Source organism: Symphodus melops (assembly GCF_947650265.1).
Source record: "Symphodus melops genome assembly, chromosome: 18".
NCBI classification, from domain to species: domain Eukaryota; kingdom Metazoa; phylum Chordata; class Actinopteri; order Labriformes; family Labridae; genus Symphodus; species Symphodus melops.
This window is the reverse complement of record NC_136708.1, coordinates 14,285,100-14,426,602: the sequence shown is the minus strand read 5'-3', so window position 1 is coordinate 14,426,602 and position 141,503 is coordinate 14,285,100. Positions and strand designations below refer to the sequence as shown.

Genomic DNA, 141,503 nt, shown 5'->3' with positions numbered 1-141,503 from the left:
AATTCAGGTTAATAATACTTACAAGGAGAGTGGTTTAGAGACAGCAGAGTTTACAATCTCCAAACTCACTCTGCTGTCCTCCTGCTCGTCCTTTCTTTTTATTGAAGAAGCACACACCCTCATTTACACAATGTATGATTACTACATGATGCACATGATGATAGATGACACAATTAACCGTCTAGCACGGGTATGGCCACCCCTGACCCACACACACAACCCCCTTGTTGTGCAATGTAATGTCTTCCCCAAAACGAGGCACCATATCTGTAATCAAAAAGACAGTGAGTGCAAGAGAGAAGTGAGAGTGCAAAGTGTTCTTCCCCTTTGCACTGTCAAGTATCCTGTCCAGAGACATTTCGTGATAAACATAGCCCCTTCATAGTTTTTTTAAAGCCTTAGCACTTTATGATAACTTTATATACAATTTTATTCTAACAGATGTTAAGCCAAACTTTTCTTTAAGAACACTAATTGCTTTCCTGAAATCTCACATTTTAACAGCACAGCTATAGGTCACATTGTTTATACCACACTGTTGCACTCTGACATCTTAACATTGCCAATCCATACTGACCATCTGCAGTCTACAGTCTATTTTGCAATAAAGGTAAGAATAAAACTCATACAAACTTCCATCCTCCTAAAATGATTGTTGCTTTGTATTTTTACCGTGCAGAAAGAGTGGCACCCCTCAACTTTGCTGTCGAAGGAGAGCTACACTGACGACACCGCTTTAGCCATCATGATCCTCGACCTAGCAAAGCAAACGCTGGAGACTCATGCTAAGACAAACACAGATATGAAGGTAAATGAGTTTAAAAGTCACGAGCATTGAAGTGCTCAAATGCATGCTTTCGTTGGCATTAATATAAAGCTGTTTGACTCTCTGTTGCAGCAAGTGAGACTGGAGCCTGATGAATTCAAATCAGTCAATTTCACTTGGTACAGTGATGGTGGGTTTTTATATTTCATGCCTCAGATTATTCCAATTTTCTCTGAATGAAATGAACTTTTACTCAATGGGTATTTTTGTTGGTTTCAGCTTTGGATAAACTGGAATCCATCACACAGAAAAAGAAGGAGGGCAGCTTGACTACTGTCCCTATACCAGGGAAGAAGCTGGGTATGTATTGGTCTGCAATGGTAACAAATATGTTTGAGGATTTGTGAGCCTGTTTTGTGTGATTTATTTTTTAAATTGCTCTCATTCCCAAAGTTTGACCACACGCCACAGCCACACCCTTTGATGAACTAAGGTTTTTAATTTAATATGTTGAACATGTGTAGAACATAGTAAAACTGACTTTGCATCAAATGCATGAACACTTTGGGACAAGTTCCTTCAAATAGGTGTCCTGGAAACATTTTTTTTTTTTGACATACAAAAAATCCTAGTGGACTTCCTGTTGACATTACAGCCAAGCACTCACTGACTTTTTTGTTGGTCTTGGCATGATTAACATGTAAAAAAAAAACTAAAAAACAATTGCATGCAGTCAAAAGGGGGCGCCCTTAAGCCATTTTGCGACCTTTTTTTATGAAAATACAAACATGTAAAACATTTTGCTAGGCCCGATAATCTTGACAATTTAAAAATATATAAATCTAAGAAAGGCACCCCAATACTTACAATGAATACTTGCATGCTTACATTTGGGCCCAGTGTGAGGGAGATGTATGAGAGAGTACAGTCCGAACTCTACAATAGGAAACAGATGTCTTGTAGCTCTGCTTAAATACTGTGCTCCTTCTGTGTTCGACAGAGATTGGTTTTTTCTCTCCCAGGCTGGTTGATGCTGCTCTTCTTTGTTTATTTACAAACCACAAGTTTATTTATTTATTATTATACAAGCAAGTCAGTGTCATCAGAGAATTCTTTATCATCTGCACATCCTCTATGACTGAGAAACAATATAACACAATGTGGCTAATTTATCCATTTTTCTTTTCCTCCTCAGAGTGTTGTTCTAGAGGTGCCTTGTTACCTGTCAAAATTTACTGCCAGGTAATTATTTACACAAAAGGCTTCATTCTTTGACTTGATCAAATACAGTTTCTGTTTTGGAGAACACCAAGAACATGATATAATTTAGTTTCCTTGCGTCTCCCTTGTGCCAGGACTGTTGTTACACCTTTGATCATGTTCATTCATATTCAAAGCATTTGAAGTCTTGGCATCATAAACAGGTATGTCAACATTTTCTACACAAGCTTACAAAAAAAAAGAACGAGTTGTCACGTTTGCACACACACAAAAGGATGACTTAACATAGATTGTGACTTGTTATCCTAACAGACGGTGAACAATGTTTTTGGTAAAGGTAACAATCACTTTTGATCCATTTATCATATTATTGTGAACTGTTAAACACATTTAAATTACATATGATGTATGTCCTCTTTCTTTACAGATAGCAGTTCTGACGGTTATGAACCTATAGGTATGCCTTTCCTCTTCTGTTGGAGCATGATATGGTATTTTATATGTAATACCATTTTATTGGACCAATACATTAATTTGGTCTCATTTAAGTCTTAATTTATTTTTTATATTATGTCACAACAAAACAAAAACAGGCCTGGGCTACCCCTTGACATTCTTTTGTTCTCTAATTCAAGAAAAAGTGCAACTTAAATGTATTTCTCTTAAATGTATCACATTTAAACCCTCTTCTTTTTCACACCTTAGAAAGAATACCTTTCCTGAAGTTATACTCCCACCTCAGAGACAAGAGGAAGCAGACTCAACCAGCTGTTGGTGAGCTGACCCACTTGTTGTCTCCTTTTGTTTTTTTGTTTGTTCACATCATCGGGGAATTTACTCGTTTCATTGCCTCGTGCGTTCTTCCAGGTGTTTCTCTGGTGGTGACGTTCATCAGCTCAGAAGTTCATGTGGAACCTATTTGTGTGTGCTTTGCTTGTTCGGACTCCTTCCTGGACTCCTCGGTGACACAACACTTAAACTCTGAAAAACACGTCACTCAAACATTGGTAAGCTTCTTCTCTCTCTTTTTGTTTAATGATACTGTGACACCATATGTTGTAATTGTGCAACTGTGAATGGTTGCAAACATACAGTATCACTAATGTGAGGGACAATGTTGTTGAATTGTCCGGTTTAATATATGTTCACATGATGATATCAGTGTTAAGCTTCCATAATCGTACCCATTTGTCTTTAAATCTTCCACATATTGTTTGAGAGTGAGACACTTTCCTATGCATTTGGAACATGTGCTCTCATTCAGGAGTATTAAGGTAAACTCTAGGGTTTTTTTAAAACATTTTTATTTCTGATGTAAGCTGAGTAGAACAGATATTAGGGTATAGTTTCAGGGACCTTCACACTGCATATTTATTGAGGAGATTCAGACTGGTAAATTAACTTACAACCTCTAAGATTTCCCATCATTATGAGAAGCTCAGATGAGAACTGATCTTACTGTGACCTTAAAGCTTGATATTCTCAAGGCATATGTGAGACAAGTACAATGAAATCAAAGTTGAGTTGAAGACTCTAAATGTCTTTCTGATGCTAAATGTTTTAATAAAAGAAAATGTTAAGTCTAGACAACTTAGATCTGTGCTTGTGAAAATCCAAAACAATTCAGATGTAAATAATCATTGCTCGTTTGTCACATGTCATGTTATAAATTCTGTGTGTGTGTGTGTGTGTGTGTGTGTGTGTGTGTGTGTGTGTGTGTGTGTGTGTGTGTGTGTGTGTGTGTGTGTGTGTGTGTGTGTGTGTGTGTGTGTGTGTGTGTGTGTGTGTGTGTGTGTGTGTGTGTGTGTGTGTGTGTGTGTGTGTGTGTGTGTGACTGTATAAAAAAATGTTCATGAATAAAAATCACACAACAATATAACCAGCTTTGCGTTAAAACATTTAGCTCTACCTGAATCCTTGGCGGCTCCCTCTTGCATGGAAGGATGTTGAGGAAGTGAGTGACTTGTGGTCAGCAGCATGGAAAGAAGAGAGAGAGAGAGAACCAGATAAGGTGATAATGAAGGTAAGATGCTGATACAAAGGACTTATCTTTCTGTATTTATTCGATAGTCTTTCCAACTTTCTGTATTATCTTTAAAGTGACCAGTCACCTTACTGAGCACTGGTCACTTTAAAGATAATCACCCTAGTCATGTCTGGTTTCATCCTACTGTTGTGTTATGCTACATCTGTAAGGGTTGACATGATCACCCTAATTAGGTCAAGTTTCACTCTATTGTCTCCAACACTTAATGCTAATCTGCCCATCAATAGTTGGGTACTTAACGATAATTACCCTAAGCACTCCTGGTTTCACCATATTGTCTAGGTCACTTAATGCAAATCACTGCTCCTTTAAGTTGGTGAGCCAATTTACATTCCTGCATTGACTGTTTAACGACTGTACTCACACCTCTGGCATAAGCTCAAACACCTCTGTACATACACATGTAACTAGTTTCTAGAAGGTCAGCACTTTGTTTCTAAGGCTCTTTAACTGTTTACAGGTCTCTTTTAACCAACACATATTTTTCTCTCCTCACAGGTTATGTACATTATGCTATATTAGTTTTAAGTCTAACTGCTAATGCTAACTGCACAGGTTTAACATATAATTATGTTTATTCTTAGTCACATAGGGGCTGCTAAATCTGTTTGGGGGATTTGTATACAGAGGGGAGGGGGGACAGCGGGTGTGTATTGTAACTAATGTCTTGTGTCCTGCCTGTCTGTATACTGCTACTGGATGCCTTGAATTTCCCTCGGGATCAATAAAGTATCTATCTATCCATCTATCTATCTATCTATCTAGTCGTTACTGATTAGCTGTTCTCTTACATGCAGATACTCGACCTTCCTTACTGGAAGTTTCAGGAACTTTTCCCACCAAGCTACACAATAGGTAAGAATTGGTCCAACATTGTATTTGTGTCTTTCCTCCAATAACTTCAAACGTTTGTTTCAGATGCATCAATTGCCTAATTTGTGTTGTTCTTCTAATTAATGCACATTGTCACGTTTCTCTCTATAAACTCATATATTCTTTTATATAGCAGTGTTTGCTATTCTTAAACAAGAAGTGCTTTATCATACATTAATGGGATACTTCATCCATTTGCATGAAGCTTTGCATCATTAGAAACATGGTAGTAGTGTTGAATGGTCATGAATCCAACCCTCATTTTGCCCTGAGATGAGAAAAATGTGTTTTTCTTTGCCTGGAAGTTTTCTTCATGTGATGCAATATGACGCTTTTTGCATCACATGAATAAAACTTTCACGCAAAGAAAAGCACATTTTAACACTTTCTAATGATACAAAGCTTCATGCAAATGGGTGAAGTATCCCTTTAAGCCCTTTTAATGGTTCAGTCTTATTCTTGCTTTTGTCTGCAGTGAGCATGACCCTTAAAAAATACCACCCTTACCTGAAGATTGAAGGTTAGTAATATTCGTAATTATAAGAACCTTAATAAAGATGAAAAAATACCGTCTTTTTAACTTGCATCTCATGTGTACATTTTTGTCTATTTCTAATGTACAGTACCAAAGTGCCAAACATTTAGCAAACTCAAAGAAAACGAGAGGTTTCCTCTGCTGGGTAAGTATCCCAAGAAAAGGGGGAAAAAGTCTTTCCAGGAATCTTTTATTGTGGCTAATTATTTTATTCCTATCTTTTCAATGTAGGGAGACACTTCATTGCCATGCACTATCTGGGTGACCGATTGTGTCAGCCCATAGAAGTGGGATTTTTGTGCATGCTTTGCCGGAGGAGGCTTTCAGACCAGGAATGTTACGCTCATGTCTTCGGTCGAGAACATATAACTAAATTTATAGTGAGTATTTTTTATTAGATATATTTTCTGTATCGCCCATTTGGGAACATTGTTATGAGCCTAACCAATTTTTGACTGATACGTTTATGTTAATCATGATGGTGATTATTGCTCAGTACCCTATCTGTCCCAAGATACCGTACATACATGCGTCAAAAGGGTTTGTTCTGTAAAAACAACCATTTCAAGGAACTTTGTCCATATTGTACAAAAGTTCTAGGAAATACATGATGCCAGATCGCCCCAACCTGGTTGATGACAAAACAGATCCTTGATTCTCAAGCCATGCGTCTCATTTTGACTGTTTGAGAGCTTTCGCTCCACAACATTCATCAGACTGATTTAATAACAGTAATTTATACTTTATTAATTCCACGAGGGGAAACCCGGTTTATACTGTTTAATGGACATGAACACACACACACAGGCCGAAATAATAGTTATATGCAGTCGGCCTATAGAAAATAAGAATTTTGTAGTAAAAATATAGACGTATATTATACATGACATCCTTTTGTTTTTGTTTAAAAGGCGGTGTTATGAGTCCCTGTATCATTCTTTCATGAAAAAGCCAAAACAATTATGATTTGATTTCCTCTGGAATTGCAGTCTGCAATTGAAAGAAAAATGTTATGTTTTGAATCTCTTTACTTCTCAAGTTACTTATCTTAAAGTGTTCGTCAGCTTGATTTTGCTTTAGACAGACATCTTTTCAACAGATTGTTGAACAGACGGTTCTATCGCAATGAAAAAATATCAAAAGTAAAACTATTTACACAAAGGTGACATCTACAGAAAAGCTTAGGTAAGTGAAAAGTCAGCATTTATTTCATAAATAGTCCGTTGCGTTCTATACTATTTACAGTCTATGGTTGTATTGGCAATAAGTGGACTACGTCGACTGTGTACACTTTGGCAAACGATAGTTAGGAAAAACTGATGTTAACAATACTGAAAATGTGTGGGGTTTTTGTTTTTTAGAATGATTTCCACCCAGGATCAATGAATTTAAAGACTGATGTAGAGACTATAATGGATTTGGCAAAGCAGGCAGACAATCATCACTCCACAATGAATGTACAGGTATAAAATGTTTCAAAAAGTATAATTTCTGTCATCTCAATGAAGCATCCCCTCTAGCAATGTGCTCATGTTATATTTTCTGCAATGAAAGGAAATACAGTTGGACAGGTCCATCAGGGAGCCATGTTCATACAACATAGGTGAGTATGTGTATGCTGCAACTGAATGTATTCCATCAGCATGATCTTTTACTGGGGATTTAATTTTGACTTAAGTTCTTCAATTGATATGTTCCAGCATATCATATCCTTGTAAATGCAAAACTAAGGAAAGGACAAGGAAAACTGCTACCCAACATCGTTCCTAAACAGAAGCTGGGTATGTTATGGCAAGTTTATTTACTTCCTGTTAAATTATGTTAAGGGTTTTTTATGGACAGAGGACACCGGAAAGTTATGCTAACGACTGGTCCGATCATCATAAGATATTATTATACGATAATGCTGCCGTGTGTGGTGTGTTAAGACAGCTCTCGTCTGCTCGGAAGGACGTCAGGACTTTTTTGCGTTATCAAAACTATGTTATGAGTATTAAACGCGTTTAATTTAGCTGCAGCTACCTGCTACTCCCTCCGCTGCGCGCGCGCATACACGCGAGCGCTGCGCGTCCTTTTTAACTCACTGTCTCCGTGTTTGCAGCTAACATAGCGATAGCATCGTCCTCTCACAGTCTCTGTAGTCTCAGTCTGTGAGCGCCATGAATGCACGCGCGGGGGGGTGGGGGGAATCAAAAAGTTTATTTGGGACCCTGTCAGTAATATGGTGAATGTCAGAAGCTGTAGAGGGGAGGTGGTTAGTTGTAACAAACAGGCGTTTCCATGGTAGCTGCAAAGACTACAAGCAGGTTTGTAGGGACGACCCGAGACGAGTTAAATCTTAATTAAGCAAAAGTACATGTATTTATTCGATTAATCGATCGGGATATTCGTTAGAATACTTGATTTCTAAAATATTCGAGAGCTGCAGCTCTATTCCTGTCTGATTGGGGGATGCTCGCGAGTGAAATCGGCTTGTGTGTTGATGTTGCTGTGTGGCCGCACACCACACACTGTACGACCAAAACTGTAAAACCTCAGATTTATTGCTGTGTGGAAGGTTTGGGAAATCGGCCGACAATTTTAAAATCCTGCCGTGTGAACCAGCCTTAAGGTTTTTGATCTACTGCCGCCAGATTCTCTTTAACTTAAGGACGATTTGTTTACATTTGAAAACACTGTTGTTGTTTTGCTTATAAAAATGCATTGGGTCATATTGTTATTGTCTTTGTATTTTCATGTATGTTTCTCAGTCCCTAGAGCAACTGGAACGGACAAAGACGGTGTGAGAGACAACAGCATCTCAAACAGTGGCAAGTTGCCGGGCTCTGAGGAAAAGTCCTGCCAAAAGTCTCCAGACAATAAGAAGACATGGGTTGGGGCTGAAATCCCAGATGGGAAATGTGCAGAAAGGGAAGAAAATGCAGAAGAGGAAGTGGACATGAAGAGTGTAACAAAGAGTGAACACAAACAACCTGTTAAAACGTGTGCAGAAGAAATAAAGAGTCCCGCAAGTGAGACACTCCAGGCAATAAAGGAGGAGAAAGAAGAGCTCATAGTGAGGAAACCACGTGAGGAGAAAACAGAAAGCTGCAAGTACAATGACATGGATTTCAAAATTGAGATTGGAGAACAAAGCAACAAAAGTGTCCAGATGCACTTGGTGAATAACGCATGCAAAGAAGTAAAACAAATCAGCATATGCAAAGAATTCCAGGGTGCATTCTGCAATGATAATATGGAGAAAAACACGAGCTGTAAAAAAGAACTACCAGCCTTACAACAAGGCACATCTTGTGAAGTTGAACAACGACTGCCAGGTAGCATACAGAGAAGGGAAACTGTAGCAGAAGTGAAAGGAAGAGAAGCCAAACGAAGTCAGCAGAGTGTTGAGCATGAAGGTATGTACATACTGTAGTTAAAGCTGTTTTCATAAATGCATCACCAGCGGTGACAATTTGGCTGCTTTTGTTCGAGCTTATGCACATTGACTTAATTCATGCTGCAGGTGAAAGGGAAACTAAGTCTATCCTTTTTTTCATCTGACTTGAAGCTCTTTTTTTAAATCAGCTAACCCAAACCCTAGACCTTGTCTAGTGACTCTCAGGGAATCAATATATTTCTGTGATTTCTTTATATTTCTAAGTCTGTGGTGTTTGCATCTTGGTTGTTTTACAGCATCAACGCATCAACAAATTGATAAACTGTGGCAATATCTCAAGAAGACAAGCAGAGATCCTGTGATTGGTCCGTTTTTTTTTTTTGTTTTAAACTTATTTTTAAACCTTCACATTTGTAAAAAGGACATTTCCCTCAACATAATCTTTGTTTGAAATTTCCCTCAACATAATCTTTGTTTGAAATGTTTTAGGGCTTTGCAGACTTTGTACTCAAATACAACTGCGAGTAAAGATTATGCAATCTTTAATAGTGACCATTATGTCTTCCAGGCTTAAGTGCACTTTTTGAATGCCATTGTGATCAGTGTGACCCCATCTACCTCTGTGAGTGCTGCTCTATGAAGATCCCAGAGAAGGACATCGTCAGCCATGTCACTGGAGTTCAGCACCAGAGGATGTTTTTGTTGGTGGGTGAATTTGAAACAAAAAGGCTGTATTTTTTCTTTTTGGACACATCTTGATCAAATTCATCATGTCCTCTTCCCATATTGTCTTGCTTGTTTGAAGTATTTAGAATTTGTACAATTCATGTATGTTTTAAGGCCCACTTCCATGTGTTTCAGGGGAATGTGAAATACAAAAACCCCTGATAAAAATACTGGTGACTACTGATTATTTTGATGTAGGTCTGTCAGTTAGATTATACATTTAGTAAAATACAATGTGTGAGAGGCAGCTCTATGCCTTTTGGCTTCAATTTACTGCCTCACCAATTGCGTCCCCAATATCTCCAGCCTCCATAAGGAGTGTGCACATGGTTCAGCGTTTGCTTTCAGGTGCTCACATTTATGGTCGAGTTTGTTTGAATGGAACAAGTGTCGGGGCCCATTTTTTGCAAGTGCAAGGTTTAGAAATAATCTCATTTAGATTTAGCTAGTTTTTAGAGCCTAGAAATAGTGTAAGATTCTGTCCTACTACACACACATGCTGTTAGTGACCAATGCTTAAAATTATATTCTTATGGATCAGACTGCCATTGAACAAAGCACCAAACCCCACCCCCACCAGCTCTGGAGCGACTGCCGGGGGCAGCTCTGATTAGATCGATTAAGTCTAACGGTCGTGACGTCAAAATCAACCGACCGCGGTTTAGTTCGCTCTAGCGTAAGGTTAACTTTTTACTTCTCTCGGCTGCATTAACTCTTCAAACTTCATATAAGTGTTGTTAATTGGTAGAGATTATGCAGCTGAACAAAACAGCTACGCATCCGAGACGTGTGTTTGCCACAGCTTATTTTCTGCAGTGATCCAAAATTCAATGCAAAAAGAGGTGAATTGTAGTTACAGTCCATGGTTCGAATCCATGGCGAAGCTACTTCCTGGTTGTCCTACAAAAATAGGTCATCACTTTTCCAGCATTAATTTATTTTATACTTGTAGAAGCTTTGTGGATTCGTCTTAGCTTTGTTTTATTAATGGTGTCATATGTCATCCCTTGTAAAGAAAACATTTGATACTGGACTCAAAATCCCCCTTCTCTCAGTCATCCACTGATTCTTAACTTCAGATAGATTACCGCTGTGAACCACAGGGGCGTCTCCTGTGACTCTCTCTCTCGTGGGGGCACTAAACTGAGAGTTACAATTGAGGTCTTTGACACTTCACCTCCAAATAAACAACCCACAGATTGTTTTAGTTAACTGTGTACAACCTTTTGAGATGAACGCGTTAAGTGATTGGGACCAGGTCAGAAGAGCTCCTTTCTGTGAATCAATCAACATTGACAAAATCGTAAAATCTCTGGGAAGGAACCTCAAGAAGCCATAAAACTGACAAGAGACTTTTAGGTTCATCAAACTAAACTACTTGTGCATCAAACAAATGTCCTTTTAATTTCTGGTTTTAATATCTGTGTTTGTCAGGTTGAAAGTGACAGTTTGATACGATTTACGTTTTCATATGATCTATATTACTCAAGTAAGAATTGTTTAAAAGTTATTTCTTGGATTTAAGTTGAACATCTTCCTCCCACCTTGTGCTCTGTATTTTCTAAGGCACATACAACTTTAAACATATATTTCGACTCTGTATTATCATATTGCACATGATCACACATAGAGGGTAACATTCTTTTCTATGTTTTCATACTATTGATCTATGATGCATTTCCTCTGATTAATTGATTAACAGTGTACTTTGAATTACAGATTTCAAGAATATCTTCCTGAATGTTCAGAGATGACTCTCAATGTCTAAACTCAGAATGCTCATATTTAATTAAATATGGTGACGTCATAAAGCGTTTAGTTAGTAATTCACCTCTTGAGTTGTTGGATCCTTGTCTCACTATGAGTGGAGCAAAGCCTCCCCCCCTTTCCTGCCTGCTACAAAGGATGAGACAAGAGGAGTTAGAGTTCTGTCTAAGTTTTTGTTGAGGTGCGTTGCGTCTTGTTTGAGTCTTCTTTGTTTCTCGTCTTTCGGACTCATGAAAATGATCATGAAAATGATCTGCTGGTCTGATCACTTCTCGAGATATCAGTCTTTTTGTGTTTTTATTTTTAAGCCACACAACTTCACATCGTTTTTATGTTTAAAGTATTTTCATCATCTTTTCTGACTAAATCTAATTTGATTTGGCCAACAAGTTTGATTTTTTTTTTTAGCTAATTTTTGTTAGAGCGTAATCCATTTTTAATCCACTCCGAGCCGCTCAGTACCTTTTTTAAATGCTGGACCACGCGGGGAAGTTTGACTGAACACCACGAATGTAAGATTCTGTCACAGCTTCGACTTCGAGAGAGAAAACTCGAGGAGGGGTCGTTGTCAACACAGCCACTCCGAGTAGATTCTCTAATCACATTTATTTTTCTAACCACATTTTTCTTGAAATCATTACCAACCTCTCGTTGTTTCTTTTGTTACTTTTGTACCTTTTATAACGCCTCCAAAAGATTAGAATCAAAACTCTACAGTTAAGATCAAAATCATAGTCAGTATAATCTTTTATATTTTTCTGTATTATTGGTCACTATTTTTGTAATAAATTCACACTGAATCATTTTGAACCTTATGTGTTGTTTACTGACTGAAATGCTCTTGGAGAATTCAACCTTTTTATTATGAAAGTGATTAACTAATAATTTTCTTCCGTTAAACTGGAAGATGGTGCCCCGAGGAAATATGAATATCTTAATCAATTAAATATGCTACACCCTTCACATTGGACATTGTTCCAGCTACTCTGTTTCACTTTGCAAATCAATTGTTGTTCACTAATTCAATGATTATTGGTTGCTGCTAAAACTTCTTATGTACCTTTTTAAAGTTCACCAAAGTGATTTTTATAAGAAGTGTATGGCAACTTCACTCAAGAAAGAATGAAAGTAGTGTTGTTCACATTGAATTAATATACAACAAATTGTCTTTTGTGCTTACTTAATGACTTGTCCTGTCTTTGTTTCTGACATCAGGGGTTCAAGCCGTTTCCAAGTCCACCAGGGATGTATCAGGGGATGAAGTTTTGTCATTATGCAGCTTTGCTTGAGAAACACAGCGGCTATGGAGAGGCTCAGGTTTGGTCTTTGAATTCTCAATATCCTTGTAATAGGAATAGTAAGAATGACAGTTAACTATTGTTGAAGTATTTCATGACAACTGTTACCAAAGTCTACTCTTCTATAACAAGCTACGTCAGACTGTTGTGTGTGAGATGCCAAAAAAAGAAAAAAAAAATGTCATCAACTATATAACGTGTGAAAAAGCAAACATATTCTATATTGATTTACATCAGAAGTGTGTGATGACAACGTATACCATAGAACTTGTACTATGTTAAATGTGTGCATGCTCATTCAAACACTGACAAGTTTGTTTAGTTCAACATAAGAAAGGCTTGAAATGTATATATTTTTAAAGTGTAGTTTGAAAGAAACCAGATGTAATTGTTTCATAACAGCTACTAGGATCCCTCACATAGCGTATTTAATCTGCTCAAATAATCATTTACAATACCATTTAATGATCAGTGTGGAGCCATTATATACAGTACCACAGGTGTCATAAATGCCTTCCCACTTTAGATATTTCTATACGTGGTCTGGAGAATCACACTACCTTTACTCTTTAAATGTCAAACCTCTATTTGAAGAACACTTCATCATTCTACTGTCAACTGAGGCCATACATTATACTTTTGGAATACCTCATATTACATGTTTCTCTTCAAATATGGTCATAGCGTCTCCGAATAGATCGTAGTCTGCTAACAGCAAAGTCACCTCTACAAAGTGTAACCAAACTGAACGTATTCACAGAAATTCGTATTATCAATTTTATTAGTTTATTAATTGTCAACTTCATATCAGTATTGTGAACTCCAAAGCAGTTTAAATTAGGAATGACACAGACAATAGTTCTGAATTTTATTTCAAAATGTAATATAGAAATGTTTAACAATAATGTATATCAATGAAATGGATATAAGAAAATATGATTCTTATGGCTGTGATGATGCAATTATTTATATGACAATGAAATGTTATAGATGGACTCCATAACAGTCAGTCGTATGGTGAAATTGTTTGTTTGAGATAAAACGCGGTATTGTTTGAATGATTTCACCAGCAAACAAATAAAGGTGATTTACAAATCTTGGGATTAAATTTGGACTTGGATTCTGAAGGAGACACCACCAATCTTGATATCAATGCCCTCTCAGAACAGATATATTTTTACTTTTTCCTTGAGTTACAAATATATAGACTCAGAAAGGCATAAATGTTCATTTGATAAATAATGAAATGTTGCGGGTTAAACCAGAGTTATTGAGCAGTGATTTAAAGGATTGTCTTTCTGAGAAGCTGCAGAGTTGTAAAAGGTTCTGCCCCCTGGTTATTTTTATGACTTCCTTTTAACACAAGGCTATCAAGCTGGTCACAGGTCACAGCTTTGAGGTTAGTTTGTAGGTAACAGAGCGCATCGTTTCATGCTCTGTAAAGCTTGTCTGAGAGAGAGTGGCTTTCAAATCATGAATAAGTTCATTTGATCTTGTTAGAAAGTAAACAAGATGTTAATCAACAGCCTGTAGGTCCGCCGGGAGAGGTTGTAAAAGAAGGGTGCTGTGAATATCACTTCACTCATTAAGACCACACGTTGATTCAGCTAATGTCATGGGGCTTAATGTCTGTTCCAAAGCATAGTCTGCAAAGTGATACCAAGTGCATTATAGATGTATGTTCTATCGATTCAAATAGTGATATTGATTATATACTTCAGTACAGAAATAATGGAGCCAGGGCAAGGTGGATAGTTTTTTTTTTTTTTTATTTAAAAAAAAAATGTTTTAAGCCTTTTAGAATTAACAGAAATGGTGTTAGTAAGGTTTTTCATGAATTAATTCATCTTGGTAACTTTGTGAATGTATCCTATACATCTGTCCACTATCTAAAAGTGAAGTAACTACGTGAGTAGCTGTAACCATATATCAGTAAAATATCTCACAGCAGCAGAGTTGTATTTGGATTGGAGCCAGCTGTCTGTTTTAATAAAAGGTATTCTAAGAATGAAATGTGTGTCTGGCATTTACGAGTCCAGGTGATGTCTTCTTTCTAGCCTGATAGAGATTTACCCAAACAGTAAAAATGTGTAGGCTGGACCTTCTAGTTTGTTAACAGAGAAACTTTGTCAGATAGCAATTGCCAATGATTGTGTTCTATTGCATTGTCTGACCGTGGCCGAAATAAATTCTAAAATAATCAATAGTCCGTTCTGCAATTTTATCGTTAGACAGCGGAAACAAGCCCCATGGGAATTTGTAGACCGTCCCTGCTAACAGAATGTAAGCAGCTCTGTTAACATAAAGTCTGTCGACCATTTGTGCTCTTTTGCTGTTCTGTCTGACCTCAGCGGAATATATCCTAAAATAATGCATGTTCATGCATTTTCATGAATTAACTGGACAATTATGATTTGCCCAATGAAGCAGCCCTTCCCAAACAGGATCAAGTCCTCCATTGAAACTTAAAGCCACATGACATTATCAAGTTTCGACCAACTGTCGGTTGAATTGTAAAAAGTGGGCAGTGCTACAGCTCAGTAGGAGGTGTTTAAAAAAAAAAAGCAGAAGACCCTCGGGTAGTTCTTGAGTCCCGGTCCTTGAAAGACTGATGAGCACCTTCTTTGTTTAATGATTGATTAACTGTGTTTTGTCGGACTCAGTTGGACTCACTAATGGCTTTAAGACTTCAACTGCAAATCAAAGTAGGTTTTGAACAAAGAGTGATCAAGACGTCTGAGACCTTACTGGGATTTTTTAAATTCCTTTTGGAATGGACTTGTTGCATTCACAGCCCTCATCTTAAATGGACTTTACATGGGCGTACTTTTCTTTTTGAAATGTCGTGCACTTCAGTTATGTCATCATGGGATCTGAGTTCTTTAGTGTCTCTTGTTTGGGCTTTTTTGATAATACAATTATATATATTCTGGGAGTACTTGAAAGGGAGTTTGGGCATGCTTCCTGTGACCTACACTTCAAAAAATGTTTTTAAAAATATGTTCCTTGTAAATGCCTTGTCTCCTTAGATTTGTCCTGGATGAACTGATATGTATGACTGTGATTACTTAACTTTTAAATGTAGAATAGAAGTTGACCAGTGATATAAAATTGTTCGACAGGGATCTTCAATTTTATATAAATATGTATATAAATTCAGAGTGTCAGATGGTACATCATTAAATTTATGTGCAGATTTTCTCTTGGAGCTAACCATTTGTTCAAAGTTTCTTGTTGATAGTACGAATTTCTGTGAATACGGTCAGTTTGGGTACACTTTGTAGAGGTGACTTTGCTGTTAGCAGACTACGATCTATTCGGAGAAGCTATGACCATATTTGAAGAGAAACATGTAATATGAGGTATTCCAAAAGCATAATGTATGGCCTCAGTTGACAGTAGAATGAGGAATTGTTCTTCAAATAGAGGTTTGACATTGAAAGAGTAAAGGTGATGTGATTCTTCAGACCATGTATAGAAATATCCAAAGTGGGAAGGAATTTATGACACCTGTTGAACTGTATATAATGGCTCCACACTGATCATTAAATTGTCTATCTTTCAGCCTGCACGGAGTCTCAGTGTTGTCTGTTAGATTAGAACCACGGCCGTGATATGCTGCGTTAATATTATCCAGTCTGTTGATAGATTCAGCTTTAGAGACATTTATATTATTCAACCCATCACTGGTCTATCCAGGTTATAAAATATTGAGTGTGCTAAGTGTTCTACCTTTTTGTAAGTTTTTATTTACACAACATGACAGACAAATTTTTGTTTACATCTTGACTTCAGGTTTTGGATCTGGAAAAAGAGATGTATAATAACATCTTGAAGCAAAATTTTAAATCAGGTAAGTGTAAATCTCTCCATAGCTATTGGAAATTGACTTGATTAATTTAAACATCAAAATAAAAGTTTTTCTGTTGAATTTCCATCAAATCTTCAAAGCCATACAAACCGTCAAGGAACTACAGGCTCAGCAGAGAAGTGTTTCTGAACCCTCCTCAATCTCTGCTCTGTCAAATTCTCAACCTGTGGACACCCCCTTCTCCCCTCGGGCTCATAATGAAGCCAGTAATCTCCTGGATAACTATCAGGTTAGTCAGAAGGTGTTTTCAGACCAGTTCTGTGGACTTTTTTAAGATCAACTGTATTTGCCCAAGACATGGTAACAGCTGGCGTGAGCCTTATAGTGACCCTAGCTAGCTTGTAGTGATTTATGTTTTGTATTCTTGTTTTTTTTAATCTGCTTACGTACATCACTGCTTGGTGAATATCAAGCAATGCAGCAACCTGGTGGGAAGTACTTTCAAGATTTTTATTTTCCATTTTGATGAGTCAAATGATAAACCAACTGGAACATGGTGGAGCACTCGTAAAGAACAACGTTTTAAATGCTTACATTTGGGAAAACAGTCTATCTCGAACGATAACTATATTATTGTTGGATTGTACCTCATGAAACATTTGATGTGCAGTGGCAAAGCATTTGTGTAGCTCCTACAGCTAAAAAAGAAAAAAAAAAGTGGTTCATCTATATCTTTGTTTCATTTAAAGGTGGTGGCTATGGACTGTGATTCAGAAGATTCTGAGGCAAGGCTGTCCTCAGTAATTAGCTCTGAAAGAGAAGATGCCAAAGTGACCCACAACAAAGAGTCCGCTTCAGCCTCTAATGTTTACTCCGGCCTGACTGTTTCAAAAAGTAGTGAAGAGACATCTTCTCGTATTTGTGTTTCTACAAATAAGACGAGCTCAACATGTGCACATCCTGATTCCACAGGAAAGCTTTCAAAAGCTGAACTCATCTCAAACACAAATATAAGACCGATAAAAGAAGAAACCACTTCCAATATAGTGGGGACATCTCAGTGTGCAGAAACTTCAAATCATGTTGTAACCAACTCCATTATATCTACAACAGCTATCCCTACAGGCACAGTATCCTGTTCATCTTCAGGTAGCATCAAAAAAACAGCAATCACGCCCCTCTCAAAACCTACTGCCAACATAACCAGTTCTTCTGCAGCCACCACTTCCAAATCTGGATCATCTGTCAACAAATGTGCACCATCAACATCCAGTTCTTTTCCAACAGACAAGTCAACAATAGCCAAATCCCATACCAGTCCAACAACCACCACATGTGCAGCTCAAACCACCATGAAAGCTTCCAACACATGTGCATCATCTACAACCAGTGTCAGTGCGACCACCACCAAATCCACCAGAAGGCACTCCAGTAATGGTCCAACAACTGCCACATCTGCAACTCAAACCAACATGAAAGCTTCCAACACATGTGCATCATCTACAACCAGTGTCAGTGCGACCACCACCAGAAGGCACTCCAGTAATAGTCCAACAACCGCCACACCTGCAGCTCCTGGTTACAGTTGCGCTACAACTGCTGCCAACATTGGAGAAAGTGTCAACAAATGTGCACCATCTACATCCAGTTCAAATGCAAAAACTGGATTCAACTTTAACACCATTTTCACAACCGATCCCACTGCAGCTCCAAGCAAAAGTGGGACAAAAACTGTCAGGAGAGAATGTGCAACATCTATGTCTCGTACCAATGCAATGACCGCAGCTTACTTAAACACCACTGACAAATCTGGAAATCCAGAAGTCTGTGACAAGACTGCACTTGTGAAGAAATCAGCAGGGTCAAATGCTGATGAGGCAACAAAAAATCCCAACATGACTGGACCTAAAAGCACTGTTAAAATTGGTGAGAATTATTTTAGTTCAACAGCGATTAGTCAAAAAGTAATTTTTTCCCCTCCTATTAGTTGTTTTCATTTGTGTTTTTAGTATTTATTGTTGTCTTTACTTGACAGGTGTGGAACAAATGATTGAAGTGTTGAGTGGAAATAGAAGGCAGCTTTACTGTCAGCTGTGTGCATCAAGGCTGAGTCGTTCCGGACACCCAAGCAGCCACAAACACAAGCTCAACTATATGGTACGTGCTTGATTACTATTGTTCTTTTAGTTTAGAATATTGTACGCTTGTAAAGCATGGCAGTATTAAACATGGAAACGTGCTTTTTTATAGAAAATGAAGTTACCTTATTGGAGTGCTGAGCCATCTGAGTTGAAAAGCAAACTCGCCAGCATGGTGGCCCGCTTTGTTGAACTTGAACAATTTGCTGGAGCCCCTAGAATCCAGGTGAGCCACATGAGTCTTTTATACAAAACTGAATGACTAACAGTCTTTGTGGTTTACCTTTTGTATGTATCGTATTACATCAATAAAGGGGATTACAATTATTTAAAGGTAGAGTCAGTAGAACTGTTTTTAAATTGGCCATTCCTACTGGGTTCATCCAGAAGACACGCCCACTGTAGGATTTAGCGTGTACGTTTCTGTAGCTACATTGGAAGCTATCGAAGAATAAACATTTGTGGTAAAGGAAAAGCTGATGATTTAGCAAGTCGCATGTGCGAAAGCCAACCCAAGGTTCAAACTATTATGGAAGAAGTTTTTTCTGTTTTTCTTGCCTCTTCGTTCACGTTGGTCATATTCGCCAGTTTGAATCACGTCCACTCCCACTCTCACCTACCCGCTGATAGTGGACGGGGGGAATAAATATCCAGAGTCAACAAGAACAGAACAAAATATCAAGATCCAGGCAGAAGACGGGGTATTTGCAGACTGTTAACACACCACGTATGGATTGATGATTGAGCAGCATTACTTTTATATTTTATTTTTTAGGAAAAAGCGACCGACTCTGTCTTTAAAGAAAAACTCATGAGTAACCTTTTAAATCGTTACGGTTATTAATTTTGGCCATGGCACAGACACTGAACTTGATTGTAAAACAATGGGAATGATTTTGGTTTTCACGGGTAAGATCAGTTTAAATATTTAAGTCGTGGTTAATGATGCGCTCCCTCGGATTGACTTTGTTTACTTGAGCAAGAGACATACGTGTATGGATCAAGATTTCCGAATAAATCATCAGTTGAGAATTTGAGAGTATTTAAATGCATCTTTGTGAAGCCCTGTGCCTTGGTTAGTGATATTGTTGCAAAAACAAATTTAGAAGTCATCTGTATCATAAAACATGGGCACACTTCAAAGTGTGTTCAACCAAGCACTTTTTTCTTTAATGGCCCTTGCTTTTCTTTCTTTTATCTAGACATTGGAAGTTACTACGGATGTATACGATGAGCTGAAAAAGCTTGACGAGGACAAAGGTACCTTTTAAAATGTGTATCTGAGTTACACCTCATAAATCTGGATTTTGAACTTGCATATGAAAGCGTAAACTAGAAGCAAGCTCCCAACAACTGGTTGATTTGTAAGGGTACTGTCATGAAGAAAAGTGTTGTGCTGATGTGATCAAATAAAACTGTCTTTAATATTTAAAGAACACTGTTCCAATCACGCCTGACCCACACACATCCTGTCGACCAGAGGCCTCTGCATGAACTTCTGCTTTTACAGGAAACCTTTGCATGAACCCATCAGCTCTTCTCTGATTTAACATACAGACACTGTTTAGACTGTTTTGTGCTAAAATGTGTTTCCCAACTTTTGAGCTTCTCTGCAGACTGACTGATTGATTAATTTGCAGTCTTTATTCATATTCTCATCTAAATATTTCCATAACAGTACAGAGAGAGAGCTCAATGGAAAATGTTCCTGACAAAGGCATTCCCTTTGTTCTATACATTTAAATCAGAGAACTGAATCCAAATCGTTTCAGAAGTATTACCGTTCCTCAGAATAACCCAGGAGGAGCAAAATGGTACTGGGGAGACGAACATCTTTGTTAACTTGCTTTGCCAGCTGCCAACCCAACCCAGCACAAATACAGTCATATTTAGTTTCATGACTTGGCACTAATGCATGTCTTCATATCTTATGTAATTGCTATCGTCTGAATTCCCTGAATGACTAACTTTTACTGTTAAGGGAAATGCATGGCGACGTGTCTTATTTGTATTTAAGTTAACTGTGAATGATATATGATGAACGCGACGTTCAAATCACAGAAGATGTCTCTAAATGTTTATGGCAGTAGATTGTTTCACAGTTTGAAATCTGTCTTCACTTGCAGCTTTAGCGCGAGTGACAGAAATGAAAAGAGAGAGAGACTCGGGGGTCTCGTCCTCCACGGCTGATCCTGTGCAGGTGTGGACACAGGATGCTCACTTGTCCAGTCCGCTTGACTCCAGCCCAGATGATGGTAAGTGTAATGTCTGATCACCAAGTTTGAAATGTATACATTTCATCCTCCTGCATATTCATCACAACCTTTTTACTCCTTGATGTTGTGGCTGAATTATGTTTCGGGTCTTTACTCGATAATTCGACACAGACGTATCTAAACTTTTCAGTGTGTATCATCTACTGCTGTTTTTGTTTCTCAGAGATAGACTTGTGGCAGAATGAAACAGCAGGACTTTCTTCTGAAGTCCAATCTGTGCAGGAGAACAAACATGAGCTCCAGACATCACTTGTCAAGATTGCTGGTAAGAATCAACAAACTTACAATGGCTTGTTGTCTATTAACTTACGGCTTTTATTATGTGAGATAATGAGTCAATTTCAAGTGTTAGGTTTTGGGTTGTTTCTGTTGTATACATTCAATGATGAACAGACTAGGGATTCTAGAACACCTTCAATGACATTAACTGACAAAGTTTCTCTGTTAACAAACTTTTATTTTACTTTTATATTCTGCAAGAAAGTACAGCCTTTAAATTCCTTTTCTCTACGGGTACATCTGTACTTCCATTTAAAGTATTAAATACTGCAAGATAGTGTGTGTGTGTGGACTAGACCGGCTTAGGACTAGAAAGAAGGCATTTCCTTTCCTTCTCCTTACACTAACAGTCGGCTCCAATCCAAATATAACTCTGCTGCTGTGAGATGTTCTACCTATATACGGTTACAGCTACTCGACCTCGAGTAGTCATTCTTCGATGGTAGAGAGATTTAAATGATGCTTTCACAAAGTTACCAAACTGAATGAATTTATTGAAAATCGTGCTAACAAAAAGGACAATGATCTCACTGCTGGTCAGTCAGACAGAACCAAAGGTTTGATGAGTTTAGGTCCAGAAGGTCTTTTTTGTTCTTACACTTAGACCAACTCAAACTCGAAAAAAAGTAGTCAGAATCCGAATCAGGTTTTATTGCCAAGTACATTTACACATGCAAGGAATTTGTCTTGGTGTATTGGCAAAAACATTTATCAAGGGAAGTAAAGCCAAAATAGCAGGAACTTAAATAAAAATAAAATATAAGTAGCAAGTGGTTAATAGAAAACATTTGAGTTTGATGTGTCGCCTCAGGCTGAAGTCCCACCTGAAGGTGAAAACAAAACTTTGCTTCAGCTTTTTCGCTTGTGGAAATATTGCTGTATCAACTGACTGCATTTCTACTTTTTAATGACGTGTATTGCCATTTATTGTCCTTTCTATTTTTCCTTGAAGCTGTCAAAAAAACGCCTGGTAACTCAACTCTTACCTGCAAGTCTGAATCAGCAAGTCCATTTGCTGAAGCCTCTTCATCCCCAGAGACTCGAGAGAATCGAAACCACGAGGAGAAGAGTGATACTGAGTTACCGGTCGCACAGAAGGTGCTGGAAGACTCTGAGAAAACATCAACCGTAAAAGACTCAAACCCGAACGAGCTCTCCTCTGCTCTGTCAGAGAACACAGAACAGCACGACCAGCCGACACCTCGTCACAAAGCAGAACAGTCACAAAGAGGTTCCAGACCCGATCACTACAGTGTATTGAATCCACTTCCAAAGACTTCAGGTACGTTTAATTTGACATCTTTTTAGCATGTATTTCTTTTCTTTTTCATATAATGTGTTGATATTATATTTTACCTGGCTGTCACAGGAGTGGCCTCTCTGGGCTGGAGTAATCTATCCAAATACTTGGCTGTGAAGAATTTGGACTCTGAACAAATCATAGGTGAGTGTCTCCATCCTCACATGCTTTTTCTCATCCTTTATCCTTTTTTTCTTTCCTGAAGAGGAGAAGAAGGCTTTCTAAAGATAAGGGATGACCAGTTTTGAGTTCTTCAAGGTGTGGGCCTTGGAAATGATTAGCTAACTTATCAAATCAGAGATTTTTAACTGCGTAATCACAACACTGTCTTCATTTAGTGTGCATGTTGTTTAGAGACATTTCTCAGCATCATTCTCTCTTTTCTTAGGTTTTCAGACATTCACTAGTTACTATGGTTACAGGAGATGCTCTGTCTGAAACTTTGTTGAAACCCCCTACTAAAAATCATGATCCATTTTAAACAAAATGAAGGTCACTTTGTCACTGCATGATTGAGACAGACTTAAAGCATTTATCAAAACAATGAATCACATGATTGATGATGCTTTAATATGCATGTTTATTGTCATACTTGCCAGTGAATAGAATGAAACCACTGTTATTTCAGTATGCATTTCAATCCTATGAATCAACTATACAAATGCTACTAGTACACAACAATAGCTGTAAAAATTGAGTTTCCATTAAACCATTCAAATTCAAGGGTTTGTAATTTTAAAATAATTTCGAATAACTTTTTTATTATTAGCAATGACGTGCAAAGATTTCTGCTCCAGTACGACATTTGATCCTCCTTTTATATTTATCAGGTCGCCACTCAGTTTGGGAGTGCAGAACTATGTCTCAAACAACCTTCTTCTTGTGTGAGAGCTGCAGCAAGAGGCTCTTCCTCAGTGACATCTGCCAACACATGGTCAGCATGGAGCACTGGCTCAACCACCTGGTGAGTGGTGTTTCATCGACTTGTTGGAGTTCTCTAAACTCAGCACTACTCTCCTCCATGTGTTTTAAACAGTTTTTACTCCTTTCAGCTGAACAGGCACCCTGAATTTATGACCTTCTGGTTTTTGGAGGATTTGGACCATGAGGCGAAACTCGATATTTTAAAGGCCATTGTGAAGAGGGTCTCAGACTGGGAAACCTCCAGCAAGATAGATGCCAGGGTAGGCTTTAAATATCATTTATTGTGCATATGATTTCAAATAACATTCAGCTAATTGTGAGAAGAAGTCAATTTAATCATTGTCTTGTGTAATAGGTCGATGTTTAAAGCATTAATGCACTTCTGTTTTACTGATTGTCACTGTGTTCTTTCATAGTGTAAACTGCTTCCACAAAAAGAATTTTCATACGTTAAGACTGCTCCGTTCAGTGAAGGTAGGAGAAAACACATTATAAAATGTTTATGGTTTAAAAGAAAACATTTCTATTTTTTTCTAATATTCTGTTTGATTTTCGTAGCTTTAAAATTTCTGCAAGACTCCGAGAAAGAACAGAACCCGAGCGTCATCTTTCCTCCAATAAGTGCTCCACAACAAATGGGTGAGCACAGTCATGTTTTTCCTCCAAGTCTAACCAACTGAGACTGAAACTGAGTGCAAATGGATGAGCTTTGGTTTGTGTTGAACAGACCAGCTGCCACAGACACAGATGGACCAAGTAGAATCTGAGCCCACAGAGAGGAAGCCAGCACAGGTTTCACAGACAGACAAGAGACGGGACAATGGTATAGTACCGTTTAATTTGACTGAGAATATTGAACATGAGTTTTTTTCTTTTCTCTGAGCTGTAACCATCTTAAAGTTTTTTTTCTCTCTCTCTCATTTCTTCTCCGTTAATCTCTAAGAAATGACGCAGGAAACAGAAAACAAGCATGTGGATGGTGTTAAGAAAAGAAGAGTTGAGACCAATGTCTCCTCAAGAGCTGATTCTGTTGTTGTTCCATTCTCTGAATCCGGTACATGTCAGATCCCCCAAGAGAATTCAAAGTTCAAACAAGAAATCAGACCCCTGGTCGACGGTCAGCACCAGAGGGCTATCACAGAGTTTCAAACGAAACCGACAGAGGCGAAATCAGTTTCCTTGTCCTCCTCTGTTATTAATGCAAAAACTAGTCCAGCTCTGCCAGTGTCTTCTGGAAATGAATGCTCTTTAACCAAGAAAAGACCAGCTGATGCATCTTTAGAAACCCTGGCCAGATCTTGCAACAGCCAATTAGATGAAAGAAAAAACAGCTCACCACAGCCCAAAATGAAATCGGCCTCCAAGTCCACTCCTGTTCACCCTGCTGCAAGCCACACTCCCGTCTCCTTTGAGGACAAAAAGTCAGGACCTGGACCCAAAGAACTCAAGTCATCTGAACCTGACATAAGCCTTTATGACCTCATCGCTCTGGTCAATGAGAAAAGGTCAGAGAAGACATTGTCCCCCTGTGTGGTAAAGTCTGAGACTTTGTCACCTTGCTCTTACAATCCATCAGTAGGTGTGTCAATCAAACGGGAGCTGGAGTTTGAGCATGTCACATCTGCAATGCCAGAAAAAAAGAAAAGATTGGATTCAAAGGTTGAGTTGAATAAATCTGCAGACGATGCAACGTTACCGCCCAGCACCTCCGATTGCACCGTTGAGCCACAAAGTCAGGAAAGTGTTGATGCTCAAAGCATGCTCAAAAACACGAACCCCTCTGAACCTGTTCCCAACGATGAAGCCACCAATCACAACCGAGATCCGCGAACAAACCCAGAGCCTGACTGCAGGGAGAGCTCTCAGTTGCCCATTAGCCCCATCATAACTCCAAGGCTGGACCCCTCTAAGCCACAGTTAATAGGCCACTATTTTGCAAAGGGTGACACCAAGGTAAATTGTGAGGTTGTTCACAGCATCCCAACAGTCGCAACAGCAAGCCATAGTGAGTCTCAGGCAGCTTCAGCAGGGTACGCCCTAACAAGCCAAATGCCTTACACAACAAATGGATATTCTTTTCTTCCTTCTTCTGGAGCTGTTGGTGACTTTACTAAACCAGCCTATCCCTTGGCATATAATCAGAGTTCATACCAAGGTAGTAGTTATGGTACAACAGGGCTCTACCAAAGCCATTTTAAAACAAATAACGTCTATGTGCCGGCATTTCAACCCTGTTCAGAAACTCCAACACCCCTAGGATGGACGAGTCTGCAAATGCAGCAACAGCAGCAGCTGCATCGGATGATACCGCAACAACAGCAGCAGCAGTTTATACAGCAGCAGCAGCAGCCGCATGTTATGCAGCAGCAGTTTATACAGCAACAGCAGCAGCAGCAGCAGCATTTAATGCAGCAACATCAGCTCATGCAGCAGCAGCTGATGCAGCAGCAGTACTCATGGACAAGGCCTCCTCCACCCATTCACAATCCTCCTCCAGCCAACAGTCATATCTTGACCCAGGACTCTGCAAACTCCTCCTCCTGGTTTTTCCCTGCCACTCCCACCGTTGGGAACTTTCTCTTCAACCAAGTAGAAAGCATATCAAATTTTGACAATTGAGCATCGAGAAAATTCCAGCATATATCTGTAAAGTTTACTTTATTATATATTCTACTGTACAGAAGCACCACACTAAACTAAAATGGGGTGACGAGACTTTTATGGTTGTTGGTTTTTTTTGTGTATGTGTGAATATGAATCAGTTACTCCATCACAGTCAAGTTGACAGTTTTTATTTCACGTATAGGACTGAAAGAAAAGGTTCTGCCTTCCTGGGATTAACTTCTCCGTTCCTGCCCTCAGGTTGGATAGAGACTACAGTTCTGAATCTAAATGAATTCAGTTCACTCTTGAAACACCTTTAAAAAAACAACAAAAAAAACAACAACATAAAATTACTTTTTTAATGGAGGTTATCAGATTTTGCTGGTTTGTTTTGAAGGATTAATCTTCTTGTTAAGCGACTTTTCCGTTTTAAAAATGTACAATGTAACACTTCAGCAGTTATCTACTGTGAGTTTTGTACTTTTTATAGTCATACTTTGTTAATTTTAATAAAAATCTTCTTTTAAAGCATTTCCCCTGTTTTTGGCTGGTGTTCTTTTTCTTTCCCACCTTTTTATTTTTCTTTCCTGAATGTGTTAATACGAAAGAGCAATTTTTGGATCTTGGTCAAGTATTTTTGTTTGAGTAGCTAAATAGTCCGCCGTCTTCGCTCAAAATCAACATTGTGCTGCATATTACTAATTACTTTTAGAACTGTTGTAAAACAAAAAGCAATAGTGGAGTCAATAATGCTGAAATAATACAGCTATGGAAGTGAAGGCCGTTTAAGAAGCATAAACTGTATATGAAACGGATTATTATTGAACTTTATTATGTACAAAAGTGCAGAGTTCAAGGAAAGTAAGATACAGGTGTAGTTTCAGTATTGCACACAATGAATAGATACGTTGATTGGTTAAGATTCAAAATATTATTACAGTTTAAGTATGAATAAAGCACTGAAACACTAAGTTTGTAAACGAGCAGCTAAAATGCAGAGCTTTAAGACTTCCAGAGTGCTTTTTAAATACATTTTCAAAGTTTCTCACCAACAACACTGTCTACAGAGTCTTTTCTGGTGACACTGAAAAATAGAGGCTAAGGGTTGTTGGCTGTCACTGGGGGCTTTTGACCAGACTTTTGGGACTGGGATGGTCCAACTGGGGCACTGACTTGTGTAGAGATTGCCTGTGTAAGAAAGTACTTAGTCTTCCTTGAGTGAGCAAATGTGCTGTGAAGACAGAGGTGTCAGAGAGCCACAGGTGGGTGCATCCTCCACATGGGAAAATACCATACAAATGTAGATAAGGTGACATTGTATTATCTCATCTGTTACATCAAAGAGCCACTGTCTCCAGAAGGACAGCATACACCCAACATCAAAGCATCATTGTTATGTTAAAGATAATGTTTGATTACCGTTTGTCACTGAAGGTAACTTCCTGTCTGTCCTGTATTTAAGGGTTGAAATGTAAAAGTTTGATAGAGAACGCTCTGGACTTCTCTCCACGCTGCGTGTCATTAAAGAGATCTGATTCATGCGCTGAAGTCTGAAGTTCTTCTTGAGACTTAGAAACTCTCTACCTCACAAAGGAGAATTTCCACTACACCTGACTGAAGAGCATTTATGTAGAACTTCTGTCTTCGCTAATTAAATCAACATTTACTGTAAGTAACACAAGATAAGCACAACATATTGAAGGATAAAAGTTGCTATTTAATCCTTTTCCTAAATGTTAATAGAAATCTGACTCCTCTAAATAATTACCTCAAATCTCTCTGCACATTCTTTTGATGGGATGAGAGGAATGACTGAAGACGTCTCTTTCAGGTTAACAGAGTTTATTAACCAGATGAATCAAGAATAGAAGTTACAGAGTCTCTGGGTTCAACACTACGTGTCCCTGACAACAGACAGATACCTGGCCAGTTCGCGAAGTCTGAGCCCCGACTATCTTTCCCTGAACCCTTTTATACATTAGACAGAGATTATCTAACCAAATTATGCATTTGAGAATGTGCAGTTTCCTTCCTCCAGCTGGGCAGGTTTCCAAATTATGCGCCTCCTGATGTTTGGTTTCGCTTCTCTCATTGGTGCATCATACTCCCGAATCCTTTCACCTTCTGGAGGGGAAGACACATCCTACCTGGCCTGTTTCTTATCATAGGAAGACATCTAGTCTAGTCATCATTTCCTTTTAAGCAACAAACCATTGAAGTGATTAACTATCAAGGTCCACTGAACCCAATGTGGGTGAGTGATTAACTGTTCAGGGCCTTAAACTAAACCTATGTTTGATTTGGTGGTGAGTGATTCAGTTTAAAGGGCCACATCAAACACATGTTGGAATGTGTAATTACTTCTACAAGCCCTCTTCACAGAATACCTTTAACCTCTGAACTACAATCTCAAACAATTAGATTAAAACACTTAGAGTAAAACATGATATAATAACTGATATAATATAAATGTGAACAACAACACAGTGGATATCTAATCATTCCTTTGTATTTGGTGATCAAACCTTTATTCAACAATACATTATTGCAGTAAACACTTTGATTATAAGTAGAAAGATGCCTATTATTCTAATAATATACATCTTCAATCTTAATTCTTTAAGGGAAAAACAATTGCAAACAAACATCTGTACACTGACAACTATAAACTGCCTGTTGCAGCAAAGTTTAAAAAGTGGATTTCAGCATAAGTCCCTCATCTGGCAAGGAAAATAGCCTTTAATATTGAAGGATTTTGGGATGGAACCTTGGATGGCCATAAAGACCCAAAAGGAGGACCCATGCCACCCTTTGCCATCCCTCTGGGCATGCCCCTGATTGTCGCTAAAGCTCTCTGGTTAAAACTATCTTTATGCTTTTTGTAAAATAGGATTTGATGTGATTGTTTGCTCAGACTATTTCTTTAACGCAACGTGACAGAAATATAAAAATTGATTCGAGAAGGGAAAGAAGGGAGGAGAGTATGTTTTGTTTTAAGGTCAGTTTATCATAGTCCTCCTCTGCATGTGTTGAATTTGCATAAGAGCCCCTCCTTTATTTACTTACTTATGCACTTTTTTATCAGATATATTAAGTTATTTTATTAGTGTAGGCTACCGGGTCATATTTCTGTTGGTTATAATAATAATAATACATTTTATTTGTAAGCGCTTTTACAGGAGCTCAAAGGCACTTTACATGTAAAAATCACAGTGTACAGTTAAAAACAGTAAAGAAAACAAAGAAAAGAAGGGAAAGAAGAAGTTATGTATTAAAAGCTAGTTTAAAAAGGTGAGTTTTGAGCATGGTCTTAAAAGTTGGGAGGTGTATTTGTACACAGGTGTATTTCTGTTGGTTAAGTTTAGGCAGACATTTGACGAAGTTTTTACAGGCTGCTACAGATGACGTTTTATTTTAAAAATCTTTTTCAGAGCACATTATTTATTTCTGTGAAGGAGCTAAAGTCAGCGTGAAAACTGTATCTGGAGATAAATGACGTACCCTTCCTTTAAGTGTTCCTCCGCCCTCTGTGAACCTAAACGTGAGAGCGCGAGCAGGACTGAACTTTAGCTCGTGACGCCGCGGTGTCTCTTCTGGTCATTCAGCGGTTAAAAAGCAACAACGAAGGCTCATCACGGTAAGTCTGCACTGTGCAGAAAATCATTGTCTTTAGTGTCGTGAAAGTAACTTTAAAGAAAAAAAATGTGTTTGTCTTGTTTGTCCTTTCTCTCTCTCGCTTTAACACGAGTCGAATAAAAGTGAGTTGAAACTCTGAGCTGGTTTTATCAGTGATTTCAACCACGTTGTCTGCTCGTTTATTTAACGTTTGTTACACTGACTTTAACGGCTACTAAATGTGCCAAACGTTAGTTTCGGTGTTGTGGAAATAAAGGTGAATAAATATTCTTTATTTGGTTTTTATTATAGCATTAGACAACGTTTAGGCCTAAAGGTGAAGGATGACGTTTTTGGTAGAGAAATGTGAAAGTTGGAGACATTTACAGATAAAGTTGTTTCAATTAAATTAAGTGTCCTCAGTGGAGAATGAGGTCCCTGAAACACTGTTTGTAGTCTGTAACGCTACACGAGAAGTTAACTTCTGTAGTGTTCAGAGCATAGACATGTTATATTATATCTGTGGTTCAGAGACATAATATAATTGAGATAAAATTCGATGTAAAAAATCGACTTCAAAATCCGATGGCGCAGATTTTTGGAGTTTTACTTCTCCAACGTTTAAATTTCACTACCAAATCTACATAGGGCAGCGGAACTTAAAAACCACAAGTCATGACATTGGTTTAAGATGATAAATAAATAAAGACTTAAACAGTAGACTGCTTTTAATGTGGCACTCTACTGTCGTTTAGAGCAGATTGTGGCGTGTAAGCGCCCCCTGCTGGTTACAGAAAGACCCAACCTCTGTTTCTAACATTGACGCTTGTGGTCTTTAGATTGAGATCATTAATGGACTGTGTTTTTATCTTTAGAGTTCATTTAGTATTGAAAGGGTTGAATGTGAATGTCAGTAATTTTGTGCAAAACATGACTGATAGTGGGAAATACGCTCTAAAATGATTGATGCAGTTTGGGGTCTTAATGTAGTAAGAGAAGGATCTAAGTGTATGTTGATGATGGTGGTTAGATGTCTGAGATAGATTCTTTGTCAGAGAATTACACGTTTTAGTCTTAGTTTACCATCATGTTTGATGTCAAATCTAGGTGAGAGCCGTACTCAGGCCTGGGCCAGAAGTAAATTAAAGTCTGCGATCAGATAGCTTTGTTGTTAAGTACAGAGTCACAAAGCCATGAGTTGCCCAGCTGGAGAGCTGATACAAATGTCAAAAACATCCATTTTTTATACTCTTTGATTGCTGGCTTTTTGGCTTTATCTCAGGAGTTGGCATGATTTGTTATTGGTAGTCAGAGACACTATTTCATTAGACCCTCCTGGGAGGCCTTTTTTTCCCACGGTGAATGTTTGGATTCACGTGTTTTTGTCCATCAGGGTGTTATCAGTCTCTAGTCTTTCTCACTGTCTGTCTCAAGGTCTTTTTGGTACTTTCAGCCTTCGCTGTTATCTTATGCTTACTCATTCTTACAGAACTGACACTGTACAGGCCGAGCTGCTGTCAACTTGGCCTGTGCATCTTACAGGCTGAGCTCTTTGGGCTCTCAGCTCATTACATGCACAGCAGGTGCAGATTACTTGTCTTTTATCAAAGTGGAGTATGCTTAACAATTTATAAAGTGCTGTGATCACCATTCTAACTCAGGCGAAACATTATTAAGACAGAGTTTACTGAGAAACATGATTTTCTTGTGACCACACAATACAAGTAATGATGATGACAATATAGATACGCACATCTACAGGGCGCATGTCTAAAGGAAAAGACCCTACAATAGCCTTTTTGATTCAGGTTTAAGAGGTTTTCTAAACTAGTGCCTTATGTAAAATACTACAGTAGCATACATAGGGGACACATTTCGTGAGTGATAGTATGTTCATGGATTCATTCATCTTGATAAATTTGTGGATTTATCTTTTAATTGTGTCAACCATGCCGGAGTAGTTCTTTTAGGTTTGTAAAGATGTACAACATAGGTGTGTAAGAGATCACATTACAGTAGCAGCAGAGTTATATTTGGTTTGGAGCCAAGTGTCTGTTGTTGTCTGAGAGATTTAGCTTAACATAGATGTTTGATGTTTGAGCCAAGGAGATGAGTTCTTCATGCCTTATACAGAGTGAAGTATTTGTGGGCTGTCTGTCTAGCAGAATATAAGGAACACTGTGAAGGAGAATACTTGGCCAGTGATCGTGAGATCCTGGTCAGTGTGGACAGTGACTGCGGAGTCCTGGTCCAGCACCACTAGCATGTGAGATTCTGAGCAGCAGGCCAGTAACTGCAAGGTTCTGGTCATGAAGCATGTCTGAGCTATTGTCTGTTGTGTTATTATGTTATTTGACCATGGATAAATAAATCTAAGATGATCCACAAGTCTGTTTGATAGTGTCCTCCTCGTTCATTCAACACAGATATAGAAACCCCCGCCTTACAGTGGAGTCACGAACTGATTCTACTTACAGTGAGGGAAGGGTTTCGAGGTTTTTGTTCAAGTTTATTGATAAGAGAAGAAAAAGACTCTGCTCATCTCCAGTAGGCACAGTAATAAGTTACTCCTGAAGAGGATGAGACTCTTTATCTGGCCCAGATCAGAACAACACTGATCTTACAAGAGAAAAGATAGAGTATTTTTCTTACCAGCAGCTGCTGGCTGTCTGACAGTCAAGATTCAAGGATACCGACATAAAAACCAAAGACAACATGGAGAGTTTAGAATTATTTTTTTTTCGTTATAGCTGTAGTAAAATTGTTACTATGTGCAGGCGGTGAATCTACAACGTCAGCATGCAGCCAACCGAGGCAAAAAAAGGTACGTCTTTCCCTCTTTCATGTGGGTTTCCATTGCAAAACCACTCTCCTGTGATAATGTGCGTCTGATGCTTTCCATGTTTTCAAGGATATCTTCCCCAAAGCCCGCTGTTGGATTCTCTGAGGGTGTATCTCAACAACAAGAAAAGACTACAACCCATCATTGGTCAGTGGAAAAGAAATGCTAATGTTGGGTTGATTTATTTACTTTGTATGTTGAAATAACTTTTCACTTCTGATTATTCAGGTCTAGGCAGTATCATAGAGTGTGTCAAAGCAGGCACTCAAAATAGAGAGGTATTGTACCTGTGTGAGGTGTGTGTGTGTCGGCATTGTAAAGCTGACATAAGGAACCACATAATGGGAAGTCTCCACAGATACAACTACATTGTGAGTACAACCATGAGAGGATGGCATGTTTTTTTTTCAGTCATAGATGGTAGTTTAAAAAAACAGGTGGTTCTTTGCCGTACAGAAAGTCTGGCACCCGAACTTTGTTTCTAAATGGAAGGAAAACTTGGACCTGTCTCAGCTGGCATGGCCACTGATGGAGATAGCAAAGACCCTTGAGGAAAAAGAGGGTCCTGGAGATGTGCAGGTAGGTGATTTAGTCTGTGTAAGACAGGCGTTCCCAACCTTGGGATACCAATTTTAAAAGGGAATGGAATTTCTAATTATTGAGGGGTTTTTTTGTACATTAAAATTGACTGAAAGCAGGTTACTGTGGGTCATAGTCAATGCTAAAACAACAAACTTGCAGAGTCTTTGTCATTCATTGTGCTGGCCAAAAAAAGGTTGTGAATTGTGGATTTTATTTATTTATTTTTGATATGACTACTCACTTTTTTTTTTTTTTTTTTTTTTGCATCTTCATGTGAAGTTATTAGAGGTGGAAGAGTCTGTGTATCAAACGATAGCAGCATTCAGTGACAATGACGGTCAGTGACTATTTCAAACCCCTTTAATCCTGTTTACCTGTGTCTGATGCTTTTTCATGTTTTCTTGTGCCCATGTTTCCATGTGTTACATGCCTCACCTTTAAATGAAATATAAATCTCTCTCTCTCTCTCTCTCTCTCTCTCTCTAACACCACAGCTGTAGCTCTCCTACATGTCTTAAGAAATGGCCATGTACAGGTTGAACCCAAGAGCCATTCAGAGGCTTCACCAGGGCAACCGGAGCCCATCCAACCACAGAGGAGTGTATTGCTTTCTCCTGAAAATACAGCTCCATCTGTTATGCGGTCAGCTCTTATAGACTCAGAGGGCATGTTCAACAATACTTCATCTTCACTGATGGACAACACTGAGACATACCCTAATCACTTTGTGCCATCAGAGACCGGCAGCTGCTTTCTCGATTGCTACAGAGGAACCGAGCCTCTTATTGGTGAGCAAACAACAATGGGTGCTATCACATAACAAGATTGTAAAGCTGATTTCAACATAACTGAAATGGAGACATTTACAGAAATTGGTAGAATAGGTATTTTTGACGTGATGATTTAGTAATAATATTAAATGTAAAGTCCATCAAATACATATTGGTCTGGTATATTTAAGGTCTATTCACACCTACCTTGTTAAGTTTGCTTGTGACAAACTTAAATCCTGATGTGGACCTTTTGGGCAGATGTGAATACAAACCATGCGCAGCAAACAGCCGAACTCGGTTTGCTTAAATTATAAGCCTTTCTGGACATAACATTCTCTCGTTTCCACACATTAGGGCAAATAATTGTTTGGTTAGCAGCACAGTGTTGTTGTTTGCTTCTGTAGCCTACCTCTTTGATATTAACCATAAATGATAAATTACCAAGTTCAATCTTTTGATATCCTTGGCGATATCATGTTATTTACGCCAAACTGTGCACATAAAGTATTGAATTGTAACAACATTGTCCCTTTGACCACTTGAAGTTCCCTCGGGATCAATAAAGTATCAATCTATCTATATATCTATCCTTTATCAATTTAAAACAAAACAAAATATGCAACATGATCTCCTAAAGTTTACTTCAAATTGTATTTTCAGTAACAAAAGTAATCTGACAAATGCAGTTGATCGATCACTGCTATACCAAAATAAAAACAAATAAAGAAACAGATCTCACCCGGATAGGAGGATGAATAATCCGGTCAGTTGAAGCGTTTTTGTCTCAGCCCAGACATGCATATCTGTCCCGGGTAAGAAGACGCGGGGGGAATCTTCGGACTATCTTTCTGACACTTTCACAGTGTCTAGCTTTACTTGCATATTTACTGTACAGACTTGATGAATTGTATTAATCTTCTTACCCCTCAAAGACATTCAGAAAGCCTCTCATATAAATGTTTGCAACAGGTCTTTCCCAAGTGGTTGAGTGTAGAAGTGAAGCTGGCGACACGTACTGTTTTTTATGTCACTGCTGCCGCATCAGATCCAACAACCAGGACATCATCGATCACCTTACCAGCTCATCCCATCTTATAAACTTCTTGGTCAGTTTGTCTTGGATCGATAATTCAAATGAACAGATACACCAACACTTCACCAATATTCACTCAGACAGTTGTGTAGAACATGCTAGGTTAAAATTCACTAAACATGTATGTGTGTAGATTGAAACTTGCCCTGAGCAGGTGGAGGCAATGACAGCGGAGCTTAACAATGACTATTGGCTTCTTCAATCACTGGCAAAGAGAGTAGAGCTGGAGGAGGGCGGAGGAGAGCTGAAGGTATCATATTTACTATTTTTAAAGAGTAGCCTTCAGTACTTCTGCTAGTTGTTAACTAACTTTTATGTTCTTAACCTAAAATAAAGTGCAACTATCCAAATCCACATTTTCCAGGTGGTAAGTGCACCAGAATCCCTCTGTATCCAAGTGGCAGGCAAAAGTTACCACTGGTGTAAGTACAAGTTCAAATATCCACCATTCTCCTGTTTTGAAGATTAATTCATGATGTAAGTGTCCCACTGGATTAACTCTTTTTTTTTTTTTTTCTACCTTTCTTCCAACTTTCTCTAATGCATGAAAACGTGTTTATGTATGTCCGTGTGTGTGTAAGGACATATGAGCACAAGTCTGTGTCGCTTACATAAGCACAAAAGCGCTTTGAGTAGTCAGAAGACTAGAAAAGCACTCTACCAGCTTTCCTCTGTATTTTCTGGTCTACTTGTTTTTGTTTCCAGGTATAAAGATGCTGTTTGATGGATGGACACGTACTAACATCCGAAAGAGGAAATTAGCTGTCAAAGGTGCGTCTCTATTGGAAGCAACGGCTCCCTAAAAGGGGTCCGAATCCTAACATTTTTCCTTTTTGTATCTACAAAAAAAAAACGAAAAACAAAACACCATTCAGGTCAAATTTGTAGTATTTTTCGTTTCTCTAAGGGCCCAGTGTGAACAGGAACACAACAGAGAGATGTGTCACAGTGCCACTCGAACAAAACAAAGGGAGGAAGATGAGAAAAAAAAAGATTGATACTGTGTTCAAGGTAAGCCTGCCTCTCACAGAAGGTCCGATGCTGCTGAAGAGGACGTCTTTCAGCAGCGACACCCTCCCTGTATCACAAAGCGACTCGCTTGCATCAGACTTGGATCCTGTGTCGTCGCCAGAGTCTCAGTCAGAGCTCTATGAGCTGGACATTGACACCACCCTCGGGAAAAAAAACAATATCCCAGTCTGTCTTTATCAAGGGAGAAGGAGGAGTCCCGGTGACTATGGGTACTTCAACAAATATGAACACAGAAATGGGAGAACAGAACGAAAGTTGCATGGGGGAAATACTTACAACAGACTGCACACTTCTCAAGATGAATCAAGTGAGATGAATAACAAAGGATGGCAAAATGAGGTCCCACCAACACAGAACAACTGGCTGCTAGCACCTGGTTGCCACGCTCAGGACTGGGAGTCTTGTTATGTTTCCTACGGGTGTGAAGAGTGGTACCAATCATCTTCACAGAGTAATGCCGGTGGAACATATCAAATGCAAAGAAGAAATACGCAAAGAGAGTGGAGCTCAGATTATCCTCCCTCCAGTCTTGTACCTGTGCCCTATCATGGCATGCCAGGAGGTCATTGGGTGATGTCTAACCCCGACTACAGAACTGAGGCTTCGACATATTCTTACCAAACCAGCAATCAACTCCCTCCTCACTGATACGGAAACTACACTGAATTTAGTCAGAACTACAGCTCCTGATCAAATGGTTTGATTGTTTAAGTGTTTAGAAATGGAAAAACTAATGTCATGCTTGCATATCAAAGGTGAAATTCTGAAGTTCAGCATATCTCATAACCGTATCTAATAAAATACAAGTATTTGGTTTTCGTCAGTGATGGGAATCTCAATGGAGGGTTATATTTGCTCTGATCCAATCTAAGTGTCTGAAGTAGCTCTTCTACTGTATGACTGTCAGTTTCAACATTGTTTTGTATGACAGAAAACCATTTGTCTCGGTATTGATGGGGATTAAGTATTTTTTTATTCACCTAAATCCTGAAAAACTGATGAAAAGTTGTTCTGATTAACTGAAACATGATCTTGATTGTGTCTTATTTCTTGTAGCATATAGGTGTTATGTGTGAAAGTGTACCTGTATATGTGTACCATCTGGTTACAGAAAACATAGCCAGTGTTTTATCAGGACTAGGGAATTGATGGTACTATGATTTTTGCTTTTTTTGTAAATAAGTGACTGAAGCTTTGCAAGCAATTTTGGAGATAATACGATTGTTTAAAATGAAAGTGTCAATATCATTACTTTAGATAAAATGCGAAAATCAAATGTTGATCAGCTCATCGCAGACAGGCCTATGGCCTATATATATATATATATTTTTTTTTTTATTATATGATTTTTTGTGTTTAAACTAATCGAAAGAAAATGCCAATTTGTAAACTTTTGAAATAAAATGTTGATGTCACATGAGTTGACCTGAGGTCATTTGTATCATTTCACGCAATAATATTGATCCTGTGCAAGTTTTATAATTATAATCTTGTGAAATATAGAACTAGTCGTTGGGTGCCAAATGAATAGTTTTTGTAAACATAATTTGGTTACTTCATCAAGTGTGTAAAAAAAAAAAAACTAGAACAAAAAAACTGATTACATGAGAAATCAAAATGGTCTGTATTGAGAATATGATTAAATCATTGTCAGTCTATGCAATAAACACACATACAACTTGCAAAAAAGAAAAAATAAACTACAAAGTGTGTCAGGTGAGTTGTGAGATTTAAGACGTTAATATGATGCGTTTGTGAAAGGGCTGGTTCTGTAAATTCCAGTAGACCTGAACGCATCATATCTGCCGTACGGAAGTTCATCTCTCACGCTGCTGTGTGTGAGTGTGTGTGTGTTTGCTACCCTGAGATAAACCTACCGCCCTTTACCACGGACGACACGACGCTTTGAGCAAGTTAGCGACCTTTCTCTTCAGAAGAAGGCGTGTGGCTTTTAATTTGGATGGATTGAACACACATCGTGACTGGCTAACAAGCTGTGAGGGAGCTTGGGAGGACCCATCTTGGTGGGAGATAGTTTAAAAGCTGCCTCCTCTTCTTCTTCCGGCGACCCTCCTCTCTTCACAGTCTCCTCAAAATGTCAGCTTTTTCTGAGGCTGCCTTAGAAAAGAAACTTTCAGAGCTAAGCAACTCCCAGCAGAGTGTGCAGACACTTTCCCTGTGGCTCATTCACCACAGAAAACACTCGAAGACCATCGTCAGTGTTTGGTTCAACGAACTAAAGAAAGGTAAGGTCGATAAAGCTAGCTAGTGTCCCTTAATGCATGACTGCTAACATGCAGAAACAATTCACAAACGACTTAGACATGAATGTTAGCCCTTGGATATACAAGCTGGCTAATTAATAGATCATATTTAACAGATTATGTGCTCTTCGAAAGCTCTCTGGCTTCAGATGAAGTCAGTAACTTCTGCAGCTTTTCGTTGCACAATAACTGCTAAAGGCTAACCAACTTTGGTGCTGAGCCACTTTTACAGACTCTAAAGCATGAACTCACATAAATGTTAGCATTCACTACGTAACAGGGAGCCCATTGTTATGGTGTTTACTAGGACTAAAGAAGCCACTCTGTTAATCGACACTCTTTTGGTAAATAGAAAAACGTCTTATTATGGAGCTCTTTGCACAAGGCCACAGTGGATCACCACCCCTTTAATGCAATTATTTCTAAAGCATATTTATATGTTAAGCTGGGGTTTTTTTTGTTTGAGATGTGATGAATCAGCAACTCGGTATTATCATCTTACTCTTTAGTTTCGAGCATGCACACAGTAAAGAGCTTGCTGTAGCTCCCTCAGCTGATGGTGAAGAAAAAAACCCCCCTCAGATTTATGAATGCCACTATGGCTATAAATGTGTGAAATCTGCAAATAAAAGGTGGAAGCCTGTCTTAACATATTTAATAGGTATGTGCATGAACTACTAGTAGCTGATCTGATGTTATTCAGTAACTATATCTTTTCTTTGTCACATAGTATTTATGATAGGTTTATAAAAAATGGCATATTACACCAGAAAAATAGGTTGTTCCCTTAAGGAGACAAAAAGCATCGTATTTTGAGTATTGCTGTTTAAGCAAAATAAAAAAATGTCCTACTGATGTGTAACTACTTACTGGACGCTTTTTTAAAGTGTATGAAACAGCAGCATGCTGACTCTTGCTAGAGGAGGATGCAGTTATGTACAAGAACATGAATGACATGTTGCTGTATTTGTGCTTAACGCTGCCATGATGCTCCTCAGGGTGCTGGTCAACAAGCTAATGAAATCTCAAGTGGATGATGATGTATTTTTGGAGAGTATCTGAGGACTGAAAAGAGTCTGCAGTTATAACAACAAATGAGATAAAGAGGGCGACTCACTTCTCTGGAGCTTTACACTCGGCTCAGTATTTACCGCGACCTTTCCAAACACCGAAAATAAATTCTGCATCGTTATAAGTCGTTTAGTGGAGAATAACTTCTGTGATTTCATGTTTGTTGTATGAATTGGTGAAAGAACATATCGCTTCTGCAATTCTGTATTTTTACCTTCTAGTTTTTCCTCAGATGAAATTGAAATAATACTGCAGTATTTGAACAGATATCTAAGAAGGTGTTTTCCCGTTATTGAACACATGTTGTACTGAGCACCACGGTTCTTTTAACTGTGTTTAATGTAAATGTCTAATTATGCACATTTGAATGCATCCAGCTCAGGTATCCCGCAAGCTGACCTTCCTTTATTTGGCCAATGACGTCATTCAGAACAGCAAGAAGAAAGGACCAGAATTCACCCAGGACTTTGCACCCATCATCGTTGATGCATTCAAACATGTGTACAGGTCTGTCATTAGTCTATCAACATTGTTTGAATTTCTTTAAATGATGAGTTGCCATATTTAGAACTGGGTAAAGGTGTTTATCTGTTTTTTTTTTGTTTTATTATACAATAAATCATATTGAGGGATTTTGGTAAACTTGCAGCTGAGAGAATGATTTAAATCTCCCTACCTTTGCATTTATTTATTTGTTTTCCTGTGTAGAGACGGTGAGGAGGGTTGTAAGAAACAGTTGGGTCGGGTTTTGTCCATCTGGCAGGAGAGAGCGGTGTACGAGAACAACCTGCTGGATCGACTCTCACAAGTCCTAGGTAGGTTTCCAGACCTGGAACAAGAATAATGCCACTGCACACTCAGCCCATCTGACAGGTTTAAAGTGTTGGAGCTTTGGGGTATAACACTTGGCAGCATTTTATAAAAGCACATGGAGCCTGTTTAATAAGTTACTGGTCAGGAAGACTTTTGATGAACAGTTCAGCTTGGTAAATATACATCCACTAAGTAGTCGACCAGGATTCATGAAAAGCCAGTTAGTGTGAGGACGTGGAATTTATTCAAAGAAACCTGCTCCATGTGATTGAAGCTTTAAAACGGAACTATTTTTTTTAAATGTTTTTTTTTCCTTCTTAATGCCAGATGGAGAAAAAAAGTCGAGAAAGAGGTCATACGAGGCGATCCAGCCAGATGATGAAGACTTTGCTACTCAGAGCTCCCCAGCTGAGCCACCACAGGTGCCTGCTTAGACAAATCAGTAGCCATTAATAAAGATGATAATCAAACGATGCTCTTCACCAAATAATTGTATGATGCTTCATATCATTGATTCAGCTGCCTCCTGGTGCTTTGTAGCCCTTTCTACTGCCTCCAACATTTAGATGTGACACTTATTTCTGGGAACGGCTCATTCACTATTCCCCTTCCCCTCTCGCTTCTCTTCCCCTCCCCTCCCTGAATATCTTCCTCTTTGTACGTCAGACGGCAGATTTAATCCGAGCTCTGCAGGAGCTGGAAAATGCAGCCTCTGGAGACTCAGTGCTACGTCAGCGCATCTCCTCCCTTCCTGCTGAGGTGCAAGACACGTCACTGCTTCAAAGGATTACAGGTAGAGGGAGGCACACTGTGACATACTGTACATGCGCACTGTACTGCACACATACGCACTTGATGACAAATCAAGCAAGTCCGTCTAAATAAACTGCTAATAAAAAAAATGAAAGGAACACGTAATAATCACAGGATGACACCAAGTCAGGGACAGCACGTGACTGGTAGCATGAGGGTCACCAGCAGCCAATCAGGTTACAGAGCTAGACATGCAGTTTCAAGAAGGTTTTGCCATGTCCCCAATTACAGTCTCAAGAGCCTGGAAGGACATACCAGGAGACTGGCAGCTACACAAGGAGAGCTGGACAGGGCCATAGAAGGGTACCGACTCAGCAGCAGGACTGCTATCTGTTCCTTTGTGCAAGGAGAACTGCATGAGCCCCACAAATGACCTCCAGCAGGTGTGCAAGATTCAGACCAATATGTGAAAAACAGACTCCATGAGGGCAACATGAAGGCTCTACATCCTGTAGTGGTACCTGTGCTCACAGCCCAGCACCGCATTGAGCCCAGCAGCTCGATGGCATTCACCAGAGAATACCAGAGTTGGCAGGTGGCCGTTTGAACCTCGTTCTCGTATCAAGATGAGAACAAGTTGACACTGACACGACTTGACAAAGGCCCGCGTCAGCCGAAACGTTGTCAAAGAAATGTTTTTGCTTTTGGAGTTGGAGTTTCTCTCTTCCTCCTGTTGTGTGCTCCAAATATGGTGTGCGTTCTCTCCTCATTTCAAGAAGTTCACACTGAACTCTGAAAGAGTCTAAAGGGGCCTTTGATAACCTTATGATGCTTGTAACATCATCAATTGGGGGGCAGCAGAAGCTCAGTCCGTCGTGACTTGGGTTGGGAACTGGATGGTTAAATGACCTCCCGATGACCCTCTTAACTGGTTTAAGCATTGTGCCCTGCTCTCTGTGTGCCCTCTGTGCTGTAGATAAGGAATCAGGAGAGCGGCTCACCCGGCTGGTGGAGGAGGCATGCATGCTGCTGGCAGACTACAGTGGACGCCTGGCGGCAGAGATCGATGATCGGAGGCAGCTCACGCGCACACTGACGGTGTTCCTACAGAGCCAGAAGGACGGCCTAGCCCAGAACGAGCAGAAACTAGAAGTGCGTAAATCACTTTCTTTTTTTTCATCTTTGCTCTTTGCTCGGTCGTGTGTTCTTTGTCTACCTCACATTTGTGTCTCATCATTGATTCCTGGTCTGTCTGCGTAGCTGTGCGCCTACACTTCTCATCTGTCACCCTTTTTAAAAGTAACACCTCTTTTCCTGTATTTTAGCATGTGGCATACTCCCTGCAGAATGAGAACTTTGTCACTTGATCGGACCATAGATTTCAGTTTGCATGTTAGACCTGACAATATTTGTGTTATTTGACATAATGCCAGCTCAGTGCTTATTTCCCATTGGGTAAGTATTAACCAAAATTCTTTATGAAAATCTTCCCGACAGTCTTTTCTTGTCTTATAGCTCTCCTGATTTGTGGTACCATTAACTGTCCAGCCTTTATCCACAGGATACCAAGAGGACAACGTTATTCACATTTGTATCTTCTATTGTAATAAAAAAAAAAAAAATGAAAATAAAAAATGAAACCAGTTTTGTGAGTGCTTTTATTGTACTATCATTTTAAGCTTCTGGTGAATTGTACAAAATTGTCATTTTAAATATGGTCATTATTAACAGTATTACCAAACAATTAATGCTAGTCTTCACCTGAAGTTACAGTACATCTTATTAAAGGTGTGGATTTTCGAAAGTATAGGAACACTTCTGTTATAACCTATGAAACCAAAAATATAAGGGATGCGGCATGTTTTATCAATCTTGGAAAAGAGAGATTGATTGAATATCCAAGTTTTAGTCTGCAATAAAACTTGTCTTTTAAGATTCATGCTGCCTCATGACCTTGGGAAAATGCGTTTTTACAGAACACCCTTACATGCATTTTATAGAATAAGCATGTGGAGTTATCAAAAAGCACAGGAAAAATCTGAGTAGAACTTTTTTCACGGAGTAAAAATTTGTCATTTTTATTTTTGGTGATCCTGGGAAAATTCCAAATCCTCTAGTATGCTTGTCTTATATAATATAACTTCTGGGAACTTTCTTTGGTCTGCTTTACTGTAAAACAAACACAGCACTTTAACCTTATTTGATCTGATACTTTCAAAATGGAAGTTTGACATTTTTATTTTATATGATTTTTTTTATTTGCAATGTGACAGAAGTAAGTATAAAAGGCAGGTAGCAGGTATAACCAGCAGTGCTATTTTATAGATGAGTAAGCATACAGTGGTTTAAACACCAAATCAGTTAAATAGTCACAAAATGAATGCTCTTACATGTTTCTACAAGCTTTGTCAAAAAAATCTGAACAGTTCACAATAAATGTTGGAAATTGAGAACACATCAGTTTGTGTTAACTAACACCGCTTTTTTGAATGTACAGTTCTACGTTGCTGTGCCTTTTTTGTTGTTAATTCCTGATAATCCTTCAGACTATAAGAGATTTGACCTGTTCTGCACCTTTTCTGCTTTTTTAGGAATACAAACGCAAATTGGCGAGGGTGACCCAGGTGCGAAAGGAACTGCGTTCGCGTCTAAATAATCTTCCAGGAGGACTCTACAACTCTTCAAACTGACTTTGGTTTCCCCTCCTGACCTGACTCTCCTGCTCCTAAAACATCTCTGCCTAATCAGCGATATCGCCACAGTGCTCTGTTCTTGTTTTTGTAAGGTGTCTGTGTCCCCCTGTGTGGTGACCTGTGATTCTTGTCCTGTTTTCAACAGATTATTTATTCACTTGGCTATTTTTTTTTTTTTAAACAGGACTCCCTTATTTTTCTTTCTGTGAGGTCTTCTCTTTGTTCTGTGTATCCCCTGTATAATATACAAGGATATTCAATTTTCAGACACAGGCCTCTTAAGCCTTGGCCACCACTCTTCTACCTTTCACCTCTTTAAAGTTGCGGGTGTGGTATTTTTGTATTTATTGGGACTTCAAATCATGCATTGGAATGTCTCCCCTTAGTTTGATCATTTATAACACTTTCCAGTGTTTTGGGCTGCTACCAAAACTGTATTTTACAATTTCTGCGAGTACATCTGTCTGAGTCTTGATTCTACAGTAGATCATTACAGTATTTACTTTAGTTTTATACTTTTGTGCTGTGTGGAGACATCTGAAGAGAGGTATTCTTGTGAAACCATATTCAAAAACTTGATAGTAAGCCATGACCCTGAGAGCAAATCTAAAACTTGTTTTTATGACTCTGTGAGAGGGCTCTGTAAACGATTGGTCAGTGTAAATATTTAAATTTGCATGTAAATATGATGAGAGTTTTACTTTCTAGCGCTCATGATTTGTATCCATGTCATTATGGCTTACCAGATGATCATTCAGACCGTTACAGAGGTATAGCTGTACATTAATGTCTTGATCATTGTTAAGATCTCCAACAAGCAAAAACACTGAGTAAAGGAGTCTGTTGTTTTGTTTACTGTATCACACTGCTTCATTTATCAATCTTTTGTCTACTGAATGCTGTGCATCAACTCAAACTGTTTGATATACACCTCAGCTCAGCATATAAAAGTCGAACTGTAGCTTTTGTTTAGTGTAGAGCCAGGGCTTTAAAATTAACCTTTTTGATCACCAATCTGCTCGCAAACAGGGTTAGAAGATTTTTAAAGTTACCAGCCACTCACGACCTGACAGCCATTTAGATTTTTTCTTTTTTTCTTTTTTGCCCATCCAACAGGGCCATGTATTCTTGGAAGAGATATAATTAAAAGTACACATGCAACAGTCCTCTCTGCAGTGTTACAGAATGTAAATGTAGTTTAGGTCATGGACAACAGAGGGCGTAAATGTCCGTCTCTAATCTCATAATGCCCAGTTTTCGTTATTGTAGCGCTCTTGTTTTTAACATCGCGATACCGGAGACGGGGCGGGATTATGACACCGCTCTCTCAGCAAACACAGGAAGTAGCCAACACTAGCATCTAATTTTTACCGATCGTGTAAATTCAATTTATTAGGGCTTAAAATATGCATCCGATTTAAACCAAAATACAAGCATTCCTTACACCAAGTGCATGCAAGTTAATATCTTACCGAAACGGTCGTAAAACATTTTACGTTAGCTAAAGTTGGCGCTTTCGTTAGCCCCCAGTTAGCATAAGCTAAGCTAATAGCTCCTTTCTGTAGTGAATCGACACAAACTTGCAAATACTCGCAATGGATTCATTCGAAACACCGTATGAGGAAGAGGCTGAATTTATTCAATGCACGGTAATAAAGATGGATGGAGAAATGCAGCTTTCACACACGTAGTAACTCAGGCTAATTAGCCGGATAGCATACTTGCTGTTTAGATTAAATCAGTATCCTCATATAATGTCATAACACAATCATGAGCTGTGTCGTGGGTGATTTACGTGCTGTTTTTTTCAAACCAGGTGTGTGATAAATCCATAAGAGGGGAAACGTTATTCAGGATTCACCTGACGACACCGGGACATGTGAAGGTAAACATCACTGCTTACTGCTGAAGAGATGATTGATGTTTATTTGTGATTATTACTTTCACATAGCTTGACATTATAGTATGAATGCGTTAGTTAGTATTTCAAGCTTTGCATTTTAAATACATAATATCCAATTCTTCCTATTGAAATCTTCATATTCATCTCTTGTATAACAAAGCTTACTCGTGTAATAATAATTGGGATCCATCAATGAGAACAAATAAAATTGATTCACATCAGCACTTGGTTTATGTGCGGGAATACACCGTAGTCCCCTTTTGAATTCAACCATCTTGTTACCCTATAAAGAAAGTCCAGAATAGGTCATTACTGGAGTCCACTTTTTTTCAAATAGGTCATGGTCAGGCTGAGCTTTGCTGTTAATTTTTCCATAGTGTATAACTTGATGAGTCGTTCCTTCCATTGATCAATGTTAAGTGGTAGTGGCTTAAGCCAAGACACAGTTATCAGCTTTTTTTGCCATCATAACAAGGATAACATTACATATTACATAGATACATATTTTCTTTACACTCAAAGTCGTAAGGAAGCGGGTCCCGTCCTACATTTATTTGCATAATTTTTACAAATGTCTACTCCAGTCGCTGGTCTTTCACAGGGTCAAGATAAAATATAACCAGACTCAAGGAGTTTATATTCTGTTATCTTGCTCTCTTTGGCACACTGGTGGTACATTAAGTATCACATAAGTGACAAGAATAGAAGTGTTGTTAATCAGTCATTCAGGGTCAGACTTTCAGCTGAACTTTTGAAGCATTTTGTTCATATGCATAAAAATCATTGATTGTTGCTACAATTCAGTCAGAATTTTCTTACGAGAACAAACAACCAGGAACAATAAGTGCTTGTCTTCTGCTTGACCATTGTGAAGACTGTACCCTGATCATTTTTGGGGAGCAACACGGCAATGAAGATTTCACTTTGAAGTAAGTTTATTGAACCACTGAAGGCAACTTATTTGCACATAAAGGTCACTGACCTCTTCATCTTGATCTATCTTTACCTCGTGTTGTCCCACATTGACCTACAAAGATGATCGCGATGGAAACACCTTGAAAAAAACTTGCTGCATTAATACATCCTTGTAAGATGAAACTTGAGATTGACAGGTGGATTAGTGCAGCGTCGGCAGTATTGCACGCACTGCGCTGGATCATTAATCTGAAGAGCGAGCCGAGTCAGAAGCTTACGGTCTATGTCAGAAGGCAAAACTCTCTATTCACCAGGCAATCTATGTTCCAACCATCACTTATGGTCATGGTGTGGGTAGAGATCGTGGATACAAGCGGACAAAATCAGTTTCCTCTGAAGGAAACATGATGAGGAGTTTGGAACTACGGCTCAGAGTAGAGTCGCTGGTTCTTTGCATCGAAAGGAGTCCGCTGAGGTGGTTTGGTGATGAGGTCTTACAGATACTTGGAAAAGACCCAGGGGTAGATCCAGAGCTCACTTGAGGGATTGTATATCCCTTCTGGCTTGGGAACGCTTTAGGATCCACCAGGAGGAGCTGGAAAACATTTCTGGGGATATGGACATCTTGGGCAACTTGCTTCCCCTGCTGCCACCGTGACCGAGCCCCAGATAAATGGAAGATAATGGATGGAGGGACGGATGGAATTTCTTGTTTCTGACCAGAAGAAGTCATTTGTTATGATGGACCCATATCCAATCAGTGAATTTAACCTTTCTTGGTCCTCATTCTTCAAGTCTTGAGATTCAAAGCTACAAAGACACTGTTCCTTTCACAGCAGAGCATGATTGTTTATGGTTTATGTTCCAACTGGGAATCCTGAAGACTTGTACTGGAACTGGAACGGTTTGATACTTGATGACCATCCGCAGTGGAAATGTGCATCTTGTCACATGACGGTAATTATTTTGTGAAACAGCATTTCAGGTGTGATATTGGTACTCCGTTTGAATGGCCTGTAGAGGATGTCTGCTGTTTTACATGCACTTTAAAAGTTGACGGTAAATAAGTTGGGAACACTTGCTTTGTCTACTCCACATGTTGAAATGATCATTTTTCAACTCCTTCTGGATATTTGCCTGCCCATGGCTTTGTATCACTTCTTGAAATCCACTGCAGTCACTCTGATGTGACCAAAGGCTGCAGCACTCATTTAAAGTAGTATAAATACCAAGTTCTGGTATTTGATTGTTTCAGTCGTTTGCCAAGGCGACAACCACAAGCGACTGGAAAATTCACGTGATTTTGGGAAGGTTCAACAGCTGATTTCACACTGAATGCGTTTACCAGTACAGCTGGAAAGTCAGGCCTACAAAACAAATATTGAATTGAATATTGTTAAATTTAGAAGAATTGTCAATTTCGAATGACAGATCCCAACACCTTGCCCAAGCTGTGTCAAAACTTTTCAGCTGCCTTCGTCTTTTGTTGGTGTCTAAACTGGATGTTGCACCACAGTACTTATATGTGGTCACAGGAAGATGTGATGGCAATACAACCACTGGAGTTATGTGCACACGGAAAGTATGTGTTTTGGTAAATTTCAAGAACAGTGGATTCCTCGTCTCGCAGACCTAATTCCAGTTTCAATTTTTTCTTCAATAGGTAACATTACCCCTGAAGCAGCTGTTTAACTAGTATTTTGTTTATTGTTGTTTTGCTTTACCATGTGTGCGCTCAAAAAGCAGGTAATTTCTGGGAGGATAAGAACCGTTACTACACCTCAAGTGAGCTGTAGTCTTGGTTAACCGTATGTTTAATTGATAACGCTTTCTCTGTTTGTAGCAGTGGTGAACTCTTATTCGTGTCATATCTACCAAGCACTGATTGACTTAATTTGTATAACTCTCCTTTCATCCCTGGCAGAAGGAGGATGGCATTGTTTCTGCGGGTAAGTAGACTTCATCTTCAGCCTCGTCAATTTTTACTTTTGCAGAAATGAATATATTTTTGCTCTATACACTGCTCAAAAAAATAATGGGAACACTAAAAGAACACATCTGAGATCTGAACAAGTGAAGTATTCTTATTAAATACTTAGTTGTTTACATATTCGAATGTGCTGACAACAGAATAACACAACAAGGTTCAATGGAAATCATATTTATTAACTAATGGAGGTCTAGATTTGGAGTAACACTCAAAATTAAAGTAGAAAAACACACTACAGGCAGATCCATCTTTAATGTAATGTAATTAAAACAAGTCAAAATGAGGCTCCTCCATGTGTGTCCTCCACGTGCCTGTATGACCTCCCTACAACGCCTGGGCATCTCCTCCCAGACCTGAACTAAAGCATCCGCCAACTCCTGGTCAGTCTGTGGTGCATTGTGGCGTTGGTGGATGGAGCGAGACATGATGCCCCAGATGTGCTCAATTGGATTCAGGTCTGGGAAATGGGCGGGCCAGTCCATAGCATCAATGCCTTCATCTTGCAGGGACTGCTGACACACTCCAGCCACATGAGGTCTAGCATTGTCTTAAATGAAGAGGAACCAAGGCACAACCGCGCCAGAATATGGCCTCACAAGGCGTCTAAGGATCTCATCTCAGTACCTAATGGCAGTCAGGCTACCTCTAGTGAGCACATGGAGGGCTGTGCGGCCCCCAGAGAAAAGCCAACCCACACCATTAATGTCCTTCCGCCAAACCGTGCATTCTGGAGGATGTTGCAGGCAGCAGAATCTTCTCCACGGCGTCTCCAGTCACGTCTGTCACATGTGCTCAGTGTGAACCTGCTTTCATCTGTGAAGAGCACGTGGCGCCAGTGGCGAATTTGCCAATCTTGGTGTTCTCTGGCAAATGCCAAACATCTTGCAGGGTGTTGCCCACACATGGACATTGCCACATGTGGACATCGGGCCCTCATACCACCCTCATGGAGTCTGTTTCTGTCTGTTGAGCAGACGCATGCACATTTGTGGCCTGCTGGAGGTCATTCTGCAGGGCTCTGGCGGTGCTCCTCCTGTTCTTCCTTGCACATAGGCGGTGGTTGCGGTCTTGCTGCTGGGTTGTTGCCCTCCTACGGCCTCCTCTACATCTCCTGATGTACTGGCCTGTCTCCTGGTAGTGCCTCCATGCTCTGGACACTACGCTGACAGACACGGCAAACCTTCCTGCCACAGCTTGCATTGATGTGCCCTCCTGGATGAGCTGCACTACCTGAGCCACTTGTGTCAGTTGTAGACTCTGTCTCATGCTATCACGAGAGTGAAAGCACCGCTAGAAGTTAAAAGTGACCAAAACATCAGCCAGAAAGCATCAGAACTGAGAAGTGATCTGAGGTCACCACCTGCAGAACCACTCCTTTATTGGGGGGTGTCTTGCCAATTGCCTATAATTTCCACCTGTTGTCTATTCCATTTGCACAACAGCATGTGAGATTGATTGTCAATCCGTATTGCTTCCTAAGTGGACAGTGGAATTACATTGTGTTGTTTCAGTGTTCCTTTTATTTTTGTGAGTATTTTGGAAGAATTCTCTCTGAAGCAAGTGAACTGTGGACGGTTCAAACACAAGCCCTTTTGTATATTGCCAGTTCGGGGCAGCACTGTTACACCTTCATTACTCCTCGTCATTCCTGTACATGCAGGTGTAATGGTGGGGTGAAGGCGTCAGAGGTACTAGTAATGGCACAACTGGCAAAACGGCCTTGGTGTTGACAGCAGAGCGAGCAGAATGAAACGGTGGCATGGCGTGCCTCTCGAGCTTCTGCTACTCTTTAACGCTGTAAAAGAAAACAACGGGACACCATTATGACACTGTTCTTGGGTTCAGTGTAAAAGTACAAAGACATTGGCAGAGCTTCAGTGCTTTGTAAAAAGGAATATAATCTTAATTTCCATGAGCTATCAAGAGGACTTCATGCAGCCTCCAATATAATGGAAATCCAGGACTTGGAGAGCAGTGTAACCAAGGTAGGCAGTGAGATGAACTGGGGACAGATTTCTTCTCCGAAGCCTTTATTTTAGATGTGTATCCGTTGACCTCGCTGGCTGCCTTCAGAACTGTCATCTTTGCGGTACTATCTCTGGGAACCAATGTTAAGTAGCATTTGTTGCCCTAAGGAAGTGTTAGGTAAGTTTTAAACTCACACAAATGCAGACTCTTGTGGACCTGGACCGGACGTGTTGATGTGCAAGCCATCCCGTACATCACACCATATTGGTCTGTCATTCCACATGTGCAATTCACAAGCTACAATGCATTTGAGTTTGTGGCATAAATCCCCTATAATGAGGATATCTAACCTACATATAACTCAATATCAAGAAGAAGCCATCTTCTTTCAACAGTCTGTGTGCTTGTTATGAATTGGATCAAACAGACCAACCAAACTAGTGGATCCAGTAAATGTCAAAGGTTTATTTCACGCTCACCTTAAGTGTGCTCCTTGCTAATGTCCATTGAGTTGTCAAAATTGTCTCTTTCACAAAATCAATTTAAAAGGATGGTACTGGTGCAAAATTGGCATCAAAAATGCCACAGATACTTGGTTGCCTCGAAATGGACTGTTGCCTTGAAATGTCAGCCATAAATGACAGAACATCAATGCACCGACCTTTCTTTAGTTCAGTACTGCTAAGGGGGGCTTAGGTAACTCTAAGTCACAGAAAATATGGTGGGCTCAACAATGTCAAAAAGATGTTTTGCAACCCATCAGTTCAAAAAATAAAATGTTTATATCCAACTTTGTGCCAGGAGCTGAGTCCAAAACGGAAAACAAAAACATTTGTTCAGCCATATCCTCATAAGTTAAAAAAAAAAAAAAGGGGGGGGGGACCCCCCTTAGCATTTAAGTTACATTTCTTACCATGGATTTAAATGGAGCCAGAGTGATAATTCTTAGCCAAATACTCAGCTCTCAGCTCTTCATTTTTACATGAAAGGGTCGGGAATGTGTTAGGACAAAGGTTGAGTGAAGCTTTACATAAATAATGAACTAAGGCAAGTGCAAAGTGTTCTACTGTACTGATAAATGGAGCAAAGTGAGTTAACGTCACATTATACATTATGTGAGCTGTACACACACAGCTCTTTATGATTAAAAAACATCTCCTTTATGATTTTTCTTGATGCTACCTTCTGATGGTTTTTTTTTCCAGGCCTCGCTGTCAGGCAGCAAACCGTCCCAATATTTGAGGATATTGTACATTATCTGGATTACATGAAGCTCGATGAGCCCATCATCGGTAAATGACTTAACCCAATCATTTGTAACACAAGTAAAAACATAATAAATTTAGATCCCTTTTCAACTTTTTCTTTTCTGTTTTTATAATTTAGGTCTGAACTTTTTGGAGGAATTGCCGAGTAATGACATACTAGCAGGTCCAAGATACACATGTTCGCTCTGTGGTCAGACTGCAAACCTCCAAGAAACGGTCCGCCATGTGATTGGACGTAAACACCGGCAAAAATACGTGGTACTGTGCTTTTCACATCTACAGCATCTGATTAGACTTTTCGTAAATATAAACAATCAGAGCAATAAAGGCTGGAGTTTTGTCTTTGGTGTAGGAACTGAAACGTCCAGACTTGGTGACTTGGGATAAACAAACCGTAACAAACCAAGGAGGAAAGGTCTTCCGAGCCAGAGCAGAGATAATAGAAAGACAAGATGGACGGGGAACGCCATCGGTAGGCCTCGCATATCAGCAACCAGATGTGTAATATTTTATGTTATCTTCAAATCCAAACAAAGATTTCTGACTAACCAAACAATGTTTCGATTTTCCTTTTTGTTTGCTGCAGATGTCGAAAAAGAGGACGATGGGCCAATCAATCGTCTCAAGAGGTACCTTCAGACTGAGATTTTAAATTAAAAATAATCTTTAAATTTGTGTTTTTTAATGCTGAAGAAAACATCTCCAGCTTGAACTTCAAGTGCCTTCATAAGCTGTCTGAAAATGATCTTTATTTATTTAAACTACTTCACCAGTTTGGTCCCTTTAAGATAAGTGCACAACTCTTGTGCCTTTATAAGACACCAGAAATGTAATTGCAGGGGTTTCATAAGCTGAATATAATTTGACCTCGACTGTAAAGACAAATTATGTTTAAGGGGCTTAACCGTGTGAAGTTACTGTAGCTCTTTAGATTCTGTTGATGTAAAGACTAAGTAGACACAGTTCAGACAACAGATCACAGACATCATTGTCGACAGTCATGACTCTGACATATTTTTAGAGGATATACTGGATTTCTGCTGTTTGTGTAAAATGTTGGATATTTAGCTTTTGAATTATTTCACTTTTTGTCTTAGCGCCGCCGAAGCCGAACCAAAATAGAGGCCGAAACATCCACCAGAGCTCAACTCAACGAGACATGCCGCCACACCTACCACGACTCATGGACCATCCGGATGAGTACTCCCACCAAGGGAGGGTTCCCCCAGGACACGTAAACACGCCCCCATGTCCCCAAAAAGACCCTCCTTACATGATGAACAGAGACATGCCGATGTACAGACAGAATGACGCTCTCAGCCATGACCGCTCGGAAGAAGAGCTGCAAAGGGCAGATTACAGGGTGAGTGATACTTCAAGAGCAGGATTTGTCGACCCTGATTATCGTAGGGACTATGAAAGGGAACGTGCTGAAGATACACAAAAAAGAGCTCCTCTTGAGCCACGTGGCGGTCCCAGGTATGATGCAAGGGAGGAGATGCCCCAGGACCAGGCTCAGCTCGGAGATTATCACTCCGATGAAGCTCCTCCTTTCAGAAGACCTTACCAGGAAAGAGATCTGCTGAAGGAGTTCTACTCTGAAGAGGTGAGGCGTCGGCAAGTTCAGCCCTCGCAGCCAGGGAACCTAGAGGGGGAGACCCACCGCTGGTCTGTGGACTGGGATTCTGTAAGACATGACGGTAGAGTCGGTAGGCCGGATCCAAGTGAAGCAGAGGCCAAGAGTAGGATTTTCTCTCAACAGATGGAGGTTAAGAGATCGCATGATCATTTGTTTGATATAAACAGAGATCATTTGGGTGGAATTAGGAAGCCACACCAGGAGGAGGAAGGAGTGAGCGCAGGGCTGAGCCGAATGGGACCCTCACAACCCCAGAGGCAAGTGGAAGTGAGCAGGAAAATGTCGGACATCCCAGAGCCATTCAGGCGCTTCCTGCAAGGGCCGTCAAATGAAGAGCAGCAGAACAGTAAGCGGAAAAGAAAGAGTCGCTTCTCTGATGCCACAGCAGAGGAAGTGGAAACCACAAAGGAGTTGTAAGTAATCATTAATGGCTGCTCTCCACATAACTGACAGATTGGTGCAATAAAAATGTTTTTTTTTTGACTGGATGCTTTGTTTTTATGTGATGTTTATTTTTTTTCTTTAAGGTTCTCTGACGAGTATGGACCTCCGAATCCAAAGTTTGGTGGTCATCTTCGTCATGCAAGTTCACCACTAAGACCTGAAATCCATGGAACACAACATCGTGACCTGTACATGCAACCACAGGTAGATAATTCAAATGAAGTCATTTTTTTAATCATTGACCTCTTTAATGTTTAACTTGCCCTCACAGCTGTGATGTACTTGTGTTTTTAAGAGTGTACATCAGCGGGAGTTTGACCAACCAGAAGGCTCTGATTCAGGAGGTGTCTTCGATATGCTGGTAAGATGATGCATTTGCTAAACAAATATCAGTGATGTGTCCGTTATGCTTACATCTATTTTAAAAACCATTGTGGGGCAACTTAGATCATGTGTCAATCTTGGTGACCTTTAAGAGGGGGTATGTCTTAAAATTACTTAACTTAACAGTCACATAGAAATATTTGTTATTTGTTTTGCCTGATTCATAACCAGCTAGAAATTCATGAGGAGCTTTATCCTGGTCTTTTCCCTTATTTCTTTTTCCCCTACTAGAAAAACATTAACATTGACAATGCAGAAGAGGCCAACTTCCTGAAGAGCAAACTTTGTGACCTTCTGAAAGAATTCAAGAACAAAAAATCCGAGAAAGCTGCCGGGGTATGTGCCAACCAGTGCAGGGGCTAATGCAGCATGTTCACTTTTTCTCTGCAAAGCAGAAGAAACTGATTTTAAAAAAAGCATGTTTTTTGAGTTTCTTGCTACATCTTAATTGTTCTTTTTTTATTTTCATTTCAGCAAAATAACCAAGGTCGAACAGGCGTGTCCACAGACTTTGACAGTTTCAACTTGAACCCAGAGCAGGCTTCAAGACACCAGTATGAGCCAGCAGTGAAACAGGATTCAGATCTTAGGCGACCAGAAGAGCTTTACTTTCAGGAAAATCGCGGAAGAAGCAGAGAGCGTGGGGAGCGTCTCCCTGACGATCGACTCCAAGAATACCACCATCCTGTCCATGGAGAGCCCAGAAAGTCTATCCGAAGCCAGTATGAAGGTAAACCAGAAATAGCGTTATTAACCAGGTTTGTGTACACATATGCAATATACACAAAAGTAGATTTTGTCATTTCCTGTATAATGCTCTCCAGATGTCACTGGTTTACCCTCATTGAACTCAGTTAAATTTGGCTCTGTATTTTGCTTGTAAACTGCAAATAGAACAGATTTTAGGTGTGGTGTGAACTGCTTCGATATGTTATGTTTCACGTGTTTGTTCTCTTCCAGAGGATTTTGGGTGGCAGGAGAAGTTTAGGATCCCACATGCCAGTCATTCAGATGAGCCAGCATGTTATCCTGAAAGGTTTCAAGAACCCCGACACTGTCGCGACTACAGACCGCCTGCTGCTGAGATGTTAGACTCCTACTCTTCTGCGCCTCCCCGCCACTTTGACCGAGGACCCAGGATGGACAGGGGTCCTCGGTACCAAAATAACATGGACAAAATCACCTCCACCCTGCTGGAGCTAGTGGCACGAAAATAAACATCAATTTTGCTTGGATGTTCTCTTTTAAATTTCATAAAATTTTCCTAGGTTCGAAAAGATTATTTGCTTGTAAAGTAAATGCTTCAATGTTTCCGTTTAATTTTCTGAGGACACATGAATAATCAGGTCTTAAAAAAAATACTGGTTATTTATGTTGGAATAAAACATTTCACTCCGGAATGGTCATTGTTTTCAATTCTTTGAATTGTTCGTGTGTTATCATTAGCAGCAGTAGCAGACGCATTTGACTGTTTCATTGTTGTCTAGAGCCCGTGCCCCCCAATATAAAGGTGTTAGAGAGTGGGGACCCCAATTGTACCTGTGAGGGAATTAAAACATCTGATGTTGAACACAGCTACACACACTATGAGACCTCTCCAAACACTGGCATCAGAACATCACATGAGTCCAAACACCATATTTTTGTATATATTTTCAGTATAATGGGTGAAATATGCCATTTTAAACTAGAAGTTGGCAATATGGAAATGATATCCACCACTTATTACCCTGTATAATGTTTTTGGTGCACAAATGCACAAAACTGAGCTGATAAGTTTAAGTTTAATAAATGCATCTGTAAGGTGTCTGGAGGTCTCCCTTCAAAACATTTTTAACATCAGAAATGCCTTTGATCATTTTTTTATGTACAATTTAAGGGTTTTCTGCTCCACTTTAAAATGAAGATTTAGTATTGTGTCCTCCTTTGTGTCTTTAAATCTGTTTTAGAATTCAGGTACATTTTCACACAGTTATTCCCTTAAAGACATGGACTTAAAATGTTATATGTTAATCGCATATATATATATATATATATATATATATATATATATAAATTCTGTGACATGTTCAAAGTAAAATATACTGAAAGAATAGTTTTATTCATTGAGGGGGCGGGACATTGTTGCTTGACAGACAGAGAAACAGTCACTATGATTACTCATTCTTACCTGGATGCTGCACACTGAACGAGAGGAGAGAGTGCTGCTGTCTGACATCACTTTAAGCAGCATGCATGGAAATCAATGTATAGAAATAAATTATTGAAGCAGTTAAACAAAATGGATCCGCCGACGTCCGGATCATCGCCTTCCTTTGTTTTATAACGTTGTTTCATTTTCGTTGCAGTCATCACAACAGGTGAGTTTCAGGTTGAGAGGCTTGTTAGTAACTTTTCAACACTATAAAATCCTTCACCTTCTAAGATACTTATATCGCCCACCACTATTTAAAAACTTTTTTTTTTTTTTTTAAAGGAATCTCGCGACCCCCACTTTTTTAGGGAACCACTTGACGGACGGACGGTTGGATGTAAGTAAATAATATAAATAATAAAGAATCCTTTTTTTTTTTTTTTACTGGTGAGCACAAAGAGGGTCTGATACTGGGCTTTAGAAAAACGATGAAATGTACAAAAATAAAAGCAGATAATGATCTCGTTAGAAACAAAAAGCGCAGAGTCACAGTTTAAAACCCCCTCCGTAGTCAGTTACTACAAATTATAATTTTTCAATAAACATTAAGAGCAGTGCATATGGGACTGCTTATTCACTCTAGGTTTATGATTTGTTGTGTTTGATATAGTTCGGGATACTGCTTGGCTTGGACAGCTCACATTTTTTCGGAGTTTGACGCATTTACCGTTTATCGTTTGACGTCTTAACTCAGAGCACGTACTGCAACGTCATTACGTTTGGTGAATGTAACGGTTTCCGGTTCGAGAGGCAGCCATCTTCTTTCCCCTTTGCTAGCTTAAAAAAATAAATAATACGCCGAGCCGGACTACACTTCGAACCCGTAAAAGAAAGTGAGTAAGAAACTGAAATGTATCTTTGTGTAGACTGTAAACAACACTCCGGTTCCGTGTTGGGTGGAAACATAGGCTGTAACTTCGCTTCTTTCTATTCGCTGTTCTTGACCAATAGACGATTGTTTTGAAAGATGAACACAGGCGCCATTTCCCTCCCCGCTCTCTGAGGCGCTTATTGGTGGCCCGCTGAAGGGATCACGGGCAGCCAGGAAACTGATGCTGTGTGTCCTCCATGTTGGATCTCGTGTTAAGTGATCGGCATACCATTGCCATTTCCACTTGACCCCCGAATGGCGACAGTAGCAGAACGAACTTAGCCCTTAAAAACCTTGATTGGTGGAATCTAGTCCGAGGTTTGATTGGTCTGAAGGACAGATCCAAACGTTGTCTTTATTGGTTAGACTGTTCCTTCATAACTCTGGAAAGCTGTGCAAACTTTCATTTGACGGGAGGACTCCTTGTCCTGTCTGTGAATAAAAAACATAGTGTGGGGCTGCCAACTTCTCTAGGTTAGCATCATGTCACGTTAGCCACTAATGCTGAAGGGTTGCACTATTGTCATACATGTGAAACACCAGTTTAATTACAGAGATAATTTTAATATTCTGTGTCATTGTGAGTGACCGAGTCCGACTAACAATAACAGACAGATCCCGTCGGTGATTGTTGCGTGTGGCTTTGTTCACCATAACTGCTTCATAATAAACCTATAGTTAAAGAGCTAACTCTTTGTGTTTAGACACTGTCCGAGTAATGAGATAAATGTAAAGTGAGGCTGTTTTTCTTAAAGCAGCAGGTCCAGGTCCTCGACCATTCAAACTCAATGTAGTCTTATAGAGGTTGAAGAATATCACTACGGAGCAATTATATCAAATTAAGGCACCGTAATAAACGTGTTAATATTGATGGTAAATGATCTTATATATTTAGACTGTGCTCTACTTATTCCTCGTTAGCATTGAAGATCACACTATTTGCAATCTTCCTTGCTGATGTTGTTTATCCAAAACAGGTTTGCTTCTTTATTCTGTTAATAGTTAAGTTGTCTCTACATCTCAAATGTAGTCGATGCAATATATAAAATAAAATGACGGAATGAGGATTAGTCACATGTCAGGGAACTTAATCTGATTAATTTCTGGGAAAATCAGTTTATCTTTTAGTCTTGCAGGTGTTCATATGTTTTTATTTTTTACATGTTTAGGTTAATGCATGGGTTGCTTGACCCTGCTACCCTCAGGCTTTTAGTGTGTTTATGAAGCCCAGAGGCTGGCCATTGCATGTTTTATCTCTAAATAGCGTCATGGAGAGCAAACATGCTTGCCAGCTACGGGCAGCATAGGTCATGGGAAGGTTTCATTTGTATGGTGACCTTGCCAGGTGTCATTACTGAAGCATTTTGGGTAACCAGCATGCAGCTACAAAAGAGAGAGCTGCTGTGGCGCACAGCAGCCACGCTGGAGAGATCATTCTTTGTGAAGCTCAACTCATTAAGTGGATGGCTGTCGTACCTGCTCTTGTCCCAATGCTCCTCTCAAAAATAGAAAAGGGAACATTTAGCTTGCTTTCTCCTGAGTCTTTATCTGGCCCTCTCTTCACTCGTTCTACCCCCTCCCACCCTGTCATCCCGTCTCCTCTCTGTCCTCCATCCTTCCGGTTCCCCCTCCCCCTATACGTTTTTCATCGATGAGACAGGTTATCTCTTTTCGTCTTCTCTCAAGCTTGTTGTTTCTTCATACTCTCACATTTAATTTATTTTTTCCATTTTTTGCTTGTTAAATTGAGTAAAAAAAACAACCTATCATGACCATCTCTGTCAGTTGTCTGAACACTTTTTTGTTTGACTTCTATCTACCCTTGTCTGAATATAGTTGGATATTACATTTAAGTTGGCAGCTCAACTATTGAACATGAATTGCTCATAATTTTACAATGAAAAGACATGCACATGCAGAGAAGTGTCCTCCCTTACTGTTTATAAGTAAAAGATACTGTGTAAAAAGTCTGCACCTTTAACTAGCGGTTAGTTAACAAGAAGGGCATTGTGTGACATTGCTGACGTATGTTTTTTTTTTTTTTTTTTTACCACTGACTGTGGAAGTTGCTGTGAGCGTAGTATTTTGGGGTCAAGACAATAATGTCCTTGTTGACAGACTTTCACCCACATCCCTTGAGTCTTGTTTACCCACAAATAGGGGCGAGAATAAATGCACTCTTTTTTTTTTTTTTCATTCTTCTTTCTCAGCTTCTTATCAGTCACCTGATTTTGTGCAAAGGCCTGCGAAGGTTATCTGTTATGCTATAACTAGTTTTTTTGTTGTTGTTTTTTTTAGTATTTGATCGATACTTTAATAAAGATTTCATTGGATTAATCTAATGTGGCGGTGGCTAGTTGAATAACTAAGTGTTCCCATGACTGAGTTTATCCTCAATGTAAGTGTATGATGAGCGTGGAGCATCATTAAAAGTGACAGTACCATCTCATCACAATAACTGGGATTATTATAGGCTAGAGGTTTGCTGTGTATTCTTTTGACCAAGCAAGGATGAATGAGAAGGCAAGGGCAAAGCGTGTGTGTGTGTGGATGTGCATGCCTACCTGTGCGCACGTATGAGACAGCGAGTCTCCCTGTATGCTTTTGTACTTTAAATCATGTGGATGCAACATGCGGCATCTATTCTGGCACTTGTTTCAGCCAGTGAGGGCTAGTCCGGCTGCTTGCATCATCGCCCCGACAGCCTGTCACTGCAGAGAGGAGGCGGGGCAGAGAGAGACATTTAGTTTGACATTGTAAATAAGCAGAGAGCAGTTGTCACAGAGCAGCCCGTGGAACCTTTGTCATCCGTCCAGCAGCAGGAGAGACGGAGACCGCCCGAGGACAAACAATGCTGAGGCAAGCCCCGGCTCAGGCAGCCTCGCACACGCCCCCCCTTTAAGAGCTTTAAACAACTTTCTTTGCTCTTTTTCCTCCCTTTCTCCCTGCTACTCTCTCTTCCTCTTTTTTTCCCCTGACCCCTATCCTGCAGCTCAAGGTAACTTAGAGCAGGAAGTTGGCTGTCGGTAAAAGGGGGCAGGTCTGAAAAAAAGAGGAGGAGTTTGAGATGTGTCATGGCTGATTGCTGTGCGCTGCATCCAATAGCTTATAAGGACAGGGTTTTCTCATTGGCTGCAAGTATCCGTGAGGTGGGAGCCGGCTGGGAGGCGGGCTTTGAGTATCATGTAGCATGCTAGATTGATTACTCCTGAATGTTAAAGGGGAAGAAGGCTGTAGATTTTTGTTCTGTGAGTCGGGAGTTGCCGCTGTCCTGTTTGCCTGCTGCTGTGCTGGCTTTCTATCCCCCCTTTCTGCCCTCTCCTCTGATCTGGGCCAGGGGTCAGCTCAAAGACAAACGCGTATAGGTCACAGGCTAGAGAGACATAGAGGCGAGGGGGGTAGAGGATAGAAAAGAAAGAGAAGGTCAGTGAGTTGAGACTTGGTCAGAGACCCGGGCTGTGTGTTTTGGGTAGCAGGAGGACGTTGGGGAGGCTGCTGAAGGAGACGGGGCAATGTGTAAAGAGAGAGTGGAAGAGAGAAAGGGGGAGGGGTAGAAGGGGGGGGGCTTGTTCGTCTCTCTATGTCCAAGCTGAGAGTCCTTTTTTTTTTTTTTTTTTTTTTTTTTTTGAAGCCGTCCAGTGGAGCCACAGTGCCTTTTGTCCGTGTTGATACGATCAGAGGACCGTAGGAAGTGAAGGCACTTTGAAAGAGTTTTTCTATCAACCTCTGTGCCTCTTCTTCTTCTTCCTGCTGCTGCTGCTCTCAAGGAGACTTGGACAGGGCTATCTGTTTCACCTGTTTTTCTCTGCTCGGACAGGGCAGACCGCTCACCATGAAGGGCACAGGGGTAAGTCTGTCCGCTGATAGCACAAATCTAGAGAGAAGTCCTGACAAGTTGGTAAGGCTTTAAGTTTCTTCACGGATTGTCACAATCGGATCACTTCCTGACATCTGTCTCCCCATCATTCTCTGCAGTGGTTAGACACTGTCTGTCCTTTCCTGCCGTCCTCACCCCCCCCCCCCCCTCCTGTCCTGTAGTACTCGCCTCGGAAGCCTGGAGTTGTGTGCTTAGTTGGTGTGTGTGTCCCTCATCCATGTCCTTCAGTTGTCACTTGAGAATAACACTCATGTTTTTACAGAATAAAGGTTTATTTTTTATTTTTCCAGATTTACGTACAATTTCTTTCATCCTGTAAATCTTAATTTACCGGGGAGTCGGTGTGTTTTTAGCTTTTACTTGGTGTATTTTGACTTTGGACCACCACACATGCAGACGCACACTTGAACACCTTTTCTCTGCCCTGCCATTGACTTCACGCTGTAGTCCATCACTGCCAGATCGTGCTCGGATGCACTTCACTGTGTTAGTTGTGTCGATACCTCAGGGGCTTTTCGCTGCCTTTGCTCCGGGTGCTTGTCCGGACCCTGCTTTCCGAACGGACGTCCTTGTTTACATGCCAGAGCGCGACAGTGACGCAGAACCGAGGAGCAAAGATATGACATCCATGTTGAAAGGATATTTGTCGCACATGGAGGACTCTGAGAGAATATCTCTCTGTTGTCACCGTTGGTGTCAGGGGTCCCCAGGGGTGGAGGTGCAGCTGGTCGCTGTGACCTCAGGACCCCCCAAGGCCCCCCTCCCGACAGTGCCAGACGCCCAGATGGGACAGGCTGTCAGCCTGTCAGCTTCAGGGCCAGAGGAGGCTAATAGTCTGATCTGATCTCTTCTGATGGAATCTTTGGAGGGCGCCTTTTCTCTCTCTCTCTCTTGCCTCTGACTCCTTTCCTCTCCCTTCCCTTGTTCTCTAATTGAAAAGTCCCATTGGTGCCTCTGACAAAACAAAGTCTTGTTGGGGAGAGAGAGAGAGAGGGAGAGGGAGAGAGAGTGTGAGAGATTGAGGAAGGGAGACTAAAAATAACTCTTAAGTTGAAGCCCTTGCTGCCAGATCCCAGGGTTGGCTGCTGTCTGCATGAGATCTGAGTATCGTTTTTGCCTCATATTGTAACATAGGTTACAACGCATGAAGGAACAGAAACCACTTAGACATATCCAGGCCTTTCAGCTTATCACTGAGGTGACCACTAACTCTGTTCATACGCTCTTTTGCCCTTGTCCCCCCTCTACTTCCTTTTGTTTTTTTTTACGTGTGTACACTGTCAGTTAAGACAGTGTGGGCAGCCAGGGGGAGTCAGCTGTGCTCCAGCGTCTAGTATGCAGGTAGCTTTTAGCCCTGCCCACTTTGACGCCAGAGACTGGGCCTAGCACTGGATGAAGGTCACAGGAATGTGAGATTGGCTCCTGCAGTCTCTCCGTCAGCACTGGAGAAGGAAACATGCAGAGGGAGATGAGAGAGGACACAGAGGAAGCAAAACTCACAGGGGAATACGGAACATGGCTATCATGTGCAATGTGCCTTGTTTTTTTATTTCGCTTCTTAGATAGCACACAGCCAGAACCACCGGGGTCACTTAAGTGCTGCAGTGAAAGTTGAAAAACCTGTCCTTTTTTTTCTATCCCCCCCCCCCTTCTCTCTTTCATCTCTCCCCTCCTCCCTCTCTGGTTTCTCTCTGTCCTCTGTTGAATGACCTTGGGAGATCAGTGACTAGCACTTCCTGGAGTTGGCTCGAAGCAGAACCAAGGGCAAAGTTTGTAGGGCCTTTTGGTTCGGTCCAGCGACACCAAAGGGATGTCGCACCGCGGATCACAGCGAGCCTGAGAGTAAATACAACTCTGTCCGTTTTTATTTTTCATCCCAAAACATTTGTGCCAACATCTGTGAATAGTGTGTGTGTGATGTGTGTGTGTGTGTGTGTGTGTGTCTGTCAGTAGTTAATCTGTAATTCCAGGCTGAGAACTTGTTTTTTTTTTTTGTTTGTTTTGCTTGAGTAGATAATTTACCCTGCATGCTGACTCGCTGCCAGTTTGTCAAAGGGTTCATCAAGGTGAACACTAGCATAGATCAGCAGTTGTAAATTCACGGCCATCATTCAAAACAGATAGATGCTTGTCAGCGAGTCATGTTTAACCTGGGCTGTTTTTAATTTCCCCTTATATTCATGTGTAGTGAATGAAAAACAAACGTGAAGAAATAAATGTTTAACAGTAGTCATCAGTCTAATCGTAGATCCTGCATTAGGTTAGTGTATGTAGTACAAAATAGTGTTGAGTTCTTTTTTTTTTTTTTTTTTTTTTTTTTGTACTCCTCAGAGGCCGGTTTATACGGCGCAGACATTAACCTTTAGTGACCTTCCTGCTAAACTGCACACTCTGCATCCCAGACAGTTTCACACAGCAGCTTCTTACTAACATCAGGGCAGCAGAACTCATCCCACAGTCTGCAGTTTCTTTCAACAAAAATACCTCTTTCTCCAGACGGCATACATTTAACAGAAGTAGTGGTAAGCGGTTCATTGTGGATGCATGTTTGCTATTTGTGCAGCCTGATAACCGTTTGAACCGCTGGACACCACGTACAGTAACAAACCTTCAAGTTAATTCAAGGCCAAATAAATGACAAAGAAGTCCATTAACTGTCCTGTTTCCTCAACCATATGTGTCTTTATTTACTCTTATCCCATGTGTTTGCCAGTAGTCATGTCACATCATGTGAATCTCCCAAAGTGTTCTGTGGAATCACACACAGGGACGACACTTCACACTGCTGCTGATGTGATGTTTCAGTTCAAAAGCACATTGATGACGGGATCTTTATCACAGAGTCCCAACCAGAAAATACACACTGATTTGTGATTATTCTTTAATATCTTTCACACTTAAGTGTGAGTGATGCTGAATTTGGCTATAGAATTCTTTTCCATGTGACAAATGCATCACCCGCCTCCGCCACATATGTAATGTCTTTTTTTTTTTTTTTTGTCCTCTAAAGTCGTTGTTCTTCTCGAAAATCTTACATCTGCAGGCTCAAGATATAAGTCACAGAGACAGAATTTGACACTTTTAACACTTGTTGCAGAATATTACTGATTACATTACTGATCAACCACACTGAGCAAATCGTTCAAAATGTCAAATGTTGTTAAAAAAATGCAATGTTTCACCTAAACCAAAGAGCAAGTATTTCTCTCTTCAGTTCAATGCTAAAGGATGTACTGCCTCTTTGTCCTCTCCTTGTTCTTTCACTGATCTTAGAATCAAATTCTAAGATCAGATGGAAAGAACAGGAAAATGGACCGGTAGAGAGATGCAGATCCACTGAAGGGTTTTCTGTTTCTGTGTTGTCGACAAAGCACGGACGTAACATTTGTCCTCAAAGACTCGCTTCATTGAGAGCAGAGTGGCTCTGTCTCCATACTCTGATGAAGGACGACTAACCCGCAGGGAAGAGGAGATTAGAGATGCTCAGTTAAAAAAAACAAACACACACGCACTGTTCCATACTACTGCAGGTTGAACTAAACTGTACACTGTATTATCCAAAATAACAAGCTCACAGAGAGTTCAGATCATTCCTAATATTTGCAGACACTTAAACACACCGTCACCGTTTTTGTAAAGATTTTTACATTTCTACTCACGCTTGAGATTGTGGACCTGAAATACAGAAGCAAATTGTGCTTATTGCCGCAGATAAGGTAAGCCGTCCAGAGACTAGCTCTCTCTGCATCAGCCTCCACAACTTTATAAAGTTGACATTTATTAGCTTTTGGGGAGTTTCACAATGGATTTTCTTGGTGCAGTGGATATTCCCACACAGGGTGATTGTTAGACCAGTCTAGACCCAGACCATAGAAGGTGTTGCAGAAGTCAGCAGAAGACATTACGCTCTCTGCACTGTGTGTGTCAGGCAAGGGCCTTCTCCCACGCCAACTTTCCACTAATGCAAAGCCATGGGAAATATGGTAATACGTTGGTCTATGTGGAAGGTAGAGCACGCTCACTGGCTGGTTGTTTCCTCTCCTCCCCCTTTCTCACGTGTCAGCCACGCTCGCTTTCTCATCTCACACTAGCTTCACCTCCTCTGCACCCTCCACTCCCTCTCTGCTGCTGTGGTTAGTGAGTGGCTGTTTATTTAGATTGAAGGTCACGGGGTCACAGAGAGGTGGGTTGGGGGCGTATGTGCGAATTTCGATAACAGCTGTGTTTAAAAAAAACAACAACAAAAAAAAAAAAAACCTGTGCGAGAGCAGATGTAAGAGCCAGGTTGGTCAATGTGTGTGTTTTGTTTTTTTAAACGTATTTTCTGTTTTGCTTGTGTAAATAATGTTTTTAATGACAGTGATTAGTCTGATGATTGTCCATGATCCCAACCTATTATCTATTTATTAAACTACCAGTCAGGGAGAAAACCACACAAGCTCGCTGAAAGATGCACAAGGCTGCCTTGTGCAAAATCATCACATGATCAAGTGCTGAAATAAAATGTTTCTCATGGCTCCCGTTTTGTTCTCCCTTTTTGCATGGTCATGATGGTGTGTGGCACACAGGCCCCAAAAAAACCAAAAACCTCCCAGAGGTCATTTCACTCATCAGTCGGAGGAGGAAAAACTACAATTCCCATCAGCCATACCCGCCCAGTGGAATGCTGGGATTGTTCTAGTGACTGCAGGATTTCAATCAACCTTGAAATGCAACTGGACACTGGAGCGTCAGGCAGAGAAGAGGGAGACACAGTCAAGGTCAATCACTCGCCTGGCATGCCCTCGCGACAAGCAGCCTGATTGATTTATATAAAGCTGACCCCCCCCCCCCCCCGCGCTGCCATTCTGTCTCATTGATTTAGGCTACTCTGTCCAAAACTGAACGACAGAACAGGATGCAGGACTGCTTCTTCTTTATTATTCAGTAACTTCAGCAACTGCCAGAAAGGCAATCACTGCTTTAAAAAATCAATCAGGTAAAGGGCTAGCTTTCTGAATTAGTGATTTATCCGTGTAAAATATTTACAACTGCTTAAGTGGTATGAATAAGGGGAGCTGACCTGGACCCAAAGTTCAAACATTCCCCCTGCATCACGGGGGAGAGACTACAATGAGTTATGGAGTCAGACTGGTGGAGTGTGAAGCTCAGCAAGGCCAAAGTCAGAGCCGTTCATTCCCAGTGTGGGAGAAGAAAAGAACCCCCGATCTCTTCACTCTTGTTTTGTTCTGTCAAAGTCTCTCTCTTTCTTGCCACATCTCCCTCTTTTGGTTCAGTTTGACCCACATTGCTAGTTTGCCCATCAGTCTGACGGCCCCCCCCCCCCATAAAGCCTATGGCACTTTGTCTTAACGCTGGATTAATACTGAAGTGGACATGGCACTACCCCTCCCTCAGCAACACACAAACAATCACACAAAGTCTCTCTGGAGTAGCTCCACACACTCATCCCTTGTTCGCCACCCTCCTCCTAACTCCCGTCTCTCGTTTTTCTTCTCCTTTCTGCCAAATCTTTTTACTGAGGTAAGGGGGGGGGGAGAAGGGGGAGCGCGATCCAGACACTCCAAGCTCTGCATGCTCAGACAGGCCGGCCAATATTCCCCCAGCAGATTCCTGGCATGCCATAGTAACCTGCTGGATCGTCTTTCAAATCGTCACATCCCTCATAGAGCACTAAATGCGAACGTTACATGTGTGGAAGAGTCGGTTTAATTTAATTTAACACGTCCCCCCCCCCCCCCCCCCCCCCCCCCCCCCTTTAGACATGGCGTCCACAACTTGCAATGCAGTGCATGAAAACGTAAACGCGTGACGTGTCGTTTTCGATTTGTGCTTTAAACTTTGTCCTCAGTGTGTGGGGTCACCAACAGCGATCTGTTTGCACATGACAGGCTTACTTGCAGAGGAGCTGCTGTCGTGGCTTAAGGTGATAGAGCCATTCATAATCAAGGAGAGGGTTCCTGGGCAACATCCCACAAGAACAGGAGAAGAGAAAGTTGAGGCTCTCTTTTTTAGATTTTATTGTATTGTAATTGCAGGCTATGAGAGGATGTGTGGTTCTCTCACTCAGAGAGTATTTAGGGAAGCACAGGTCTGGCACGGACTGAGTGTTTCCTGTGTGCTGTCTTTGGTGTCTTAAATGTACATCTGGAGTCTTTCCTTGTGATATTAACGTGCATGCGCCTCTCCTTTCTTGTTACAGAGTAGAAGATGTCTGCGGATGCGTTTGGAGCCGGGGGCAGCGATGCCCAGCAAACCCTCCAGTCCTTCTGGCCCCGTGTCATGGAGGAGATCAGGAACCTCACTGTGGTACGCTACCGTTTAGACCATCATACACCCATACGAGAGGACCGAGATCCAACAGCTCACACAGCTGATGCACAATATCATGTCGAGATAAGACGAGATGATAGACAATTACACTAAGAGGACTATAGCCTCTGTACACTAACCACTAGGCTACTGGCACCCTTAGGAGATGATATATTAACGGTATTAAAAAACCCCATAAATGATAAAATATTTGACTATTTATTTTTTATTGGATTGAAAGTGACACAATGCAAAACAATGCAGGGTCCATTTTGAAATGTTTTGACTGGTTATCTTGTAATGACTGTCACTGCTTTCACGCGTCGTGTCACGTATGTCTCCACCGTCGCCGTTTGTTTCCACCACGGGCGTCCAAGAGGCTGCTACTCAAACAATTTCAAAATGACGGGAGAATCTTCTGTAGTCATGTTCCCATCAACAACAGACGCCATCACGACGGGCCGCTGCTCTGCGTCCATGTACTTGATCGCAAGACAGTTTTCACCCCGACGAGAAATATCCGCACGTTTTAATAACGCAAGATCTCAGCACACCCCTCGGTCATACACTGTTCAGTATGATACAAACTCACACCATTAGTAAAGCAAACACCTTTGTTCTGTGTCTCTGGTTGACCACTCATCCCTTATTTTCAGAAGGATTTTCGCGTGCAGGAGTTACCTCTAGCCCGAATCAAAAAGATCATGAAGCTGGATGAGGATGTCAAGGTAAGATTGGGGAGGAGGAGGAGGAGGAGGGAGGGCAGTCATTTGTGAAGCTTGACCATGGTCTTGGTTCACTTTCATGTTTTGACACCATTGTAATATAAACCTGTATTCTCAATTGAACGCCTTGCTTATCACTAACTTAAGTTTGATGACGACTATCAAGGTCTTGTTTTTTTGACCTGTTCATGTATAATAGAATAATATGATGTGGTGTTTTAGAACTGTCTGATAATTAAAAAAGATATGAGCAGAGGGCAGAACCAAAAAATTATTAAGTGAAATTGCAAAATCTTTCATACCACTTTGTGAAGCAGTGATATTGATCCTGTAACAATCTGAGTATGTCGGTTTAAGATAAAAAAAAAAAGCAGATTCAGACATAATTAATTAAAAGTCTGAATACTTAATCAGGGCATTCTACCGTGATACCCAGATCAGCTGTAGTGGTTCAAATATGTCATAAAAAAGGCAACTTGTTAAATCTTAGTGAAGTCATCAGGTAGGTGTAACCGTGTGTGTGTGTGTGTGTGTGTGTGTGTGTGTGTGTGTGTGTGTGTGTGTGTGTGTGTGTGTGTGTGTGTGTGTGTGTGTGTGTGTGTGTGTGTGTGTGTGTGTGTGTGTGTGTGTGTGTGTGTGTGTGTGTGTGTGTGTGTGTGTGTGTGTGTGTGTGTGTGTGTGTGTGTGTGTGTGTGTGTGGCTTCAATGTGTCGTGTCAAGAGCACTATGCCCTTCGTTAAGCAGGAGCTTAAAGTGGTAAAGAGATCAGCAAATCGCTAACATATTTGAAGACAAGACCCTTCTGTCAGCTGTGACGCAGCTTTCACGTCTCTGTGCGTGTGAGTGGTGGGACGTTCTTTCAGCATGTCATGCACCTTCTACCTTCACATATATATCTATATTCTCCAAATGTTGCATGACTTTCGCTGATAGTAGAACGCATTATGATTTGAACATTCATGTCCCCTTAGAAGCCTCGAGATCAGAGGCTTTCCCACTGAAGAGACAGTCCCGAGGACAAACACTGTGTTGACAACAAACTCTTTCAAACGTGTTTAAGTGGATTATAATGACATCCTCCTGCCAAGTTATAACGTTCTTCCTGAGTGGTGTTCTTGCATTATAATACATGCAGTCATTACTTATTTTGCAGCACCTGTGAATGTAACCCAGTTATTTGGTGCTCAGGTTCGGAATGATTCATGTTGTAGCTGTTATGTGATTGATGTTCCATAGTCTGTGGGTGGTTTTTTTTTCCTTTCTTTTTTTTTTAAAAACTATTTGTAACTCCATCTCTTCCCTGCAGATGATCAGCGCAGAAGCTCCGGTCCTGTTCGCTAAGGCAGCTCAGATCTTCATCACAGAGCTCACACTCAGAGCGTGGATCCACACCGAGGACAACAAGAGGCGCACGCTACAGGTCAGAAACTCTGACGTAGATGTCTTTATTTATTTTTTTTTATTGGAGGTGGGGGTCATCCGTCTTTCACTCCTTTATGTCCACCTTCCATGATGTTTTCATCAGTCAGAGCAGTCTTCACTTGAGGAAACTCATTGACCCTTTCATTTCCTCTTCCCAAATCGAGTGATAAAATTAATGGAATCTTTATTGAAAAATATCAACATGTCTCCTGTCAGCTGGGCTCAGGATATGAATGATGTTAAATGGCCATTGAAGAAGATGACAGTGAGTTAAATAAAAGAAAAAGACGATATTCAGCAGGTTATCAAATATCATGCTCTATGTCGCCTTCTTGCTTTGTCACTTGAAAAAGTTTATCTGTAAACAAGAGTCCCCATATATCAGCATCCGCTCGAGGACTATCCCTCCGAGTGGAGCTCTTTCTTTCTCCATTGACTTTAAAAGAAAGAGCCCGTTTGGGGCCTTTGACCCACTGTTTCCCTCTGGTGCCATTTTGCCCGCTCTGCTCTCCCAAACTTAAATAAAATGGACTCTAAAAGATGTGAGGGGTAAAAAAAAAAAAAAAAAAGAATGTGGGGAAAAAAGGAGAGAAAACGTTGACAGGAACAGTTGGGGTGAAAATCAGACAAAGCTTGTCTCACCTGAACATCAAGAAGGGGAAAACTTTGGAGCGGAACATAAAAGCCCTTAAGTCCACTTTATCCATTCACATACCTTTGAGAGATTAACAGTCCGTGCGTGTGTGTGTGCGTGTGTGCGCCAACGCAGGTAGAAACAGCAACTGAGAGAAACCTTTTTTTATCACTCTCATCACAGCTTGTCTTAAATAAAAACCTACTTTGGAAATGTCTGCACTTTGCTGTGACTTCAACTTATCCTCCTTGTTTTTTAAAGCATAACCCCCGTCTTTCTGCACCTTCTGCTTTCAATGGAAACTTGATTTACTCCGCACGTTTACATGTTGATAACCTTTTTACACCCTGGGTGACGCGTTAGCTACGTGTGCGCTCGTGAATATGTGATTTTTTATTTTATTTTTTTCTTCGCTTAAGTGAGTTAAAGCAGAGCCTGAGTCCTATTGTGAAGAGGGCACGCCAGTTGGAATCACCATAGCAACGCTCATCAATAGAGTGTAGATGTGACCTGGTGTTGTCAGATATTAATCAGGCTCCTAAAAATAGCCCTCTAGTGCAGGGAGGGCCACAATAGGGGGGTCCTGACAGCCAATATCCTGTGGAAAATTCCACCGAGGCAGTTCACCGCTGTGGACATATGAAGGAGCGAAGCAGCAGAGCCTGTGTTCATGAAGGGAGGAAAGTAGGGCCACGCAATTCGTTGTCATGTCATTATCACTATAAGAGCATCTGCAATTCACAAATCACAAGTGTGAATTCATTGCATTAAATGTAAAAGATTTATCCTGTGTAATCTGACACTTTCTCACTCAGATTGTATTCATTTTCAATCTTTTTCAAGGTATAATCATGTTTTTACACCGTTTTGATGCTTTCAAATGAAGCTTAAGCTAGCTACCTGGAACCAAATAATGAATAACATTCAGAAAAAGACACTGCCAACAGGTTTTGTGTAAAGCATAAAGGACAGTGGGTAGAGTCATAGCTTACACGCACTATTTCCTTTTTATTCATCACACTTCATATCATATATAAATACAATTAGATAAATATTTAAAATATCAATGTCAATATTTTGCATATAGTCCTAGAAGTTTTATGCAAAGGTGTATAGTCACAGTGGACAGAAAGTAGGGTGCCATGTAGATATGCTGCACAAATAGAAAGACGACTCACTATTTAAATTCATTTATCTTTTAACTTTCACAGAGAAATGGGTCATAATGCGTTGATATTTCATTGCGTATGTTCTCTTAGTTGTAAACGCCGTTTCCTATTTTCTCCGTTCACTCTCACCTCGTCTGCATCATGCAGCGATCAGCTGCTGGCTTCATGTACTGACATTAAGGCCTGCTTTAGTCTGCTGCTGTAAACTTTGCCAATCGTCTCAAAGTGGTTTGGTTCCAGTGCAAAACAGTGTTTGCGGACAGTCATTTTTACGTTTACTGTTTTCTCTTCCTCGTCATCATACTCGAAACTGAAACCACTGATTCCAATGACTCTTGTTTCCTCATACTGCTGCGTCTCCTCACCGCTCACTATGTAAAAGTCATGTGTACATGTGTTTTCAGCCTTCCCTAACTGTAACACATAGTGATTGGATATTAACCCAAAGCGCGTGGATCAAAGGCACACACAAAAAAAGCTTTCTGTTGACTTCTGGTTTCCACTTTAAACTTCTCCTCTCTTCCTGTGAGATCACTTATCAAAGCAAAAACATGTTACAGTCCTACCAGGAATTTTATTTCTGTTCCACAGTAGCCTCTCGTGTGGCTGTTTTGGGATTGTTGACCTTAGACCAGGAGGCATGGTTATATATAGAGTGCTATATATATATATATATATATATATATATATATATATATATATATATATTGCATTAGCATAATTAAAGTCTGACCTCCTCACTTTGTCACTTTGTCTCTTGTCTCAGAGGAACGACATTGCCATGGCAATAACAAAATTCGACCAGTTTGACTTCCTGATCGACATCGTGCCCCGGGATGACCTGAAGCCTCCGAAACGACAGGTGGGACAGAAAACAATGCAGGGTTACATTCTGATCTACACAAAAGAACTTTATTGCACAATTAAGATAGCGAATGAGAAAAGGGCTGATAAGTCCCGCCTTCATCGCCGGTGCTTTCCGCCTTTGGCAAACTGGAGGTGCTGTAAACATCCTTGACTGGAAGCTCGGGTTTGTACAGAGGGCTTTCAGTCGGATGTTTGCAGCATCTTATTGCCTCTGACAACTGTCACCTCAGTTTGTATCAGTCGTAGCTTAAAAGCAAATGTCTCTTCTACCAGCGACCAATTAAATAATATTTTAACAAATGAAGTTGAAGTTAAGTTCATGCGGGAGATTGACGCGCTGTATAATTATAGGACACCAGCTGGAGGAATGAGATATTTAAATGTGTTGTCAAGAAGACTGTCTCCAGGCATGTAAACATCCTACACTCTCAGCTGTGTTGTCATGGAGCTGGGAGAGGGGTGTTTACGCTTCTGGTGATGGAGAAACATCACCACAATGAAGCCCTGCTCGCTAGCAAAGCAGGATGACACAGCTCAGTGTACCACGGTGCTCATCGTGTTTGCGATTTTAAAACACGGCTTCAAACCTCTCACACACACGAGCTTTTAACTCTGCTCCACTGAGTAAACTGAATCCCTGCTAACCCGGAAACTGCAACTGTGAAGTCTGACCAAAAAGATGCAGAAAGGGAGCATTATTAAGGTGGATCTATGAGTAGCGGGTACATTCGTAGCTTTCACGTGAGGTCACACACTTCTTGGCGGGCAAGAAAGGCATCAGGCCACATACGTGTTTTAACCAGTCTTATTTTTTCCTTTTTTTAAAAAATATGAAATACAGTTGTTATTCAAGTGGCGGCCTAGCTAACGAGGGGACAAGGTCGAGTTGTGCTACTAAATAATTTAATCTGAGTGAGGAGAGGGGGAGAGATGTGTGTAGACACTGCGCTGTCACTTAAAGGGAACAAAATAACGGACTTCTCCTAATCCTGCCAGAAAATATTGTGTTAACATCAGTGCCCGAGACGAGTGACTGTAGGTGACAGCCGATCCTTATACTATCGTTGATAACGCTAACTAGCTAGTGTTTGCTAATAAGCACTCACCAGGGTGTTGATGACAAATCATTTCTTGCCCTTAACTTTCAAATCATTGGCAATATTAAGCCAACCACTTTGAAAAATACATTAACTGTCCACACTTTTGAAGACTTACTTGTTTCCTGTAGCAGTGTAATGGGAAGAATTTGCCACCTGTGAGAGTGTGTGTGTGTATATATATATATAAACATCTGGCAAGCACTTTAAACCATTTAAATATTGTGCCGTTTTGCAGTTTATCTTAATATCCGTTTTTCTGTGGTTGTGTGAACGTGTCCTTTTGAAGAGATGGACAATTAGAAAGGCTGCTGCTTTCCAAAGTTCTTTTTGCCCTCCAAAGCTCTTGCTCCGGTCACGTGAATGAAAGCTATGATTATCTCTCTGGAGTAAGAAAGAAACATCCGAACGTTCAGTGAAGCTGGCCTCTAGACCGGCTGTCAATGGTATTGACCAGAACGTTGTTCCCTGTAATGGATCTTATGTCAAGATAGCATTACTCCTCCCTGGCCGCATCCCATCAGTTATTTATCAGTACTGACCTCCTCTACTGTTACATTTGCAAAAAAAAAAAAAAAAAATCATCCATGGAGATCCAACAGATTGATGGGCTTTTTTTTTCAACACGTGTTTGTGCGTGGTTTTTCAGGAGGAGATGCGTCAGTCGGTAGCTCCAGCCGAGCCGGTCCAGTACTACTTCACTTTGGCGCAGCAGCCTGGAGCTGTGCAGGTGCAGGGGACACAGTCTGCCCAGCAGCCTGGAGCCCAAGCAGCCACGACCATTCAGCCGGGACAGATTATCATCGCACAGCCCCAACAAGGACAGGTAACACGGACGCATTGTCCCTCACGGGGTTGCTCATGACCAACACTAAGGATGAAATAGAAACGACTAAAGCTAACTGTCGTTGGTTGTGACAATGTAAAGAAACTTGAAGTGTAACCTGGGTAAGTAGGAGTAATATAAAGTATATATAATATAAAATATTAAGTAATAGTAATATAAAGAGTTGAATAACAAAACAGACTGTCAGTTAACATCATTTCTTAATTTAAGCACAGAGTAATTGAGGGATTTATTTCCTCTCCTAAGAAGAGCGGATCATGCTGTGAAACACTTTTTACTGAGCCCATCACACCTGGCTCTCTTTTGATTAATCCCAGCTCACATTTGATAGCCGACAGCTCTCCCAACAGCAGGAATTGCTGAACTTCAGAACATTCCCAGTGCACACATCTACACGTGTGTATCCCCTCTCTCAGCAGAAACCCTTCGCTAAAGGAAATCTGATGGTTACTTTTATCAATTGACATGTTTTTTTTTTTTTAATTTTCCTGCAAATAGAAGAAAAAAACGGGTGCTAGCTTTTTTTATATATATATAATTGCGTCCATAACTTGTGCACATTTAACAATAATGAGTCCTTTTCCTCATTCTCTAATCAAATGCTTTTCATGTATGTATCTTCTTCTGGTTTTATATGCTCTTAAGTGTGTTTTCCAGGTGTGTTGTGCATGATTTGGCACATCTATGTGCACAAATTAAGATTCCGCAGAAACGCGCCTTCTCCTACATCCTCATGTTAGCAATTACAACAGAGCGGAACGACCGACCAATCAGATCAGACTATAGGCACATGTGGGGACCCAAACACAGGCAGATGAAAGACGCTGCATGGAGCGGCAAGTACATGAGAACAGACGCATTACTGCGGACGCAGTAGACGCATAAATTAGATATATGAAGCCTAAAAAAGGGCATAATATGGGACCTTTATCAAACAAGTCTGTATATTTAGAAAATAATTCAATTGTCTTTCTTTCCAATCTCCTCTCTCGCTGCCAGCTTGGTCTTTGCATGTCATGTAGCTGTGGGTCCACTGCTGCTGTGCTGCTTCATGCTGCCTCATGCTGCTTCAGCACACTGCCTTTAGCTGAGCTGTCATAATCGTTTAGACTTTGATTCACTAGTAGCACCATATACTGCAGCAGTCCTCATTGAAAGGGGAGAGGGTCACAGTTTGACACCCACCTTACATTGACTCATTGTAGGATATTTAAACTGAGCACATTTATAGATGGGGCTCATAATTATCCCTCTGTACTATTGTATTGAATGTGAATGATATCTGTTTTGTTGTCTTGCAGCTTAATCACTCTTATCCCTCTTTTGGGATTTATTTACATCCTGAGGTCCAAACTCCACAATGATTTTTTTTTTTCTTGTCTTGTTTCTCACCTCAGTTTTTTTCCATCAGTCATTAAACACGCCATTAAATGTTTATTTGCTGCTTTTTCTGTCTTTAGCTTGCGCACACAGCACATGCTTATGTTCAAGTTAAGTTGTCGCAATCGCTGCTTTCTTTCTCACCGTGTGTCTTTCTCTCATTTTCTCATCCTGTTCTGTTGGGCCATCAGATGCTGCAAGGTGCCACCATGCAACAGTTTCAGCAAGTGCAGGTGCAATCACAAGGCACACCTATCACGGTAAACATGCATGAACACGTGCATTTACATGTTCGCAACCTGCACACAGAGGCCTGTAGGTGGCTGCTGTACACACACACACACACACACACACACACACACACACACACACACACACACACACACACACACACACACACACACACACACACACACACACACACACACACACACACACACACACACACACACACACACACACACTGTCCTGATGGCTGAGGTGTGTAGGGGTGACTGCAGTGTGAGATCAGGTGGCTTTTCCCCAGATATTATGACAGACAGATGAGAAAGAGAGGTCACAAAATCTGCTGTGTCATCTTCTTCTCGACATCATTCTTTCCTGCCTAATAATTATTTCAAGTACTGGTTTAAATCGGATTCTACGATTTGTTGTTGATTTTTACTGAGCTTTACTGAGTTGATTTTACTGAGCTTGGCGCAGTGTACAAGCAGCGCACGAGCCTTTGTGCACAACTTTTATCAACTAATGCCACTATTTCTGTCCCCTGCTCTTCTGTCTCTCTCTCTTTGTGCTTTCTTTTTCCCTGTTTCTTTGCTCTCCTACAGAGTGCACCGGTTGCCATGCAGGTGGGTGAGGGTCAACAGGTACAGATTGTCCAAGCTGCTGCAGCGCAGGGTCAAGCTCAAACAGCTCAAGCCCAAGGTCAGACCATGCAGGTCATGCAGCAAATCATCACCAATACAGGAGAGATCCAGCAAATCCCGGTAAGGAAAAAAAAAGGTCGAACTGGAAATAAAATGATAGGAATTATTCAAGGGATAATTGGTGAGGCAAAAATCAAGCAGTGGATGAAGAAGTCAGGGAGGGAATGATGGGGGAAAAAATGGGAGGCATGTGGTTGAAACCGATTAAATGAGTTATGTAGCCTGTTTAACAAAGTTAAAAAATCACCAGAGAAGTGAATAATTGTTTTTGTGGAGAAAGGGGAAAATGGTTGTGACCTCTGCATTTGAAGGACCTTTTTTTCCCCTCCAATCTAAGCTATGTCTCCCCCTTGTGGTGTTTTAATATAGGTGCAACTTAACACCGGCCAGCTACAATACATCCGTCTAGCTCAGCCTGTGTCCGGGGCCCAAGTGGTCCAAGGACAGATTCAGACTCTTGCCAACACCCAGCAGGTAATCACGATGACAATGAAAAACAACATTCGCAAAATAAACTTTCTGATATCTAGGAATGTACGTTATTTGGATGTGAATTTAATTGAAACTTGTTTTGGTTTTCAGATCACACAGACGGAAGTACAGCAAGGGCAGCAGCAGTTTAACCAGTTTACTGACGGACAGGTAAAAAAAGACATCTAATTTTATTCGTAGTTAACATACAAGCATGACTTTTATGTCTCAAGATTTTACAACCGTCTCTGAATGATAAAAAAAAAAACACAGTAAAATCAAAAGACAAACCACAAGTGAAAAGATCATTAATCTACTTTCAAATGGGAAAAAAAAATCAGCACAAAAAATCCCCCAAACCAATACCTTTGTTTTGTGGACATTCTCAACACTTTATTTGACGCATGCAAATCATGATGAAGTGTAATAAAATGGTGCGTATTTGGATGCAGATTTATTGAGATCAAGCTCAAACAGTGTACGCCATAGCAATTAACTAAAGGCAAGACATAAAATGAAGTCATTTCCCAATCATTTTCAACATTGTGGTTCTTTCCCTTTCATTTCAGAAGATCTTCTCAGATGTACAGTATGATGTTAATTCATCAGACAATGTCTTTGTAAGGGAGATAATAACATTATGAGCAACATTGTTTATATATTTTTTATTTAACTATTGCACTGTGCTGAATGCAAACCAGGAAAAAATGTTAGAAATCTAATACGTTAAACAGAATGTTTGTTTAGAAATTGTAGGAACCTCGAGAAAAAATCCAATGCAACCCAATCCAAAAAATGCAAAACGTCTCTGATACGGAATAATAGCACAATGTAATTACAAAAAAAAAAAGGTTATGTCCTTACCCTAGCAGATAGAACATTTCAATAAAGACACAATGTGCAGAAAGGACATTGTGTCTTTATTGAAATGTGTGTCTTAATCAAACAATCAGGTTGGATGTTATCTCATTGGAATCCCGACCCTCAGAGATCTTCATTCTTGTTTCTGTGTCTTCTTCTGTTTTACAGCAGTTGTATCAGATTCAGCAGGTGACAATGCCAGCAGGACAGGAGCTTACCCAACCAATGTTCATTCAGTCCACTAACCAGGCGGGTGAAACACAGGTCACGCAGGTCAGCACTGAATGAGCCCGTCCAGGAACCTTTTCTCCGCACACACACAACGCCCACACCAGCCCATGATACCACCGTTTAATAACCTAAATTTAAGCCCCTCTCAGATGGAGGGCGGACCTGAAATTTTAAAACTCTTCTTTTGGTCATAAATTTAGTACACTGGATAAAAAGCCAAAGGGACACGGAATTGACTTTTTCATATTTATCTTTAGTTACATCCGTGTTCAGACACTTTTTATACTTTTGTCCACTACTGCCACCTGTCCCTCTTCTCCTAACTCATATCTGCACTTCAAAATGTTTCTAAAAAACACAAGTGTGTGATTTAATTCCGGTTCCGGCTTTTGTTTTCATTATGGAATAAATTGACAAAAGTGTCTATCTCTGTGTACCTGAGCTGCACCATCACATTTAGGGTCACCAGCTGATTTTCTTCTTGGTTGGGGACAAGTATCAGACTTTCTTAATAGTTTTTCATGTTTTTGATGGATGAAATGAAGCCATATACCTCAGATTTCACTTTTTTAAAGCAAGTCAATCTAAGGGATTTCCATTAGAGGTTGTGAGGTTCAATGATAACGTTTCATGTTCTTTTTCTTTTGAGTTGTCTTCCACATTAAGATGAAGCAAACTGAAAAGATTAAATCAGTGAGGATTTGTATGCATGAGTTTATTCTAATTGTCCACACTGTAGCTGTGTTTTGTTTTTTTTATCCATATTTCTTCACCTTTCCCCATCTTAAGAGCAGAGAATCCTTATCTGCCTCTATGCAGCTTCCACCATCCCCCTCTTCCCTGGTGGTTTAAATCTCATGCACAAACACATGACTTAAAAAAACAACTTTTTATAGAAGTCTCAGTTGATCAAAAGTGTTTTACTTCCAGTCCTGAATTGATGTTTTGGCCTAACATCTTCCCCCTTTTTTGTACAGTAATGATTATTTTCAATGTTCTTATTATTGTTGTTTCTGCATGTAGTTCAAACTGCCAGCATGACATGCATTAGATAGGTACAATTTTATTTTTGACGTTTTTGTAAACAAACTTTGTTTGTGAGAAAAAAAAAATAAAAACTTGTCCAAAAGTTTTTCTTGTATTATTTTCTAAGTTTGTGTTATCAATGACTTTTCGTTGTTTTCACTGTCATGTAGGTGAATTAAGCAGCTTAGCAGTGTGTGGACTGTAGACAGGGAGGAGCAAAGACAACAGCACAGCAAGAGATGAGACTTACAGCCAACGATTCAGCCTGCTACTGTGTTTCACAGGTGGACTCATTGAATCACCAGCGACATGAAGGTATAAGGTCAAAAAGATATGACATGACAAAATATCTTTAACGTGTACTGTTCATTGTAATCATAGAAACAACATGTAAAAAACACAAGTATCTAGCAGTCTGGCCTGTGTTGTTTTCTCAAATGGCCACAAGAGGGCAGCACTTGTCTAACAAACTTAAATACAGCTTACGCTCTAATGGGGAACCTGATTTATTGCCCAACCCAAATGAACAGTTTCTTACCAGAACCATTGTTTAGGCAGAAGAATAGAATAAAATATATTTCCAATATCTTCCCACAGTGGACCTACATCAGACAATACCTGCCCCCCAATCTTGTTTTTTATTGGATAGATCTCCTGTGCTACAAGGGGCAAGCGTTTAACAATAGTCATGAGTTAGCGCGTTTGGCTGGAGACTGCTCAGCTCCTGCAAGATCAGATCTATATTTGACCTAAATCTTTACCAAAAAAAAAAGAGTTATCATTGTGGAAACAACTTGGAAGAGATGCACAGTGTTTAAAACATCCCTCTTTACACAGGCACTTGACACTTTCTCAGTTTGAATGTTCAAAACTTGCACTTCGGCAAGATTTTCACCCACACATGCACCCAAAGAACTGCACGGTGGTTTGCGTAAGCCACTTTAGTCGGAGCCACAAGTAAACCCTGAGTCAAACAGAAGGGCCCTTTCTTAATTGACTTAATCACCCAACAATAACTGCTTTAACAAGTGCAGACTCATGCTCGGATCTTTCTAATAAGGGCGGCAAGGATTTTGAAAATGTCTGAGCTTAAGTCAAGCATGAAAAGGATTGTCCACTGTTATTTTTCTTGGCCGGCTCGTCTGGTCAGATCAAGGTAACTAGTTCCAGAGGAATTGGGGCCATTGCTGCAGTCTGAACCTTGTGATTGGGCCACAAGACCAGTTAGTCTTACCAAGTTTGGTAAACCTTAATGGAATGGACATTCACTTGGATGGGTTTTCGTTTGATCCTCTTTCCCCTCTCGCCAGGGTGTCAGGAGACTTTCTTTTAATCACCGTCAAACTGTAATGCAAGCGTTTCCCAGGTCCTGCCATTTTACTGTTGCATAAGAAAAGTGTGACGGTTTCATGATCCAAGATCCCCTGTCTCCCATAACATGAAGGTCAGAGTGCAGAATCACCAACATAAAATAATCCTGAGAAAAGGTTTGATCTATTTTCCAAGTGGATTATAAAGTGTGACTCTGTAGTAAAGTTATTATGAATAAGCAACACATTTGGATCTGCACTGTTTGTATACAAAGGTTTTATTGTATAATTGCAGTGCCAAATTTTTTGTTGGTCCACGTATCCATATAAAGGAAATCTGAGAGTCAGTGTGGTTACAGCTCATCAACACCCCTTAATCAATGACTTACGACAACTTCAAATGCAGCAGTGAATTTTTCTGCTCCAAGCTTTTTTGACCTTGTATCTTATTTTATTACTCCTTTTTTAACTTTTTTTTTTACTTTTTTTTTATAAAGATTTTGAATCCTTTAAACCTCTTCAAACACCTTAAATCTCAAATGCTGCATGATGTATTATCCACCTGATTTTAAACTTGGGTAAACAATATCTTCTTATAGCCCAGACTTGTATGAGCTCACTTTGTTTTTTTTTCACGTTTTTAGTGAGGTAGTGTCTTCAATGGCACGCCTTCCACCCCTCGAACCGGCTGTCAGTAACACTTTCCACACTCCAAGCTGGAGCGTGCTCAGTCACTGCTTTAAAAGGACTAAGAGTGGTTACAAAGGCTCTTTTGACTGCTGGTGAATTGGCCATTGACAGAGGTCTCAAACCAAACTACTGTAATTTCCTGACTCAGTCACTTACATGCAGTATTCATGCCGTAGAAAGGCAGATTGTCTGATTGTTTCAGACAGGAAAGCTGCCTTACATCAGCTGACATTTTTTACTCTGACTACATCATGGTTGGAGTGTGTTTCTCTGTGGGGGGTTCTTGCTCCAAACACAGTGCTGTTTATGTGTCTCATTTCATCTCTCCAAAGACTAAAAGCAGACGTATAAAAACCACATTAATCTAACATAACACACACTGAATCAACAAATCATTTGCACCCCTCCTGTCTTCGCCTCTCTGATATATCCCATTTAGATCAAACTGGGTTAAAGTGGAGGAAATGGACACGATTAGGAAGAGGTTAAAGAAATGCAAACAAGAGCAAAGCCTGGGAAAGCTATTAAGTGGTGTAAGGAAACATCCAAGTGCGCAGTAGAAAACAAAAGGTTGGTGGGAGTCGGACGGAGTGAGACCAAACTGTACTATGTGTAGTGCACAAGTGCTGATGTAAGTATTTTTAAGTTCCCATAGATTCCCTGAGTGGCTGTCGACTCCCAGAGCTCAGCATGGCTCTGTGGGGCGTAAGTGAACACTCAGTGTGACGAGTGCAGCGGAAATATCAACAGAGAGAGAGAGAGAGGAAAGAGGTGGGCCTGAAGGGAACCCAACAGTTGCCTCCTAACACTGGGACCCTGCAGTCTGCTTGGGGTCGTCCCGGACTGTCTTTCCACTCTGAGGGCCTCCAAATCTTCGACTATGAGTGTGTGAGCCCTTCCTTACAGGCCGCCATTACAGATTTTACAGTGTGACCTCGCTCAGCTGTTGTGTGTTGTCACGTTGGATACTCTGAGTGTTGATAACCGAATGAGATAAACGCTTTAGAAAGAGGGGGAGCATAGTTTTGCTCCTGAGGAACTTTGATGTAAATCCCCCAGGGGTAGAAGCAGGGCCGCCCTGTCCGTCGACACCTTCTTCCTCAGCCTGGTTTGGACAGCTGACAGACGAAGAGGTGGAGGAGGAGGAGGAGGAGGTGGAGGAAACCAGACTAACAGAGAGCTGTTTGTAGAGGGTGATCCCCGGTACAGGATGCTGTTATGTTGATGTTTCAGTAACCCCTCCTTTATTCATCATTGTGTGGTTAGACTCCACAAGACTCTTAAATGACCCTTTTCTCAAATTAGATCCCATATCCCTCCTCTATCTGTTATTTACAGCTACATAACTATTCTAAGAGGTCAGAAGTACACAGCTTCTATACACAAGTGGGAGGTCAGCTTTCTCCTAATTTCATATCAATGTACCAAGCAGTGGCTCAGCTAAGGACTTGGGTTGGAAACCGGAGGGTTGCCGGCTCAAGTCCCGCTACTGACCATAGTATGTAGATAAGTCTCGTTTGCTGTAGAGATTCCAGGTCACTGCCAGAGTTCTGCTGAGGTGTCCTTGAATGAAGGCAACAAACCTCCGACAACTCAGGGGTGCTCCCTGTATAGAAGCCCCACTCTGACATCTCTCCATCAAGCATGTCCACAGGTCCTGTTTGTGTGTGTGTGGGTATTTCTCTCTATAAGGGTTTAAACTTAAATTTCCTCTTGTGAATGTGTAACGTATATTTATATATATTCAAAATAAAAATAGAGGTCTAGATATATTATAGGGAAACAGGTTTTACTTCTATTTGTTTTGTGGATTGTGCAGTTAAGACGTTGGCTGCTTCCTGCAAAAGTATTGTTGGTAATATAAAAAACATTCGTCTTTTATCTATTATTACTGATTGGATCTACTTTCTGAATGTGTATGGAAATTGAACATGTATTGAGTTTTGCTCTTGTCAACTGATTAAATGAGATGCACATGAAAAACGTTGGATGTTTGAACATTTTAATTAACATTTTGTCATAAAAACAACTGTTTATAAAGCACCTTTTAAATGGGTTTAGAAAGGGCCTTGACACGTGGTGAAAGAATGCATATAAATAAAGTATGAGAATCTGACTACAAAAACAACCCAAAAATCATAAGAACCCAAGCAAGACATTTATAATTGAAAATCTGCAATTTTATAAAAATCTTTACACAAGTTGTACATATTAAATGATTGATTAGATTATCTGGGGGGAAAAATCCACCAATGACTCGTTTGCAATTTTATACAAACAAATCAAACCGGGTGCAAAACTATCCGTTTGAAAACGTTTACTTTACTGTTCATACTAATTAGTGATGTTTAACAGTCCCTCTCTGACTTAACACATTGCTAAAAGAGGTACAGCTGTCAACACAGGATTCCATGTTATAGCCAACAGTGAGTCTGCCAGTCTATATGTACAACGCTGAATAAAGACTTGAGGATTAGTGATGTATAGTTATGCAATATGAGCAGGCCCTGGGAATAATGTCGACATTTCTGACTTGTGAGAGACTCCAGCCGCATTCCCACACGTCACCACACAGACCTGCATGTTCCATAAACTGCACTAGACACGATGGAGTAACCTGGCTCTGCTGTTGTTATGGAACACTGTAAACAAAGTCATGTTAGACGATCAGTTTGTGATCATGTGTAAAACTTGCATGTCATGCACTCGAGAGAGGTATTCAATGGAACCACAGATTTGAGTGATGATGTGCAAAAGAAGAAGAGCAAATGTTCTCTTTATTTGAAAAATCAGGAGGGAATAATTTCCTCCTCACGATTCCAACCAAAAGCATGTCCAGGTTTACATTCGACCTGTTATATAAACAGATCAGTGAGTAATCTTTGAAATCACTTGTGGTGATCAGATGATACAGTGAGGCCAGCGGGAGTTTGGGGACCACCTCGCCATGCATTCCTCGGAGGCCCCTCTGACAGGTGATCTCTTTACAGGGTACTGTGGGTTTGTGTCATAACCACAGAGAGCCAGTGTGTTTGTCACAGTCATAGATTTAGAAAAGATCTGTTGTCAGTGTCTCGCTGGTTCTCCCAGCAGCACCTGTCCCTGCTTTCCCAAACGCCTGTCGCGGTTTAGCCCCAGGCCGTCCCACTACAAGTACAAATAGCAATCCTCTTTAGAGGCTGCCTGTTTGTGTTTTGTGATTTATAATATAAATCATTAAATTGTATTGTCACAATGAAAACTGAGGACCAGGTGTGACTTATGTTGAAGCTAATGTTTTGTCTGCTCCAAATGAGCAGACAAAATATAGAAATAATTTAATTTTGTTTGTAATCGAACACCACATAAGGGACCATATATTTTTGAAATGATTTTCACTGTTCTATAATATAACTTATAAAATATTTGAGTGCTTGGGTGTCAAAACTGTCTTAGTTAATTCAAATGCAACCAATTTTCTTGATCTTCTGCAACTAATCGTTGCCCTTTTTACTGTTCTTGTTTGCTAATCAATCACTAAAAGCCTTCATATGTAAATTATAATTCCAGGTTTTAGCTCGTTCGAAAACTGGAAAAGGATGAAAAGGCTTAAAACTCACACTGACCACATGAAACATTCTGGTACTCAAAATTATCCTCGGTCCTATTAGGGGAGTTGTAGTGAACACCGTTTTTGGTACACATTCATAAGCAGCAGTTCCTACATCAAAGTTGTTAGCTGTACTTGAAACCTCCCACTCTTCAAGAGAAATCTTCCTTGATGAGAAAATCACTTTGCCCTTTCCCTGGATGCTGTTGTCCCGTGCGCCACTTCCTCCGCTCCTTTCTCTTTCCTCCGCACGTCAAACTCTCTGAAAAAGAGGGTGTTTCATCTTTGTCAGCTTTTACAAACCAGATGCAAACATCAGCAGGCGTTTGTAGAGTTTCGTCGTTTGCAGTTTAAAGACATCACACTAAGTGGTCTTCCTCACTTGTGCGCGCTCCACCCCGCGTGCCGGAGCAGAGGAGCACTGGACCACGGAAACGCGCGAGGAGGGGAGAGCAGGCTGATGAACGGCTGTGGCGAGTCTCACTTTTACAATTGAAGCTACAGTTAACAGCTTAGTTAACCTTACTGTCTAAACGCTTCTTACTGCAGTTATATATATAAAGTACATTTTGTATGGAGACACGCGCGCTTGCTTGTTTTGTAGCCTTGTTAACTGCATGTGTAGCACGTTTCAGATACTTTACCTGTTAAAGGCTACCATCCCTGTCAAGTGATGACAGGTTAGCAGCTTAACGTGGATGTTTTCTTGGACTTTGTGCATGTGTAATCACAACTCTGCACCCGGATAATTACTTATCACACCTGACTCTTTTACAATGACCGCTGTAGGTCACGTTTCAGCGCGACGCACTTGTCCCCAGACTAAAGGCTTTTTCTTTTGCAACCCTGACTGTATTTACAGATAACTTTTCAATCTGAATTTGTTAAACCGGGACTGACAAAGCAGTGATGATATTCACAAGTGTGTTCTGATCTCAAGCTTACTTTTGGTCCACTTTAAGACCATGACAAACCGGACCATGACTTGGGCAAAACTTTGCTGTGCGCACTCGCAGGTCATCTAGTCGGAAAAAGTGATTTGTTAAATCGTATGTAGTCTAAAGAAGATGTTAGGAAGTCCGTCTAACAACGGCGGTATCAGAATGCTGGTGCCCCCGGCACAGAACGACGACAGGCGTGTAGAGTTCGTGGCTCTCACTGCTGTCCACACGGAGAGGAGCGAACCGTCCACACCGGAGCGCGGACACCCGTCTCACCGCACAGGTCTCCTGGGCACCCCGTTGCCCGGGCCGCCGGGACCAAGAGCCAACTCGTCTGCTTCGAGCAAACGCTACAGAAAGTTGCAAAACTGTCTCTACAACGTGCTAGAAAGACCACGAGGATGCGCTTTCATCTACCACGCTTTCATGTGAGTAAAACTTTATCATAGTTGTTTTTGTTCTGTCCTTTTTTTTCTTGTAACAACTCTTTAAAGTTTATTCATTTGAGAGGATTAAAGTTACCTGACATTCTTTATTGGACTTGTTTTCAGTCGTGTGATTTGATCAGTAACATGCCAACAGTCATTTGATGAATTGTCCAATTAACCATGCAGATTTGCATATGCAGCAGTTTGCACGTCATATGCTATGCATCATCACAACACGGGTCTTGTGTTCAATTTACACCTCTATCAGATTAGAGCAGCAGGAGGACCCAGAATGTTAAATTTGATTTGTCTATTTCCATAGATGAAGGTGATTGGCACTTTTTAAAAATAAAAATATACCCTTGTCAACAATTCATTTCTTATCTTTATGTGCTGGGCTCAGTGATTTACAGGAAAGTTTGCAATGACTGTAAGTGTCCCACAACATCACTTTTCATGTGATGTGTGGTTAAAAATGTATTGACTGGACTTGTTTGTGCATTTTTGACCCCTGCTCAGCTCATCACATGACAGCTTTTTATCCAAATAAAGGATAGTCTCAAACCCGTGCACTGAACTTACAGCACTCAAACTAAAGTAACTTCCCCACGGCACTGTCGAAAGTAGTTTGTCAGAGCTTTAAAGTACCCCTCCATCCATATGCCCTATAATGTAAACAACATGTAAACACTGGAAAAGTGCGAGGTAACAGGACGCTGTCACTGTTTTTACTGGGATCAACCAACAGCAGAGATGTGAAACATGTGAAACATTCATCACTCATTTGTCCAAATCAAATGTCTACTATATTTCATGTGGTCGAAAATGTGAAAATTTCAGATTTGAAATGAACCTGATTAATAACTAAGAAAGCCCAGAAATGCTAGCCCGAAGTGTCTCTTTAATCAAAGTTCACTTAGAAAATATTTGCAAGCTCATAAGTGTGTCAGTATATTTCCAGATATTTTCAAGGACAGTAGTGCACCAGCAGCTGTTTTCCAGTTGTGCCAGTGGACAGAGCACAAGTGTGAGTGCTCCTTGGACCAGGCGCAGCTTTCCCTGTCATTATTAAAAGAAGTACAGCAGTGTCCCTGCATGCCAGTGCCATAAAGTGTTTATAACAGAGGGAAATCCCGCTGCAGAGCCACGACTCAAATCTCTTCTTGCCTTCAGCATTTGCACATTTTTGACTTTAGATCGGCTAGTCTCACTTCTGTCTTTTGAAGTTTCTTCCTTCCGCATTACCACAGGTTCACAGACGTGTCTTTGCAGCTCATGGAGAACTACACGTCTACATGCACCTCCTCCACCCTGTTCCTCCTATTAAGAGCAATGGCCTTTGCAGGGTAGATGTGGGTGACATTCTCCCTGACATTACTGGCTGGCAGCTCTGCCACTATTGTTGTATCTCTTTCAGAGAAGGCAGAGCTGGCACTTTGAGGTACCCAGATCAAGTTTCAGATGCCTCAAAGACAGAGCTGGACCTACTTCAAAAGTGAGCCGTGTCTTGACTCTCCTTTTGTATGTGGCAGTCTTTACATTATTACAAATTTAAAAAGCCTTAATATGTTTTGAAAAAGTCTTTGCCCTGCGTTTGCGATATACGTTTGGTGAACATATGTCTAGCAGGTTGCATCATTCCCTGGATACTGTATCACCCTGAGCTGTGCATTTGTTTAAACTAATTTCATGTGCGGGGCGCACCATGCTGTGAGTTGCGCCTCGTGAGGGAAATATCATTGTGTGATGAAGTTCAATTAAACTGGTGCTGATCTATTGTAGTTAAATTAAACGGTACACTGCCGTGTAGGGAGCCCTGCTAACCTCCCTTGATCCTCTAATTACTCCAATGTTGTCGCGGGGTAGACTGAAACAGATGCGTTGTTTCTAGAGTGTCTATTCGCAGGTGTGTTTTAGAGTGTGCATGGATAAGGGAAGGGGAAATATTGCTCCATAATAGCCTACTTTAGTCCCACAAAACTCTGTAATCCTTTTTGTTGCTGCACATGAGAAGCGTTTCTGTAAATGCCTGTTTCTCTGTATGATAAATGGTTTTGGGAGACTTTAACATGCTGCCTTCTCAAGGGTTCCTGTTACATTATTGTAATCTGTTTCACATCTGAATGTAGTGTCTCTTCTGTGGATGAGAGAACATCTTCACACTCTCTCCTGCCTGTAACAGCTGTACGCTAATTCCCTTCCCTTTCCTCTCATAAGCCTTAGATACATTAAGAGTTCACACTGAACTAAATGCTTTTCTTAACTCCCGAGAAAAGGAAGGGAAAGGAAGCAACTTGTCAAAATAAGCAACAAGGATGTACGTGGAAACTCTCGTTTGAAAATGATAAGTGACCCTTGTCTTGTAAAGGTGCCCTCACACACTCAGCAATAGAGCCAGACTATATTGGTAGATTTGAATCCCCTCTATTTCTTTCACCAAAGTAAAACTGTATTGCAAGTATGAGAACAGGTCTAAGTTAGTCTGCAAAAGTTTTTCAAGCGCCAGAATTCAGAAAGAATGTCAGGGTTTTGAGAAAGGCCCCCATTGTATTGTACCAGCTGTATGAGCGTTATCTGCAAAGGACATGTGTGTTATTTTATTACATTTTTGGGTAGGAGTCAAACTACTGTCATTTGTATTCTTTTGTATATGAACTATACATTTTATAGTCATCATGTACTCTGCCAGCTACGCAAAGGAGTGGCCGTCATTGACTTCTATCTTGCTTTGTCCAATCAACAGCAAAAGAAAAAAAGAAAGCTAGTTTTCCTTATCTGTCCTTGCTTAGCTAATCATGTCAGCTCTGTTAATACACCTGCCATCTGTGCATGTTGGTGTTTTTTCATGCGTATGGAGAGTCTGTGTGTAAATCTTCTCTTTTAGCGTAGTGGATGGACCAACAGCATGCAGGGGGATTGGTTACAGTGTTTCCCCTCACCTTTGACCCCTCACCCATTTCCACCATTGACAGTGCCTCATATAGACCATCACATGAGGCCGCCTGTTTTTAACGTAGTAATTCATCCCAGCAGGAGTTCCTGCAAGGCCGTGGCGTTTAAAATCAGGCTGCCAGACTCAGATCAGGTCATCAACTTTTACTGTCGCTGTGGAAATGAAAGAGACCACGCCGGGTCTTGTTCCAAGTGTAGGCTGCTGTTCTCCATCTCAGTCCGGAGTTCTGTGAAAAATACTGTAATAGTGCATGTGGACGGACAGGAAAAGCAGTCAAGACTGAGCACTGGCCAGCCAGAGTGATTGATTGCTTCTGAGGAGGGTGAAATTATTCCGGTCATGTATTATATATGTCTTGCAAAGGAGGAGCAGAGCTGTGAAGAAAACTTTATTATGGTCTACTAGGACGAGAGAGAGCTTTACCATCTGTTTTAATGTGCTAAAGAGACATACAGGAAATGTAGTTGGTCTTTACAAACTCTATGCTTGATGCTTTTGATACGTAAATTGTTTTGAGAGAGTTGCGTATAGCTTTATTGGCTCAGCAAATATTAAATAGAATCAAACTATCAAACTAATTTTGTAATTGTCCTATTGAGTCCATGAAAACAGATCTATGAAGTCATTTGGACGAGATATGCCCTGAGAAAATTGCTTACGCTGATGTGTTACAGGGTCAGTGGCAGCTCTGTCCTTCCGATTCCATGCCGAGCGCTTGTTCATAAGTCATGTAACCTTGGTTGAGCGATTGTGATTATGAGAATAATGTGAGTTTATGTGCAGAGAAACAACACAGGTTTGGGTGTGAAATAACTGTAACTGTATTTAGGATAAGGCAATGTTTTGTCACAATGGTTATGGCCCTAACCCTGCATGTGCTCAAGTTTTAGGAAGGATTGCAAAAAAGAAGTGTCTCTTGTATTAACATCACATTTTTGGTTGAAAAAACCTCCTCTGTGCGGATTTTTCACAAAATAATATCAGACTTCCTCTTTTCATGTCAAAATTAGAGCACCACTTAAAACCGCTGTCACTTACTACAGTAATTAACATATCTCATGTTGGGACACTGCTTTTTTCTATCCAAGAAGAATAGTCGTAAAAAAAAGAAGCTGTCTTTAAAAATGAAAGCTGTTAAGTTACTGGAAGGTGCAGGCTGCTTTCATTTTGGCCATTCTGCTTTAAACTTGTCCTTAGTGAGTTCACAACCTCGATGTGTTAATACTATGTATCCCTTTAAGAAATATTTATTACAAAATGCTCATGTGTATCGACACATGAATCTCCCTCTTTTCCTTTGAATGAATGAGAGAACACGTAAGTGCTTACAAATCTTTAAATAATGCATTCTGTAGGCCTGTAAATAAATGCTTGTTAGTCTGACTTACTTCTTCCTACCTCCCCCCTTCATCAGAATCAGAATTGTTTTTTATTGCCAAGTACATTGACATATACAGGACTTGTCTTGGGGTATTGGTACAAAAAACAGTTAACATGGGAAATAAGGCTAAAATAAGAAGTACTTAGATAAAATAAAATAGAAGAAGCAAATCTGAAACGGTTGGTTTAACTCATTTACAAAGCAACCTTCCCATGTCTCAGATAAAGCAGTCAGATAAACCTTTCAGGCCCCCTGCTATGTAGGATTCCCTTCACTGGACCTTTTTATGGCACAGGCCCCTGTGATGGTGTTCCTTTATAAGAGCTTGTGTCCAAAGCAACATTATTTATAGATGTGGAGGGAGATACCCACAACAGGACTCACACCTTAATGCCCTCCATAACGCTATAGCTGATGGTTTGGACTAAGAGCGCGGCGGAACACAGTGCCGTACAGACAATGCAGAGTGCAAGCTTTTCATTAAAGATGATTTGCCATTCTGACATTGTTAAACTCAGTTAGCTCAGAGATCTTGTTGACTCTATGCGTCCCCTCCATCTCCATCCTTGCATTTTTTCCTCTCTCTGAACCCAGTTGAAACCAACTTATCTGCTTTTACACCCAGGTCATAGAAACAGTCTGGTCTGCTTTTCTAGGTTCCAACCATGCGATACAAAATCCACTAAAAATCACCCTCACGCCCCCTCCTGCATTCACAGAAAAAAGAAAAAAAAAGCCCTGACGTGTTTGGCGTTGGACCTTTTTTTTATTATTGATGCTCTAAGTAATGAAAATCAGAAAATAGCTCTTTGTTTTGTTGTTTGCTTTTTTATTTAGCACATGAATGGGTTTTTATTGATGACTCAGTGAGAGAATGAAGGGGGAAGTGGCGCCATAATGCAGTGAAGGGAGAAAGCCACTCGGCACTTTGTGTTGGGTTTTTAACCTTCTCAGGACTGCAGATCTGATGGTTGTTGTTGTTCAATTACTGCTGCTGTTTTTTTTAATCAGTTCCCCCCAGCAGGTTGTGTAAATTCTGCTCCATTAAGAATCTTTTATGGTTCATGGGCCTTCACTCCTCTGTCACTCTCTTTCTCTCCTCTTCTCCATCTTCCCCCCCCCCATTTTTTCCTGAGTGTGAATATCACCTCTCACTTGCTGCATTGCCCGGGATAATTGACTTCCCCTCCCTCACTGTCTCTCCATCTGATCCTCTGTCTTCCTCTTTGTCCTGATTGGCTGTTCTGCTGTGTTCAAGAGTATTTAAGATCAGCTATACATTTCATTTTAAATTGCTGTGAACTATTTTGCTGATTACTTAATCACATCTGTCATGTCTCCAGTGAAAATAAAACAACTTTTCTTTTAGATATATGATCACATTCATGTTCAAGTTTGGCAATGACAGGGAAACTGCCCCCCCCCCCCCAATATACAGCCAACAGATGGAAACCTGGTTAAGACAGAAGGATTTTTGGCATTTTCCAGACAAAATGAAAATTTTCATTAAAATAATACACAAGGACATTTCTGAGTCAAGCATGATTTATCTGCTGCTGCTGTGCACCCTGTGAGGACATTTGTCCAGCAAGAATAAAAAGTAATATGCTCTATACATAGATACATACATATACTGTGCATCTACATACCGTCATGTATGTGTTGTATACATACTGTACAAAGGGGCCATATCCTAGCAGATTTTTGTCCTGGTGAAAAATTCAGTAATAGCTTCAACACTGGTATGTTTTGTTTGACAAACAGAGAAGAGAAATTCAAAAAGTAGACTCTGACGTTGAAATGCCTAATCAACTGTCTGTTATCTTTCTGTTTCTTCACCTTTCACAAGTCTTGGTTTTCCTTCCTCAGGTTGCCATGTCATGTTCAGCTTTCACTTCTCAGGAATCTCTTTTGAATGGCCTGTCTGTATTCTGCAGCCCCTTCTATATACAGTACAAGCGTGCGTCTTCCTTGCATTGGCTTTATTTTCCCACCATAAGTGTGGTTTGCTGTCAGCTAACACTATGATATGACACAGAGGACACACAGAAAATGGAGTAAGGAGTAAGTGGGTGCCTGAATTTGGAGGAATGATAATGATAATATGATACTCTATTGATCCCTTCTGGAAATTTTTCTTTCCGCTTGTCTCCACAACAGAAGCGCATAGAGATCCAGTATCTGGCTCAAGGGCAGTTTAGCAGGGTAAATGGTGGATAATGGTGGGTTGCATTATTGCTTCTTTAAGCCAACAAGAAGAGTAAAGGATGAGCTTCCAAAATAAGAAAATAAATATGTAAAGAATAATCCCTGTTTTTGAGTTCCCTATTGTTTTATGTAAGAAGGGAGGGGATTTTACAGGAAAAATCAATTTGTGTGTACATGTATCAAGGAGAGTACAAGAATGATTTGGAGAGAAAGGAGAGTAGAGGTTAGCTGCTGTATTAATTTCTCCTTTCGGGGCAAATTGGGTCTCACGGGGAAGCGCACTGTCTGTCCTCGGATGGCATGACAAGAATCAAGTTTCCTCCTCCGCAGATCCAGCCCCGCTCCCTCTGCTTCCTTTCACCCATTAGAACACACTTTTGCCCACACACCAATATCATGAGGGAGAAAATCAAACAATGTTGCGTATGTACTTGTTTGTGCAGAGCATGCAAAAAGGCTGAAGGTCAAAATGGCCCTTTTTGTTTATCCCTTTGACTTGTGATCAGTACGGTTTTATCTGCAGTCACCCGTGTTTGTGTGTGGTTAATGTTGTTGAAGCTAGACCGAAACACTGATGCTCTTAGCTGTGAGGAGGGTCGGTGAGTTATTCTAAGAGTTTATTTTGACTAGTCAAGACCCTGTAAGAACTCCAGACCTGCTTTCATGGCCAGGAAAATCCATATGCAACCTCCCAAGTCCCTTCTCTGTTATATCTTATTGTTACAGCTCACTCTTCTCTGCGATTCATAGCATAGGTTATTTCTGTAGAGAGGGAAAGACTGTGGTTGTATTACAGAAGCTACAGGTACTGGGAAATAGTTTCTTGTTGCCGTCATTTGTTTAATTTGTTGTTGATTGAATGATTGATTGATTAGTCAATCAATCATAATTTGAATAGTGCCAGTTTATAATAAATGTTATCTCTAGACACTTTACAAAGACCACTCATTTATTTACAAAGACCTAACATTAATCCATCATTACCATGCACTCAAATGTTATTTATGTCAAGTTGATTAAAGGTAACTTCCCTCTCTGCTATTGCATACTTTGAGCCCTATAAACCTTTCTGCCTGGCTGTTCCATGGGATTTCTCTTGAAACATTTTACAGTGCTTTGGATCTCGCACTACCCTGCTTTAAATCAATGTAACACTGCACTGTTAAAACTCTGCAACCTGGCATTTAAGATGAAGAGGACAGTTAGGACTTAAGTGATGAGTGGTAGTCTTAAGTGTAAAGTCTGACTCTCTTTTGACTGGAAATGCTTTGCTCAAACGCCTTTTGAAAGCTAGTTTGCAACCTCCCTCTGAAAAAGACGCGCAGTCGCCGCTCCATTAAATTCACCTCTTTAAGTTTTGTTTGAATGCAACAGCAGAGATTTGTTCCCACAATGTGTACTGAGAGATTTTCTCAAGCGATGACAAGTGATTGCTTACTCAGTGTCCTTAATTTGCATCCAGCTTTTACTATTCTTTCACTATCCAGCTTTCCACTACAAAACATTTCAGAACTTCAGTGAATGGTGTAAACAAGGAACATATGTTGATCAAAGTTTATATAACTACAAAGCAGGCAGGAAAAATCAATACCTCTTGTCTTGCCATTATCTTCTTTTTTTATTTTTATTTTTTTGCTGAATTGGGAATCCCTGCAGTATTTCATCAAATTCAATGTGAATTCTCCCCTGTATTAAAAGATCAGTAATGATGAATTGAAAAGGACTTTTTTTTTAAAACTTCTGAGACTATCGTTTTAAGATTTAGGAATTGCTGTATTGACAAAACCAGACCAAACAGTTCAAAAACAATGTCAATTAATCATCATTATTCAGTATTGCTGTATTCCAATATTCCTTGGATTGTGTTTTAAATTAGTAAGAAGGTTTTATCTGACTTTAGTTTGTTCATGAGCAGGTAGTCCATCTCTATATTCATAGCGAACCGATGGATCATGGTGGACGTAGGCTTACCAAGTTGGCAGATGTCCCTCTCCGCTGCAACAATTTCCAGATTATTCAGTGGTGTCTTGAGGTGTTCCTGGATGACTAGCCCATCTCCTCCTAGCTCACATTCCCAGAAAACTTCAAAAGGGAGGCACTTGGGAGGCATCATACTCTGTAACTCAGCTTCACCCGTAATGACTCTTAGTTACAAATTCCTCGAGTCAATCTGCAATTCCAAAGATCAGCATCCCAAGGTTACCTTCATTCTCTGTAACCCCTACAATGTTGCATTATTGAACTTTCATAAGGGCAAATGCTTGTAAATTACTTCTTTAACAAATCTATGCCACTTTGAATTTAGAGCAACTAATAGCTCAAAACAACGACCATATATCAAATAACAAACAAAAGTTTCTTAGCATCAATTAAACATTTACTTAAGTCAATCAATGTTGCATAATTTGATAACTCTAAAAGATTTTCTTGTTTTTTTTCATTCTAATTTGTATTTTTGACCTAAGGTGTTGGTTTGGTAAATCAGTGGCTTATTATTCCACCGTCACATCAAAAGAAACAATAAATGTTCCAGTTGATAGACCAATCCTCAGCAAAAGGTATATATGTCATCCCTTTGTTTTTTTTATTCACATTGTGATATTGTACATACTTTGTAGATTAAAAAGCTATTGACAAGGAATCCATTTGTATTCGTTAATCCTAAAACCATCTCAAACATTTTAAATTCCTGAAAAATCAGTGCATGTTTCCCTCGTCTCATTAATGTGTTTAGATCCAGTCCCAACCAGCTTCTGTATATTGGACTGTATTACTCTGGATGATTATTTTTCCCTTTTTGCAATAGGCACAAGAGTGCAAAGTTTTCAGGGTGTCCCAGCAGACTGAGTACTTTATGGAGAGCCTCTTTAAATCTTGCCTTTCTGTGCAAACCATTTCCCTGTTATTCCCTCTCAGTTTTCTAATCTCTGCATGCCGTGTCTGTTGTCTCTCTGAATTCTGGGATAGCCCACGTCTCCTTGTCTTTTCTCTGTCGTCTCTGCCTGGCTGCACCCACAAGCAAGGCCCATCTTCAGGGTTGTTAAGATCATTTTAATTTATAACTGCAGTCACTATAAACATGTGAGGAAGCAGCACCATGGTGATGGCGCTCAAACACAATCACAACGTGGGACAGTATTTATAAGGTCTGCCCTGCATGCAGAGAGTGCTTTGCAACGTGTGTGTATATAAGTGAGCGTATGTGTGTGTGTGTGTGTGTCATTACGTCTGTGTCATGCTGTCAGAAAAGGTCTTGAGCGGCATGTGCTCAATCGCAAAATGTGTGTGCAATCATGCAAGTTTAGGTTTATGGTGATTGTGGTTGTGTGCGTTCATCTTAAATGCCTGGCCATTTGCAATGTGGGCAAAGCATAAACAATAATCAAATGTTAACGATGAAGCCATAATTCTGCAGACTGCCTGCGGCTCTAGTGAGATTATTTTCCCCCTCCTGTTCTAAATGCCCTTTTTTTTTTTTTCCACTTTCAGGTCATTGTGTCTTTCCTCCACAATTGATACAATTTAAATACCTGTTGCTGTGATCTTCTTCTCTGCTCTCTTATTTTTGTTCCATCGGAACATTTTGCTTTCTCTGTCTCTTAGCTGCACCTGTCTGTTTTTGTACCCTGTCTCTTTCCATGTATCATTCTTTTCTATGATAGACCTTTTCGTGACCATGTTTATTATTACCTGCTCATTACATGAAGCGATTTCTTGTCAGCAGTTGTTTTTCACAGAAACTTTGTCCATTTTTCCTTAGTCTGCAGAGTCTTCTGTGTCAGATGTTTTTTTGCTACAAATCAAACTGATTCAATCCCTTCTGACAACAGCGATTCCATTTATTTAATGCTTCTTTGAAATTAGAAGTTTTCAGTTTATGTTGAATCATTTTTTCCTGTAGAGAGTGCAGAAATTGTATTATGAACAAGAATGAATTATAAACATAAAGTTGAGAGATCCAACTTTCCTCATTTTTGTAGGATCATTGCATGCATACAGACTTTATTTATTTTTTACAACATCTTTATATTTGCTCCACGCACACAAAAAGTAAACACACAATTCACCCCATATGGAAACAGCAGCCATGTCTACCCTGCAATAGTGTTTGTGTGTTTGTGTGTGTGTGGGCCCACTGATCTCTTCTCTTGGCCCTTAGATTAAAGCAATGTCAGCAAGTGTGGATGAGACCTCACAGATAATACCTCATCTGTGACTTTTCCATTCTGGCTCTTCTCGTCTCGCCGTCCTCTCGTCTGTCCGATACATTATTCAGTCACCTCTTTCTGTCTCTTGTTCACTATTTTTTCTCATTATCTATCTCCATGTCCACCTGATACTCACTTTTTGTGGTTATTGCTCCTTTTCTCTGCACCTCCCTTGTTCCTATTTTTAGCTTTGACTGAACTATATATAAATATTCTCTCTCTCTCTTTCTCTCTTTCTCTCTCTCTCTCTCTCTCTCTCTTCCTTCATATCTTCCTCGTTGCTCTTTCTCAGTGGTCAATCGATTATCTTTTCCGTTTTGTGCCAGACCTTATGGTGTCCTGTGACTTAGACAGACAACACCAATAAAAATGAAGCCAGAATTATGAAATTATTTCCTATAAGTGAAAACAGCATGCATCTATACAGCTTTTAATTTTTTTATAAAGGAAAGTTGAAGTCATTGCAGGGTTATTTCCAGCCCTCCATAAGCACAGATGTTGCGATTTACGTGAATCCACTATGTAGTTAACATATATTATATTACGTTTGACAGGACTGTGATGAATGCACATGAAATCACTGCTGTCTGATTGATAACAAAAACACAAATGTGGTCATACACTTTGTGTGAACTGGTTTGTTTCAAGCATTCCTTCACTGTTATTGTCGACTGTATCCAAAGGAGGGTTAAAAGAGAGGAGAGCAAATGTCAACAAGAAGGAGATCTAAGTCTAGGCAGTGAGCAAGCTGAATACTGGTGGATGTCGTCTGAGAATCAGCAGAGGGCTAAATAATTCAAAAGAGTTTTATCTCTCTGCTCTCATCCACCTTTCTCCTCCTCAACCTGTCACCTAATTGGCCATAATGAGTTAAAGAGGGGAGAGGGTGTGTCTGAGAGGCCCACAAGTGGTGAAGAGGAAGAGGAGAGAAAACGAGTGAAGAGGATTAAAAAGGGGGAAGTGGAAGTCAAGAGAGAAGAAAAGCTCAAAACTTCAGATCAAATGTTGAAGTCTGCAGTATCATGTGGGAGTGACTGAGCTATGTCAGGGCGTTCAGTCCAGTAACATGAAGGAGGGAATTGGTTTGCGGACAGAATTGTAAACTTAATGAAAGCTCTTTATCCTGCTTCGTGTGTGTGTCATAGGAATAAAATAGCACTACTCTAGAGTCTGTGCAATGATGAGATATTCATTACCGAAAACTTCATCAAACAGAAGGCTGAGTGCAAGCTTTGAAAACATACTTCCTGTGCTATATTCAATAAAGTAATAGGGTTGACAACTAGAGTGATCTAGTTGTGCAGTTAAATGATGAAAAAAGTGTGTTTACGGTAAGTGGGAGAACTAGTATATTATGAGCAGTAAACTTTAGCCTACTAAAAAAAAAAAAGCTGTGATCTTTTGCCAGCTGTCGCCCATTATGTAAGAAGTGAAAACTTATCAGTGTTGGCGAACCTATGTGTTATGTTAGTGCGGAAAATGATGTTGTTTTCTTCACTGTTCAGGTCATGTAAGCTTTTCCCACCTGGCTCTGGACTCTGTCTTCTAATTACACAAAGCATAACACAAAGACAGTTACGCAAAGATTCACAGAGACAGACACACAAACATTTATTCTGACAGGGAGGGATAGCAGCACTGACACTGGACAGCGCAGCCCCTTGACTCAAATCACAGTCGAGATAACGTTTACAGACAGATAGTAAGGCCACTCCCCCCACCAACAGAAGCATCACTATCAACGAAGGAACCTCAGTTTTTGTTGTTAAAGAATTTATGCTCCATCTCAAATCACTGTGAATTCATTATTATGCAATTAATGTTCCTTTAGTTATGTTTTAGTTATTTAAGTGTGTGAATTATTGGTGTGAAATGTAACCATGTGGTTTTAGAGTTAGGTTGGGGCCCAAATAACTTAAGAAATCTGACAAACAGCCTGGTCAATCTATCAAAATGTGTTTAAGTTAACACTGTTTTTGGGGTGTTAGGTTGGACAGATATGGGTGCTATCCTTATTCATGAATTGCATGGTTGAACATTTCACCATTAAAACAACTCACATTCATCTTCTTTAAAGCTCAGACTTAGTTAAACAAAAGAAAAACTACTATATACAAAACTTTTATATACAAAAAGATATGCTGCAACCTTTGACAAGCAGCTCAAGGTTCTCAGTGTTATTTTATAAGGTCAGAAGAAAGAAAAAAACAACAACAATGCACATACAGTATCTGATATGGTAAACAAACCTTTAAAAAAACACTGGCACATTTATCTTAAATGGCTGAATCCAAACCAGCAACAAAACTAAAATTAGTTGGTTCGTTGTGAGTTTTTCCAAAATCATATTTGTGTTCTACAGCTCTGTCATCTTCACATGAAAAAAAACAAAGGAAGTGTCAGGCAAATGTTTTTCATGTTATTTTACTTATAAGGACATTTCAATGTTTAACAATGTAGAATAACTCGCCTCAAAAAGATCCATCATTAATTATTGTCTACTGTCGGGCTTCACTAATATTTATTTTGGGCTTGAGAGCCATCTCAAAATATGTTGCATTTTCACTCACATATTGCACAAAACGCATCACGTGGCTATTCAGAAAGGACTGTAGGTAGATCTTTTTTTTGCACTGTGCTTTAAATGTCCTCAACCCTAGGTATTAGTTACGGTGGCCTTAGCATTACTGCGACCATTGTGTCCTCTGTAAATCCTGTCAGCTCCTCCTCGAGATCCGCTGACCACCAGGGTTGTGTGTGACCCTGGCTCACTTTCTCACACCCTGCACTTCAAACTGCTTGGCCAATCCCATTACCCTGGGTTCAAATGTTACAGTCACCGCTTTCTTTTTTGTTGTTTCTCAATCCTGCAGAGATGCCCTTGACCCTCTGTAATCCATCACTGGAGATCCCTGCTGCCATGGTAACGAGGTTAGACCTGTCACAGAGTAATGATGATTGGCCTGAAATTCAGTCGTACTTCTGGTCAAGAAGGGGGTTGTAACAGAGTGTGGTGTGTACATGTGATTTAGATCGTGTGGGAGTTTTACTTCCAATTAACCGCCGACAAGTCACATGGTGGGGTCATGACTTCTGCTTGGGTGTTTTCTGGTTGACTTCTTAAACTTTGTTTTAGCATGAAATACTTTGATACAAACAGGAAGAAAATCCAAGAATTCTCTCTGTTTCTCATTCGTTATCAACAAAGATCTATCCCCAACCTACTGCCATGCGCATCCAAGTTGTGTGAAGGTTAACCTGCTCGCTGGTTCAATGGTGAAATGTCAGCGTTCTACAAGCACTCTGGTACACCTGGTAAAGGGTTTTTAGACTCATTGCTAATTGGTTAGCTGCTGCTAACAATGCCACTGCTAAATGTCAAAGCTCTCAGCACTATGTTACAGCCCTGGAGACAAGTCCACACATATGTTGCAAAGAGCAGAAATAGAAAAAAAAAATAAAAGAAAAGAAAGCCTCAGTGTGTTGGGCTGAATTGAAAGGTAGAGTGCATGTGTCCTTCGGTTGGTGCTTACGCCAGATAATAGATAATAGGCTAATTTAGCTCTTTACAATGTCCTCACACTTATTGGATAACTGATGTAAATAACACACTGTGCCTATAATTCTCGCAGCTTCACCCAAACTGCCTTTTTTTCTTTAATTACATACATTTTCTATAACTTATGTTGATAATGTGACTCTTAATTGTCTTGGTGACATAAACTGAACCCACCTATTATTCCCGCCCGGTTAAAGCAGCAACAATCACCTAGAAATTATCTGCAGTTACTATTAATCAAGTGCTAATTAAACAATACACACACACACACACACACACACACACACACACACACACACACACACACACACACACACACACACACACACTGTGAATTTAGCCATTAGCTGTGGTTTGTTAACTTACTGGTTAAATATGAGACCATACATAAATATATGGTAAAAACATAAATCATAAACATAAATCAATTAAGTAATAAAATAAAAGCGTTTCTCTTTATAGTTCAATGAGGCTGAAAGGAAAAACTGAGGTTAATATAGGAGAAACAGTTAGAGCATCACAGTGTACATGTAATCAGGAGTACATTTCTTATGCATGCATATATACACTGTAAGATACTGCTTTCTTATGAAGCTGATTTTAAAAGGTTTCCCACAAATAAGTGAACAACATTTTATCAGCCTGCTTACTTTTCTTTGCAACATTTGGTGGTCCTCACTGACTGATGTTTTGCTTTCAAAGACAACTGTAACTTGTTTCAAGAAAACGCTAAACAGGGGAATGCAAGGTCACTTTTTCCCAAAATATATGTGATAGTTATGAGTCCTGTTAGTTGGTCATTGTTCTGAGCAGTCGAGCAGATCAGTTCCAGTTAGGAGTGATGAAAAAATAAAAACATTCTTACACTTGTCTCTCAAATGCATTCATGGTGTTGCTCTTTATTCACAGCTGGTGTGTTGTTTAAAGGGCCGTGTCTGGCTAATGAAGGAACTGCAGTGAAAATCATTTTTTGAAATCTTTTTTTGTTCGTTTAATGAAAAGCAGTTTACCCAACAGAAGGACGAGTCGTTTGTGCTTTTCTGTCCTCCTTGTGGATGAATTAGTCTTGAAGTTTTGCTGTTTGAATACAGTTTAAAATGCTGAGCATAACCTCATGAGAAGGAAACATTGAATATTGTCACTGGAAATGTCAAATAATTTAGCCTTGTTCTCTAGAAAACTTCAACGTATCTTATCTTGTACTAAAGTGCTTAAGAAATACATTTAATCTTCACAGCTGATAATTAGACTGCGGGAATTACATGTTGCTACACTTCATTCATTGTGAGTGATACTAAAACATCTCAATGAGCAGCATCAGGGAGTTTTTGTAACAGAGGAACAAGGGTAAAACATCAAAAGAGCAAGTGCATTTGGTCTTATATGCAACAAAAGGACAAAAGGAAACATTTCAGTGAATCAAACACATGGAACAAAAGGACTCAATGGTGATTTGATGTAACAATGGCTGAGAAAATTGTTTGTGTGTGTCTGTCCATGTGAGCTTGGGTGGGGAGATATTTTCAATGCTTCTGCTACCAGGACTGACATTCTCCAGTGAGGAAAGTGTTTCAGTCTAATTGGCACTTTGTTTGAAATGTATCATCTGTGGACCTTCAATGGAACAACAAGGGGCTCTTCAGTCTGTGTTTATATGCGCCTGCAGTGGACAGTGTGTGGCAGTTGTGCATGTGAAGGTTTTCTGTGTGTAATAAAACAAATTGTTTTGTGTTTAGGTTCCTGTTGGTGCTGCCTGTGATACAAACTGCCAGGTTGCACCTTTGTATGTGACCAATAATCATTGCATGTCACTGTTTCTCTCACTCATGTAAATAATTGATTAACATGCAATGTTCTTGAAAGTCGGGCATTCAGAGGAAAACAAACACATTTCTCTTATTTTTTACACACACAAACACATTCATACACACACACACACACACACACACACACACACACACACACACACACACACACACACACACACACACACACACACACACACTCTCTAAAGTAAGGATCCCCCCTCCCCCCTTCCTCACGACCAGAACCTCTCTAAATTTCTCCGTCAGCTTCTTTCCTTGTGACAAATCACTTGTCATCTCTTATTTGTCTCTTTGTGTTTTTTGGTTCCTGCCGTGAAAAGTTTGCAGTCCCAGAAGAACAAGGAGCAGGAGTAGAAGGAGAAAGGAGGAGGAAGGCTCCTAACAGTGACCTGCCTGTTCTGATCAGTGTTGCGCTATGCTCTGCAGCCTACCTGTGCATATTTCGCCTGAAGTCATTATTTAAAGACTGAGAAATGCTATTAATATCTTTCTCCTGTTTCCACCTTTTCCTTTCTTTTTCTCCTCTCCCTTCTTTCTCCCCACTCCCGACACACTCACTCTCCACCCTCTCCCTCACGAGCTAACTTACATATTTGCTCCTTTTACTCCTCTCCTGACAGGACTATCTCCCTTCTTTTGCTTGTTTGTTAGCCCTAAGCTGCGTTGTTGGCATTGTGTGGGGAGTTGTGTGTTTGCTATTGACTTTCACTTTTCCAGACAGTGAAGCAGTACAGTGCTCCAACATATGAAGGACATAGGTTCACACATCTGTCACCCACTGCTATAAAAAACACCCCATGTCCTATTTTAGTTTTTTAAGTGTATTTGAGCAGCTATGTTTGCTGTTGAATGTCCTTGTCGAAGGTGTCACTGTTCAATAATTGGACTGTTTGTGTGATCTCTTTGTATTTGTGAGTTTGTTTAACTGTTGTGTGCTTATACAGGCTTGCCGGTCAATTTCTGAAAGCTACCTCACAGCCGCATCGATCAGTTCTGACTTATTACGTGCACGTTCCCGAGTACAGGTATAGGTACAAGTGAGGTTACATGACCTCTGGATCCGTTCATTTTCTCTCTTCTCTTCACTCTTTGTTTCTCTTTACATCAACATCATCATTCTTCATGTTTCCTCTTTTTGTTGTTGTTGTTGTTGTTGTTGTAGTTGTACTGCATCCTCCTCTTCTTCGTCGCCATCTCTTCTCCCTCCACCTGCACTGTTGTGTGTAACTGATAGCGGTTTTATCTCTCAGCAGTTATTCAATCAAAAGTGCATTCTCCGACACTTCAGGTCTGGTTCTCTCTGACGCGCATGCTGACTGGCACGCAGTGGAGAGTGCTAACCACATAAACACTTTCACAAAAACACACAATATAACACAGCCTTACTATATGTATTATTTGTTTATTAGCACTGGTAATGCCTATTTATCTTACTAATATTTGCACAGTCCAGTCGGAGTAATGTGATATCTCTCTCTTCACTTATGTATGCTTACAGGAAAACTGCAGTAAAAGCACCCTGCCTCCCCTCCATTAGAAGCAATCTGGTTGCCCTGAAGGCAGCTGTGCATTCATTTGTTGTCTGGCCCAGCAGAAGCCCAACGGCCCTCTGGAGCTTTACCGACTGGGAGCCAAAGTGTATGCACTCTATACACAGAAGCTTGTGCTGTGTATCAGTGATCAGTCACAGTGTTCAGATACCAAATCTAGATACATTGTATGGATAAATATGCAGAGATTTATGTGTTTTGTTTCTTCACTGCTTTTCTTGTGTTTGTGTAGTTTGGTTCTTTCTTTCTTTCTTCTGTTGTTTCTTTGTTTTTTAATTTCCCTCTCTTCTCTTCTTTTTTTGTGGATTCTGCTTTTATTCTCTTCTTTTTCTCTATATCTTTCTTCATTACTTTATTGTTGTCTTTTTTTGAAGATTTGACCTTCTTTCTTTCTTTCTTTCTTTCTTTCTTTCTTTCTTTCTTTCTTTCTTTCTTTCTTTCTTTCTTTCTTTCTTTCTTTCTTTCTTTCTTTCTTTCTTCTTTTCGCTCTTACAATGTCTCCCTGTGCTTGCAGTTTTCTTGATTCTCCGCAGTGTCCATGAGACAAATTGCACTTGGTCGGCTTTTGGAGAACAGTCAGATATTGTGTGTACATTATAGCAGAGCATGCAATATTCTTTCTAAAAGTTCTGGGGTAATTACTTATGCAGACAGCCTTACAGTAAGGCTCCTGTGCTGCTGAAGCACATAGATAAGTTGATACATTAGATAAAAAAAGGCCTTTGTGATTGGCTACTTGACATGCAGTGCATCTTTACATTAGTCTGATCACATGTCCAGGCTGTGACCAATCCACAAGGCCATCTGCCTGACATGGTTATTTTTCACCTCGTAAAAAGTTGCTTTGTTATTTCTACTCTTCCCTTAGATATAGGTAGAACATATGTGCTCTGATCACTCTTGACTTGAGCTGTGTCCTCAGGTTTGGTTAACTAAAACTGATGTTTTGCTGTTTATTGCTATTTTTCCAAAAAGTCAAGAGAAACAGTGGATGTAGATACTTGAGTGGTTAGTTGATGGGGCATAGGAAGAGTGCTCTCAGGAAAAAATGTGACACCATATCAACATCAGACAATATTTGGTATAGATATTATTTAGCATTCATAAATGAGTTTGGCAGATTTTGAGGCCTGCTTGTGGCTTGTGGTCTGGATGAGAGGAGGTTTGATGGGTTTGTTACATTTTGATTACGCAAACAGCGAACTGCATAAACAAATATGGTGAGTTGTTGTTGGCTGCTACTCATTGCAGTGTTTTTGAGACACTGTATGTGAGTGATAGTATTACATTCAGATAAATGCAGAGTGGCTTTCCGAACCTTTCTTTAGGGAAATGTTGTGTTTGCATTTTGTAAAAGCCAAGCTGTCAACCCAGCTATCTGTGCTGTAGCATTTTCCTGTCATAAAGCACAAAGTCAATGAAAAGAATCCACCTGAGATGCTGCCCCAACTAATCGCCTCCTTATGGAAACACACGCGGCGCTTTGAGTTAATTGAGGGGGAAAAGACAGACGGTGAAGTCAGCACATTACTCTGTTGATTAACGATCCAAACTCTGTTGTTTGAATCATCCGGGTAATTTTTTTTCAAACTTACTCTGCTGTGGCTCACACACAAAGTCTTCTGCGTGCATGCATCAGTGGGCTGAGATATATACAGCAGTAATTTAGGGGTGTCTGTTTATTCACGCTCGATGCCCAGTGCCTCTTCAGCTGCCCAAGATCCACTTTGTCTTTATATTTGTTGCGTCTCTCCTTCTGGAAACCACGACAGAGTGAGCAGACAAAACACAAACAGTCAGAGGCAGTGACCTGTACAACAACAGTGTAACAAATAGGAAAAATCTCTAATATGTTTGTACATTACTTTAAGCTGACCAGTGTACTTTCTTCAACAATGCACACTTACACTCACGTTGTCAACCCTTAATTTATTATTCCTATCCGTCTCCTTTATCTCTACTTTCAACATGTTAATTGCAACCATCAACATCTTTAAGATGCTTTCATGTAGTTTTTTTTTTTCATTGTAGTCTTGCACACTATTTGAATTTTCTCGTTTCTTGCTTACTCATTTTTCTAACATTGTAATACCTTTGTTTTAGCATCAGGATTCTTCAAATACAACAAGGGAGTGAATGTTGCCAAGTGGTGTGTTCTGTGAAGTCAGTCAAAGTTAGTAGGCAGCTCATTTTAAAGGGGAGATTATACAAATCAACAATAATGTGAATGGTTATTTCCCTTTAATTTACAAGCATTTGGATTTTTAATCAGGAAAATCAGTCAACTGGTAGATTTGCAGGACATCATTTAAAATAATTTCCACGGACATTTTTACAGCATTGGGCAAAATCTTCTTCAACATTGTAGGTGACAGTGGGTGATGGAATCCTTAGTGGGGAGGCGGCTGAAAACATATTTTACACAAGCCACCTGAGATGCAAACCAAAACCACAAATTTCACTCCAGGTTCACAAGTGAGGCATCAAAATCAATCATGTGCAGCTTGAGTAAGATTTCCAATGAATGAAAAATAATCTACTGTACTTTTTTACCACGACGTTACAAGTCAATAAAATTCTTCTGATATTGATTTGTATTTCACTGCATGCCACGTTCCTGACCATGAAGACCATGAAATGCACATTTGCAATGTACACTGCTTCGTCTGACTCTTATGGTGCATTCATGTGATCCCTGATGAACCGCTGATAGCATTTACAGGCTCAGCATACTGTTAGTGTTTTGAAAACTGAATGAAATCAACTGTCTGACCCAGCAGTCTAACTTCACACCTTACTAACATTCATCACCAGAATTTGCAGTTTAGCGACAGCTTTTCCTCAGTACATTCCACATCTTTCAAGCTGGACTTAAATTAAATCAGCATGCAGCATAATCAGACTAAGCTTTTCAACATAATGTTTTCCATACATTACATTTTGTATATTTAGCTTCTTTTCATGCAACACAAGCGGTATAGTGGCAGTTCTGCCAAAACATATTCACTGTGTTTTATACATTACTACATTACATTCAACTTTTTCCAGCAAGCAATTTGTTCAATGTTTTTTTTTTAATTTTAAACCTCAGTATTCATGTTTCAAATGTACATTAGCAGCAAACACCTGCCTTCCCCCCAAATATTCCACATTTTATTCAACTTTTCCAGCATGCAGCAATAGCAGTATGCACTGCCTGTTTTTCGAAGATATTCAATTTTACACTCTGCTGTTAAACATGCTTCATACAGCTAGGGTAACATACACACAAACACATAAAGGTTCCTATGGAGAGATGTCAAAGTGAGGGGGATGCCGACAGAGCGCTTAAGAGCACCTCGGTAGTGCTCAGGAGTTGAACTGGCACCTCTCAAGCCTCTCAGAACGATTTCCAGACTTGGTATATACTGTGACGTGAACCTACAACCCTCCAGTTCCCAAGTCCCTTCGTACTGAGCTGCTGCTGCCCCAAATTTCCACAATTATCCAACAAATTTAAGGCATTTCTTAAAATATTCAACTTTTTCATTATGTGGTATTACAATTTCACTTTTTCAGCAAGCAGCGGTCGTTGTTCAATGTCTTCAGGAATTGCCTTCTCCTGCTTCTGATGTTATGTTTATGAAACAGTCTAAATAACTCCTTCTAGTGTTATGCCTCTATGTTCCCATTTTTGTTAAGCAGCTTTTAAATTTGGACCCTTATAGTTCATTTCAGACAGATGATCCTGGCGTGAGACTTGTTGATCGCATTAGAAAGAGCACCGTTGTGTGAGACCATGAGTATTTCTCGAGCACCCAACAAGTGTTGTGTAACTTTGGGCTCTGATATGTAGACCAGCTGGGCCAGCAGCTGCCACCTGAATAATCCTGCCCTGCTGTTTGCTATTTTCACAGCACAGCGGGCATGTTGGTGTGTGTTCTCACTTTAGGTCCTCTTAGTGCTCCTAATATTAAAGTTTGTATGTTGTCATACAATAATTGTCTTCATACATTTTTGATGGGCTTTGGTTATTGTCACTGAGTTTCATTAAATATGTCATACACAAGGGTTTTAACATTTTTGGGACAATTACAGGAAAAATAACTTTTTCAGTGGTCTTGTCAGCCCAATCCTAAAAATGAATTATAACTGAACAATGTTCATGTTTTATGAATAGTGTTGCTGTGTGTATATGGTCATCTCACTTTGGTAAGCTCTGTTGGATACATTCAGCAGTTTCCATTCATATTACTCGTTGGAATAAAATATTTCTTGAGTTTTATTTCAGTATTTTATTGTTGTTGTTTTGGTACCATATCTTTATTCCTAACAAGAGGTTTTGTACAGGATAAAAACTCAACTCTTATTAATTTGTTTTTGTAAAGACATGTTGTTGTTGATGATAAAGCTGTAAACAAACGTGTATGAACAGAAAGTTCCAAATCTTACCAAGTTGAGTTTTTTCTGTGATCAAATGAAACAAAAAAATTAAATACCTGTAGCTGGAGATACAGTATAGGTCTTTTATCTGGTGCATTATTTACAGTATAAAATGAAATAAAATGTTCTTCACTGTTTATACTTGTAAGCTAAATTATCAGATTATTGCTATCTATTTATAGTATATATCATTATATTGTTATTTGTCTGATGTTATATTGTTTCTTGAACAGTTCTCTGTGGTTCTGAAGTCCTCTATTTAAGATGCTGTTCTGCACGTTATCCCATTACGTTTGTTTCTGAAGATAACTTCATAGTTGTAGAGACTTGTGAAAAATCTTGTGCTGGTAGACAATATTCCTTTTTGTTGAAATGACTTCATGTTTTGAACACTTGTGTGATGAATGTTGAAATGTGTCCAATGACCTGTGTGCTCTGTATATGTTTCAGTTTCCTCCTGGTGTTCAGCTGTTTGGTGCTGTCCGTGTTCTCCACCATCCCTGACCACCAAAAGTTTGCGAACCAAGCCCTCTTCATCCTGGTATGACCCATTCCCTCTCTGGCACACTTAAATACACACACAAACACACATATGACAACTTCAGCATCCGAATTACCTCAGTGTATTCCATATGTGCTTGCGTACATGTTGCTTTGTTTGCCAGTTGAAGCGCAGACAGCCATGTAAGCAGGTGGAAGGATTCAGGTGTTGTTGACAGCGCAGAAAATCACAGACATGATCCACTAATCCTAATAGCCATCACATAATCTCCCCTTCTTCCTCTGTGCTCCAGCTGCTTTAGTGAAAGGTAGTGGACACAAGACCCCCCCCCCCCCCCCCCGCGCGCTTCCCACCTTGCTCTCCCTTACGTGTTACTTAATGGTCGCACTTTTGACTTTCACATTCCCTCTTTTCCCTCTTTGGATCAATCTGCCTCCCATCAGCTATTAGTGGACATTACTTACACGAATATCTGTCCTAATGACTGATTGGCTCTGTGCACCTTAAACTGTCGTGAAAGCAAGAAAGACAAGACATAGAGAGAACACAGTGGACTGTTAATAGGCTTTAATTGGTGGTGTATCCTTTTTTATAATTTGTTATCTTTCATTGAAGGTTTTCAACATGAACATATCATTAACAAAAAAACTCACCCTTTTTTTCTACCAACAGAAAAGTTACAGGTATGATATGGCAGCTAGTAAGTAATAGAGGAAAGAACCTTCAAGTCATGTGAAGAAATTGACTTATGAGCGTTTTCCATAAATTAAGAGAAAAGTCTATCTGTGATGTGTTCATGTACTTTTGTAAAGACTAAAAAATCCGCTTTACTATTTCTGTCTCCGACTCACATGACAAAGTGGATTATCTTTATTTGTTTTAAGATTTTTGGGGCTGTTTCCCTTTATTGTTATAGGAGACAGTGTATAGAGCAAATAAATCTGGAGAGAGTGAAGAATGAGATGCAGGCGAGGAGCCACAGGCCACACTTAAAAGAAACCTGTCATCTGCACCCCTTAACATCTTTTTTTTTTTTTGACATTTTGTTCTAGTTTTTGTCTGCGTCACAAACCTTGTTGTTGAGTGTATGACTCTTATATTGCTTGTACCTCACACTTCAAATATGTATGTAGTTAAAGGGATACTTCACCCATTTGCATGAAGCTGTGTATCAATGCAATATGACGCTTTTTGCATCACATGAAGAAAACTTTCAAGCAAAGAAAGACACATTTTTCTTGTCTTAGGGCAAAATTAGGGCTGGATTCACGACCATTCAACACTACTACCATGTTTCTAATGATACAAAGCTTCATGCAAATGGGTGAAGTATCCCTTTAACTTGAAGGGCGAACGTGACACATTTTATTTTTCAGAAGTGGATTACCCATTTCAATATACTAATACATTCAACATCTCTATGAAAAAAATGTTAGTTTAATATTTTAAATGAAAGAAATATCAAAATGAAGGTCTCTGAATAATGTTGTTGGGCTAAATTGTTAACACAGTAAGATATTTAATTGACAAAATACTAGATCAGTTAAAAAAGGAATACAAAAGTTAAAAAAAAGATTATTTCTTATCTGGTGCATGACGGTGTTTGTGTGTGTGTGTTTTGATTTGTAGGAGTTTGTGATGATTGTGGTGTTTGGGTTGGAGTACTTCATCAGGATCTGGGCGGCTGGCTGTTGTTGCAGATATAGAGGATGGCAGGGACGGCTGAGGTTTGCCAGGAAGCCCTTCTGTGTCATAGGTTAGTGTTAGTGTGTGTGTGTGTGTGTGTTTATATCCACAGCACACAAACACACGCCAAAGCCCTGCGTGTGTCTGAAATCGTATCACCGCGTGATGAATTTTCTTCATCTCTTCTCTTGGTGTTTTCTCTCCACAGACTTCATAGTATTTGTGGCCTCCCTGGCAGTGATAGCAGCAGGTACGCAGGGGAACATCTTTGCCACGTCAGCCCTGCGCAGCATGCGATTTCTGCAGATCTTGCGTATGGTTCGTATGGACCGACGGGGAGGCACCTGGAAACTACTGGGCTCAGTTGTTTACGCTCACAGCAAGGTTGGGACAACACACGGCTAAAAATAGTAACTTTTACTACAAAAACATCCTTTTTCTGGTTCTGAAAAAAAATCACAGTATGGTAAGTTGTGAAGATTTTTAAATTGATACTGAAAAACTAGTCGAAAATATGTCTCACACTTACTATACTGTATCAACAGCCCCATTAAAGCCCAAATAAATATCTTATTTCAAGATATTACAAGCTTTTTATGAGTAAAAATAGCTGCCAGAACAAATGCACTTCTTAGCTTTCTTAAAATGAGATCAATGTCTTACTGTAAAAAAATAAAAAAATACATTTGGATATACATTATTTTAAGATATTTAGTGGCTGGTAGAGTTATTAAAAGAGTGGAAATAGTGATAGTGATAAATAGTGACAGTGATAATGCCATAACTAACTTCATAATGTAGTAATAGTGTTGTGGAATGTGTGGTTAGTCTATTGATCACCAGCCGTGTCTTAATTACAGTTGTTGCCCTCAAACACCAAACTGTGTCTTAGCTGCTACAATTAGTTTTTGTGCTGATCCAAACACCAGGCACCCGCTGGTCCCCACTAGAACACAGCAAGACGACATTGATGAAGACGAATTGATGTATCAGCTGTCTAAGCAGAACTGCACAGCCAAGTCAAATTTGAAGCCCAATGTGATGATGATAGACATTGATTCAATAATAATGATAGTGATATGGTAATGACAGCAGGGATTATGTTGTTAAAGATGCTGTTGTTACTGCTGACAGGTGTGATTGATACCTCTTCTCTGTTTCACTTTCTAACAGGAGCTGATTACAGCGTGGTACATCGGTTTTCTGGTCCTGATCTTTGCCTCCTTTCTCGTCTATCTGGCAGAGAAAGACATCAACTCAGACTTCAACACCTATGCAGACTCCCTCTGGTGGGGGACTGTGAGTACTACAGTACATATTACACCATCTTAGTGGCTGCACACATAATTTGTCAACATTAACTTTAACAATACAGAGATAATAATGATGAACATGTTATATGCCATATGTTTTACTAATAAAAATAGAAATATTAGATTTATTTTAGATATTAAAGCTGTCAAAGATACACAATGAAGGAGAAGGAAAGGAGCTAATTTACACAAGATCAACTCCAACTCATTAACAGTCAAATTATTTTAGAAACTCTCAAAACAACAGGAAATAGTTCTTTAGAATTTCTAAGTCAACAAATGTAAGGCGTTGTGCCATTATCTTTTAACCCTTGCTTTATTTCTTTGCTCTTAATGATAAATAAGTACAGACAATTTTACAGTTCAACTGTTTGGTTGAAGCTTTAGCTTTAGCTTCAACCAAACAGGTGATCAAATAGGCTCTAATGGCGGCATTGTTTTCCAATGAGGCAAAAGTGCTAGATCAAAGAAAGCCCACTTTAAAAAGAAAAAAGTTGCATGTTTTTTGTAAACAACAAAGAGCTGTTACATTCTATCGTCAAAGAAAATTATCCTTAAAACAAAGTTATTCTACCTGGCAGAACACTGGAGTTTGTGGTCTACTAGAACTTCTGTTAGTTTGTTTTATTCGAAAGGTGTAGGTGTTCATACATACATATATACACATACATATTTTCATAGTTGTACTGTGTGCTATCTCAAATAATAACCCTTTCATATAGGCCTTAAAATAAAGAGCACCACTAAATAATGTTTTTCTTCGACCAAGATTACTCTAACCACGATTGGCTACGGTGATAAGACGCCTCGTACCTGGCAAGGACGGCTCCTAGCTGCCGGCTTTGCTCTGCTGGGAGTTTCCTTCTTTGCTCTGCCTGCTGTAAGTCTCCCGCATGTTTACATCTTTCTATTTACTCACAGTGGCGCCTCTCAGCCCCAGTCATCTCTCTATGATTTACCCTCTGACCCTCAGGGAATTCTGGGATCAGGTTTTGCTTTGAAGGTTCAGGAGCAGCACCGACAGAAGCACTTTGAGAAGAGGAGGATGCCTGCTGCCAACCTGATACAGGTAACGAATCATTTAGGCTCTTTTGATATGAAATACGAACTAAAGTGGAAGGTCAGGTCAAAGGTCAACTTTTACTTTGTGTCTTTCTTTAGGCGGCATGGCGCCTCTACTCTACAGATGCCAAACACTCCTATCTAACAGCTACCTGGTACTTCTATGACAGCATGCTGCCTTCATTCAGGTAGGATTTCCCATGAGTCCAGCACTCTGTGGATTCAACCTCATGATTTCTGTGGTTGTCTTTTAAACAATCACCGCCAGGAAGGCCACATGTGTTATGAATGCAGACAGAGATTTCAGAGGAGCATCATAAAATAGGTGAATTGTTCCTGCTCATACATTGAATTTGTCAGCAAAAAAAAACACATTAAAAAATGTGGCCATCAAGAACCATTTACAGTTAAATAAATTAAAGGAAGTGTTTCCTCTCATATGATATCATATGAAAATGCCCCCTTCAATGTATTTGCCACCACTTTTCAAATATATTTTCTTCCATTTTGTTCTCACAGTGGTTTCTTATGATTTGTATTTATGTATTAATTTGACTAATTTGTATTTGCTTGAAAGGAGGGGAAGTATCCCTCTTCTTTGAAGTGTTTGGACCATTATTTTGGCCTTTTTGTGAGTTTTGCCTTTTTTTGTTCATTTGACATGTTTGTTTTTTTTATTATTATTTTTGCACGTGGGGTGTCAGAGAACTGACGCTCCTGTTCGGTCATCTCCAGCGACAACGTAACAACAAGAAGGTTCTCCACAACTCCTACCACACGCTGCTGTCTGGGCTGCGGCCCTACAGCTCCCCCTACCTTTCGGGGGACAGGTACGCACCTCCATCTCTCTCACAGTCTCACACTACATTCAGAAAGGTGGCTGAAAGTCTACCTTCCCCTTCCAGACAGACACGCAAACACTATCAAAACAGTAAACACAGGACGTTTAGAACAATACTTCCCTCAAGCTGACGGTCATGTGTGTGTGTGTGTGTGTGTGTGTGTGTGTGTGTGTGTGTGTGTGTTTGCATCTAACAATGTGTCACTAATGCTGATCTGAGACCACTGTGTTGCAGGCCACCCCCACTGCTTCTCTGCATCTTTGTCTGCTCAGTTCATACACACGCCATCTTCACCGCCTCCCACTGTTCACTCACTGGTTGCCTCTATCTTTCTCCTTCTTTCTTTCCCTTTCCGCCCATTGTGTCTTTTCAATGCCATCCATCCTCCATCCTTCATCTGTTTCTCAGGAAGGCAGAGACTCCATGCAGGTTTGTTCTTCTAGTCAAGTGTCAAGAGCTGTGCTTGTTGATAAAAAGTGTTGTAGAAGGTAGAGCAGTCTTCATTTCTTCATATAGTTTAAGCTTAAAGTCAGGTCTAGAAAGAGACTAATGGACGTTTGCATGCAAAACATCAATCAAGCATTGGATGTAAGTTCAAATAGTTGTAATGTCTTTGATTTTGATTTAAGGAGATCCTGGCACACCGTGATGTATAATGGTCTGTTTGGATGAATATACTCAAGTTAAACCTCCATCTTTGCATGATCCTTCAAACCCACCTCTTCTCACATCTCACTGTCTCCATAATCCAAATCTGCCTCTCCAAATTAAATTGACCAGTTTTAGGTAAAAAAACAAAAAACAAAATTGCAATGAGGGCTTTTTGGACTATTGAGATGTCACACCTCGCCTTCTTTCCCGAGATTTCCTTTTCTACGTAATTCTTACGGGTTTACCCAGGACTTCTCATCCTCCTTCCCCTCAAACCCTTCTTCCACTCCCTCTCCTCCCCTCACCCTCTTTCCCTCTGCCTTGTGTGTCTCCTCAGTCAACTCCTTTCTAAAAAACGGGGTCTCTTCCGGATTCATGGTGGCCGCAAGCAGAGGTATCCACGGCAACAAACCTGTGCACGGGGCACGCTAAAAAATATCATCAAAACAATAACTCCTACTGCTCATGAAACCCAAACAGCCTGCTCATCTTTCCTGAAACACTCAAAATTTGTGGACTGGTGTAAAAGCTTGCTGGCGTAAGAATAAACAACTTTTCTTTGGGAGCAGTTGCCATAAAGTTTTCATGTTTTTCCAGCCATAGTCTACATTCGCTCATAAAATCACTGAGCAAGCTGACAACTCTTATCCACAAATCTTTGAGTGTTTCTTTTACTGTGATGAATTGTTCTCCCTCTTATGTCTGAAGTGATGGAGGATCTAGTTCTGATATTACTTTGTTTGCTTGAACGTCATGATAAACCATATGTAGAAAACACAAAACAAGTCAATATGGTTTATTACTGTGACAAAAGTACATCTTTCTTTCAAGCCCGTCATGAATGTTTTATCAAACCTCTTTGATGAAATGATGACATAAAATATCCACTCAACAACTTTCCCTTAGTCCGAACTGAATAAAAAAATCACACACACATTGGCTTTATGTTTTCAGTTCACTTGTTTTTCCTGAAGTAGAATGTCTTCTTGGAGAGAAGGCTTAAATGATTCAGCATGCTCTCCCATGTCCGATAAGTCATTTAACCTTTTTTAAAAATCAGAGTGTTTGTGCTGTATTTTTTAAAAGGTTTTTAAGTGCCAACATGTTTCAGTTCGCATGCTGTGTTCTTCCAATGGTTTGGACAGGTTCAGTAAGGTTTATGGGCCTGAACGCATCCAAATCGTTCACAAGAGCATGCAAAAGTCTTTCACTCCACCTTCCTCACTTTCTCCAGTCTACCTGAATCATTTCAGCTTGTATGAAATGCTATTTTCCACCAACCTCCCTTAACTATTTAAATTTTAATTTAAATAGTCGACTGTAACTCACCGACAATACAAAGAGTATATCATTGTAAAAAAAAATACGGGGGTGAACGGACTGGCCTGGAATTGATGCGTGGTGCATGATGTTTGCATTTCCTTATGGATCCGTGACAGTATGTGACGTGTAAGTGACTGCAGAGCAGGAGTGCTCTCCAGAGCATGCTATAACAGAAGCGTTAGGGCGAGAATGGCCGCCAAATGGCTCTCCTCCCGTAAATAGATGACCTCACATACCAGCCTGTCTTTGGTAGTGGTGAGTGGTACGGAGTACTAAATGAGGCACCTTTTGTGCGGCTGCGCTTTGAAGCCAATATGTTGATGCTTATTTTCCCTGCTGAAGGGATTAAGGAAGCGTGTCTTTTCATTCTGATGGCGAGTGGAGCATTTTTTTTCTGCCATCCCAGCACTGCTACAGGACTTGAATCAGGTTTCAGTCATATTTTGATGATTCAGGTGCTACGATAGGCACATTAAATAAGCAAGTCCCCAGGGCAGAATCAGTCTTTAAAAGTACATTAAGTGTTCCTTGTGGTCAAACTGCATGCATGAGAAGTCAGCTAGTCTGCTTCGCTGAGAAAAAATAAGAATGTCTGTGTTGCGTCTCTGTTTTGTCTGTTGACGGTTGTTAAAGTCAAAAGGCCATATTCTGTATTGTGTGTATATCAACTAACAAACTCTTTTCTAACAAGCTCAAGCTGCCCTTTGCTGCATCTCTAAACTCCCAGGATAACACAGCTTAGTTTGCCATGGAGGTCAAACGCATGGGCTTTTTGGCTATATAAAAAAACAAAAACAAATGTTGCCTGCCATGATCCACAAAGATCACATTGCCTTCAGATGTTTGAATCATTTATCTCCACTATCAGCAGTAAAATGGGATTCCGGGATCGGATCAGGATGAACAATTCCAGATCATCCCAAAGCCAAAAGAACAAGGCGTCTCCCCTGCCCCCGGGCTCAGGAGTCCGCCGCTCTCCCAGCCAGGAGAATGTCCAAGAGGCCACCAGCCCGGGGAAGGTCCAGAAGAGCTGGAGCTTTAACGACCGCACACGTTTCCGCACCTCACTTCGACTCAAACCACGTCCACCTGTCGATGGTAGGATAAACAAATAGTGTTCATTCACACTCATGGATTGTCCTGCATCTTAGTTTGTCTCTCTCTGTCTCGACCCAGTCGAGGGTGTCGGTGAGGATAGTGTGGAGGACAAACCATATTGTGACGTGGCCATGGAAGAGGTAATCCCAGCAGTGAAGACTCTCATACGAGCTGTCAGGTGAGTCCTGCTCCGGCTACAGTGGACATCTTTACTCAAGTGTACTAATGGCTCAGTATTATCATGTTAAGCGTGTTTGTATTAAGGTCTGAGATTAATGCATTAATTGAGCTTACAGTAGTTACAGTTACAAATGACTTATTTCATTTTCCCTTTTACTAAAACTCCCTGATAGCTCAGTTGATAGGTCGAAAGTAAAACATATCTTGTGTCAAATGGAATCAAAGCAATAAATAAAAAAAACAGATCAGCTGCATCACCAGCAAGCAAGGTTCTCTCTGGGTACTCAAGCTCCTCCCACAGACATGCGCTGTACATTCATTTGGGAATTAAAACTGTCTCATGGTGTGAATGTGAACATGAAGGTTTATCTCCATATGACAGCCCTTTAATTGACTGGTGATCTGTCCAAGGTGTGCCCCACCTTTGCCAAATGACAGCTTAGCTGGGGGCCGGGGGGAGTCCAGCTGGGATAAGCAGTATAAATATAAATTCCAGCTGGGATAAGCAGTATAAATAACTCATGGATAGATTAGTCTTGTTTCATTTTTTAAAAAACAACACATGTCATGCTGTATGATATAAATTGGAACTTTTGTAAAACTACATCTCACTTTTACTTTTTTTACTTTGATACAACACTGTAAAAGTAGTTTGGGCCAATCAGTCCTCTTCTTGTGTTACCATAGCTTAATGTGCAATGAAAAGACTTAAAACAGTATTTAACAGAAGTCATTTCAGCGTTTGCAAAAAACCAAAAAGAGAAGTCTGCAACTGTTAATGTGTTTATACATGTGCTGGTTTTGCAATATCAGAGTCAATGAGCATTGTTTCATTGAGGAAATCTAAAAAGGTCAAGGAAAATGATATGTTGTGTTTGTGTGAAATTTTACTTTTATTTCTGATTAAACATTTTTGAAGCAGTTTTTCAATTCTTAATAATACATTTAGAATTCATCAGAATGTTGTTTTATAGCCAAAATATGAGTGATTACTGCATATAAATGTCTTCTCATGTGTGTTGCTTTTTAAACAGATACAGATAGTTGACTTTATTGGAAAGCAATGTTTCATCTTTTTAAATGTAGTTGCGGCCCATACAAAAACTGAGCATGCATAATGAAATGTACTTAAGGGAAAGAGTGAGAGAGTGGTTAGAGAAATATAACCTTCATCATTCCACTTATGGGAATTTATTATTCATGGGAAGTCATTTACAATCAAATCAGTGTAATTTTACCGCATTTTAAAAGAGGAACACATTTCCTGCGGTTGCGGCTTACATGCTTACATTACCTGGTATACTTGCAAGGCTTTACATGGCAGCTCATCAATAGCAAAATACTGACTGGACCTGCTGTTCTGCTGGTCACTGATCGAATAAGGTCACTTTGAGTTATGCCAGATGAACAGCTCAGACGGACCATAGGCTCTCACATGGTATTTACAGCCTGCATTAATGGCTATTTGGCTGCTCGTCCATTTATGCCGCTTGCATATTCAGCTGACGGAGTAGAAATATTCACTCAGGGGAGGACATTGAGCCTCCAGGCCAAGTTATTTTCCGTGAGTGACCTTGTCGCTCAGCTCGTGCAGGCCAGTCATGTGAAAGGTGAATTGATAGGGTAGCCTTTGCGTACACATAAGCACTCACACTTACACACACACACACACACACACACATGCGCGCGCACACACACAGACAGAGGATAGCAGTAGTGTACATTACAACTAAATGATATGGTGCAGTTCAAACAAGAACAACTGTTATAACAGTTGATGAAAAGCATTACAGATATTGGTATTGACTGCTGTCATTGTGTCCTCTCTCCTTGTAAATTTTAGACTTTGCTTAGATGTAATGTCACTGTTGTATATCAGTGATGAATGGGCACTGCCTTCTTTAGCTTACAGTCAAGAAGAAAACAAGAAACAAGTCATTTTCCATGAACAGTGTGTGTGAGGAAATGCTCTGTAGGAAAATCCATATGAGAATTATAACAATTAGTAATTAATCACAATGTGTATCAAACAAAACACACACATCCTTCTGTTTCAGAAATCTCAAGATACCCCCATAGGGTTTCCAACAATATGTTAAATCAGACACATCGACAACAACAGAAGAACACCTAAACACACACACTTACAAACACACACACACACACACACACTCCCACAAAAGCTACAGCTGAAATAGAGTTTCTCACTGGTGGTGGCAGAAAAAACTAAAACCGCAGGCGAACATCTGGTGTTAGAGCCAGGCCGGTCTCCAGAGAGGTGCGATGAGAGCGGTTTATAATGGATCTCTCTTTGGTCCCTGATGTCAGAATTGTTCCTCCCACAGCATTTCTCATGTTCGCATGCTGCATAATGTGACCATATGCACTCTAAAAAAACTAGATAAACAATCGTAGCGTAGACCTTAGATTTGTGATAGATAACATTGCTCATACAGGTCGTGATAAACATGATAAAAAGTGAAAGGTAAGGTCTTGTAATGACGACAAATATCTGCTAATGCAACAAGCAAATAATAATGAAGTGTCTTAAAATGAGATGTGCTAACTCATTTAGAAAGTAGAGATCGTGTGAGGCATTTAGGTTGCGAAGTTTTAATAAAGATTCACTCCTTTCGAAAACAACATCCTATGTTTGGTTCCGTCAGGGGACCGTTTTTCTTAAACTGTAACGTCTTTCTTTACTTCTCATGTCGGATGTCTGCGTCACCACTGTTTCTTTCACATAAGTTCAGAATGGATATTAAGAGATAAGAGATATTAATTATACACTGAAGACACTTCATTAGTATTCACAAGAGTTTTCACCTAATCCTGCATGATTCATTTACACCTCATTACTGGTTGTTATTTAGTGTTTTCTATCGCTCCTTCTTTGTTGAAATTGGGTTTTTTTCTTCATAATTTTTACATAAATTTAAAATATCATGATTTAGTGTATCGCAATAATTGAATCAATAAATATTTTTTTTTTTGCTGAAGTATTTTTCTGTTTTAATAATCAGCAGTAGCATATTTCCCGGTCTTTAACACAGCATGAACAATAAAATTATGGTTGATATCATTATACTGCTGATAAAGAGGGTATTAAATGACCTCTTCTTAGGTTGCACTGGACTCAGCACAACTCTGACCTTAGCTGCTCTGTGCCGCTGCAGACAAGGGAGCACCTACAGAAAGCACAGGTATACATAGAGCAGGTGTTTCACCACACACAAACACATGTACACACTTTCACACACGTGCAGCATCTAGGTCAGGTTTACAACTGATGTGTGTATGAGACAGAATATTAGTGCTGATTCTTCCCTTTGTAGAGATGCATGTGGTTTATCAGTGCCCGGCTGCATCTTTTTAATGTACGGAGGGAATAGAGGGATAAAAAAGAAGAAGAGGAGGGGCCTGATCCTTTTCAAATGAGTCCAATACTGCTCAGAAAGCTCACATTTTCACCCTTGGACAAAAAGTCCAGTTTTATTAAATTGCTTGTACATGCTTTTATTTATTAATAATGGGCTTAAATCATCATCACATTCTTCTTCAAAGAATGATTGAATACCTACTGTGTATTGCAGCTTGTGCATTTTATTTTGTTTGCTTAGCAGGTAATAGCATACTCTGGCACCAGACTTGCCCCTGCAGTTGCCCACTCTACCTGGCCCACCTAGGATTAGTGTCAGCATAACAGTCATTTTATAGGTCTCAGATAAAACCTTGCCGTCGTAGACTATCAGGTTTCCACCTTTGCTGAATTGCAATAAAACATTTGGACTAGCTGTGCAAGTATTTTTGGGCCACGGATGACACTTCCCGTTCCTGCCATCATCGCCACATTTTTAAGCATCTTTGTTCCCAACGTAAGGATGGTAGAACACATTTCAGTGAGCAGTGCCAGCTGTCCTGTCCGATCTGCCGGTGACTTCTTTCTGGGGTGTGTGTGGGCCACACTCAAACCTGATCATCTATTATGAAAGCTGTTCCATTGACAGAGAAAAAGAGTCAGCATTTCAATGAAATCCTTGGAGGATACAAATCAAAAGTCCGCCGCTCCACACACACCCCAACCTTTTTCTTGCACCCACACCTGAGACCCACCCTGGCAACAAAAAAAAATCTGCATCTACCTGCAAAAGAAGTAAAATAACTCCAGCAAAAAATAACCCAAACGCAGGAGTCATCAAGAAATAGAGTGCTGCGTGAGGAGGAAGAGTGCGCTGATGGCTGCTCTGCCACCAGCTGCAAACCTGCACCTCCTCCTCCTCCTGTTCTCTCTCCTCTGCTCCTTCAAATCACACCTTCTCTTCTCCTTTGTTGCAGCAGTGATCTCTGCACAAAACCGTTTGTAGCTGCTGTAGTGCAAGTGCTGCAGACCTCAGCAAAGGTTATTTCAGAAAGTGTCCCACCCTGTCGAAGTTCAAATTTCACTTTGCTCCTGCTTGTCCCGGGTGTGTGTTGTTGTCTCACTATAACAGTGTGTAGAGGAATACTATAGTGGCAGTATATGATGTATCTGATCGTTTGCTTCCTGGGACTTTTGATGTGATTTCTTTTTTTCCTCCATTGAAAATGAAAAGGTATCATTGTGGACTCGGTGGTCTGGTGACTTGTGGTGAGGATTTACTTGAACAAAAAAAAAAAGAACAACAACAAACTTCTCCACTGTCCTCACACACTCTCTCCATCCACTGTCTCCATCATCCTGATTTGTTGAGCAATCCATCAACAATTGAGCTGACAGCTTGACTGTGGGTATTTTGTCTTGCTTACATTAGATGTTTCCGTGTGTTCTGCAGAGTCGGCATCTCTGAGCTTCTAATCGCATAAGTGATAAGAGGGGAATTGAATGACCTGCCCAGAACACACACACACGCGCACACACACACGCACACAAATGTTCTTCCTCTTCCTTTCCATTATCTTCTGCACATCCTGCTCCCCCACAAGCCGACCATCCAAACAGTCTCTGGCACAGGGTGTTGTCAGTGATGTGTTCAGTAACGCTGGGTCGACATTCCTCTGTGTGATTCCTCCACACGTGTGGGTGGAGATGAGGAAGAGCAGCTGTGGAGCAAAGGCAGCACCAACACGGCTGCTACACTGACAAAGACGCAGAAAAGAAGGGAAAGCGTTTGTGTGTGTGTGTGTGTGTGTTGCCTATTACCATCCGTGGGTTTGTGCTAATTGCTGATACAGCAACATGCAAATGTCTCTCGGAGATGTTGTCATCACCACAATATATCCACATGGTTTAGTACAGGCATCTCTTCTCTCTTTAGTGGGCTGTTTGTGAATGATAAGGTCACTCTGGCTGCAATTAATCTTCTTATTCTCAGGGTGTCCCCGGATCGTTTGATAGCTGTCCTGCCCCGGCATTTTTCTAAAGGTTTACTGTACGTCCATGTGTGCATATAGCGTGTGAGACTCATTGTGTGGCGATAACAGCGAGTCTGGTTTGTGTGTGCTTGTGTAGGATCCTGAAGTTCCTTGTGGCCAAGAGGAAGTTTAAGGAGACGCTGCGCCCGTATGATGTGAAGGACGTCATAGAGCAGTACTCTGCAGGACACCTGGACATGCTGGGACGTATTAAAAGCCTGCAAATGAGGTTGGTGTCTACTGGGTGCTGCTCTGTTGATCCAAACCATGCCTCGTTGAATAAAAAATCGGACTAAAAAATCGTTCTATGTGTTTAGGCACAAACTGAAGGCTCTCTTGTTGGATCTGTCCATGAGTAATTGCTGCTTTAGTTCTTATTCTCATTAAAACATTGGTTTATGTCACTTTCTTGTTGGCCTTCCGAGCTACCTCTACCTTCCAGTAAAATGTTTAACATTTTGGAAAACACGCAGAATTCTTTTTCTTAGACTCGTTCATATTTATTGTAATGTGTTGCCTTTGTGAAAAAAAAAAGGGTTGACCAGATAATTGGGCGAGGAGCTGTCCAGCCTGATAAGAAGGCTCGCCCTGAAAAGGGAGAGAAGACACCGCCAGAACTGGACCCGCTGGATGAGCTGAGCATGATGGGACGTGTAGTCAAGGTGGAGAAACAGGTAACAGAGTCTGATCTAAGAGGTGTTCTCGAAATGGATTGCATCATTCATAACATGGAGTGTTTAGGAGAAAAAGTTGCTGTTTAACTTTTCTTTTTGTAGAACTTCCAAGAGGGTTTGACAGCTTAATGCTAAGATTGAAGTAATACACATCACCACATGACATGTTGCAATGCTGCAAGAAACATATATACTGTAGACATGCCTTTATTTTTACAGCAAAACTCTTCATCTGAGATATCATGAAAAACAGGATTGAGAATGCCAGAAAAAAATTACACATTCCTACCTGTGTGTGTGTGTGTGTGTGTGTGTGTGTGTGTGTGTGTGTGTGTGTGTGTGTGTGTGTGTGTGTCTTCAGGTCCAGTCTATAGAGAACAAGCTGGACCTCCTTCTTAACTTCTACTCTCAGTGTCTAAAGAAAGGCTCCTCCAACTTCACGCTGTCCTCCCTCCTCGACCCGGACCTGACATCCGACTACCACAGCCCCACGGACCAAAGAGACCTCTTCCCCTCCGCAAACACACTCAACATCTCCATGTCAGAGAGCGGAAACTTGGAAGGACATTGAGCTGAGCAGTCTTTGGGGCTGTTTGAACACAGACACAAACCCTTTACATAACGTCCTCATGCAGCTGAGGCCTCAAATGTCTGCTCTTCACTTGATTTCATATCAGTCTGGGATATGTGTTTTACTTTTCACACCTCCTCTCTCTATAGAAGTGAATGTGTTGCCAGAGCTGGTATAGAAGGAGGCCACAAGAGGGCGCCACATGTGAAGGCGCCTCAGCCAAAGCTGACCACACACATGCCTCCCAACTGAACATGAGAAGACAGAAAAGACTTGAACCACTACTGAACCACTTTCTCCCACTAACCTCATTATATCTTTATCATTGTGTGTGTGTGTGTGTGTGTGTGTGTGTGTGTGTATATATATATATATATATATATATATATATATACACACACACACACACATATACCTACATATGTATTGTATATATGATATATAATATATATATTATATATATATGTGTTTATATGTGTGTGTATATATATATATATACACACACACACACACACATACATACATACATACATACATACATACATACGTAGACGCACGCACACACACACACACACACATATGGAAACCTTTGGCTGTGGCTTTTTAACATTTTTGAAGAATGTCTTCCCCCATTGTCATTTCTTTTTTTTCCTTGGCTGCTTCAATTTACTGACTAAGAATTGCTCTCTTTATGCTGGGAACGATGACATGGGTTCCTTGCTCAACTGTGCATTCGTACTGTAAGAGAAGAATTTTAAGTGCACAAGAATCCCTGAACATGGACATCTGCTCCCTCAGACTTGAACAGGCAGACTGGACACACACATACCCTGATTTGAATGACCTAAACTGGACAGATGCAAACAGGAAAAATGTGTTGGAGCGGCTGATGTGTACAGTATTTTTTCTGTTCTCGTCTTTTGTTTCCAACAAGCCCACATGCAAAAAAAGAAAAGAAAAAAGGGATGCTATTCCCCGTTTGCCAATAAGTTGTATTTATTTAGGATTTAATAGAGGTCCTAAATCCATTCTTTGCTTTGTGTAAAGGTTACTTTCGCTCTTTAGTTCATCAGTAACCGTTTCATTAAGCCTCTCTGTCTTGCAGCCTGTCCTCTTGACATGCATGTCCCATGAACTCACTCCGTATTAAACCTTATCCTCAGCCAGAATTTAAACATTTAGAGATCGAGCCTCAGGTCAGGCACTCAGTAATATTCATCACAACCTTTCTCTCAGGCTCCTGCAATCACCACCAGTAGAGACTTCTCGGCCAGTTTTGTGCAATTTTGATACCATAAAAAAACTGTAAGGCGTCTTGGTCTAATGCATGAACTCCAGGCCTTTATCCCCATGAATGCAAAAGTCTTAGGAAATGGATCCAGTCTTCCAGCTTCAAACTATTTGCAAGGCATCAACTATCCTTTCTGGTCCGTTTAGTCTAACTTTTGCGTCGTTCTTCAAGATTCTTGCAAATCTGTGCTTTTGGACAAAACTGGAGAGTGCAAAATGCACAAACACATAAATACACAATGAAAGCAATTCCTTTACTTAAGTTCTTTGGCACTTGATATAAATGACATGTTCTTGTCTTTGTTTTGATTGTTTACTGTTATTCTGTTCATGCACTCAATTCTGTGTAACCTATGATAGCAAAAATGTCTGTTTTTTTATGATAGATGGTTTATGAATGATTTTGGTTATTAAAGTAAACGTAGGATTATAAATAATATATTTAAATAAGTCAAATATGATCTTTTAATAAATGTAGTATTTTTTTGTCAAGCTGAATCATGGTTGATGACACAACTTTAACCACTCACAGCTGATCTGACTCGCACGATGAGATGTCTGTTTTCAATGTCAGCAACAGTCATTGTGCTGTATTTAGTGGAGGAAACACTTTTGCCCCTGCAAGTGATTCATTTAGTTGAATCAGTCAAGTCAGTTGGCTCTGGTGCTCCATTTTTCCATAATATCAGAAGTGAACTCCAGCTCAGTCTATTTAGATTCAAGTAGGATCAGACTCTCTTGTTTCCATAGTAAACAAAGTAGCACTAGAGATTTTGCGGTTGGCATTGTACCATTTCTTATGTTTTTTCCCAAACTAAATAATAGATGGGTTTGGCCTAAATTATAGTAGTATTATAGTAATATTATGTCAGTTAGAATGCAAAACCCATCAAATGTATGTTATATTGCATGTTGTTGTCAATGTCGCCCCCAGTATTAGAGAAAAAAAAACAACATTAGGATGTCTCCTGTAAAAGTCTTGAGTCAAAACATGAAAGAAAATGACCTGTGCCTTCTATTTCCTCGTTCTGAAATGTTTAATTCATAAAATAGCTATGCTTTTTTGATCTTTTCTAGATCTAAAATCCAAAATAGTTTTTAAAACGTGATTTTTAAGGTACAAGTCTTTAATGACTGTTGCTTTGATATTTTCCGAGAATATTCTGCTTCTCTGTTCTGTGACTCTACCGGGACGTCCTTGCATCAACACCCTCCACTGAACCTAAACACCAGGAGACATGAGCATCTGTTAACTCTGCAGGCATTTTAGTCCCTTCATAAGCATGTCACCTTAGAGAAACAAGACTTCCCTACAACTACCTCTAGGAAGAGCTAGTCTAGAAACCCAAGTATGAAAACCAGGAACTGATTGTCTCACCGACTGAATGCTACAGTACAGTATGCATGCCTCAATGTGCACGTTCCCCTCTTCCCACTGTTTTTCTTCATGATGTCTATCCATCATTCACTGACTTGCTGCCATTTTGACATTCCAGCTCGTTGCCCTTTAACCGCTCTTGTAGGTTTTTGAAATAGTTGTAAAAATGAAACACAAACTGAACAAAGCAATAAGCAAAACCCAACAGAGTCTTCCAGTTTGAAGTCATTTAGCTACCAGATGAATAACTATGGAGCTTATCTTGTTTTCTAGTCTGATGTACACCTGTATTTGATCTTAAAAGAGATATGAAATATGTGTCTGCGGTTAGAAATAACTCAAATTACTAACTTATTAATTTATTTGTTTCAATAAAGCTCTTTGGACTGAATTTCTCTCTCTCTCTTTTTATTTTATTTATTTTTTTAGCATTATAAGCATTATGAGTATATTATTTGACATTTCCAAAAATGATCATGTCTTTCACTTCAGTCAGAACATTCAAAATATTTGGACATGTCTAAAATAATAAAAGATAAGGCAGTTCATTTATAAAGAACAATGTCAATTTAGAACTTTAAAACTGAAAAAGACAAAAACATTAAAAATACGAAACACCCCCCCATACAAAATACATTTAAAAGGCGAAAAATTTGAAAAGACGATACATCCCCCATGAACAGTTTTTAAAAGATGAAACACCCCTGCTTGAGAAAAAAAATTAATTAATTAATAATGACAGAGCCACAAAAAACAGGCCCTCTGGGCCAAGTTCAAGATTGTGCCCCACTCCTCCTCACTATATGACAATGGACCACAAGAACAGAATGTTGTACATTTAATTTATTTTATAAATCCATAGAACAAAATGAATATCCTATTTCTTTGTTCCTCAAATTGGGGTCAAACTTTAATACTCACCATGAAACTCCATTTTGGCTTATCTTTTAAACCAATCAAGAACAAGTTTCTCACTACTGTAAAAGACTAAAAAGCTGACTAACTAAATGAACTGATAGTGATCCCTATCTGACTTCATGTGTTGATAAAAAAAAAAAAAGATTTTCAAAAGGACTCTTGCAAGTTCTACAAGGGACAGTTTTCACCAAGTATCTTTGCTATCACACGGAGAAATCCCCCACACCAAAGCAGTGATAAAACAAAGTCACGTGTCTTTTGAAAGGGTCAATAATCAAATAGGCAAACGTCTGCTCCTCTTCCCGCTCTCCAGGGTAACAATGTCCAGAGTCATCCTAAGAGAAAAATATGAAGTATGTGCAAATAATGAGAAGAACTATGGCTCCTTTTTGTGTGAAAGATGAAAACAAAGTGTGAAATCTGGAACTGTTTGAAATGTGTTACTACACAGTAGCACTGTCAATATGTTTTACTAATGGTGGTTGATACGATACCACCAAGATTATCTATTACACTGTACGTTGACCAAGTTACACTGTTTGTGAATGAATCATTAAAAGTACAGACGTTTGGTAAACAAATATTTATATGCCAGGTATATTACAATAGCTTTGTATCATTAGCCAATTTAAAAGTAGGCATTGTTTTACTTGTGAATGTTACTCATTTTATTGACTATTGTTATTTTTGTTTGTTACGGTCTGCTCTTTGTTATTTATAATAATAATAATAATCACAACAACAGATTTTATTTAAGGGCGCCTTTCAAAAAACCCAAAGAAACCTTACAGGCAGAGTTAAAGAGAACAACACAATTATTAGTGTGAAACTTTTTGTGACACTGTCTTGGCCTTGACAGCCTTGTAAAAAGATTTTAGATCTCAATACAATAGCTCTGTTTAAAATAAAAGTAAATAAAAATAAAAAAGTTTCTCTCATGACTCTGATAGTCCATCCATAAATATGCTGCAGTCATTCAAGCAGTTACTCACATGGGCGGAGACTTTGAGGACTGTGGAGATGACACTGATTTTCTGAGACTCTGGATGCTTCTGAACACTAAGCATTTAAGGGTAGAATCAAAGTCTCATTACAAACAAAAACTGATAATTAGGTCAACCTATTGGATATTTCAAGCACAATGACAAAGGCGCTGAGTTTCTACCAACCTGATCAAATCTTTGTAGATTAGCTTTGTGGTGTTGATGTATGAATCTATGGTGTCCTCGTACTGACAGAGCTCTCCCCCTAAACACAGATGCTTAAAGAGTCGAAACAGAAACTCTCCTCGTGACTCTTTCCCAACAGCATAGTAGTGCTCCGAGTCCTCCTCCTGCAACATCTGGAGCAACAGAGAAAGATATGAAGTCACTCAATGCCAAAAAACAACAACAAAATGAGACAGACAATTGGGCAACAAAGAGAGAGTGACCTTTCTCAGTTCATCATAGTCAGGGTAGACATCATGAAAGCATTTAACTAAATGTCCAGAGGGCTTCAGTACCCCACAGGAGTAGATCGGATCAAACAGCTCCATGGAGACTTTAGTGCACGGCACAGGCTCCACATAGACACACACTACTTCCTTTTCTGAAACACACACACACACACACACACACACACACACACACACACACACACACACACACACACACACACACAATTGCTATTTGACTGATATCATGTCCAAGAGATGAAATCAATCTGTTGCTATAAGTAGTTTTAGGTATACCCAGTGGAATCCAGGCTCCATCCTTAATGTTCTTTAAACTGGAAAAAACATCTGGATCTTTGAAGAAACACTGCATACACAGAGTCATAGTAGTGTAATAAAACAACACTTTATCATGATATAAAACCAGTAATTGATCTTTTTGCATTCTCTGCAAAAAAAAAGTATAAATAACGAAATTATCACAGAGAATATATATATATATATATATACACACACACACACACACACGCACGCACACACATATCATGTGTATATTTATTTATTTATTTACTTTCTTTAATGTATTATTTTGGGTCTTACCTGTGCGAACTTGTCACTGTTGTACGGGTAAAAAGACTGGTCAAAGCTATAACACTGAGCTGAAATCCTCCCCAACATGGACCTAAAGTGTTTTTAAAAACAACAACATTATTATCTCGACGTTTGTGCGACAGAAGATACCAACTTAGATAACAGAGGCGTACTATATGTCGTGTTTTTAAAGAAAGCCAACTATGTACGGTCACCATTTCATTAACAGTGCTGAAATGTATTTGTCCTGTAGGAAGGAGGGACTCTTTGAGGGAAGAGGAGCAAAAGAAAAACTTTGCTCAAAGTCGCATTTCTCTCCTGCCATATTTATTCTCCCCGTCGTTGCTGCTCTCAGTGTACTCGTTGTTGCCTTGACAACGTCGAACGCTGCCAGTGCCGACCTTGTTATATTGTTCCCGACCGGTCCCGAGTCGGAAGACAAGAAACTTTCCGTTTATTTAATTTATTTTTAAAAGCTAATACATGCTCAGTTTATTAAAATATCCCCACAAATCTTTATTTGATTCAGTACTGTGAAGACGTAGGAAGGCCTTCATAGGACCAGAGTGGATACACAAGTTTAATGCTCCATGGCTCCACGGCCACCAGAGAGCAGCCTTACGCTGCATAGAAACACACTTAATATACCCCTTTATAAATCCAAACAAACTAAATATCACAAACAAACGAAATATAAATATTGAGCCACCAAAGTTTAGTTGAAATGATCTTTGAGTCTTTTTAATCTAAAACAAACGTCTTTGATTCAGCCTGACATAGATGGATAGATAGATAGATAGATACTTTATTGATCCCGAGGGAAATTCAAGCATGCATTACAGGAGAGGAGAAGCTGTATATATATATTCACATTACTAAAACCTGTTTAACAGAAGACCAGTTATAGTTTATATTCTTAAACAATATGAAACATTTACTTTGAATATAAAAACGTGAATATCTTCTTCTTTCTCTGAGTAAGTCAGAGAAGAGTGCAGAGAGAGAAAGGACTTAAAAAGTTAAACTGTCAGGTGTAGTTACAGGTGTGGCTGTCATAGTTTTGTTTTGTTTCTGTATTTCATCTTGTTTTAGTTTTCATTCTTTCCCTTGTGTTCTGTGTATGTATGATTCCTAGTGTGGTTTACTTTAGTCCTTAGTGTGTTTCCCTGTATCCTTGTGTCCTTCAGGTTCTTAGTTTGATGTTTAATGTTTCCTAGTCTTGTTTTAGGCGTTTCCTGTTTTATTTTGTAATATCTTGTTTTAGTTCTAGTCTCTTCAGTGTCATGTTGTACTTTGTACTTGTCCTCAGTTTTCTGTTCTTGTGGAGCCTTTTTCAAACCAATCCCTACACACTCCCCCTCCGTGACGGAGTGCACTCAATCTGGGGTTCAGCGGTTGGCTCAAGGAGGCCTCCACAAGCTTTCTTTTTCTACCAGTTAATTAAATCATTAAAATGTGAGAACCTTAAATGTTGGTCCTGGGTTAATCTATTGGAGGATCTCCAAAAGCATGGTGTGTAGAGGATAGTCTAAGAAGATGTATCACACTCCTAGTTGTCAAGCTGTTATGATGATCAGCATGGGGTTTCTGTTTGCAAAGTGCCAAAGATTATCACAGCGCACTTATATTTTGTACGTCACAAGCTAATGGACTTTTATAACAGTTTTACAAGGGGTGATTATTATATTTTCTTTATTTTATCATTCACTTGGTTCTATTAATCACAAAAAAGTTATTTCGTAGGCCATTCTTGCCTTTACAAACTACAAAGAGACTGTAAATGCAAAGGGGAGAGTGGGAATGACATGCAGAAAAGGGCTGAGGTGAAGTTCAAACCCTTGGCTGCCAGGACCTCTGTACATTGGACATGTGCTCTAAACGCTAAGGTACAGCGACACTCTGCATAACTAGTCTTTGGTCAGCATGTTCAACCCAGCCAGGAAGGCAGCGTGAACACTGCAGCATTTTATTGTTGCATAATGTCCAGAGAAAGGATAGTCTGTCTGAGAACAGGATTGAATGCTGTTGCTGATTTTCTGCTCTCAGCTGCATTGAAATATTCTTTTCAAAGATTAAAAGCTGTTGAAATTGTCTGTTGTCTTTTAAAAAAGTTACAGTTTTGCAGGGTTAAGTTAAGAAGTATCTTCAGGTCTTTGTTTGGGGGGGGGGGGGGGGGGTGCCATATTGCTACCAGCAATTATCTCGGCAGGTAGAATGACTGGCATTTAATAACCATAAACTCCACAAGTGGTGAGTCCACATAGTCCGGGACGCTGTCATGAAGCCATGTCTCCACAAAAACAATCACAGATAAACGCTAGCAAAACATGAAGGGTGATGCTGGTGAGAAGATGTAACAGCTGAGGAATGTTTTCAGAGGTGATTGCGCACTGTGATCACATGTTTCCGTGTCACTCATACAGGTTTAATCGCAGATGTTGCCCCCTGTCCAAATGTTACAAAGCAGTTTGTTTAATGATGATAATGGGGGTTTCTCTCTCACTAGTCTCTTTCCAGTAATTCTCTATGGAAACTGTAGAGGAGTTAGCTTTTTTATGCTGGTGAGGTTGAAGTAATTTCCTCTATACACTTCCAAGGAGTCTGAGTAACTTTGGGAGCTTATTACAGTCCCTTTCCCGTACTTTTAGGCTCAATGCGTCCGACCTTCAGCGCCTAAATAACAGAGAAAAGAAACAAAGGATTCAGTATCCACATCAAAATGTTTGGACTGGCTGAGTAGAGATTACTTGGACCTCTGTAGAAGGAAAATTGTTTACAGAAAATATCATTGAATATTGAACAGATTTAATGACAATACAAATACCCTGACGATTTCTGGATGGTCCTTTCATTGCCCTTAGTTTATTCAAATGAAAACAGACAGCCAGTCAGGTTATTAACCCTAATAATGATTGCACATCTAGAAAATAAATACATACAAACAAATGCATAATAAAGCTGTTCCATATTGTTCCACTGAGATAATAAAGGAAGACATATCCAGAAAAAGGACATGAATATATGATGATTAGTTGACAGAGACACATTTATACAAACGTAAAAGTGGTTGTGTGATCTTGTTCAAAACAAACCAGGATAAAGTGAACTTCAGCGTTAAAGTGCTAAAAGTGCCGGCTACGGGATGTAAAGTACCAGAGTATGAGAGCTAAAAAGTGCTGGAGTATTGCACATAGTTATGAGGCACTGATGTAGATTGCACATTTTCTATAACATTTTCGATTTTCAAAAATCTATTCCACTGAAATGTTTGAGAGATTGCGGAGAGAAAACAGCAAACTACTTCCATATTTTCTGGTCATGTACACTCATAAAAATATACTGGGAAAATATATTGAATGAAATACAAAGCGTGTTGAAAATGGATATGAAACTGACAAATCCATCATCATGTTGGGCTTAACATCAATAGGAGAGTTTAGTAAACAAGATCTCTATCTTCTTAGAATATTAAGGGTAAGCGATCTCAAGCTAATCCCTACCAACTGGCTACAAAAAGAAGCCCAACTACTGATAAATGGAGGAAACTTATCGAAAAAATCAAGGAAATGGAAAGAACAACATTCAAAATAAGAGGACAGGAATAAATTTGTCAACAAAAGTGGGAGAAATTGGAGAAATATTTAAAGGAAAACCACTCTTAAACCAAATAAATCCTGTTTCAACAAATAAAAAGGATAAGGCGGTCAAAATGGGACGTAATATCATCAACAACCACTAAGGGGAGCACTTGTCACATAGTCACTTATTATCTCTGTACTTTTTTTTTTGGTTTTTGCTTATTGGTATATTTTTCTTTTTTTTCCTTTTTGTTTGTTTGTACTGCATTCTTCTTTTTATGTTCAACCTCTAAACATACAACACTGATACAAGATAACTCATCCAAATAGCGATAAGTACTGGAGTGAATCATGCTATGTGGATGTGAGCCTGTAGCCATGCATTGCACATTGTAGGTATATTGTGTGGGCCCCGAATTTCACATTATGAAACTTTTTGCTTTATGATGATTATGACTTATGATTTATTTCAGTATGTACGATGTATAACTTGTTTGAGGTTATACACTAGCCACAAAAATGTGTATGTATGCATAATCACAATAATAAACACACGCACAAAAAAAAGATTGCACATTTTTTCTAGAATCTGCTAATATAAAGTGCTGGTGTGATTGCACATCGCCCGATTGCACCGAATTTTACAGACACGTGTATACACATTCTATACTGTTATGTTAGTATACATAAATGTGTTAATGTATGTGGTATTGCACTGGGTTACCTTCATAGTGGTATGCATAATTAAAGACATATGGTTATGGTCACAGAAAATGTCTCTTTATTTTGACTATTTAATAAATAAACTAAATTCTGCTATGGCCAGATATATTGTCCAAGTGGCTTGACTATTCCGTTATCTCTACATCTGACAACTCTGACAAGGGCAAGAGATACTGACTGTGTACAAGATGGTTATCCATATTTACCTGTGCCTCCAGTTTAAAATGAATTTAAAACTGATCATATTTCAACAACGAGTTATGTAATCTGAGCTGGACTCTGTTGGCATGTTGTATCTCTAATCCCAGATGTCACTCAAACACTTACATCAAAATGTTGTGGCTCCAGTTCAAGGATCACCTTAAGCCATGCTATTGTCTTCATGAGGTCAACATTAAGTATTTTATGTCTCTTATCATGTCACCTCATTTTCTTCAGAATCAGAATCAGTTTTTATTACCAAGTACATTTACATGTACATACGAGGAATTTGTCTTTTTGTATTGGTGCAAAAAACAACTTAACGTGGGTTAACATGGGAAATAAGACTAAGTTGTACTTAAATTAAGTATAAGGAGCAATGTCAATTGCTGTCAATAAAACACAGCAGAAGATTAAAATGCTCAATTTTAGATGCAGCTTCTCTTGCACCAGTGATTTCTTAGATATAAATGATAGCTTTCATGATTAACCGAAGTGTTAAAGTGAGAAATGTTTGGATGTATATTTGACTTGGATTGTACTCACAAATGGTATGCCACTTCTATTGAAAAGAAGAAACAAGGTTTGTGCCCGGGTTTGGTGAACACTGGAAAAATGTTGCTGGAATATTTGATAAATGATCTGGTATCTAAAAGTTTCCTAATGATGTCATGGTGAGAATGAACTTTGTTTCTAAGAATCTTTTTATTCTTTTCAGGGTCCAGCAGGGTTGAGTAGCTCTGGCTGTGAGTCCAAATAGAGATCCTGGTTATTCTCAGTTACTCTACGCTCTGCTGCTGCGTTTGTATGGCTCATTGTGATGCTGAAGAGTGACTCATGTCAACTAAATCCAGACACATTCAACTACAGTTTTATTTTTTGTGTACTTTTAGTTTTATTTGTGTTTTTCTATTGATGCGTCACTTAGTGATGTCACTCATAATAAACAAATGTATGCTTTTCATATTTATGAATAACCGTATATTGATACCTATATGAGCTTATGAACCTTTAAAATAAACAAGGTCTACAATGCCTTAACATATTTTTAAATGTGACAAAACTACAGCTAAATAGTGAGCTGAGATTGCAACATTTTACAGACGTTTTTAAACTATATTTCAAAAATAATTAAAAAGGAGATAAAAGCCAAAAACGTAATTGCATTATTGAACAGTAGTGCATTATGTCTACTACTACTATTACTACTACTACTACTACTACTAAGTCACTGAGAAGCCCCATAGATGTGTCTAGGTTCTTCAACCCTAGTTGAAAATGTCCTCAAAGTGAAGTAAAGTGAAAAGATCAGAACTATGAGCCACCTTGTTATGTCTTCCTCTGAACACACTGTTATTTGTCTATGTTTATTATTTCCTACTGCATCCAGTGATAGTACATCTAAGATATTCTGGGAATCTTACAGGGGCTTTGCAGTAACATGCCACAGTAGGAGGAAGAATGGATGAGGGGTAGAAGGGAAAATTTAGGGGGAAGGTAGAATGGGCAACAGGTTAAAAGCAGAAGATAAGGCCGTCACTGATGTTTCTGTGCTTTAATGATAACATCTGTGAGAAGGTCTGCTCTCTGCCTTAAGTTACCTTAACTGTCTGCCTTAACAGTTACTGTCATGGGTTAGTTGTATTTTTTGCTTAGATTAAGAAGAAAAAGACATTTCAGCTCTTTCAGGATCAACATTGGATGTCATGGCTTATACGTGTTTGGACTAATAGCCTTTTTTTCTGTTGAAAAACTGTAGTTGCAGTAGATTTAGTTGACGGATTCAAAAACTATATTCAAAAATATTAAACTTGTTGTGTCCTCTATCTAGGTTGTGATTGTTGGTTCTTGTTGGTATACACTTTGTTTGCATTTCTATTGTTTACTAATGTATATTGTATTCTTTGAGCTTAAATCTTAGAAATCTGCATTTTAATAACATTTCAACTATAACTTGTTTGTATTTAATTTTGTGAAAAAGTAGATGTTTCCTATCATTTAATCGTGAAGATGCAGAGAAAAATGGTCATTTTGGTGTCACAATGTCATCACAAAGATTTAATTGCTTGGGAATTTTTTGTTTTGTTTAAAGGCCAATTAAAACAACTTGTTCCACAATTTTTTTGCCACTTTATGTTGAGTAAAACAAACCAATATGGCCAGGCCAGTAGCAACTATGGAGCGCATAACAAGTCAATACAAATGCTTGGTTGCTCCAACTTCCCCGTCACAAGTCACAAAATCAGCTGTTTGTTACTGAGCACCATTGTTTCTTCTCTAGAGAGATGGACAATTGGTGGGTGTAACGTTCCAATAACTTCTGGAAAGAAACCTGCATAAACAGAAGAACATCTGAAAATCACCTTAGCATCTGAATGAATGTAAAAGCTGCACAAGATCTTTAACATTATAACTTAGATGTATATACCTATTCATGGTTATATGGACTTTATGGTGGTGCAGTGGTTAGCACTGTTACCTCGCAGCAAAGAGGTTCCTCGTTCAAATCCCATACACATGGGCTCTCTGTGTACCCTTTCTCTCGCCCCCCAAAAGTTGTAGTGTTTCTTGACCTATTTAGAGATATCAGTTGTCCCTATTAGTCCATTTTTATCAAAATTTTCTTTAGCTAAAACTCAATATGTCCAGTGGAGCAGTGCCTTGAATACCTGTAGGCCTATGCACGTAACATTTTTTTTTTCGATGTGCACACAAATATAGGTGAATACACAATAACTTGTGTGAAAGAAATCAGGATGAAACAGTGTCAATGCATGACTGTATATGGATTCTATTTAAAAACACATGACCAAAGTGCATATCAACAACACTTTCCATTTACATTGTCTGTGACGTCCTTGCCCTCTTGACATTTGTGAAACAGTCAACTCTCCTTGTCCTGTTTCTCGTAATTTCTGTTAGGCCCATTTCTATCCTGGTCTCCATGACAACAGTCTGTGTAAAACTGCCTGACGTGGAACAAGATGCTCGATGTTCTGCAGGCGACCAAGAATCTCATTTCTCTGCCAGCTTGTTGTAGAAAACAACAAGGGGCTCAGCTCATACAATCTCTGCCTGCTGCCTTCTACGCTGTAAACAATGCAGGACTCTCATAACACACAACAACCTTGATCCAACCTTTTCTAATTCCTTCACGCCCACTTCCTGTAGCCAAATGGACCCTCAGCTGTCCTATTGTGTTTGAACACAAACAGCTGAAGCCAGAGGAGTGAATTTTAATTGTAAACAAGTGGGATACCTGAGAGAGGATTGAAAGAAGAGAGAGGAAGAATGAAGATCACATTTCCAGATAATCTCTAATGCTGGCCTGAAATAACTCTCAGTGAGCCTTTAAATTACCAGGAGAAACAAGCAAATTAAATTCATCCAAACCATGAGATGTTTCCTCAGTCTCAAATTGCCCTTGAGATTGGTGTATTGCTTGTGTAACAGTTCAACTTCACAAGACATGACAAACAGATGATAAACTCAGGAGAGTTGAGGAGTTTTGTTGCCACCCCCTGCTGGCCCTCTGACTTCTTGTCTCATCCAAGTAAAACAGAAACTCTTTCTAAGGGCCAAGTATGCCTCCTCTTCATTTATGGGATGATATCTCTTAAGAAAACAAGGTGAGTAAGAGTCATGCTACAATGAGTCATATATTAATAGGTCAGCTGAGCACAAGAACAGATCAGTTGAGCCAGTGGCGGGGCGCAGCGTTGTGTGTGCATGCATGTCTGACTGAGTGTGGTGTTTTACAGTATGTTTTATATTGTACAAGTAGATCTGACATGTATTTAGGGCTAAGACCATTCAATACTTTATAGACCAATGGTAAGAGTTAAGATGAGTTACACTTTAGATCACAGCAATTTTTGAATTTACTTGGATTTTTTAAAAAATAAAACATTTTCTAAATGCTGGTGTGATACAGGCTTTGAGTCGCTTATTTAACCAGGCGTGTTAGATTTGTTTTGGGTCCATAACAAAAGATGAGCATCTCCAGTGAATGGTTGGATGGATAGATGAGTGCTGGGGTGAGTGTCAGGTATTGAGCGATGGTGTTAAGACCACTGGGTCAGTCCCTAAGGGATGGAGGGATGAATGGACCACCTGATGCCTCCTCCTCCTCGCTTTTGTTTAAAGTAAAGAGATGACATCATAGGCAAGGAGAGGGTATTGTGTGTATTCTAGGAAAATCCATTTAGTGCTTTTCCTTTCTTTTCTCAGGAGACACACATTTATTAAATCCCATGGAATTGTTTTCTTCATTGTCCAATCTTTTAACCTTTGTAAGTCAAATGATGTTTTTTTTTAACATAACTTTACCAATAGTTTTGCATTTAAGTAGCATGAAAACGCCTCTAACACATCATAGATTTACAAAAGACAGGAATCAAAGCAACAAGCCTCTGCATGCTGCATACAATAACATCTTATTGGAATATACCTGGGGCAACAATACATTGGAGGTCTCAACTTAAAGATACCGACAGGCACTGACTTTGTTGCATGATGAGTTATCTGTGGCACTAAAGATTTAGGGCTGTTTAATTTAAAGCAATAAACTACCAACAATGATGTTTTGAATGAATTATAGTCAAAATATGTGTGAATCTTTGCTATGGAAAATTTAAACAAAGGCACCTAGAGTATCCTGCAGCAATGTTAAGAGGCATTTAAAAACATACAGCCTATTGATATAATCAATATTCACATTGATGGTCTTCTTTGCTTTTGTAGATCAAAATTATTATAATATTAATACAAGTTAATTAAGGGCGCTTTTCAGGATACTTCACCTTACAGATTTCACTTTAAACAACTCAAACACTTTAAGTTAAGTTTAAGTGGTTTAATGCTAAGCGTTCGTTCCACAAGTGATGTCTGCATTAAAGAAGCATCAGATGATGCTGATTGCACAGATTTACAGTTAGTGCCATTCAACTTTAGTAGATGTGTTCCACAGGGCCTTGCAACATCTGACGAGCTTGTCATTTATGGATCTTAGTATGCAGAGTCAGTATTACATTTCTGCTGACATAAATGTGCTTATAGAGTTTAAGAAGTTCATTTTTTTCCAGTGAATAAGGAATATGTCACTTCTCAGTCAGCAACAATCAGTCTGCAAGTTTCACAATGAATATGAATCTGGTGTGACAGGCACACAGAGGGGGGTCGAGGTGACAGACTGACTGACCTTTACAGTGACTTACATCCTGCTATCATGCTGAGCAATTCTTTGTTTCAACCCAGTGATGGAGAAAGTTCTTAACGCTGCAGAGAAAAATGGCTTTTTATTGGGATTTTTTGTCCATACTACTCTATGGATGGTTAGTCTACATTTTATACTGCACCTCTCTCTCTCTTCAGTTATAAAATAATCTTTCAAAACTCCACAAAGGATTTTCACTGCACTTGTGGTACATTAGAGGATGTTGATGTAAAATAATCTAGAATTAAAAACTAGCTAAGCTATGACTCTTTTAAAAGCAAAAAGACAAGGATTCAGATCTATGACACCAGTAGCTTGTTTTATGTGTTCCTGTGATATGGCACATGCTGTCTATCTTTTCCAACTTTTACTCGCACCACTGCCTGAGGTATATGCCAAAAAAGTCACCACTGAACATAACAATCCAGGCAGCAAAGTCCTGCAAACCCGATAGTTCTGGCTAAGCTAAAAAAACATTCTCCGTCATATTTAATAATGCATGATGACATTTTAGTTGGTGCTATTTTCAACTCTAGATTCGGATCTTCTTGATTAACAGCACAGTCAGTCATCTTCAGAGTCCTAATATCTGTTTTTTCAGTGTTTCAGATCTGCTTACTTTTCACATCCCTGTAGTCATAACTGACCTTCAGAGGAGTTTTGTCAATGAGATAAGATGAAAAGCAAATGTTGGGACCTGTTTTTCATCAAAGTGAAAAGGAGAATATGAGACAGGAAACTGACCGGAACTACAGTATATGATTAAAGAGAGAAAAGGCACAGGTATTAGCAGTGCCTCATGTTCTGTTCCTAAAGCTGTTTGTGTGATAGTTTTTTGTTTAAGGAGTGAGCAAAAGTACACCAAGGTTTCTCAAAACAACTCCAGCTGCAAAAAGAGAGAGAACAAACAACACATTAAAACTCAGACTTCTCTCCAGATATCTGGGCCTCTCATTGACACTGACACGTGGATGTTTTTCCACGCACCTGCTGCTAACTGCTTTAAAAACATCAAGAACGATCATTGATGCCACGGGTCTCCCATCAGCTCATCGTTGTTTACTATCAGCTCCTGCATGTTCCTGGAACAGGAAATGCACCAGAGAGAATGAAGATCGACGCATGTCGGACACTCCCCACTCCTCCACCCTGACACAGTGCAGCTGGGATTCACAGCATCATGGGAGGATTGTGACGTAATGGTCCGAAGAAAGAGAGGGATTGTTCGGATGAGTCTGCTGTGCATGTGTTTGTGTCTTTTGCCCACGCCAAGTGTCAAGTCCGTACCCAAATTTAGATTATTTTCTTAATTTTCCTCTTAAACGCGTTTTAGGCCTTCAGAATTATAAACTCACAATAGCTTTCTAGTAAGTATAGGGGACCTTAATGTGTATCAATAAGCACCAAAACTCTTTAATCAATGTTGAATCTTAATTTTAAACATTAAATGTCATTTTAAAATGTTTAGATGTCAGATGCTTTTTGACAGTTCCATCTTTGGACAGGAGTTGTCTGTTAAGCTCAAAGACTGTAAATATTGATGAAGCCTGACTGAAGTCAGCCATTTTTTATGGGAGAGGGCTGGAAAATCTGTCTCGGCCTAATTTTAAGTCAACCTAACAACAGGCTAAGAGCTAAAGCCGAGGCGGGGTTTAGGTCTCTTGACGAACTGTTACATCACGCCAACCTGTCAATCATGTCAGCTACGTGTCTTACTATGGATGACACATATATTTTTCAAAATCCAAACAGGGTCATTTAAAAAAATATTCAAACCCGTACAGAGTGTGTGTCACAATCACAGGTTGAACAGCAGGGAAGGAGGACCCAATTGCAGGTAAAACAATAAAAAAAAAAAAAAGTAAACTAAAAAAGGCAAAACAACACTTACTATTCAAAAACAATTTGAACACAATTGGAGCTATTTCTGGGAAATTTCCTCACATACAGCAGCACTGCTAATCCTTTTTTCTACTACCCTGAAGAATGGAGTGTCATTTTTAAACATCTGGAAGGATCACTAAGGCCTGAGTCACTGCCGACAGGGTCAGGCCTACGCGTGCACATATCCAATGTACTCTCATACATTAGTATTACAACACACCGCCTACAGATCTTGTGAAACTCATTTGTAACATCCATCCAAAGTGATTCACTGGACATGAATCACACACATACACACACACACACTTCCTCATCTGGTAACTTCCACGTCTGATTCAGGGGTCAATTAGAGATAATCTGAGGGTCTTCAGACACATACACACGCACGCACACACTCATATACACACACACACACACACCTCCTACAGATGGCTACAATCAGCTTCTTGTGCATTTACAGGCAATGCAGTATCACATCCATCTTCTTCTATACATGACTCATATGATGCCAGAATCTGTGAAGCATACCGTACTTGATATGTTTTCTACTGAATCATCAGTTGAGGGTAAACAACATGTGCACTGATGATTGAGAAGGTGGGTACAATAAAACACTGTAAACATAGCTTAGAGTGCCTTTCTCCTGGAGTTTTGTAAGAGGTGATAAAGCGATAATGTATGAAGGTTACCCAGAAATCTCTCATACTCATATTGCTGACTGTCTGAGAGATTTTTTTTTTAGCATGTCTGTTAAAGACACAAATCAAATATTACATCAAACATAAGAGATAATTGCTGTAACACAAGACAGCATACATTTTAAGAAGAAAAAAACAGATTAGAGGGGTTAGAAATTGTCCATTTAACATGAACCACGGCTAATACTGATAAATGACCAGTGAAAGGACACTTTACATTTTCAGAGGAGTGTAATTCATGTGGTAATTCAACATGCTGGCATTATTTAGCTTTGTGTGGACAATGCTATTCTTTGTCCTGAGATTAGAAGAATCCCTTTCCATACCTCCAAAACTAA

The 141,503-nt window shown here is 39.8% G+C and overlaps 7 protein-coding genes and 1 long non-coding RNA gene across 26 annotated transcripts in view; 6 read left to right on the top strand and 2 right to left on the bottom strand.

Annotated features, from left to right (window-relative positions):
- The window catches only part of LOC306839327 (uncharacterized protein), a 43,010-nt gene extending 16,955 nt beyond the window's left edge, over positions 1 to 26,055 (top strand). For 2 of the 3 annotated variants that reach the window (XM_079367954.1, XM_079367953.1), the window contains exons 12-48: positions 680 to 808; positions 899 to 956; positions 1,046 to 1,126; positions 1,962 to 2,008; positions 2,122 to 2,190; positions 2,300 to 2,324; positions 2,415 to 2,444; positions 2,693 to 2,761; positions 2,855 to 2,994; positions 3,891 to 4,010; positions 4,832 to 4,889; positions 5,383 to 5,427; positions 5,531 to 5,587; positions 5,674 to 5,822; positions 6,804 to 6,905; positions 6,997 to 7,045; positions 7,143 to 7,223; positions 8,193 to 8,840; positions 9,118 to 9,186; positions 9,390 to 9,526; positions 12,530 to 12,631; positions 16,408 to 16,465; positions 16,564 to 16,712; positions 17,173 to 18,349; positions 18,459 to 18,580; positions 18,674 to 18,787; positions 19,764 to 19,821; positions 20,688 to 20,816; positions 21,001 to 21,102; positions 22,069 to 22,398; positions 22,486 to 22,560; positions 23,247 to 23,380; positions 23,469 to 23,600; positions 23,757 to 23,814; positions 23,899 to 23,979; positions 24,068 to 24,163; positions 24,284 to 26,055. In XM_079367954.1, coding sequence (XP_079224080.1) covers positions 680 to 808; positions 899 to 956; positions 1,046 to 1,126; positions 1,962 to 2,008; positions 2,122 to 2,190; positions 2,300 to 2,324; positions 2,415 to 2,444; positions 2,693 to 2,761; positions 2,855 to 2,994; positions 3,891 to 4,010; positions 4,832 to 4,889; positions 5,383 to 5,427; positions 5,531 to 5,587; positions 5,674 to 5,822; positions 6,804 to 6,905; positions 6,997 to 7,045; positions 7,143 to 7,223; positions 8,193 to 8,840; positions 9,118 to 9,186; positions 9,390 to 9,526; positions 12,530 to 12,631; positions 16,408 to 16,465; positions 16,564 to 16,712; positions 17,173 to 18,349; positions 18,459 to 18,580; positions 18,674 to 18,787; positions 19,764 to 19,821; positions 20,688 to 20,816; positions 21,001 to 21,102; positions 22,069 to 22,398; positions 22,486 to 22,560; positions 23,247 to 23,380; positions 23,469 to 23,600; positions 23,757 to 23,814; positions 23,899 to 23,979; positions 24,068 to 24,163; positions 24,284 to 25,959 — 6,756 coding nt within the window. In that variant the 3' untranslated portion in view covers positions 25,960 to 26,055. The remainder of the gene's footprint in view (positions 1 to 679; positions 809 to 898; positions 957 to 1,045; positions 1,127 to 1,961; positions 2,009 to 2,121; positions 2,191 to 2,299; positions 2,325 to 2,414; positions 2,445 to 2,692; positions 2,762 to 2,854; positions 2,995 to 3,890; positions 4,011 to 4,831; positions 4,890 to 5,382; positions 5,428 to 5,530; positions 5,588 to 5,673; positions 5,823 to 6,803; positions 6,906 to 6,996; positions 7,046 to 7,142; positions 7,224 to 8,192; positions 8,841 to 9,117; positions 9,187 to 9,389; positions 9,527 to 12,529; positions 12,632 to 16,407; positions 16,466 to 16,563; positions 16,713 to 17,172; positions 18,350 to 18,458; positions 18,581 to 18,673; positions 18,788 to 19,763; positions 19,822 to 20,687; positions 20,817 to 21,000; positions 21,103 to 22,068; positions 22,399 to 22,485; positions 22,561 to 23,246; positions 23,381 to 23,468; positions 23,601 to 23,756; positions 23,815 to 23,898; positions 23,980 to 24,067; positions 24,164 to 24,283) is intronic. The other variant, XM_079367955.1, reaches the window with a different exon arrangement.
- A 9-nt stretch (positions 26,056 to 26,064) lies between these two features.
- On the bottom strand, positions 26,065 to 26,565 carry LOC306839328. The gene is made up of 2 exons (XR_013781180.1): positions 26,299 to 26,565; positions 26,065 to 26,222 (listed from the first exon to the last, which is right to left on the bottom strand). It is a non-coding gene; the product is annotated as an uncharacterized lncRNA (long non-coding RNA).
- A 5,641-nt stretch (positions 26,566 to 32,206) lies between these two features.
- On the top strand, positions 32,207 to 37,301 carry LOC306838961 (uncharacterized protein). The gene is made up of 11 exons (XM_079367401.1): positions 32,207 to 32,383; positions 32,471 to 32,548; positions 32,630 to 32,772; positions 32,858 to 32,980; positions 33,263 to 33,320; positions 33,478 to 33,771; positions 34,726 to 34,862; positions 34,983 to 35,099; positions 35,214 to 35,271; positions 35,555 to 35,620; positions 35,757 to 37,301. The coding sequence occupies exons 1-11, from the start codon at positions 32,359 to 32,361 to the stop codon at positions 36,527 to 36,529; spliced, it is 1,872 nt and encodes a 623-aa protein (XP_079223527.1). The 5' UTR covers positions 32,207 to 32,358; the 3' UTR covers positions 36,530 to 37,301.
- A 361-nt stretch (positions 37,302 to 37,662) lies between these two features.
- Positions 37,663 to 44,335, top strand: LOC306839396 (regulation of nuclear pre-mRNA domain-containing protein 1A-like). Of its 3 annotated transcripts, none has more exons than XM_079368070.1 (7): positions 37,663 to 38,127; positions 39,594 to 39,723; positions 39,925 to 40,031; positions 40,357 to 40,451; positions 40,696 to 40,822; positions 41,759 to 41,934; positions 42,344 to 42,475. In XM_079368070.1, exons 1-7 carry the CDS (start codon positions 37,977 to 37,979, stop codon positions 42,458 to 42,460), a joined length of 903 nt encoding a protein of 300 aa, XP_079224196.1. In that variant the 5' UTR covers positions 37,663 to 37,976; the 3' UTR covers positions 42,461 to 42,475. The 3 variants fall into 3 exon arrangements, with proteins under 3 accessions (XP_079224196.1, XP_079224197.1, XP_079224198.1); XM_079368072.1 differs by lacking the exon at positions 42,344 to 42,475 and adding an exon at positions 43,374 to 44,335 and having other exon boundaries at positions 37,665 to 38,127; XM_079368071.1 differs by having other exon boundaries at positions 37,664 to 38,127; positions 41,759 to 42,421.
- Positions 44,336 to 44,770: 435 nt separating this feature from the next.
- On the top strand, positions 44,771 to 55,386 carry LOC306839392 (uncharacterized protein). 2 transcript variants are annotated; one of them, XM_079368052.1, is made up of 13 exons: positions 44,771 to 45,124; positions 45,292 to 45,360; positions 48,218 to 48,242; positions 51,457 to 51,543; positions 51,638 to 51,777; positions 51,872 to 51,991; positions 52,106 to 52,148; positions 52,617 to 53,571; positions 53,686 to 53,806; positions 53,898 to 53,963; positions 54,218 to 54,322; positions 54,461 to 54,716; positions 54,947 to 55,386. In XM_079368052.1, exons 1-13 carry the CDS (start codon positions 45,071 to 45,073, stop codon positions 55,201 to 55,203), a joined length of 2,298 nt encoding a protein of 765 aa, XP_079224178.1. In that variant the 5' UTR covers positions 44,771 to 45,070; the 3' UTR covers positions 55,204 to 55,386. The 2 variants fall into 2 exon arrangements, with proteins under 2 accessions (XP_079224178.1, XP_079224179.1); XM_079368053.1 differs by lacking the exon at positions 48,218 to 48,242 and having other exon boundaries at positions 45,072 to 45,124.
- A 1,499-nt stretch (positions 55,387 to 56,885) lies between these two features.
- On the top strand, positions 56,886 to 80,549 carry nfyc (nuclear transcription factor Y, gamma). 10 transcript variants are annotated; one of them, XM_079368066.1, is made up of 13 exons: positions 56,888 to 57,013; positions 67,131 to 67,237; positions 67,897 to 67,968; positions 69,272 to 69,385; positions 71,957 to 72,052; positions 73,804 to 73,980; positions 75,573 to 75,641; positions 76,209 to 76,367; positions 76,677 to 76,781; positions 76,890 to 76,949; positions 77,348 to 77,398; positions 77,808 to 77,888; positions 79,067 to 80,549. In XM_079368066.1, exons 2-13 carry the CDS (start codon positions 67,139 to 67,141, stop codon positions 79,073 to 79,075), a joined length of 1,092 nt encoding a protein of 363 aa, XP_079224192.1. In that variant the 5' UTR covers positions 56,888 to 57,013; positions 67,131 to 67,138; the 3' UTR covers positions 79,076 to 80,549. The 10 variants fall into 10 exon arrangements, with proteins under 10 accessions (XP_079224191.1, XP_079224194.1, XP_079224192.1 ...); XM_079368064.1 differs by having other exon boundaries at positions 77,808 to 77,912; XM_079368062.1 differs by lacking the exon at positions 79,067 to 80,549 and having other exon boundaries at positions 67,900 to 67,968; positions 77,808 to 78,010.
- On the top strand, positions 79,129 to 123,578 carry kcnq4 (potassium voltage-gated channel subfamily Q member 4). 5 transcript variants are annotated; one of them, XM_079368058.1, is made up of 15 exons: positions 79,129 to 79,211; positions 108,412 to 108,502; positions 110,093 to 110,219; positions 110,358 to 110,533; positions 111,323 to 111,448; positions 112,232 to 112,342; positions 112,436 to 112,531; positions 112,624 to 112,712; positions 113,229 to 113,354; positions 114,355 to 114,411; positions 116,209 to 116,438; positions 116,517 to 116,616; positions 122,107 to 122,238; positions 122,545 to 122,683; positions 123,045 to 123,578. In XM_079368058.1, the coding sequence occupies exons 3-15, from the start codon at positions 110,102 to 110,104 to the stop codon at positions 123,252 to 123,254; spliced, it is 1,710 nt and encodes a 569-aa protein (XP_079224184.1). In that variant the 5' UTR covers positions 79,129 to 79,211; positions 108,412 to 108,502; positions 110,093 to 110,101; the 3' UTR covers positions 123,255 to 123,578. The 5 variants fall into 5 exon arrangements, with proteins under 5 accessions (XP_079224184.1, XP_079224180.1, XP_079224182.1 ...); XM_079368054.1 differs by lacking the exon at positions 79,129 to 79,211 and adding an exon at positions 84,530 to 85,854; XM_079368056.1 differs by lacking the exons at positions 79,129 to 79,211; positions 114,355 to 114,411 and adding an exon at positions 84,532 to 85,854 and having other exon boundaries at positions 116,212 to 116,438.
- Positions 123,579 to 126,749: 3,171 nt separating this feature from the next.
- Positions 126,750 to 129,241, bottom strand: cfap300 (cilia and flagella associated protein 300). Its single transcript, XM_079368073.1, has 7 exons — positions 129,082 to 129,241; positions 128,876 to 128,957; positions 128,573 to 128,642; positions 128,273 to 128,430; positions 128,010 to 128,182; positions 127,833 to 127,899; positions 126,750 to 127,175 (listed from the first exon to the last, which is right to left on the bottom strand). Exons 1-7 carry the CDS (start codon positions 129,189 to 129,191, stop codon positions 127,044 to 127,046), a joined length of 792 nt encoding a protein of 263 aa, XP_079224199.1. The 5' UTR covers positions 129,192 to 129,241; the 3' UTR covers positions 126,750 to 127,043.
- Positions 129,242 to 141,503: the final 12,262 nt, after the last annotated feature.

Coding starts and splice junctions, on each gene's coding strand:
- LOC306838961 (XM_079367401.1), top strand. CDS start 32,359: ATGCAGCCAACCGAGGCAAAAAAAG. Junction 32,773..32,857: donor TCCACAGATACAACTACATT/GTGAGTACAACC, acceptor TTTGCCGTACAG/AAAGTCTGGCACCCGAACTT. Junction 35,621..35,756: donor GAGGAAATTAGCTGTCAAAG/GTGCGTCTCTAT, acceptor CGTTTCTCTAAG/GGCCCAGTGTGAACAGGAAC.
- LOC306839396 (XM_079368070.1), top strand. CDS start 37,977: ATGTCAGCTTTTTCTGAGGCTGCCTTAGAAAAGAAACTTTCAGAGCTA. Junction 39,724..39,924: donor GCATTCAAACATGTGTACAG/GTCTGTCATTAG, acceptor TTTCCTGTGTAG/AGACGGTGAGGAGGGTTGTA. Junction 41,935..42,343: donor AGAACGAGCAGAAACTAGAA/GTGCGTAAATCA, acceptor CTTTATCCACAG/GATACCAAGAGGACAACGTT.
- LOC306839392 (XM_079368052.1), top strand. CDS start 45,071: ATGGATTCATTCGAAACACCGTATGAGGAAGAGGCTGAATTTATTCAA. Junction 53,964..54,217: donor GAGGTGTCTTCGATATGCTG/GTAAGATGATGC, acceptor TTCCCCTACTAG/AAAAACATTAACATTGACAA. Junction 54,717..54,946: donor TATCCGAAGCCAGTATGAAG/GTAAACCAGAAA, acceptor GTTCTCTTCCAG/AGGATTTTGGGTGGCAGGAG.
- nfyc (XM_079368059.1), top strand. CDS start 67,139: ATGTCTGCGGATGCGTTTGGAGCCGGGGGCAGCGATGCCCAGCAAACC. Junction 73,981..75,572: donor CACAGCCCCAACAAGGACAG/GTAACACGGACG, acceptor TTGGGCCATCAG/ATGCTGCAAGGTGCCACCAT. Junction 77,399..77,807: donor ATTCATCAGACAATGTCTTT/GTAAGGGAGATA, acceptor TCTGTTTTACAG/CAGTTGTATCAGATTCAGCA.
- kcnq4 (XM_079368054.1), top strand. CDS start 85,553: ATGTTAGGAAGTCCGTCTAACAACGGCGGTATCAGAATGCTGGTGCCC. Junction 111,449..112,231: donor ACTCCCTCTGGTGGGGGACT/GTGAGTACTACA, acceptor TCTTCGACCAAG/ATTACTCTAACCACGATTGG. Junction 122,684..123,044: donor TAGTCAAGGTGGAGAAACAG/GTAACAGAGTCT, acceptor GTGTGTCTTCAG/GTCCAGTCTATAGAGAACAA.
- cfap300 (XM_079368073.1), bottom strand. CDS start 129,191: ATGGCAGGAGAGAAATGCGACTTTGAGCAAAGTTTTTCTTTTGCTCCT. Junction 128,958..129,081: donor TCAGCACTGTTAATGAAATG/GTGACCGTACAT, acceptor AAAACACTTTAG/GTCCATGTTGGGGAGGATTT. Junction 128,431..128,572: donor TGGAGCCTGGATTCCACTGG/GTATACCTAAAA, acceptor TGTGTGTTTCAG/AAAAGGAAGTAGTGTGTGTC.